The sequence below is a fragment of the Thamnophis elegans genome, chromosome 7 (assembly GCF_009769535.1).
Source record: "Thamnophis elegans isolate rThaEle1 chromosome 7, rThaEle1.pri, whole genome shotgun sequence".
Taxonomy (NCBI): domain Eukaryota; kingdom Metazoa; phylum Chordata; class Lepidosauria; order Squamata; family Colubridae; genus Thamnophis; species Thamnophis elegans.
In genome coordinates this window covers 52,755,429-52,899,607 of record NC_045547.1, presented here as the reverse complement: position 1 = coordinate 52,899,607, position 144,179 = coordinate 52,755,429, and the positions used below count along the sequence as shown (strand labels likewise).

Genomic DNA, 144,179 nt, shown 5'->3' with positions numbered 1-144,179 from the left:
CCGACTGAAAGGGATCCAGATAATCTGCTTCATCCAAGGTCCACCGGAGGTGAAAGGCCACCACCTTCTCAACAACCTTCCCTACGAACGGGAGGTTGGAGACTGGGCGATAGTTTTTTAAAATGGCTGGATCCAGGGATGGAAGTAAGTCTTGGAGATGATTGCCCCCCCACATAAGACATAAAGGAGGAACAAAGGCATGTGAGCCTTTGCAGTAAGCAACTTTGTTCATTCTGATCAGTTTAAAGTCTGAAGCTCCATTTTGACTCTCTGCTCCATGTGGCCTTAGGTCTGAAGGACTTTGGCAGACTTCTATCGGACTCTTTACAAACTATTTGTGACTCATTATGGGCTGTGAATGAACATAATGTACAGCCATTGAAATAAAAAGAGGGTTTTGGGGATTAAGCATGTGGTTTTTCCTGTCTCAGGAAGCCTAGGTCAAAACAATAGCTTTCTACATACTTTTTCATTCCTGGCCACCAAAATTGTCTCTTTACTAAGTGTAGAGTCTTTAAAAACCTGAAGTGGCCAGCTTGCTTGGTGTTCTGACTCTGCTATAGGACTTGGACCTATAGGGTGCTAGTGACATACAATTTGTCTTTTTTCCATGCCAGTCCCTCTCTTGATGTCTGCTTCACCCCATTGTCTTTGAACTATGGGTCAGATTGAGCTCCCTTTTTAATTGTTGGGTCAACTTGTTGCTGGGGTCTGATACCCTTCTCCTAGCCTGCTGCCTTGTCATTTGCACTGCTTTCTGGGTTGGGGGATTTCCACTTTCTCCTAACTGCTATTGTATTGTGGCATGCAGGACAGGAAGTCAGCTAAAAAGTTCTTCCCCCATGGGAAGAACTTTTAACTCAATTTTAACTCAAAATTGAACTGGTTAAAATACTGTACCCATCAGACTTGCTTTAATGAAAGTTTTCGGGAGGTCCACATCCCAAAAGGCACTGTACTCCTCTCAAGGAATTGGGACTGTAATAGGGGCTATCTCATGGCAAGTGTTTCCTTCTCCCACACTGCCCAGCACCTCTCCATTTCAATGAGTTTTTTGGGAAGTGTAAGTGCAACGTTGCAGCTTCCCCTCTCAGTTTTTGTGGAGGAGTACTGGCCCCACTGCTACATTGCTGGCATCTGCCTGGATGACAAAAGGCTTTTTGGGATAGGGGGTTCTTAGGATTGGTTTCCTCTACAAACAATTCTTCAGGTCCTCGAAAGCCCCTTGGCACTACATTGTCCAGTTATTGGCTGGCCTGGCCAAGGTTTTCCACCATCTTCAATCACTCAGTGATCAGCAGGGTGATCTTGACGAAAGAGGGGATGAACTGCCTGTAAAAGTTTGTGAAAACCAGGAAGCTCTGCAATTGATTTCAGGTCTGGAGAGCTTGCCACTTCAATATGGCTTTTACTTTTCCCGGGTCCATCTCTACCCCGTCGCTTAATACTTGGTAGCCCAGGTAGTCTAAGTGGGTCTTGTGGAACTCACACGTGGACAGTTTGGAATATATATTTGCCGCCAAAAGTTTCTGGCATACTTTACGTGTTCCTTCATTATTTCAGTGAAGATGAGGATAATGTCCAAGTACACTTGGACCCCCTTGTATAGATTATCATGCAGCAATTCATTAATCAGTTGCATGAATACTGCAAGGGCCCCTTGGAGCCCAAAGGGCATCACCTCAAACCTGAAGCTTCCTAATGGACAATTAAAGATGGTTTTCCATTTGCTGCCCTCTTTGATTCTCCCTCTATAGTAGCCTCCTTCAGATCTAGTTTAGTAAAAAATCTTCTCTTGGCCTGGTGATGTCCTTCTCCTTGTTGCTAGGGGAGTTACTTCTTCTTGTTGTTAGGGGAGGAGATCTCTATGACCTGGCACACCATGTTTGTCTTCCCCTTCGGGGAAAAGGGCAGCATATAAATGTAATAAATCAATCAATTAAATCAATCAGTCTTCTCTCACCCCTTCCACTGTGGCTTCTTCAGCTTGGTAAGAGCAGGAAAGCAGGAACCCCTATCCTGGTTGAAGAACAGACAGCAGGCATTCTGCTGCCCTATGGCCCTGCTGGCTGCATCGGAAGCATAGGATGGCTCCATAGGCCAGGGCAGCCACTGGCCTTCACTCCAGTTGGTGCCACACTTGGCTCCTTTTCAGCTTAAATTCAGAGGTGCTGTGTCTCTTGTACTCTCTCAGGTTGAGGTCTATCACCATTGTCATCTGGTACCAGTTGCAGATCCACTTGGGCACTCTCCGGGATAGGCAGGGAGTGGAATAGTTCCTGGTTCAAACCCTCTCTGAAGTCGTAGACTAGCAATCACTCTGGTCAGTGCCCCAGCTTCCTGGAAACCCTCCAAAACTCTCAGATGCACGCTGCCACTGGTTGGCTCCCCTGCCTGGTCTCATTTTTGAACCTGGCTCTGAATTCACCCATGAAGATGTTGATGTTCCCCAATTCCAGTGCATCTTCATCGTCACTCATTCTGGTTTCTTCCCCTTAGAGGTTGACTGTCATGGGGTTCACCATTACCACTTTGTCCAGATAGGCTGGGGTGTACTAACCCAGGCTGGCCCAAACCTGGTTCAAGAAGAAGGATTTCTTTAACTTCCTATCTATAAGGAGGAGTACTGGAGGGGCAGGCTGGTCAGGGCGAAGAGGAAATACTTTCTTAAGCTTGAGCAGGCTAACATGAAACACTGGATGAATTATGTTTAAGATTTTTTGGTAGGTCCAACTATACAGTAACCAGGTTAATGAGTCTTACAATTGATAAAGGGTCCACATACTTAAGCCCCGTTATTTTTATTTTTGAGTAGTTTAGTGGGCAGATACACTTTATCCCCCACTTGGAACTCTTTCGGTTTAGCCCTCTTTTTATCAATCTGTTTCCTATGGGCTTGATGTGGTGGAGCCTAACAGCCTTAAGAATTCTTGCCAAAATTCGGAGGTGAATTGTATTCCCTATCTGAGATAATATGATGAGGAACTCCATGTAACCTATGCACATGTTGAATAAACAGTTTAGCGAGCCCTTTAGCTCAACTTATTTTAGGGCATGGGACAAAATGCACCTGCTTGGAAAGTAAACCTGTAACAACCCAAATGACTGTATTTCCTCCACTGTCAGGCAATTCTACTATAAAATCCATAAATATTTTCTTCCATGGGGCCCTAGGATTGGAAACACTCTGGAGGAGTCCAGTAGGCTTCCCTGGGGGCCGTTTAGCCACAGCACAGATAGGACAGCTGGAGACATAAATCTCAATGTTCTATTTCAACAAAGGCCACCAAAACTGCTGCTTTGTGCAAAGTCTTCATGAAACCAAAATGGCCAGCAATTTTTAAATCATGGGCATGCTGTAGAACAGTCTCCCTCAAACTGGTGGCACATATAATTTGGTACCAATCCATGCTAGATCATTTCACATAGTGCATTCCTTTGTATGGGATAAAAAACCCTGTTTGCTTTGTAGTGCCCCTTTCAGCTCTTCACACATTGCATTAAGAAGCTTAGGCTGATTTTTTTTCTGAGCCCTGATAACCACAGGAGCAGTCAGTTGCTTAGAAGGGATGACTTTCTGGATCACTAAAGTCTAATACTCTTGTATTGATGCAATCTGGACAATGCATCAGCCATAAGGTTCTTCCTCCCAGGAATGTAGTACAGTACAAAATTAAACTGGTTAAAATATTCCCGCCAATGAACTTGCTTAAGTGACAATTTTCTTGGGGGTTTCAAGACTTCCAGATTTTTGTGATCAGTTCACATCTCGAAAGGTTGCTTTGCTCCTTCTAAGAAATCCCTCCAAATTAATAGTGCCCATTGTACAGCAAAAGCTTTCTTCTCCCAAATTGCCTACCTCCTCTCAGTCTCAGTTAATTTTCTGGAGGTGTAAGTGCAAGTTTGGAAGGCCCCCTTGGCATTTGCCTGCAACAGCACAGCTCCCATAGCCACATCACTAGCATCAGCCTGGATCACAGATGGGGCATCAGTGTTTAAGTATGGGTTCAGCTGCAAATATTCACTTGAGCTTTTCAAAGGCTGCTTGGCATTCTATTATCTGCTCAAGGGGTTGCCTGGACTTAGGCTTGTTTTCTCCCTTAGTTTTCAAGAGATTGGTGATGGGTAATGCAATGTTAGCAAAGGAAGGAAAGAATTATCTATAAAAATTTGCAAAAACCAGGAAATTCTGCAACTGCTTTCTAGTGGGGGGGGGGCACCCATTCCAAGACTGCCTGTACCTTTTCAGGCTCCATTTCTATGTCAGTGTGTGAAATGCAGTAGCCCAAGTAGTCAATCTGTCAGCCTCTGTTTTGCTGCTTGCTTTTCGGCTGACATTGAAACGGGGAGGGAGGGCATGGTATTTGGATGAGAGAAATATTCTGTACAGGAGGATTGTTAATTGGGAGTCGTTCTCACCATTCGTTTGCGCATTTGGACTACAGGGGGCGCCAGCTGTTTTCATGCAATTAATTAATGAAGTTTTACATGACCACCTTTACAAAGGCTATCTTGATGATATCCTTATTTACACGGAAACACATGAAGAACACATGAAACTTGTTCACACAGCACTAAAAAAACTTTGTGCAGCGGAACTGTATGCTAAATTATCTAAATGCGAATTTCATCAGGAGAAGGTGAATTACCTGGGATATCGCATCTCCCACGAAGGAATAGAAATGCACCCAGCAAAGGTCCAAGCAGTCACCAAATGGGCGGCCCCCCGCACACACAAACAGTTGCAAAGTTTCTTAGGTTTTGCTATCGTCAATTTATTCCTTCCTTTCCAAGATTGCCCTGCCAATTACAAACCTCCTAAAATCAAAGGGGGAGGCAATACCTAGACCGGGTAAACCCTTAAACTGGACTATGGAATGTCAAGCGGTGTTCGAAAAGTTAAAACGGCTTTTTGCAGCCGAAACAGTTTTGAAACACCCGGACATGGATTCACCTTTTGTCATCCAAGCAGATGCTAGTGATTTTGCAGTAGGGGCGGTGCTACTTCAGGCGAATGCAAATGGGAAGTTGCAACCCTGTGCTTATACCTCTCAAAAGCTAACAGAGACTGAGAGATGATGGGCCATTTGAGAAAAGGAGGCTTTTGTGGTCAGGTGGGCCTTGATGACCTGGTGTCATTTTTTGGAGGGGGCAAAACACCCTTTTGAGGTATGGACTGATCACAAACATTTAGAGGCATTAAAGACCCCCCGAAAACTATCCCCCAAACAAATGAGATGGACACAACACTTCAATAGTTTCAATTTCACTTATCCCAGGAGGGAAGAATTTTATGGCTGATGCTTTGTCCAGACTTCCTCAATATAAGAGTTCAAAGCTTAGTGTCGTCCAACCTGTCATGCCAACGAGAAGCCTCGCCGCTCCGGTCATCACCAGAAGCCAGACCAATTCCAATTTGGAAGTCACACAGGATCTCGTTACAAAATTCAAGGAGACCCTTGAAGTTGATGAGTGGTTTTGTGCACCATGAAGGCTGGCTTGGATTGGAGCTAAATTGTATGTTCCCGCAACTATTAGGGGCCTGGTTCTTCAACGTGCTCATGACTCATGCATGGCTGGACATTTTGGGTTTGTAAAAACCCTGCATCTCATCAAAAGACAATTTTGGTGACCCTCGTTGAAAAAAGACATTGAATCTTATGTAGCTAGCTGCCCCACTGCATCAAAGCGGCCACCGGGTAAACCCCAAGGATTGCTCCAAGCAGTGGCCCGTCCTGGAACCATGGAAGGAGATCTCCATGGATTTCATTTTTGAATTGCCGGAAAGTCTAGGAAGTACGGTGATTTGGGTTGTTACCGACTTGTTCTCCAAGTAGGTTCATTTTATTCCTTGTTCCAAGATCCTGTCCGCTAAATCTTTAGCTAAGTTGTTCATTACACATATATATCATCTACATGGGGTACTGGACTGCATCATCTTGGATAGGGGGGTCCAATTTACCTCCTTGTTTCGGAAAGAGTTTTTGAAGTTAATAGGCTCCGCCCAGGGCTTAAGCTCCGCCCACCACCCTCAAACTAATGGGGCCTGTGAGAGGACTAATTCTGTGCTGGAACAGTATCTCTGATGTTTCATCAATTACCAGCAGGATAATTGGGAGGAATTATTGCCTCATGCTGAGGTGGTGTATAACAACTCGGTACACAGCAGCACTGGATTTACGCCCTTCAAAATGGTGTATGGACATGATTTTGTGCCTATCCCTGAGGTACCTCGAGAAAAACCACAAGTACTGTCCCTTTCCGAGTGGAGTGACCAACTCCGAGAGATGTGGCCTTTGGCTTATTGGGTGCTGGATGCGGCACATCGAGCACAGAAGAAACAAGCGGATAAAAAGAGAATGAAACCAAAGGAGTATAAAGTTGGTGATTGTGTATATTTATCCACCAAATTCCTCCAGACCTCTCAAAAGTCTAAGAAATTGGGTTCCAAGTATGTTGGCCCGTTCCCAATTATCAAGTTCATCAACCCTGTGTCCGTACGTCTGGAACTGCCTAAATATCTCAACCGTGTCTACCTGGTATTTCATGTCAATCTCCTAAAGCCAGAACGTACTTCTCAATTGCGGGGCCCTTTGGTGGCTCCACCTGCCCCGCTCCTGATTGAGGGTGAACAGCATTTTGAGGTTAAAGAAATTTTGGACTCTAGAAAACATAGGAACCGTGTTCAATATCTTGTGTCATGGAAGCATTTCCCTCCTTCTCATGCTGAATGGGTTGATAAGACCCATGTACGGCCTCCTCTACTTCTCCGTAAATTCTACTCTGCCTACCCAGACAAGCCTTGACCTCGATTGATTTCTCTTTTATGCCCCCTTCCTTTTTTTCTTCTATGTTATGTTGTTCATCTGTTTATTTATTTATTTATTTATTTATTTATTTAATTAATTAATTAATTAGTTTGTATGCCACCCACTCTCAAAGAGACTCAGGGCGGCTTACAGGTAAAAAAGGGAGGGGGGACATACAAAAAATAATAAAAACATTAAAAATTCCACAACATTCATAACTTAGGATGGGGCTGGATAAATCAACAGCCCCAGGCCTGCTGGAACAGCCAGGTCTTGGTCGCTTTGCAGAAGGCTGGAAGGGTAGTAAGGGTCCGGATCTCCATGGGAAGATCATTCCATAGGGCCGGAGCAGCTACAGAGAAGGCCCTCCCCCGGGAAGTCGCCAGCCAACATTGACCGGCAGATGGAATCCGGAGGAGGCCTAGTCTGTGCGATCTTATAGGTCTCTGGGAGGTAACTGGCAGGAGGCGGTCTCTCAGGTAGCCAGGTCTGATACCATGTAGGGCTTTAAAAGTAACGACTACCACCTTGAAGCGTGTCCAGAGACCAATGGGAAGACAGTGCAGCTTGCGGAGGATAGGTGTAACTATCGCTCATGCAGCTGCATTCTGGACTAACTGAAGTCTTCAAACACTCTTTGGGGGCAGCCCCATGTAGAGCGCGCTACAATAATCCAGTCTTGAGGTGACGAGGGCGTGAGTGACCATCTGAATGGCCTCCCGGTCCAGATAGGGTCGCAACTGGTGCACCAGGCGAACCTGGGCAAAGGCCCCCTGGTCACAGCCGACAAGTGATGTTCTAGCGTCAGCTGCGGAACCAGGAGGACCCCCAAATTGTGAACCCTCTCTGAGTGGCGTATAATTTCACCCCCCAGGCTAAGAGATGGAATAGCTGGACCATCCTTGGGAGGGAGCATCAATAGCCACTCGGTCTTGTCGGGATTGAGTGCAAGCTTGTTCATTCCAATCCAGACCCTGACAGCCTCCAGGCACTGGCACATCACTTCTACCGCTTCGCTGAGGTGGCACGGGGCGGACAGATACAATTGTGTATCGTCCGCGTATTGGTGGTATTTAATACCGTGCCAGCGTATAGAGTATAGAGTATAGAAGTTTATTTGTATGCCGCCCTTTTCCCTGGGGGGACTCAGGGCGGCTCACAACCCAAAAGGGAGGGGGAGACAAACTTTTAACATAAAGACAATACATAATTAAAAACACAACGTTCATACCATTCGGGCGGGTTACAGTCTTAGCCCCAGGCCTGACGGGATAGCCAGATTCTGAGGGCTGTGCAGAAGGTCTGGAGGGTGGTGAGGGTACGAATCTCCACGGGGAGATCGTTCCATAGGGTCGGAGCTACCACCGAGAAGGCTCTCCTCCGCGTAGTTGCCAGTCGGCATTGACCAGCAGATGGAACTCGGAGGAGGCCTAATCGATGAGATCTAATAGGTCGCGTGGAGGTAATTGGCATGGTATGATCTCACCCAGCGGCTTCATGTAGATGTTAAATAGAAGGGGGGCAGGACCGAACCCTGCGGCACCCCATAATTGAGGGGCCTAGGGGTCGATCTCTGCCCTCCAACCAACACCGACTGTGACCTGTCTGAGAGGTAGGAGGAGAACCACCGATGGATGGTGCCTCCCACTCCCACCTCTCACAACCATCGCAGAAGGATACCATGGTCGATGGTATCGAAGGCTGCTGAGAGGTCAAGAAGCACTAGGATAGAGGAGTGACCCCTATCCCTGGCTCGCCAGAGATCATCGATCAGCATGACCAAAGCAGTTTCCATGCTGTAACCAGGCCTGAAACCCGACTGAAAGGAATCCAGATAATCGGTTTCATCCAAGGTCCGTCAGAGTTGAAAGGTCACCACTTTCTCAACAACCCTCCCTACAAAGGAGAGGCTGGAGACTGGACGATAGTTACTCAAAATGTCTGGGTCCAGAGAAGGTTTCTTCAGGAGGGGTCTCACCACCGCATCCTTTAGGAGGTGTGGGAAGGATCCCTCCTGGAGAGAGATGTTAACTATCGTCTGGAACCAGCCATGTGTCACCTCCCTGCTGGTCGAGACCAGCCAGGAGCGGCACGGGTCCAGTATACATGTTGAGGCACTCACTGCTCCCATGGCCTTGTCCACTTCCTCAGGAGCAACAAGTTGAAACTCGCTCCATAAAATCCACTCAAGACCTTCCCCCGGTACCTCGGCTGGTACCGTGCAATTGGAGTCCAGATTCGTCCGAATCCGAGCGACTTTATCTGTTAGAAACTGAACAAATTCCTCAGCTCTACCCTGTAAAGGGTCATCCGCATCCCTCCCTTTCAAGAGGGAGCGGGCTATTCTAAACAAGGCGCTGGGCATGATTCAGCAGATGCAATAAGAGTGGGAAAATGCACACATTTCGCTGCCCGTGTTGCCACGAGATAGGTCCTGATATAGGCTCTCATCAGTGCTCGGTCAGATTCAGTTACTAGCCCTCCAGCGGCGCTCTAGGCGTCTCTTTTGGCACTTCATCTCCCGGAGTTCCTCGGTGAACCAAGGAGCCCTCCTGAATCCACTACCTCGGAGAAGCCATAAAGGCGCAAGCCGGTTTAGAGCCCCTGCAGCTGCTGTATTCCAAGCAGTGACTAAGGACTCTACCGGACTGTAGACGAGAGCGACAGGTATTTCTCCAAGTGCCGTCTGAAATCCCATAGGGTCCATCAGGCGTTTGGGGCGGAACCACCTAATCGGTTCCCCCTCCCTACAGTGAGGGATTGGTTTCCGAAAGTCAATCCTCAGTAGGAAGTGATCAGACCATGATAAGGGCAAGATGTTAATGCCCTTCAAATCTAGATCACATCTCCACTGCTCCGAGAGAAATACGAGGTCAAGCGTGTGACCCACTGAGTGAGTCAGACCCCGGATTACTTGGGTCAAGTCCATGGCTTGGAAGCCATGAACTCCTGCGCCCCATCGTTCACCGAGCGAAGGCAGGTTGAAATCCCCCAGCATCATAAGCCTGGGGAATTCTACTGCCAGCTTGGCTACTGACTGGAGGAACGAGGGGAGGGCTGTTGCAATGCTGTTGGGAGGTAGGTACGTTAACAATAAGCCCACTTGACCCTCAAGGTCCAACTTCACCAACAGGGACTCACACCCGACAAGCTTCGGAGCAGGGATCCTATGAGGAACTAATGACCTTCGGATGATGATGGCCCCTCCCCCGCCCCTTTCCTGGGGTCGCGGCACCTGAAACCCTTGTTTGTCTGTGTTCTTTCATTTCTGCAGGGATGATCATCCTTTTTTCTGGAGGAGGGACGGATGTCAGCCTCTGTTTTGCTGCTTGCTTTTTGGCTGCCATTGAAATGGGGAGGGAGGGCATGGTATTTGGGTGAGGGAAATATTCTGTACAGGAGGACTGTTAATTGGGAGTTGTTCACACCATTCGTTTGCGCATGTGGAAGGAGGGGAGTTTCCTGCCAAGGCCAACTGTCCGGCATACCAACCTGATGATGATTTTTGAAGATGTCTCCCACCTGACAGTTTTGGAGATATACGATTGGACTATGGACTCGGGTTACCAAGAGGAGGAGAATAGGTCATGTATTGATATCTAATGCTTTCGCGCGCTTTTGCTCAGATCCAGCTTTGCTTAGCTTCTATTTACTTATAATCAGTAAAAGTACTCTTAATTCTGCAAAATGGAGTTGAGTGGTTTCTTTCTTGGTTATTAAGTGAAGCAGCCTTAGCAATAGCAATAGCAGTTAGACTTATATACCGCTTTAACTGACTTTGTTTCAGAATATGTTATAAAGGTGTAATGTTATTGGAGGTTTATTGAAATTGTGAATGAATGCAGTAGGTGGTTGTGTCTTTAAATACAAATGATTTTAGATAAAAGCACTTTTAAATAATTGTAATTAAATGAGAATTGTGGTACAGTGGTAGTAAAATACATAAAAATTTTTGATTTAAAATGTACAGTTCAATTTGAAGGAAGTATATGTAATGATTGTGGAAGAAACGCACAAAATGTATTTGTAACCAATCAACACGCTTTCTACAAGATGTAATGAAAGATTATTCTTTTTTTGTGTTTTTTTTAATTAAAATAATAAAAATTTTCAAAAAAAGAATGAAAGAAAAAGATTTTTGTTTTCTTCTTCCACTTTTTCCATATATGCTACTTATACTAAATGATCCATTACAAAAATATGATGACAATCATTTCTAAACTTCAATGAGGACATGCAGATGATTGATTGACTAGGTGCCATCAAGTGATTTATATCTTTATCTGATCCTTAATACACTGTCATCACTATCATTGATTCCATCAATTTTGCTATTGATTGTCCTTTTCTTTAGTCATTTGTTCAATGAGTCACTTGTTTGTTTTCTTAGCTACCCATAATATTATCAGGAGTCTTCTCCAACAGAGAGAAAGGAAAGGAGATAAATGACCTAAATCATTTCCAGCTTTGTACAATAGCACTGAATCCTATCAAAAGTGGGTTTGAAAGAGAGAGGAAGTTAGCATTATTGCTAAGGAAGAAACAAAGGTGGGAGCAGTTGCGCTCCCATTGATTAGCCTAAATCAGTATCAGCAAAAAAATTTCCTGTTGGGATAATTAGAATAGTTAAGATGACTATCACCATTTAAATTATCATGCAATTGTAGAAGTGTGTGTAATTTGTGTCATGTGTGCAAGAACATCATGATGTGTATGATATTCTGCACTTTCTACTGCTTCTCTCAGGAAAATTCTGCAGTAGAAGAAATAGTCCAGAACCAGTGACATGCGGTGAGGTTTATGGCTGGTGAGGCACTGACACAGGGGTTTCAAATTTTTTTTAGACTTGTGGACTTCAACTCCCAGAATTCCATAGCCAGGCATGCTCAGTTCCGATTTAAAGTGACAGCATTTTTTCTCCTTTGCGAAATAAGTTTTCCTTCATTCTTTTTCTTCTCCCTCCCCCTCCTTCCTCCCCCTCCCTCAAACAGACACACGCATACAGAGAAGTTGGATCCCTCTCTCACTCACTCACTCTCAAACACAAACACAGGCGTTGGATTGGATATATTTTCCAATGGCTTGAAAGCAGCTCCTCTGCCATACCCCCCCCATTCCCCTGTTGCCTTCCAATCCAAGCCTTTGATTGCAGGTGGAGCCACGTTGCCTTTTCAAACTTATAATCAGCGAAACTGGGCTTATATACTTTTATCCAGCTCTGTGTGTGTGTGTGTGTGTGTTTGAAAAGGTAATGTGGCTCTGCATGCAATCAAACTTTTTGAATTCCTTCCCCCTCCCCACACATGCACCTTTTCCAGCTGTTCCAGAGAGGATTTCAACTCTGCTCTTGCCTGCCATCATGAAAAGAAAAAAAAATGTAAAAGGAAAAAGGCATGAGCTCTGAGGTCAGACTGAGCTAGCTGCTCCCAGAGCCTCTATAAAGCCTCTAAAAACGTCCTCTAAAAGAGTCAGGAGGATGACGTGCCTCATCTACATAAGGAATTTTTTGGCTTTTAACCCTTGCTTAGCTCTGCTCGAGTGATCATAAAGTCAGACTAAATGAGGCACCTCGTTCTCCTGCCACCCCCTGTAGAGGGCACTTTTTTAGAGGCTTTTTTACACAGTTAAGCATTAAGCAGCGTCACCCACTGTGACTCTGGCAGCAACTACCTCAGCCTTTTTCCTTTTACAATTTGTTTTCTTTTCATGATGACAGTGGTGAGGCCCTGCCTCCTCTGCCTCCCCTGCCTCCCCTGACTGTACGTCCCTGTTCAGAACTATAGTCATAACCCACTTAGTCTCTCAGTATTCAGCTAGCAATGAACTTTCTAGAAGTTGATTCCCTTGGTGATTTAGGATTGAGCTAAAATGCATTTCACTCCATTTTAGCATAAAACTACATTAACATGAAAGGTGGCAACCCCTCTTCCCTTGGCAATCTGTGTCCTGCTGCAAGCACAATGCCATTAGATGGTAGTGTCTTATTTAGCATGCACATCAAGGACAAGAATTGGTTAATTACCCTAATTATTATCTCCCAATTACTATTCTTCTTTGCTATAAGGGTTTAATAGCATTAGGGAATTGCTAGAAGTCACTCTCCCACTCTACTGGGTAGATCCTCCCTGCTGCCATTTCTGATCTAATGCTGATAATGTCTAATTTCTGATAATGTCCACATATTAGAGAAGAAGATGGCTGTATTTGCATCTAACTAGCAAGATAATGTCCACATATTAGAGAAGAAGATGGCTGTATTTGCATTTAACTAGCAAGACCATCTAAGGTTTATTAGGCTGCAACACTGATTAAATGAAGAGCAACAGAGTTTACAGCTGAACTGCTACAAGTTGCCTGATTAAAAAGCAACAACTAGCATTTGAACACCTGAATACCAGGACAGTTACAAATGGTTTTAGCATGATGCAGGAATGTGTTGGGGATGTGACAATTCATTAGGTTGTTGTTGTTAGTTGTGAGGTTGTGTCCAACCCATTGCAACCCCATAGACAATGTTCCTCCAGGCCGTCCTGTCGTTTACCATCCTCTGGAGTCCATTTAAGCTCACACCTACTGCTTCGGTGACTCCATCCAGCCACCTCATTCTCTGTCATCCCATTCTTCTTTTGCCCTCAATCTTTCCCAGCATTAGGCTCTTCTCCAGTGAGTCCTTTCTTCTCATTAGGTGGTCAAATAATTTCACTTTCATCTTCATACTCTGGTCTTCTAAAGCACAGTCAGAGTTGATCTCCTCTAGGACTGACTGATTTGATCATCTTGCAGTCCAAGGAACTCTCAGTCTTCTCCAGCACCATAGTTCAAAGGCCTCCCCAGGAGCAAGCGTCTTTTAATTTATTGGCTGCAGTCTCCACCTGCAATGATCCTAGAGCCCAGGAAAATAAAATCTGTCACTACCTCCACTTCTTCCCCATCTATTTGCCAGGAATTGAGAGGGCCGGATGTCATGATCTTAGTTTTCTTAACGTTGAGTTTCAAGCCAACTTTTGCACTCTCCTTCTTCACCCTCATCAAGAAGCTCTTTAGTTCCTCTTCACTTTCTGCTATTAGAGTAGTATCATCTGCATATCTAAGGTTGTTGATATTTCTCCTGGCAATCTTAATTCCAACTTTTGATTCATCTAGCCCCGCCTTTCTCATGATGTGCTCTGCATACAAGTTAAATAGGCAGGGCAACAGTATACAGCCTTGCCTGACTCCTTTCCCAATTTTGATGGTTCCGTGTCCAGTTTTTACTTTGCTTCTTGATCTGCATATAGATTTCTCAAGAGATGGTCTGGTACTCCCATCTCTTTAAGAATTTGTTGTGATCCACACAATCAAAAGCTTTAGCATAGTCAATGAAGCAGAAGTAGATGTTTTTCTGGCACTCCCTAGCTTTCTCCATGATCCAGCGTATGTTGGTAATTTGATCTCTAGTTCCTCTGCCTCTTTGAAATCCTGCCTATACTTCTGGTAGTTCTGGATCCACATACTGCCGGAGCCTAGTTTATAGGAATTTGAGCATAACTTTACTAGCATGTGAAATGAGTGCAATGGTGGGTTAGTTTGAACATTCTTTGGCATTGCCCTTCTTAGGAACTGGAATGTAAACTGACCTTTTCCAATCCTGTGGCCACTGTTGAGTTTTCCAAATTTGCTGGCAAATTGAGTGTAGCACTTTTACTGCATCATCTTTTAAAATTTTGAATAGCTCAGCTGGAATACTGTCACTTCCACTAGCTTTGTTGCTCAGATTTTCTAAGGCCCATTTGACTTCACATTCTAGGATGTCTGGCTCAAGGTCAGTGACCACCCCATCGTGTTTATCAGGGACGTTAAGTTTGTTCTTGTATTCTGTATAATTTTGTGTAATTTTGCCACCTCTTCTATGCAATTTTCCACCTCTTCTTAACCTCTTCTGCCTCTGTTAGGTCCCTGCCAATTTGGGTCCTTTATCATGCCTATCTTTGTATGAAACCTTCCCTTCATATCTCCGATTTTCTTGAAGAGATCTCTTGTCCTCCCTATTCTGTTGTTTTCTTCTATTTCTTTGCACTGTTCATTTAAAAAGGCATTCTTATCTCTTTTAGTTATTCTCTGGAATTCTGCATTCAATTGGGTCCTTGGTATCTTTCTCTTTCTCCCTTGCCTTTCACTTCCCTTCTTTCCTCAGCTATTTATAAAGCTTTCTCAGGCAGCCATTTTGCTTTCTTGCATTTCTTTTTCTTTGGGATGGTTTTAGTTGCTACCTCTTGTACAATGTTGTGAACCTCCATCCATAGTTCTTCAGGCACTCTGTCTAATTCCTTAAATCTATTTGTTACCTCTACTGTATCTTCACCAGGTATATGATTTAATTCATACCTGAGTGGCCTAGTGCTTTTCCCTACATTCTTCAATTTAAGCCTAAATTTTGCAACAAGAAGCTCATGATCTGAGCCACAGAAAGCTCCTGGTTTTGTCTTTACTGACTGTATAGAACTACTCCATCTTTGGCTGTAGAGCACATAGTCAATCTGATTTCTGTTTTGACCATCTGGTGATGTCCATGTGTAGAATCATCTCTTGGGTTGTTGGAAAAGAGTGTTTGCTATGTCCATCATATTCTCTTGACAAAATTCCATCAGCCTGTGCCCTGCTTCATTTTGTACTTCATTCATTAATCATAATTCATAAATTCATTAGGACATGTCAGGGAAAAAGAGGTTGGTGAAATGTATTCATGATATATTTAAGTGCAAGAAAAGACATTCCTGTGGATCTTTCTCCACCTTGGATAGGACTGAATTGTCAATATATATGTATTTGGTTAGGGATTAGACTCCCAGTTGATCAATGACCCTTTGATTGACAATTAAAACCCAAGAATTTTGCAGAATAGTAATTATTAAGTACAGAACATATTAAGTACACAATATGCCACTGAGATTGTATTTATGAAAAATAGAAGAAAAATAATTCCTAGGGGATTTACTTACTTCAACATCATGGATTTACAGAATTCTTTTTTTTAGAAACAGAATTCTATTGGGATTTGAATGCAAGGTGCCAGAGCAATTAAGATGCCAACTTAATGCCTATCATTTTCTAAGAAAGCAGTAAATTTACTCAATGAGCAAGTAGGCAACATCTATTTGGCATAAGTCACAGATCTTCAGAATTTCCTATGTTCCTTTAAACACTAGGCATTTTCTGTGTTAATACATTTGTGTAAAGTTGAACAAAAGATTGGTTCTCTTTATTCTTTTTTCTATACAATTCTAAAAGCTGTTTTTATAGACAATATATTGTAGGGTAACCATGGCTTATGCTTCTTTATTAGAGTTAAATCCCATTTTTAAAATGGTAGAAGAAACAACTGCCTAGCAAAGCCATCAAAAAACTAAAATGCTTAAGACCCATGTAATATTGAGATGTTTCCATGCCTTTTTTCACAAAGGTTTTTTATAAACATTATGAGTTTTTCTATGCCTATAAGGTCACTTTGGCAACTGTCAATGGATACACAGTAAAACTGAACAGTGCTTTTATTAATTAAATAGAGCGGGAAACTTACATTCTCCTAAGTGCTGATATTTTTGAGCCATAGCAACAGCTGTACTTACCTAAACCATAATTCCAAAAGGATTAGGAAAGGGATTATTATTATTTTGGCCTTTAAGTAGATAACAAGTTTCCAAATTTGCATTTTTCAAAAAGGAACCAGCAGAGGAAAAGAAGAACACATAGTGATTAAATTAATCCATTAAATGCTTCCTATAGTACGCTAATCAAAACCATCAAAACGTACTTTATATAAACTCATGCATGTTATTGACTCAACAGTAGCAATATAGGATATTGTGTACTTTGTAACAATTCCTTCTCTTTCTCATTCCTTACATCCTGATCAAAGTGAATAATATCAAAAGCTGGACAAATTATTTTGGTAGTGAATCAAACTTTTCATAGGTAACTTTTCATATCTGTGGAAGTAAAAAATAAACAAGAGGAGCCTCATCATCATTAACAACTTGTTTCTTTTCTTTTCGTTTCTTTTCCATGGCTTACCATCTGCTTCAGAGTTATCACATTCTGCCAAATAACAGGACCAGTCCTGTGACTCATGCAGCTTCTCCCAAGTTTTAAAACATAGCAAGGTTTGTAGATTGTTATGCACTGTTGAAAATAGATAGTTTAGCAAATACTCTGCTAAATCTGTTTGGTTTTCCTCATCAATGGAACAGTTATTACAACTAATATTTTCAATAAATCTTCCTTGTGTGTAAGCTATTTTCTTGAGAAGAAATTAAGTGGTTATTTTTCCACACAAATAATATTCAACATGAGTTGAAAAACAATGCAGCAGAAAGAAATAATTATCACTAATAGTGGTACTTCTTTATAAACAATAAGACAAGCATTTGCTTAGAGACTATTGTGCTCATAATTAATCTTCTCTCTTTTTCACATCTGCTGTTCAGGGGGAGATATTTAATCAACAGGTTCTCCAGACAATTATTTATTTATTAATTACTTCATTTTATAAAGAATGAACAAATAAATGAATTATTTTTTAAAATACTATTTTCTCTACAGAAAACAAAGGAAATATTTTTGTTGATTTAAAAAGAGTTCAGGTGAGATTCAGATTTCCCCTCTAAGTATATGACTTAATGAAATGTTATATACAAAAATCATTTATTCATATAACATAGAAATTAAAAATAAAGTGCATAGAATGCTTAATCTGGTGAGCCAAAATTGAATTAATTACAACTTTATCTGGAGATAAAATGATTTAGGGCAGGGGTCCTCAACCTCTGGGCTATAGCCTACGAGTGGGCCATGAGCTGTTTGCAACTGGGCCATGGAAATGTCGGGCAAGATGTGTGAATGCACATGCATCTCCACTTGCTCAGGTAGTGGGTGAGCACCAGTGGTGGGTTGCAGGTGGTACGCCCCGTATGGGCGTAATGGACCTGCCCAGAACACTGGATACTCACCCGCCCGCCCAAGCTCCTTACCTGTCTTTTAAGGCTTCTGTGCTTCCACGCATGGCACGTACAGTACCTGCGCGATGCTCAGTGAAGCAGCTGAAGCATCATGGAGGCTCATGGAGGACCTAAGATTCAAGCGTGCACTGCGCAACATGCACTGAACATGTGTGCATGTATGCTGCACATGTCCATGTGGACACTGCCGGGCCTGTTCCGACCGTACCGGTTGGAATGGGATCCAGGACCCAGCACTGGTGAGCATGTGCACACACGCTCCATTTGCATGAGCAATGGATGCACATGCTCACCGCGCATGCAAATGGAGCAGTATGTGCACACTTGACGGTCGCTCACATAGAACCATTCCCTCTTCCTCATGCACTGGTCTGTAAACTCAGAAAGGTTGAGGAACTTTGATTTAGGGGATACATGTAGCCATGTTCTTCTGCCAACCAAGCAATTCAAAAGCATGCAAATGTGAGTAGATAAATAGGTACCATTTGGTGGGAATGTAATAGTGTTCTATGTGCCTCAGTATATAGTCATGCTGCACATGACCATGGAAGTGTCTTCAGACAACACTGGCTCCCTTGAAACAGAGATGGGGACTGCTCCCTAGAGTCAACCGCAACTGGGGAAACTTTTATCATTACCTTTATAGCCATGTAAAGGTAAACTAAAGGGAAGATGGAAACAAACAAACTTTCCATGGCCACAGAAATTAGAACTAGAATGGGTTGAAAGTACTTAGATTTTATTTAACTACTGTACATGGAAAAACATCTTACCATAATTGTAAAATAGTCAAACAGCCAAACTGTCGTTATGCATTTATCTCTGGAAGTTTTAAAGAAACTGGACAGACATCTCTTGTGGACAATTTAAATGGTTTCATTGAATATTAAAGAGGTCTGGATTAGTTACTTCTTGCTTCAAATTCTAGTTTAATGATTTAGTGAAATTGAGCCTGCAAAAGCTACATACCAGTCTCTATTTAAACTATATTCAAAGATAATTTCTCATTAGATATACTTATATAAACATTTTTCTTTGAATACCTGTATAAATATATGTCTTTCAATACCTAATGTTTACTTGGAAGCTTAAGTGTCAGTCCTGAAACCATTTTGGGAGCATCTTCAAGGCTGCCACAGCCAGGCCTGTTGGAGTTGTGGGAATTTGTGGGGGAGGGAGATAGCTGGGGGGATGTGTAGCCAAAATAACATTCTTTCCCATGGGAGCAAGGATGCTCTACCAGGTGTTGCAGGGGTGTGGACAAGAGCCAACTGAAACTGGGACTGCAACCTGATTGGGTCATGTGATGGACTTGTGACCTGGGGGCAAGAACTTGGGGTTTTGATTTGGATTAGGAAAACCCTGGGTTCTTCAGAGTCGGGTTTTTACCAGCTGTGCCAATATGACATTCCTAATAAATTCATACTTTGAGGAAACTCTAGGCCTCAGAGTTTTGATTGCTTTGGATCTGTTATTTGGAACCCTGACACATTTGTAATATTTTCTTTCATAGGCAGATTCCACCTAATGTCTGACCTGCCCCAGTCTGATACCTTAAGGAAGAAAAACCCTCAACTCCATTTCATTGAAGTGAAAAGTACATGGTATCGGACCTGGGTACTTGAGAGACCGCCTCCTGCCAATTACCTCCCTACGACCCATCAGATCCCACAGATTAGGCCTCCTCCAGATACCATCAGCTAGCCAATGTCGACTGTCAACCCCCCGGGGGAGGGCCTTCTCTGTGGCTGCTCCGGCCCTCTGGAACGATCTCCCCGTGGAGATCCGGACCCACACCACCCTTCAGGCTTTCCGCAAAGCCGTCAAGACCTGGCTGTTCCGGCAGGCCTGGGGCTGATGAGTTCCCAGCCCCACTTGAATTGTTGCGATAGTTGTGTAGCTTTTAATCTGTTTCTTGTATCTTGTTTTTGTCCTGTTCGTTTTTTGTATCTCCCCCTTCCCCACTTGTTTGTTAGCTGCCCTGAGTCCCTCGGGAATAGGGCGGCATACAAGTATAATAAACATACAACATACAACATACAAAGTACATTTACTAAGAGATGCTGGTTGTAGTAAATTCAACCAGAATCTGAGTTTCCCCTGCATCGATACAAAACTATTTCCTTCATTCTCATCCCTCCACCATGACCAGTCCAAACCCAGCAAATATGATGCCACTGAGATGTTTTGGGAATCCTGAGGTGTTCGGGTTGGTAAATTTCCACACTCAGGGCAAACGGCCATAAAGATACCTGTCATGAACTGGTTCCATGTTGCTCCACTTTTCCTCAGCTTCCATTCCCCCTCCCAAATTCCCACATTACATGCATAAAGTTTGCCCATTTGTCCTCTCATCCCTCCCCCACAGTCCTTTGATGGCAGGTGCCATGGTTTCAGTATAGATCAGTATGTCATCTAGGTAAACCAACACCATCTTGTATGTGCTCATGCAGCAGCTCATTTATCAGCTGCATGAATACAGCAGGGTCCACTTGCAGTCCAAAACTCTGAACAGGATTGGAGCAGCCACTCTGGGTCAGGCTGACTGGATGAACCCCCATTTTAACTTTTTGTCTATAAATGGCTGTAACTCCTGCAGTTCCCTAGGAGTCATTGAATATAGCTTGGGATTAGGCAGTTTGGCTCCCAGCAGGATTTCTATAGAGCAGTCAGTTGGCTGGTGGGGTAGGAGCTCATCTGAGCTCTTATCACTAAACACATTCTGCAAGTCCCGGTACTTCTATGGAATCTAAGGCCAGTCTTCTTTCACTCCTGCATTGCAGCCTCCATTGCCTGCCTTGGCTTCGGGTCCCATAAGTCCATTCCTAGTTTTCCTTTTGCCTCAGCTCACTGGATTTTAAGCAGCCCCCCCTCCTCTACATAGGGTTCCATTTCCATAGCCATGCAAATCCCAGCACCAGGGATCTTTCTATGCTCGGTGCGATGATAAAAAAAGTCTCTGTGTGTACTCCCATCTGCATTTACGTTGGTTTGGTGACAAACGCCGCCCTGATACCCCTATATAAAGGCTATACAGAGCCTTTCAGCTGAGAAAATGCCACTGGCACCTTCAGCAGTCTCATACCTAGCTTTTCAACCAAGGCAAGGTTGACCATGCATTTGGTGCACCCTTGAGTCCTGAGCCAGTAGGTTGGCTTTTTGTCCTGATGATTTGACTACCAGTTCAATTGGGACTGTCACCAGAGTAAGTGTCTGGGCCACTTACCAGGGCATTATCACTGGAGTCGGTATCCCTCCCCCCCAAGTCCTTGTACTGGGCTAGTTGAAGTTCTCTTGCTATCTTTGGGGGATGGAGTGAACTCTACAACTTCCACTCCTTCCAGATCTGTCCCACAAGTTTGCAATGGCAGCTTAGCAGGCTTATCCTCCTCCTCCCCCTTTTCGGCAGGGCAATTGGATTTGCATTTGGTATTACAAATCCTTCCTGCACTTGAAACAGGCAGTGGAGCATCTCTGAGGGTTTGGGATGTTCAGCTGCACATTTGCTGCTTCTTTCTTCTCTGGGAACGATTTTTGCCACCTATTCCCTGGGTGATACTTTTTCAGCCTAGGTTGATCACCACCTCCTCTGCCAGAATATACCAGCCATGAAAGCTAGGGGAGGCACCCCTGGAGATGCAGATTAGACCTTGTTGCACAGCCCATCTTTGAAACTTCCCAAGAGGATTCTTGCAGCCAGTCGGTGAGCCTGCAAGCCAGATCGTGAAACTCCTGGGTGTACTCAGCCACCCATCTCCATCTCTGGCTGATGGTCTTGATGTGATCTCTAGCTTTGGAGTTGGCTATAGGGTCTTAGAAATGCTTGTGGACCATGAATTAATTGAAGTTTCTCATCTCTGGAGCATCATTGTTGTAGAGGATAATCATCCACTGTGCTATGGCCCCTTCCAAGTCCATAGTGACACATCTCATTTTGCTGCCTTCTGTAGTTATCCCCAGACCATATCCCTGCATGTAAGTCCAAACATGGGCTAGGAAGAACTCCAGTTTCTAGAAATCCCCTTTAAACTTCATGCCCAGTGGGGGGGGGGGGTCTTATGACTCCTCCCTCTTGCTGGTGCTAACCCATGGGAGGGAGGGGCGAGTTGAACTGCCACCCAGCAGCATAACTGCAGATGTGATTGACGCATCAATCACTGTGGCTGGAGGTGACTGGCCATTGGTATGGGCAGCTTGTGTGAGGCATTCACATACATTGAGCTTTTCAAAAGCCCCCCCACATGAAGTTTATGACTGCTTCCTCATTCTGTTGGCCTGGTGATGCTCTCTGCACACCACTTCTTCTTCCTCCAGTCCTTCCAGTTCCAATTGCTATTTCCATCAGTGGCTGCTGTGGCTCCCACAGGTGAAGGTCATCCTATGGGTTTCTCTTCCCAATCTTCCTTCTTCTCAACACCCAGATCACCTGGGCCTCAATGGGTCACTTTCTGCCACTTCTATCCACTCGGAGAGATCCAGTCATGGAAGAGGCCTGGACGAAGCCTTCCCCCAAGCATTTGGTCTCTTCCTGATCATTCCATTGAGCTAACATCATGTGCATGGTTAAGGTGATGTCGTCTCTGCATTGACCACAACTGCAGATTCCACTTTTTTTCAAAAAAAAATTCAATATGCGCATGCCCAAGATGGTGTCCTGTCGCGTTTGAGGAGAGCTTCGGGGAAATGATTGTCCTTCTCGGGGCTTGCAGGGGGTACCTTATCCCATCGTTGGCTCCAGGTCCAGCTATGAGAACTTCCTGGGACCTCGGGGATACCCTTGAGCTGCAATTTCCTGCCTTGTAGCCGGAATGTCGTGAGTGAAACGGGGCAGTTGGCGGTGAAAGGAGAATGAAGAGCATCGTCGGCTGCCGGCGTGGGTGTGGTCGGCGGCGGCATGCCTGGCCTGGGGTCTCTGCAGCTGACGTGGGTGTGGTCAGTGGTGGTGGGATGCCCGGCTTGGGATCTCTGCAGCTGCCGCTCCCCACACTGTGGTGTTATCCCGATTGCTCACCCCCTCCTCCTTGCTTATGGACATGATAAATTGGATCAGCGGGGAGTGGCTGAGGCAGCTGGCATGGATATTGATGCCAGCAGAAGGTGGCCTTGGTAGTTGGCATGGGCACGGTTGGAGTGGGGGGGGTGTTCTTCATTGTGGCCCCCTCTGATATCACCGCCATTGCCTGGGCCACTGTACTGTGTCATTTGGCCATTTGGCCCCTCCTCTTGTGGCAATATGGACTAGGTCAATGGAATGTGGCCCTGGTGATGGATATGAGTGCAGCTGATGTGGACGGAGCTTAGCTGTTGGAGTTGTTGAAGTTGGAGCAACCGCTGTTGCCGCCACTGTCCTCACCGCCACCATTACGGACCGCTTTACCACCTCGCAATTCATTATCTGCGATTTAGGCATCTGGCCGTTACTCTTACATATTGTTCTTAACACCGACCATTGTTATGATGGACATAAGCTTCCCACTATCCTCTTGAACACTGTCGGCTGCCCCCCCCATGGACATGTTATCTCCTCATTCCATCTCCCCATGATGTCACCCCGTTTGGTTAATGCCACACTCTCCTCTATGTTATACTGCGGCAGAACTTTATTCCCTTCGGGAACTCCCCCTTTCCCGGGGATGGCCTTCTTGCCTATCAAGACGCTTCCTCAATGACAGATCTTGGGATCCCGAGGAGTGGCATGTGAAGAAGAGACTTCTTATGGGTTTCTTACAGGGGGTTTTAATCAAATTTTAAGGGGGAGTGGGGGGTTGATTCGGATGGCTCAGACAGGCTTGGGGGGGAGTCTGCCAGGGCACAGGCCAGAGCTAACTAATGGGCACAGGTTGGGAGTACTGGGAAGGGTTGGGATTCCGGGGGAGACATTAAGCCATTCCATTGCGGGGTTCACCACCTCTACTATTTTTGGGAGAGGCAGACATGGTGGGGGCCAAGGGCCAAATTTTGTTTGGGGGACGCAGGTTCCCTGTTTAAGAGCGATCACATGTTCTGACCCTCATCACTCTTCTCACACCCCCGGGTGCTCAGGATTACAGGACCCTGGTCTCTGGCTGGTGTCGCTTAATGCCAGGTGCATGGTACATAAGGCTCTCCTTTAGCAGGTGAAAAGAAAAGGGGCATTGTGCTGTATGTTAAAGATCATATCAATTCTAAATTGGTGTATACTGATGGGGAGGGGAGACTTTTAATGGTTGAATTGAAATTTGGTCGATATAAAATTTTGCTGGTGGTCATATACGCACCGAACGACAATCAAAGTACCTTCTTTAGAAAGTTGCATCTAGGGAAGAAGGCGGGGCTTAGCAGTGAGAAGACGGAGTTTCAGGCTATTCCTGAAATTCCCCTATTCCGAAGGAAATTGGACGGTTCGTTTCGGACCCAAGCTGTCCCGGAGAGACAGTGAAAGGTTGGAGGAGATCCAGTGACCCCAGAGACGTTCGCAAAGTCTCTGGGGGGCTTGGAATTTAACCTCCTTTGCCAGTTCCTTCTGGATTAGCTGTAAGCTAACCGAAACTGCAGCTTGCCCCTAAGAATGGTGTGAGTGTTTTCAACTGGTAAGCTGATTTTATTACTCAAAGAGACACGGTCCGCATAAAAATTTAAGCTAATTGAAACCAAAGAACAGAAGAATCTAGCGGCGAATTTTTTTTTATGGGTTTATGGCCGGTGGTTACCCTATTTCTTAAATGTTTTAAATGCTACTTACATGGATAAAGGAAAGATTACTTCAACATCTCCTCTGACTCTCTTTAAGTGGGCTGTAAACCAATTTACTATAATTTGGCTCCTTACAATTTGACACTTTTATTGCTTGGCTGTGTTAGTCTAAGATCAGATAAGATTGCACAGCCCCCAGCTTGTTTTTACTTGCAAATACCTTAAAGCCTCTAAAGGGAAAAATATTAGCTGTGTCATAAACATGGCGTCTATGCAAGTTTCAAATGATTCACTTCAAATGATTTTTTCCACGTTACAAAAGTTGTCTGACACGTATGATAGATTTGAAAAAAAGCTGGACTATTTGTTGTTTTTAACATCAAACAGTTTTTAACATTAACAGAAGAATCTAGTGGCGAATTTTTTTTTTTATGGGTTTATGGCCGGTGGTTACCCTATTTCTTAAATGTTTTAAATGCTACTTACATGGATAAAGGAAAGATTACTTCAACATCTCCTCTGACTCTCTTTAAGTGGGCTGTAAACCAATTTACTATAATTTGGCTCCTTACAATTTGACACTTTTATTGCTTGGCTGTGTTAGTCTAAGATCAGATAAGATTGCACAGCCCCCAGCTTGTTTTTACTTGCAAATACCTTAAAGCCTCTAAAGGGAAAAATATTAGCTGCGTCATAAACATGGCGTCTATGCAAGTTTCAAATGATTCACTTCAAATGATTTTTTCCACGTTACAAAAGTTGTCTGACACGTATGATAGATTTGAAAAAAAGCTGGACTATTTGTTGTTTTTAACATCAAAATATGAAGAAAAAAGTGAGAACATTGAATGTTTGAATGTTCCTGAAATACAAATGAAGAATGTCAGAAATGAAGTTTCTCAATTTGCTGACACTCCAGGCATCTGGTTTAAAGATTCTCAACTTGCTGACACTCCGGGCATCTGGTTTACTTCGGAGGGAGAAAGAGATGCAACATTTGAAGGGGGGGCAGCCATACAGAAGATTTATTTCAAAAGACAGAGCGCAGGAGGAATGAGAAGCATTAAAGAATTTATACTTTATGAAACATCATTTGCAGAATTTCCGATACCACCACTGAAAATTAAAGACAAGCTGAAAAGTGCAACAAGCGTAGGACAACACCTAGGACATTATATGAGAGGCATCCTAAGCAAAAAGGTGCGAAGATATTCCTGTTTGGACTTGCTTATAAAGACGTTTGTAGAATTTGATCCACGAATGGTAATAGGATTAAGGAGGTTTTGTTATTGGAGAGACACAGGCTGATAGATGGAAGAATACAATTCAAAATTAGCTAAACCTAATTATTCTTATTTGTAATAGACATAGCTGAATAATAATTGATATTGATAGTAATGTATATAATGTGAAGTTGATATGATAAATAATAATTGGATATGAAAAGGGAAGGTTGGAAATATTTTTGGACCATATACAAAGGTTATTAATCACAATAATTATCACTATTAAAAAATAAAATAAAACTATATACAGTTAAATGTTAACTAATATGGGGAAAATGTTACATATACGATATAATTACATAAAGAAGGGAGAATGATAATAAACTATATGCATGGAAGATGGAATTTTTGGTATTAAATATTATGGATGTTCAGCTAAAACAGGATATGAGGATTTGATGTTAATAGAGGATTTTACAAACAAGTAAATGACTTCCGGGGAGGGGCTTGCCGTCTCCGGCAGCTTAACTGAGCTGCCCCCAGAGTTCTGGTTTGTTATCTATTTAATATCTAATAGATATCTCTTTTTTCAGGCAAGAAAAAAGCAGTGAGGGGCCCAGTCGGTAAGAACCTTCTTTGAAGTTTGCAGTTTTTTTTTTTTTTGGCTGTGAACGGAGGAGGAGGTTCAGCCAAGGCTGAGTCATTTAACTCCGGCCAGATCTTCTCAGCTGTTTTTCACAGCACAAGGCAAGGAAACCCCCCCCCCTCAGGACAATCTTTTGAAACTAGGCTATGGAAAATTAATACGAGCAGAGACCAAACCTCAGAACTTTTTTTTTTGTTTTCTCTATCAAAAATACCAGCTTCAATGTTATAAAAAACTCCTTTGTTTAATTGTTTTCAAAATGGCGATTTTATAGCTTCCGCATTTGTTATAATGATATATCTCCAACTTCCTGGCACAGAATCAAAGGAATAACTTTTTACAAATTAATTAGCTCCACTCCCTTGAAGCTTTCAAAGACTCTTTGTTGATATAGAGACATTCCAAATGGGGTTTCTCTTTGTTGTTTTTTTCTGTCTTGCTGAACTGTTTTGGTTTAATGCCAGTCTTTTGAAATCCTCCGTAAAACTCTCTGTAAAAAAAAAAAGGGAGGAATTTCTCCTTTTTCTCCAAACGGCATAGTGGACTAGCAAAATTAGAATAAATACTTAAAGCAAAGATATAATGGCATCAAAATTTACTTCTGCGAAATTACCTCCTAGATCCATGTCTCCCATACCTGGCACAAAGTTGCAGCCCCCACCCTCTATGCCCCCTAGTGGAGATGTACTAACGAAAGAATTTTTTTTGGAAATGTTCAGAGAATGCAGAGAACAGAACTTAGAAATGCTTAGAGAGTTTAAAGATGAAATAAGGAATGAGATGGAAGTTTTATATGATAAATTTGATACTAAGGTCACCAAAATGAATGATGATATGATGGGAATTGTAAATGTAATGACAGAATATATTTCTGGAATGGAAGACAACTTAGAGATTCTCAATGAAGCTAAAACTAACCTGACATCTAAAACTGAAATGGTGGAACAAAAAATTGAAAATGCTGAAAAACAAATTATTATGATACAGTATAAGCAGATGGAGCTTGCATTAAGAGTCAGGGGGCTGCGTGAAGAGAAACAGGAGAACTTAAAGCAAATGTTTTCTGAGGCTTTTGACTGTCTGGTGGGAAGACCGGGATCCAATTCTGATTGGCAGATTGACAAAATTTTTCGCGTTAATTCTTGGGCGGCAAAACAAAGGCAACTCCCCCGAGATGTGGTAATATACTTTGTTACAAGAGAATCTAGAAATATGATATTACAAGAGTCCTATAATACCAAGCTTCAAATTGGCGGACAGGATCTGATTGTTTTGAAAGAAATACCACCTCAAATGCTAAGAGCCAGAAGAGATTATGCTTTTCTGGTGGAAGAGCTCAGAAAGCGTCAGATACAGTACAGATGGGATGCCCCATTCGGTATCATAGTTACAATGGACAAGCAAAGATATCGTCTCAGCTCTGTATGGAAAGCTCGAGATTTCTATCATAACATTCTGAAGATGGGACACCCTGAACCTTCCGGATATGGAGAAAAACCACGAGACGAACAAGATGAACAGCAAACCACACAACCATCAGATAAAATGTACCATCTCCCCCTCCCGGAAGGGCAAGGGGTCAAGGAAAAAAGACCTAACCGTATGACCACCAGACAAACGGATAAACAAGCCACAATGCAACAACCTCAACAATCGTTGGCCATTGATAAAGGAGCTACAGCAACAAGCTCAGAAGCTGTGGGAGGAGCCAGACCAAAGGTGAGACAGGCCTTGCGGGAGGCTCTAAAAAAGCTTCAGGCAACCCAAAATGACAACTAAGATTTTGACATGGAATGTTAACGGACTGAACTCTCCACAGAAAAGAAAGAAAATATTTCATTATCTCAAACAGTTTAAGAATGATATAATTTGTTTGCAAGAAACTCATATCAAATCAACTGATCAAAAATATTTGTTTAACCCCAAACTTGGTCAACATTTTGCGACCTCAGCCACGGAAAAGAAAAACGGCATAGTAGTATACTTAAGAAAAGACATTAAAGCCGAGCTAATTGAAGCAGATCCCTTTGGAAGATATATTGCATTAGATTTAATCTTAGAAGGGAAAAAGACATTACTTTTGGGAATCTATGCTCCTAATCAACAACAAGATGGATTTTATAGAAATCTCCATGCTAAATTAGTACAGTGGAACTTCAAGTCTTGTATACTATTGGGTGACTGGAATGGCGTGATTGATAAGAAGATATCTCGCCCGAACACCAAACTTCGAGCTAAGTTACCCAAATCATTTTTTGACATGATGGACGACTTCGAATTGTGAGAAGTTTGGCGTGAAAGGCATGCAGAAGAATATGACTTTACCTTCTTTTCCGACAGACATCAATCTCTTTCAAGGATTGATTTTATACTAATTACTAATGATTTACTTTCTAGGGTGAAGAAGACAAAGATTATGGCGAGAGTTCTTTCGGATCATAATCCAGTTTGGATGGAATTGGGAAGGGTAGTCCAGGCAAGAAGGTCTTGGAGGTTGAATGAAAATTTATTTAGATATGAAAAGTATATTAATGATTGTAAAAAATTGTTATCTGAATACTTTGTTCTTAATATGAATAAGGGTACATCTATGGAATATGTATGGGATGCAAGCAAAGCGTATATGAGAGGAGTACTAATGAACATAAACAAAATACATAGACACAAACAAGGGCAAAAACGAAAAGAATTGGAAGAGGAAATTAAAGGGAAAGAGTCGGAATTAACATTGAACCCAGGTGATATAAAGATTAAGGAAGCAATTTCTATATTAAAATCCCAGTTTGATATGCTGATCTCTGACCAGGTAGCCACCAGTTTATTGTATGCTAAACATAATACTTTCTGCAACGCAAATAAACCCGGTAGGTGGTTGGCTTATCAGATTAGGAAAAAAAGGAAAGCTCGTAATGTATCCAAATTGTGTTACAGAGGGAAGGAAGTGTTTCAACAGGAAGAGATCCAAAAGGCATTTCGAGAATTTTTTACAGAGTTGTACAAAGGGGATAAAATTAGGGACGTAAACATAGATAAATACTTAGATAAAGAGAAAATCCCCCTAGTTAGAGAAGAACATAGGCATAAGCTGAATCAACCAATAACCTCTGGGGAAATCCTGCAGGCAATCAAACAATTAAAGTTAGGGAAAGCACCAGGTACAGATGGTTTAACAGCTCTTTATTATAAAAACCTACAGTTAGAAATGGTAGAACCTCTCAGAGAATTATTCAATAAAATTCAATCGGGAGGGAAAGTGCCCCCTTCATGGAAGACAGCGTTCATATTGTTGATACCCAAAGAAGATCAAGATCTTACTCAGCCAAAAAAATTATAGACCCATCTCACTACTCAATGTAGATTATAAAATTTTCACCAAAATATTAGCAAATAGGCTAATGGTGGTTATTCACCAATTGATACATACCGATCAAACTGGTTTTATACAGGGCAGAGAGATGAAGAGCAATGTTAGATTAATTATTAATGCTTTAGAATACCTGGGAAAGAACAATCAAATCCCGGCCGCATTTATATTTTTGGATGCTGAGAAAGCCTTTGATCGAGTTAATTGGCCATTCCTGCTGAAGATATTGCAAAAAATGCAGATAGGAGATGGCTTTTTACGGTCAATTGGTGCAATATATCAGCAGCAAACAGCCCAGATCATACTCAATGGAAGTCTAACAGACTCCTTTCAAATTGAAAAAGGTACAAGACAGGGCTGTCCTTTGTCCCCATTATTGTTTATTATAACCTTGGAAGTATTGTTGAATAAGATACGGGGCTTGGGCGGTCTAAAAGGGATTAAGATTAGACAGCAAGAATATAGAGTCCGCGCATTTGCGGATGACCTGGTTATAATATTGGAACAACCACAGGAATCCAGTAGGGTCTTAATGAATACGATCAATCAATATGGTCAAGTCTCGGGATTTAAAATAAATTTAGGAAAAACCAAAATATTAGCTATAAATATGAATATCAAGCGGAAGGAAGAACTGGGAGTGATGCTAAGATGTGAGGTAGTTAAAAAAGTTAAATATCTTGGAGTTAATATTTTAACCTCAAATGGGAAATTATATAAGCATAATTATGAACCACTTTGGCATAGTATACAGTTGGAGTTGAAAAGGTGGGAGAAACTGCATTTGTCTTTGCTGGGTAGGATAGCAACAGTGAAAATGAACATTTTACCAAAATTTTTATTTCTTTTTCAAATGTTACCAATACTCAAAAGAGATGTGAATCTTTTAGAATGGCAGAAGGGTATCAACAAATTTGTATGGGCAGGAAAGAAGCCGAGGGTAAAGATGAAAATAATGCAAGATGCACGTGAAAGAGGAGGATTGAAATTACCTAATTTAAAATTATACTACGATGCAGTGGCATTATCTGCAATTAGTGATTGGACTCATTTAACCAATGATAGAATATTGAATATCGAGGGACACGACTTGGTATATGGTTGGCATGCTTACTTGTTATTTAACAAAAAAACTGGATAAGAATTTTAAAAATCATATTTTAAGAAATGCCTTATTGCGGGTCTGGAAAAAATACCAACATAAACTAAATGATAAATTGCCCATGTGGGCAATTCCTAGACATGCAATTGAAAATATGAATACAGAACAAAAACACAATAGAACCACCTATAGACAACTTCTTATTTTAGAAAGAGGGGTGTTGCAATTAAAATCTTTAGAGGTACTTAAAGAAGAGAAGGTAGTTCAAACGTGGTTTCAGTATGGTCAACTACAGGCCAGATGGAAAACAGATCAAAAAATTGGCTTTGTAAAAGTTGAGGATAATTTGTTTAAACAAATAAGAGATCAAAGCTCAATGCATATAAAGAGGATATATAATGTATTAATACAGATGGATTCTGAAACGGAACTGATTAAGGACTGTATGATAAAATGGGCTCAGAATATTGAGGAACCAATAATACTGGACACATGGGAAAGAATTTGGGTAAGAAATGTGAAATTTACACAAGCACAAAATCTGAGAGAAAATTTTTATAAGATGTTTTATAGATGGCACTTAGATCCCCAAAAGCTTGCTTCTATGTATCCGAATGTTCAGCCTAAATGTTGGAGATGTGGTTCTCTTGATGCTACATATTTTCATATATGGTGGACATGTCATAATGTTAAGGCATTTTGGATAAAAATATGGTGGATCCTGCAAAATATCTTCAAAAGAAGGATAAAATTCACCCCCCAGCTGTTTTTACTAGGTATATGTATTGACTTTACGGCAGCAGAGACTAATTTGGTTCTGTACTTAATAACGGCAGCTAGACTCTTGGTGGCGCAATATTGGAAGAAGAAAGACTTGCCTACAATTCAAGAATGGACTTTGAAAGTTATAAACTTAGCCGAAATGGCAAAAATTTCAGCATATCTCAAAGAACATTCAAACGAGAGATATAAATGAGACTGGAAAAAATGGATTGATTATACACGAAGTAAATATGGGATTAAGAAACTCCAGATAGCTTATGCTTAGTATCAGTAACAACTTAAACTGTTTAAAATTTGGGTAACAGTAAGAAGCTGAGTTCAATGTTGAGATATTTTAGACTGTGATTGTCCAAAAGTTATACCATGTATGGGCTCTGGGAAGTCGGGGGGAGGGAAGGGAGGTGGGGATCTAGGGGGAGGGGGGGAGGGGGGAAATATAATATGTGTTAAATTCTAAAGTACATGATTGCACTTGTATACTGTGGCTTTTTAATGTTAGTGTTAAAACAGAACAAACCGAATATATTGGAAGGTAATAGAAGTATACCGAAGGGAGGAGCTGAGTGAAAGAAGAAGGAGGGTGGAGAGGGTGAGAGAGAGGAGGAGGAGAAGGAAGGGAGGGAATGGATTAAGAGAGGGAGTGATAGGGTTAGATAGAGGGGGAGGGGAAGTAGGTGTAGAGGGGTATGTGAGAAGGAAGAATGAAAGTTGGAGGGGGTTGAAAGAGGGTGTATGGTGGGTCAAGGTGGTATATTGGGTTTGTATTGTAGGGGGCATTTTCTATATAAGTGAGGGCTGTGTTTATTACTCAATGTTATATGCCCCGGTTATGCACAGTAAACATGTGATTGTATAGAATGAAATGGAAATAAAAAATATTATGCAAAAAAAAACACAAGTAAATGAAATGCTAGCATGTGGTTATGGATTAAATCTTTGGCATAGTTAAGGATGAAGGATGTTTAAATAACTGTAGTCAACTAAAAGTGGAGGTATAATGATGTCAATATGGTAAACATTTGAGTTAAGATATTTGAATTAATATGAATTAATGGAAGAGATGCACCAAAACATGTTGTAACCAGCTGATATACTTTTTTATAATATATACCTGTGGTTTTTTTTCTTTTTTCTTCTTTTGTTTTTCCTTTTTTTTCCCTGCCTTGTTTTTTGTTCTTTTTGTCTTCTCTGTGTTTTGATTTTTTTCTTTTCCCACTGATGTGGGCATGTGTTGTTTAAGTAACAAAATAAAAAAATAATTATATATATAAAAAAAAGAAAGTTGCATCTAAAAATTGCAGAGTTAGGCTATGACCACATATGTGTGGTGGGTGATTACAACGCTGTGGCAGATAGGACAATGGACTATAACCCAGGAAACATCCCAAAGGGGGGGAAATTAAGAGAAAGGAGGAGAGCTCTCCCCAAAACTTTTGAAGACATGAGGGAGGAATATGAATTAAAGGATGTATGGCGTGAACTCCACCCACAGAAACAACAATTTACTTTCTTTTCACATAGACATCAATCCTGTTCTAGGATCGACATGGCCTGGTTGACACCAGAAATTGGGGGTTTGATTAAGGAAGCAGCAATCGAGGTTAATACCTGGGCCGATCATAATCCACTCTTATTGGTGTGGAAAGGAGTAAGGCAGGGGAGGAAGAGAAAGTGGATGATGAATACAGAGATAGTGAAAGAACAAGAATTTCAACAAATGTTTAAAAGGGAAATGAGGTTGTTTTTTTTTTGAATAAAATAGGAAGGGAGTAACTCCACAAATACTTTGGGATACGGCCAAGGCTTATATGAGAGGCCTAGCTATTAAATATACAATAGGCACACAGAGGAAAAATTAGAAGAGAGGGCAAAATGGGTAGCCAAATTGGAGATGGTAGAAAAAGCCTTGCAACAGGACCCACTAGATGATAGGAAAAAAGAAGAAATGGCTAGAATTAAGTATGAGATATCTCTTCTAGACCAGGAGGATGTTGCTCGGAAACTTAGGGGGATTAAGCAAAACTTTTTTGAGCATGCTAACAAACCGGGTCGTTGGCTCTCTTATAGACTTCGGAAAGAGAGAGCAGACGTATAGCTCAACTGCAGAATAATAAAGGGGATTTAGTAGAAACCAAGGGGGAGAAACAGGAAATTATTCAAGGTTTTTTTCAGCAACTATATAGTAGAGAAGAAATTTCTGAGGACCAAATTAAGGAATTTTTAGATAATGCAAATCTACCCAAGATCTCAAATGAAGCGAAAGGGGTACTAAACCAAAAGATAACAATAGATGAATTAGAAAAGGCAGTCAAAAAAATGGAAAACAACAAAACTCCTGGCATGGATGGTTTGCCAGTTGAAATCTATAAAACTTTTTGGAAATCTTAGGACAAGAGATGATAGTAATATTTAATGCTGTCTTGATGGATTCTATCACACCGAAATCATGGGCTGAGGCCTATATAACCCTTTTGCCTAAAGCTGGAGCTGACCGTACCCAAATTAAAAACTATAGGCCCATTTCACTTTTGAATGTGGATTATAAAATCTTTGCAGCTATACTGGCAGATAGACTTAAATTCTTCCTTAGTAAATTTATGCACCCTGATCAGAATGGCTTCCTGCCGTCAAGGCATTTGAAAGATAATGTTAGAATTATTTTGGATGCCTTAAAATATTATGAAGCCCGGCCAGATAAACAAGTGGCCTTTATGTTTCTTGACGCACAAAAGGCTTTTGATCGGGTAAATTGGAAGTTTATGTTGTCACAATTAGAAAATATGAAGTTTGGAGAAAACTTCTTAAATGCAGTTCGGGCAATTTATGTATGAAAAACTGCGACATTATTGGTAAATGGAGAAGAGGCGGGTGATATTGAGATTGGTAAAGGCACAAGACAAGGATGCCTGTTATCCCCCCTACTGTTTATCCTTACATTAGAACCTCTTCTTAGAATAGTGAGGAGTGATACACAAATTAAAGGGTTACGAGCTAAAGCTCAGGAATTTAAGGTCCAGGCTTTTGCCGACGACCTTGTTTGTATTCTGGAGGATCCTATGGCTTCTGGGATACAACTTTTACGTAAAATAGAGGAGTACGGTAGGATAGCGGGGCTACGTATAAATAAAGAGAAGACAAAACTGTTAATTAAGAATATGACTTTGAACCAGAAAAGGGAAGTACAAAGCCTGTTAGGGATTGCCCATAAAATACAATACTTGGGAATTTGGCTCACAGAGAGATGTTCCTCTATCAAGGTAGATAATTATATGAAATTGCTACAAGAGGTATCTAAGGATATGACTAATTGGAGTGGTAAACAACTGTCTTTGATGGGCAGGATTGCGACAGTTAAGACACATGTATTTTTTTGTTTTTGTTTCTGTTTCAAACGGCACCAACTAAATTGGACAAATTTTTTTAAAAATCTTTGGAGACAATAGTGGCTCAATTTATATGGCAAGGCAAGAAAGCATGAATTAAAGCCCAAATGTTGCAAAAACGTAAAGAACTGGGAGGCTTTGGAGTACCCAACTGGGAAGCATATTATAATGCAGCAATTACGACATGGGTGAAGGATTGGGTGACGTTGAGTAAAAGGCGCCTATTGGCTATAGAGGGACACGACCTTCCCCAGGGATGGCATGCCTCCCTCTGGCAAGAAAGAGACACCCCCCATAGGTACTTCATGGGACATTATATTTGGAAGATTTTGATGGGGGTCTGGGAAAAGACGAGGAAAAAATACTATCTTAGGGTTCCGTGCTGGTTGGCACCGTTAGAGGCCTTAGCACATCCCAGTGTATTTAATTGGACAAGAAACATAACATATAAAGACATTATGACAGAAGATGGCAACATGAAAACAAAGATAGAATTAGAGCAGCAGGGCAGGAATCTGGAATGGTGGGAATATTTACAGGTTAGAAACAGGTTTAAAAGCGATAAGGTACGGTTTGGGATCTACCCAAACCCTCAGAGGTTAGATAAGATTTTGTTTGGTGGAGATAAGAAAATGTTATCGAAGATTTATCAATTTTTGACCTGTCAAGATGCTAATGAAGAGATGGATAAAAGCCTTCTAATAGCATGGGAGAGAAACTTTGGCTATGAGATTGAAATGGGCAAATGGTGGGATCTATGGAGTAAAACTATTAAACTTACAATATCTACAGCATTTAAAGAAAACATATACAAGATGGTTTATAGATGGCACTTCTCCCCAGCGAGGTTAGCCAAAATGTTTCCTGGGTTATCTCCACTGTGTTGGAAATGCAGAAGAAGGGATGGCACATTCTACCATATTTGGTGGTCCTGTACTGAGGCCACGAAATACTGGAGAAGGATTCAAAAATGGCTAAAAGAGGTTACTGGGGCAAGCATGGAACGGAAACCCGAGAATTTTTTACTAAGCATAAAACCAGAAAACATGAGTAAATCAATATGGCATTTGAGCCTACATATAATTGTGGCCGCAAGAATAACTTATGCACAATTTTGGAAATCTACTACCATACCGTCGGAAGATGCCATTATTAAAAAGATCTATGAATGTTCAGAAATGGACAGAATGACAGGTTGGCTGAGGGACAAAGGAGAAACAGAACATTATCTTAGCTGGAACTTATGGTATATGTGGGCGACAAGGAGAACAGCAGGGACTTAAAACAGGGAAAGTTAAATAGCAGTTGTTAACAATGGGAACTAAAAGTGAACATGGGTATTGTAATAGATCCCTGAATTTTGTAACGAGAAGATGCGGCTTAGAGTCCAAACAATGAGGAAGGGGAAAAAAAGTTGGGCTGTGAATGACTGTCACCGCGGGGGGGGGGGGGGGTTGTATGTTTAAAATTGTATTTGTGTTTGTATGTTTTACTCTTTAAAAAAACATATAACCAATAAATATTACTTTATTAAAAAAAAGGCTCTCCTCATTTACGACCTCATACAAGAGGGTAGAGCGGACCTGGTGTGCATTACGGAGACCTGGTTGGACCATGAGAGGGGTGTTCCCCTTAGTAAATTATGCCCACCAGGCTTCCGGGCGTTTCACCAGCCGAGAGCCCAGGGGGGGTGGTGGTTATTAGGGACAGTCTCAGACCTCAGGAGGTCACTGTGCCTCAGATAGGCAGGTGTGAGTCCCTTTTCGTGAAATGGGGCCTTGGAGTTCAGATGGGCCTTTTTGTTATGTACCTGTCTCCCTGCTACATTTCATTGGCCCTGCTGGAGCTACTGGATGTCTTAGCTGGATTGGCGGTTGATTTCCCCAGGCTTATGATCCTGGGGGATTTCAATCTGCCTTCCATTGGCGAGACATCCGAGTCAGCTTGGGAGTTCATGGCTTCCATGATGGCTATGGACCTAACTCAGTTAATTCAAGACCCCACCCATAATGGGGGACACACGCTCGACCTGATTTTTGTCTCTGGGAAGTGGATGAATGATCTAGATTTAGGGGATATTTCTATCCAACTCTTGTCATGGTCAGTTCATTTCCTCATCAGACTTGACTTCCATACTGCTACCCCTCACCACAGGGAGACGGAACCGACTAGATGGTTCTGCCCCAGGCACCTGATGGACCCTGAAAGGTTCCTGATGGAGCTTGGGACTTTTCCTCAATCCCTTGCTCACAACTTGACCGAAGCCCTAGCGGAAGCCTGGGATAGGGCAGCCACTGGGGCCTTGGATCGTGTTGTGCCTTTGCGGCCTCTGACCCTATGTGGATCCCAGGTAGCTCCCTGGTTTACCAAGGAGCTCCGGGAGATGAAATGCCGGAAAAGATGCTTAGAGAGTGGTTGGAGGGCCAGCCGGTCTGAATCTGATCGAACACTAGTAAGAATTCATATTAAATCCTACTTAGTGACGATAAAAGCGGCAAAACGGCAACATTTTTCCGCTCTAATTGCATCCGCAGATAACTGCCCAGCTGCCCTGTTTAGGGTGACCCTCTCCTTACTTAACCAAAGAACTGGGAAAGACCACTTGCAGGGTAGGGCTGAAGAATTTGTTCAGTATCTGCAGGATAAAATCGCTCAGATCCGGACAGGCTTGGACTCTGACTGGGTAGATTCGGGCGAGTCAACGGGGATGAATTTTGTGGAGACTATCTGGGATGAGTTTCACCCTGTGACCCCGAGGTCATGGACAGGATTATGGGGAGACTAAGTGCTGCCACTTGTGTGCTGGACCCGTGTCCCTCTTGTTTAGTCTTGGCTTCCCGGGAGGTGACACGAGGCTGGCTCCAGGCGATTACCAACGCTTCATTGAGAGAGGGGTTCTTTCCCATCGCCTTGAAGGAGACAGTGGTGAGGCCCCTCCTTAAGAAGCCTTCCCTGGACCCAGCTTCTTTAGCCAACTATCGTCCGGTCTCCAATTTCCGCTTTGTAGCAAAGGTTGTCGAGAGTGTGGTAGCATGTCAGCTTCCCCAGTACCTGGATGAAGCTGTCTACATGGATCCATTTCAGTTGGGTTTCAGGCCCGGATACAGCACGGAGACGGCATTGGTCGCGTTGGTCGATGATCTCTGGCAGGCCCAGGACAGGGGGTGCTCCTCTGTCCTGGTCCTATTAGACCTCTTGGTGGCTTTCGATACCATTGACCATGGTATCCTACTGCGACAACTCGGGGGGTTAGGAGTGGGGGAACCTTTTTACGGTGGTTCTCCTCCTACCTGTTGTATTGGTCGCAGTTTGTGTTGATTGGAGGGCAGGGATTGACCCCGAGGTGCATCACTTGTGGGGTGCCCCATGAGTCAGTTCTCACACCCCTCCTGTTCAACATATATATGAAACCACTGGGTGAGATCATCCGTGGGTTTGGGGTACAGTATCATCAATATGCTGATGATACCCAACTTTTCATCTCTACCCCAAACCACCCAAACGATGCCCTTGACGTGATGTCCTGATGCCTGGAAGCTGTGCGGATCTGGATGGGGAGGAACAGGCTCAAGTTCAATCCCTCCAAGACTGAGTGGCTGTGGTTTCCGTCATCCCGATTTGTGCATCTTGTTCCATCTTTGATGATAGGGGGAGAAATTTTAGCCCCCTCAGAGAGGGCCCACAATCTGGGAGTCCTCCTGGATATGCGGCTTAGTTTAGAAGAACACCTGACGGCTGTGACCAGGGGAGCCTTTTACCAGGTTCGCCTGGTACATCAGTTGCGCCCATTCCTGGATCGGGATGCTCTGTGCACAGTCACTCATGTCGTCATCCTTTCTCGCCTGGACTACTGTAACGCTCTCTACATGGGGCTGCCCTTGAAGAGCACCCGGAGGCTTCAACTGGTCCAGAATGCAGCTGCACGGGTTATCATGGGGGTATCTAGGTGCTCCCATGTTGCGCCCCTTTTAGGCGGCCTGCACTGGTTGCCAGTTGTCTTCTGGGTGTGATTCAAGGTACTAATTATGACCTTTAAAGCGCTCCATGGCTTAAGCCCAGGATACCTGCGAGACCACCTACTGCCACTGGTAGCCTCCCACCGTCCAGTGAGATCCCACAGAGTTGGCCTCCTCAGGGTGCCGTCGGCCAGTGTCGGCTAGCGACCCCCAGGGGGAGAGCCTTCTCTGTGGGAGCACCTTCCCTCTGGAATGAGCTGCCCCCAGAGCTTCATATAATCTCCAACCTCCGGTCCTTCCGATGCGCCCTAAAAAGTTGGCTTTTCCAGCAAGCCGGCCTGGCCTGAACAAAATAAAATAAATGATTGATTATTGTTAATTTTAATCGAATTTTTTAAATGTTATTGTTAATCTTAATTGGGTTTGTTTTTTGGATACTCTTAACTATTTTTTTTAACTTTTGTAATATGTTTTTTTTTAATGTTGTATGCTGCCCTGAGTCCTTTGGGAGAAGGGCAGCATATAAATCCAATAAACAAACAAACAAACACCTAATGTCAGACCTGCCCCAGTCTGATCCCTTAGGGAAGAAAAACCCTCAACTCCATTTGGTTGAAGTGAAAGTTACTTTTATTAAGAGATGCTGGCTGTAGTAAATTTAGGCGGAACCTGAGTTTCCCATGCAATACAAAACTATTTCCTTTATTCCTGTCCATCCACCATGTTCATTCCAAATCCAGCAAATATGATGCCACTGAGATGTTTTGGGAACGCTGAGGTGTTTGACTGGTAAATTTCCATATTCAGGGCAAACAGTCATGAATATGCCTGTCATGAACTGGTGTCACATTGCTCTGCTTTTCCTCAGCTGTAATTTCCCCTCCTGAATTCACATACAACATGCATATAGGTTGCCCATTGGTCCTCCCCTCCCCTCTAGTCCTTTGATGGCGGGACACCACTGAGTCTCCGAGGCAAAGATGATGCAGCTGACAGATGTAGAAATTTTTTAAAGAGTTTGCTTTACATTGATGAGAAACATCTTTATTATTTTTTCATCTTTGTTGACAACATGCATTTAACATTTAGATCAGTAGAGAAGGAACTGAAATAATTCATGTTCTGGAGCAGCTTCCCTCTGACATACAGTGACCACAGCATGACAAACAGCATTAACAAACAGTGACCACAGAATGATTGACTTTTGTCTCAATTTGTGTCCTTACAAAGAGAATCATGTTGGGAGCACATGAGCATGCCTAACGTCCCTGTCCTACTGTCCCCATCTATTTGAATTCATTTCTTTCATTTATATCCATGTTTATATTTATACCTGCTATCTTGTACATGTTTGACAAACTAATAAATACAAAAACAGTAAATGTGTAGGAACCCTAGGTTAAAATAAACATTTTAGTGAATCCCCAAGTAAAAAGAAGCTGGCACAACCTTTCCATTTTATGGTAAACACAACTTTCTCCAAATCAGAAGGTATATCTGAAGGTATACTTGCTATAAGTACTCCAAATGTGAAGTCTCCTTGCCTGTATTGTAAGTTTGAGGTTTTGTCACAGATTCCAATAGTTTTCAAGTCTAGTATTCTCCACTAGTCTTAATAGTACACTAAAAGAGGAAATTAGCATGTTTTCAACGTTTTATTAGCTTGATGATAAATCAATTAACACAACTGATATTACTGAGAATGGGGAACTGTAAATTAGGTAGACAAAGTCTGTAGCTTGTGGCTGTTGATTGAAAATAATAACAAAGAGCCAGGCTGTTCAGCTTCAGTCCATTAGTCCAGAATTGTTGAAGCCATGTCAGCATTCTAAGTAATCCCCCCATAGAAATCTCGGCTATATCACTTCAGGGTTGACACCTACAGTATTCAGTTGAAGGTCCAAAAAGATCTGCTTGCAGAACAAATGAGAAAAAGGAAGCCAAAGGAACATAAATCAAAAAATAGCCCATCATTTTCAACAAGAGGAAAGGTCCAAGAAATACTCTTGTACAGCAGAAATTACCTACTTAGATATCAGTTAACTTCTTCTATTGATAAAGGTAAAGGTTCCCTCGGACATATGTGCTTGTCATTCCCAACTCTAGGGGGTGGTGCTCATCTCTGTTTCAAAGCTGAAGAGCCAGCACTGTCTGAAGACTTCTCCGTGGTCACGTGGACAGCATGATTAAACATCGAAGGCACACAAAACGCTGTTACCTTCCCACCAAAAGTGGTTCCTATTTTTTCTACTTGCATTTTTACATGCTTTGGAACTGCTATGTTGGGCAGAGGCTGGGACAAGTAAGAGGAGATCACTCTGTTACGCGTTGCTAGGGATTCGAACTGCTGACCTTTCTGATCGACAAGCTCAGCATCTTAGCCACTGAGCCACCACATCCCTCTTCTTCTATTGAAGACACATACTAATCTTCACTCTCAACTTTCTTTACCTGATGCCACATTGTAGGTCTGGGACCATTCTCCAAATTAGAATATGACTTCTTGTTATTTGAATTGTTTGTACTGAATTATTATACAATTGTATCACAGCGGCCAGTTGTTTTGCCGGATTTGGCATTGGTTACTAGTCGGGCCCCACCCAGGGGCCTAGGACATCATAACATATTTTCGTAATATGCGTGCAGATCCAAGCAGTGTGGCTTTTTGTATTTGACTGATGGTGATTTTGTCAATTTTTAACTGTTTTAGATATAATTCCAGTGCTTTTGGAATAGCACCCAGTGTGCCAATTACCACTGGAATTACCACTGCTGGTTTGTGCCATAGTCATTGAATTTCGATTTTTAAGTCCTGGTATTTTGCGATTTTTTCATGTTCCTTCTCGGCGACCCTGCTATCACCTGGTATTGTGATGTCTATGATTGTGACCTTATTTTTCTCAACCAGTGTGATGTCTGGTGTATTATGCGCCAGTATTTTGTTGGTTTGTATACGGAAATCCCACAAGATCTTGACCATCTGATTTTCGGTGACTTTTTCAGGCTGATGTTCCCACCAGTTTATTGCTGTTTTAATATAATTTTTGCACAAATTCCAATGGATCATTTGTGCTACTGAATTGTGCCACAATTTATAATCAGTCTGCATGATTTTTTACAGCAGCTGAGTATGTGATCAACAGTTTCATCAGCTTCCTTGCAAAGTCTGCATTTGGCATCATCAGAGGATTTTTCGATTTTGGCCTTAATGGCATTTGTGCGGATAGCTTGTTCTTGCGCAGCCAGGATTAGTGACTCTGTTTCTTTCTTTAATGTACCTGTGGTTAACCATAACCAAGTTTGTTCACTGTCCACTTTATCTTTTATTTTTTCCAGAAATTGGCCATGCAGTGCTTTGTTCTGCCAACTCTCCATTCTTGATTTTATCACATCTTTTCTGTATTCTTGTTTCGTCTGTTGGGCCTTCAGTAGATTTTTGTTCTTTACTTTGATTAATAGATGTTCTTGACTGTCTTTTAAATAATCAGCCAGTGCATGTTTTTCTTCTTCAACTGTTTGCTTCACTTGTAATAATCCTCTGCCACCTGATTTTCGGGGCAGATATAGTCTATCAGTATCACCACGTGGATGTAAACTGTAGTGCATTGTCATTAGTTTCCTGGTTTTTCGATCCAAAATGTCCAAATCACCTTGTGTCCAGTTAACTATACCAGCTGTGTATCTTATAACTGGTATTGCCCAGGTATTTATGGCCTTGATTGTATTTCCACCATTCAATTTAGATTTCAAAATTTTCCTAACTCTGTTGGTGTACTCGCGCCTGACAATAGTTTTCACTTCTCCATGCTTGATGTTATCCAACTGCAGAATGCCTAAGTATTTGTAGGCTTCATTTTCATTGCATTTAATTAGTTGGCCATTGGGCATTTCAATTCCCTCACATGCAGTGATTTTGCCCCCTTTTTTGGATACAGTGGCACATTTTTCCATGCCGAACTGCATTGAAATATCGGTGCTGAATACTCGGACTGTGTTTGTCAATGATTGGATTTCTATTTCTGACTTTCCATAGAGTTTCAAATCATCCATATATAGTAAATGCGAAATTTTTTCAGCTTCTTTGGCTGTTTGGTAGCCTAATTTCATTTTTTTTAAGATTACTGATAGTGGGATCATTGCGATGATAAAGAGAAGAGGTGAAAGTGAATCACCCTGGAAAATTCCTCGCTTGATATTAACCATTCCGTAGATCTCATTCCCTACTGCCAACTCAGTTCTCCATTGTTTCATCGCCTTTTCAGTAAAGGATGTAATATTTTTGCTAATGCCAGTTGTTTCTAAGCATTTTATGATCCAACTATGTGGCAGTGAGTCAAATGCCTTTTTGTAATCAATGCAGACCATATTCAAGTTCGTTTTTCTGTTCTTACAATTTTCTAATATCATTTTATCAATTAGAAGCTAATCTTTTGTGCCCCTGCTCCTTCTTTTGTTGCCTTTTTGCTCTACTGGCAAGATGTTGTTTGTTTCCAAATAATCCATCATGTTATCTGCAATAATGCCTGTGAGTAATTTGAAGGTTGTTGGCAAGCATGTTATTGGTCTGTAGTTTTCAGGTGTTGTTCCTTTAGTTGCATCTTTCTGAATCAAGTATGTTTTTCCAGTTGTCAACCATTCATCAATTTGGCCCTTTTGTAAAATTTCATTCAGTTGCCTGGCCAATATTGCATGTAAACTGGTCAGATATTTGAGCCAGAAACCATTATAATTATTATTATTATTATTTAAAGATGTACCTCAGTCAACTGAACATTTAAAGATATATCACAAATATTATTGACTGGCAATGATGGTTGATACAAGTTGCTGCCAGCATCCTTGGTATTAACCAAGTACCTTCTTAAGATGTACAATGTTCCAAGTAACAGTTTTTTGCAGTTCTCCTGGTATTATTGCAGGAAGCTGCAATTATTATTATTTCTTTTATTCATTAAACATGAAACTCAGTCAACTGAACATTTAAAGATGTCACAAATACCATTGACTGTCACTAATGGTTGATACGGGTTGCTGCCAGCATCCTAGATATCATCCAAGTATCTTCTTAAAATATATGATGTTCTGAGCGAGCAGTGCAGTTTTTTTGCAGTTCCGTTGGTCTTATTGCAGGAAGCTGCAATTTCTTGATGTGTTTTGTAAAATTCTTGGACATGGTACCAGGTGCCCGATGAAATGGGTATCACTGTTATATGTTTCATCCACAACCATGTAGTTTCAATGGCCAGGTTGCAATATTTCGTGATTTTTTCCAGTTCTTTTTCTTCGACAATAGCCTCTCCTGGTAAAGCAATAAACTGTACTCTTCGACCCTCAACAACTGTGATATCTGGCGTGTTGTGTTCCAAATGACAATCTGTCTGTATTCAAAAATCCCACAAGATCTTCACCGTCTCATTTTCAGTAACTTTTTCCACTGTATGTTCCCATGACTTTTTGGATACAGGTAGGGCATATTTTTTACACAATGACTAGTGGACTAATTTAGCAACTCAATCGTGTCTAACTTTGTAATTAATTTGCAAGTTCTTGAGCAACAAGTATTAAACCTTCCATTCCTTTCTTGATGGTTCCTCTCTTAAGCCATGCCCATGTCAAGTTGTCATCACATTTTCCTTCAATGTTTTTCAAGAGCTGTCCATGCAAAGCTTTGGTTTTCCGTCCATTTAATCTATCACCCAGCTATTTTTCCTTATATTCTGCCTTTTGTTCCTGTTGTTTTTATAATGTTCTTCTTTTTCACAGCCTGCAGCAATCTTTCTGTACTTTGGTTCACATAATCTTTGTTTTTCTTCTTCTACAGTTCAATGGATTTGCAATAGCCCTCTGCCCCCTATTTTTCTTGGCAAGTACAACCAGTTGGTGTCACTTTGTGGATGTAAAGCATGGTATATATTCAAAAGTTTATGCAAAGTTTATGCAGTCCAGTTGATGATTCCAGCTGGGTAGTGTATCACTGGAACTGCCCATGTATTAATGGTTTTAATTATGTTTCCAGCATTCAGTTTTGATTTTAATATTTTGCGGACCTCCTGATGTATTCCTTTTGTGTTGACTCTGTGACTTTGCTATCCCATCATCATCATTATTATCTCTTTTATTCATTAAACATGAAACTCAAGTCAATTGAAACACACATTTAAAAATGTGTTACAAATACCATTTACTGATACTAATTGTTGATACGGGTTGCTGCCAGCATTCTAGGTATCAATCAACTCTCTTCTTAAAATATATGTTCGGAGCAGCGCAGTTTTTTGCAGTTCAGCTGGTGTTATTGCAGGAAGCTGTAATTTCTTGATGTGTTTTGTAAAATTCTTGGACATGGTACCAAATGCCCTGATGACAATGGGTATCACTGTTACATGTTTCATCCATAATCACATTGTTTCAATGGCCAGGCCACGTTATTTCATGATTTTTTCCAGTTCCAGTATTAGTATTAGTAGTATTCATCGCACAGTTAGCCAGATGTTCAGACTGGGTTTGGCATTTTGTCTACCTATTGAGTCTTTACCAAGGATCTGGGATAGGCAGATCTGGATATTTGTTATACATGTTTGGTGTCACAGATGTCATCACAGAATGGAAGCTGTTCCAAGTAAAGCTGCTTTCTGCAATTGACGAATGTCAATGCCTATGGTGTTCAAGAAGTGCTCCACTTGTTTTGGGATTGCATCAAAGGTGCCTATTATTATTGGTACTATCCAGGGGTGTGATCATACCAGTTTGGCAACTGGTTCACTGAGCACATGCTGAGCACCTATGCACAGTTCACAGGAAAACAGCTGAGGCACAGCTATCCACTATCAGCTGGATTAAAAAAACAAGGAAATATAGATGACTATAGCTTGGAGGTGGGCGGGCTCATCTAAAGGTCAGAGTTACCAGTACACCCAAACTGGGCCGAACCGGTAGAATCCCACCTCTGGTACTATCCTTGTTTGCCTTTGCCACAGTTCTTCTATTTCTATTTGTATTTTGTTATCTTCTCCAGTTGTTTCTCTTCTATTCTGCCATCTCCAGGCACTGTCACTATCCAGACATTTTTGTCTTTCTTATCAACAATTGTTAAGTCTGGGATGTTATGTGGCAGGTGCCTATCTGTTAGAATTCTAAAGTCCCAGAGCAATTTAACTTCTTCATTTTCTATGACTTTTTCTATTTTATGGTCCCACCAGTTTTTGCTTGTGGGATCTCTCTTGCAAATCTTCCAGTGCACCCTTGCTACTACTTTGTCATGCTGCTGCTTGTAATTGGTCTGTGCATTCTTCTTGCAGAAGTTTACTGGGTGGCACTGTTTCCTCAGCTTCTTTGCATAGGCAGCACTTATTGTCTGTTGCCGTCTTCTTAATTCTGGCTTTGCATACCTTTGTCGTTAAAGCTTGGTCTTGTGCAGCCAGAATTAGTTCTTCAGTCTCTTTCTTTCCTTCTCTTAGCCATTGCCAAGTCTTGTTATTATCTACTTTCCCTGCTATTTTTTTTCATGTATTGGCCATGTAGTGCTTTGTCTTCCCATACTTCCATTCTGTTGTTCATTTGGTCTTTTTTTGTAGGCCAGTTTGGTCTCTCTAGTAGTCAATATGTCTTCCTGGCATACTAACTTCAGTGCATCTTCATTGTCCTTCAAATATTTTTCAAAAGCCATTTGGACTGGGAGACTTATTATTAGTGTTTGCTTCCACAGAGCCTGTAGAGACACTGCCCTAAGACTGACAGACAGACAGACAGACACACACACACATACAAACACACACTGGCCATCAGTCTCGGAAAAGGAGATACAATCCATCATTAAAAGCTTAAAAAGCAATAAACCCCCAGGTGAGGATTTTTTTTTTGTTCAAAAGTTTTATTTCTTTTAAGACAAACATTTCATCATTCCTCAATCAGTAAGACATCGAAGTACAATTTTTTGTATGTCAAAATAATTCTAGTTTACCACCAAATTCTTGTCTAGCCTAATATATACCCCTCCCTCCCTCCACCCTCCCCCCAACCCGCCTCCTCCTCCCCCCCTGACTTCCCAGAACCCGTACACGGTATGGATTTCTAACAAACTCAGTCTAAAATCTATTGGAAAAAAAAAAAGAAATAAAGAAATTAATAACATTCTACATTGACCTTAGCTTCTTCTTGCTGAACTAACTTTAAACAATTTAAATCATTTCTGATCTTAAGCATAGGCTAACAGGAATTTCTTGGTCCCGTATTTATTTTGTATATAGTCAATCCATTTTTTCCAGTCTCGTTTATATCTCTCATTTGAGTGATCTTTAAGATATGCCGATATTTTAGCCATGTCGGCTAAGTTTGTAACTTTCAATGTCCATTCTTGAGTTGTAGGCAAGTCTTCCTTCTTCCAGTATTGCGCCACCAACAGTCTTGCTGCCGTTATTAGATGCAGAATCAAGTTAGTCTCTACCACTGTAAAGTCAGTACATATACCTAGTAAGAATAACTGAGGAGTAAACTTTATCCTTCTTTTAAAGATATTTTGCATAATCCACCATATTTTTATCCAAAATGCCTTAACCTTTGGCAGGTCCACCATGTATGAAAATATGTAGCATTGAGAGAGCCACATCTCCAACATTTAGGCTGTAAGTTCGGATACATAGAAGCCAGCTTTATAGGATCAAAATGCCATCTATAGAACATCTTATAAAAATTTTCTCTCAGGTTTTGAGCTTGTGTAAATTTCACATTTCTTACCCAGATTCTTTCCCATGTATCCAGCATTATTGGTTCTTCAATGTTTTGAGCCCACTTTATCATACAATCTTTAACTAATTCTGTTTCCAAATCCATCTGTATTAATACATTATATATCCTCTTTATATGCATTAAGCTTTGATCTCTTATTTGTTTAAACAGATTATCCTCAACTTGAATAAAACCAATTTTTTGATCTATTTTCCACCTAGCCTGTAATTGCCCATACTGGAACCATGTTTGAACTACCTTCTCCTCTTTTAATACTTCTAAAGATTTTAATTGTAGTACCCCCCTTTCCGAGATAAGAAGCTGTCTGTAGGTAATTCTATCCTGTTTTTGTGCTATATTCATATTTTCAATTGCGTGTCTAGGAATTGCCCACATGGGTATCTTGTCATTTAATTTATATTGGTATTTTTAAGCATTTCTTAAAATATGACTTTTAAAATTCTTGTCCAATTTTTTGTTGAATAACAGGTAAGCATGCCAACCATATACCAGATCGTGTCCCTCAATATTCAATATTCTATCATTAGTTAAATGAGTCCAATCACTAATTACAGATAGTGCCACTGCATCATAATATAGTTTTAGGTAGTTTCAAGCCTCCTCTCTCAGGTACATCTTGCGTTATTTTCATCTTTACCCTCGGCTTCTTTCCTGCCCATACAAATTTGTTGATACCCTTCTGCCATTCTAAAAGATTTGCATCTTTTTAAAGTATAGGTAACATTTGGAAAAGAAATAAAAATTTTGGTAAGATGTTCATTTTCACTGCCGCTATCCTAACCAACAAAGATAAGTGCAATTTCTCCCATTTTTTCATCTCTGTCTGTATACTATGCCAAAGTGGTTCATAATTATGCTTATATAGTTTCCCATTTGAAGTTAAAATGTTAACTCCAAGATATTTAACTTTTTTAACTACCTCACATCCTAGCATCACTCCTAGTTCTTCCTTTTGTTTAGTATTCATATTTATAGCTAATATTTTTGTTTTTCCTAAATTTATTTTAAAACCAGACACTTGACCATATTGATTAATCGTATTCATTAAGACCATACTGGATTCCTGCGGTTGTTCCAATATTATGACCAAATCATCCGCAAAAGCGCGCACTCTGTTTCTTGCTGCCTAATCTTGATCCCTTTTAGACCATCCAAGCCCCGTATTTTATTCAACAATACTTCCAAAGTTATAATAAAAAATAATGGGGACAAAGGACAGCCCTGTCTTGTACCTTTTCCAATTTGAAAAGAGTCTGTTAAACTTCCATTGACTATGATTTGTGCTGTTTGCTGTTGGTATATTGCTTTAATTGACTGTAAAAAATTATCTCCTATCTGCATTTTTTGCAATATCTTCAACAGAAATTGCCAATTAACTCAATCAAAGGCCTTCTCAGCATCCAAGAATATAAACGCAGCAGGGATCTGGTTGTTCTTTTCCAAATATTCTAATGCATTAATAATTAATCTGACATTACTTTTCATCTGTCCCCCCTGTATAAAACCTGTTTGGTCAGTGTGTATCAATTGTTGAATAACCAGCATTAACCTATTTGCTAGTATTTTAGTAAAGATTTTATAATCTACATTAAGTAATGAAATAGGTCTATAATTTTTGGGTTGGGTAGTATCTTGATCTTCTTTGGGTATCAAAGATATAAACGCTGTCTTCCAAGATGGAGGCACTTTACCTTCCGTTTGAATCATATTAAATAATTCTCTAAGAGGTTCTACCATTTCTAACTGTAAATTTTTGTAGTAAACCGCTGTCAAACCGTCTGTACCTGGTGCTTTTCCTAACTTTAATTGGTTAATTACCTGCAAGATTTCCCCCGAGGTTATTGGTTGATTCAATTTTTGCCTGTGCTCTTCTCTAACTGAAGGTATTTTCTCTTTATCTAAATATTTGTCTATATCTAGACCATTAATTTTATCCCCTTTATACAGTTCTGTAAAAAATTCCCGAAATGCCTTTTGAATCTCTTCCTGTTGAAACACCTCCTTCCCTCTGTAAATCAGTTTAGATATATTTCGAGTTTTCCTTTTTTTCCTAATCTGATAAACTAACCATGCCAGGTTTGTTTGCATTACAAAAAGTATTGTGTTTTGCATATGATAAATTAGTGGCTACCTGGTCAGAGATCAACATGTCAAATTGAGATTTTAATATGGTAATAGCTTCCTTAAACTTTGTATCGCCTGGGTTCATTGTTAACTCCAACTCTTTTCTCTTAATTTCCTCTTCTAATTCTGTTCGTTTTAACCCTTGTTTATATCTATGTGTTTTATTTATATTCATCAGCACTCCTCTCATATACGCTTTGCTTGCATCCCATACGAATTCCATAGATGTACCCTTATTCATATTCAAAACGAAATATTCAGATAACAATTTTTTACAATCATTAATATACTTTTCATATCTAAATAAGTTTTCATTCAATCTCCAAGACCTTCTTGCCTGCACTACCCTTCCCAACTCCATCCCAACTGGGTTATGGTCCGAAAGGGCCCTAGCCGCAATCTTTGTCTTCTTGACCCTAGAAAGTAAATCATTAGTGGTTAGTATAATATCAATCCTTGAAAGGGATTGATGCCTATCAGAGAAGACAGTGAAATCATGTTCCTCTGCATTTCTTTCTCGCCGAATATCTCTCAATTCAAAGTCATCCATGATGTCAAAAAAAGGTTTGGGTAACTTTGCTCGCATTTTAGTATTTGGGCGAGAAGTCTTCTTATCTCTCTTAGTGTCTATCACACCATTCCAATCACCCAATAGTATACAGGAACTATAGTCCCACTGTACTAATTTAGCATGAAGATTTCTATAGAATCCATCTTGCTGTTGATTAGGGGCATAAATTCCCAAAAGTAATATCTTTTTCCATTCTAGGATTAGGTCTAAAGCGATATATCTTCCGAAGGGATCTGCTTCAATTAATTCAGCTTTTATGTCTTTTCTTAAGTATACAACTATACCATTCTTCTTTTTCATAGCAGAAGCTACAAAATGTTGACCAAGTTTCGAGTTAATCAAATATTTTTGATCAGTTGATTTAATATGAGTTTCTTGCAAACAAATTATGTCATTCTTAAACTGTTTGAGATAGTGAAATATTTTCTTTCTCTTCTGTGGGGAATTCAATCCATTGACATTCCATGTTAAAATCTTAGTTGTCATCTTTGGTTGGCTGAAGCATTTTTAGAGCTTCCTGCATGGCCTGTTTAATCCCCAGGTGAGGATTTTTTACCCACAGAATTATTCAAGAAATTTCCCAATTGGTGGGGTCCGGTATTGGCAGGTCTTTTTACACACATAAATAACACCTGTCATATACCAGATGGGTGGAAGATGGCAATAGTTGTTCCCATACATAAAAAAGCGAATAGAAAGGTTCCTAGTAATTATAGGCCCATTAGCCCGATTGACATTGCAGCGACATATATGGTAGGTACCTTTTGAACAGAATTGAAATCTGGGTAGAGGAAAACAATATCCTCACAGAAGAACAAGCAGGTTTTAGATAAAGCCAAACTACTATTGATAACTGCCTTGTCTTGATCCATCTAATTGCCAAATATGCATACGAGGAGACCTGTTTGCTGCTTTCATAGACCTTGCAGCAGCATTTGATATGGTAAACAGAGAAGTACTATGGAGTAAATGTACATCTCTTAAAATAGAACCTAGACTTCTGCCTTTGATTTTTTCCCCAAGGTTTTTATTTTTATATATCAACGACTTGCCAGGGTTAATGAAAGCTCCATGGTACACATGCCGATGACCCTAAATACTGCAACAGCTTGCTTTATGCTGATGATATGATTTTATTATCATATACACTAGTAGAGTTAAGCAAGCTATTGAGAAGATTCATCTCTTACTGCCAGGATAACTCCCTAATCATCAGTAAATTGAAATAAAAAATAATGGTGTTTGGAAAACTCCATCAGAGACATAGGTGGCAATTAGATGGTGAACCAATTGAACAGGTCAACACCTTTGTATATTTAGGGGTAACTTTTTCCAAGATTGAATTTTGGGCTTGCCATCATCAACTAAGTACATTTAGAGCAAAAGGCCATTTGAATTTGCTGCTTAAACTAAAGAAACATAGTTACCCAGGCTCCCTAACCCCATTAATTAAGGTTTATAAAGCTAAGGTTACCCCTATGCTTATATGGAGAAGACGTTTGGAGTCTATACTCAACCATAGTCCTAGAACAAACACAGTCCCAGCACTTGAGATGTATTTTGTGTGTAGATCCAAGAACATCTGCTGCAGCAGTTAGAGCTGAATTGGGAATTCATACAAATCATGCACTATCCAAAATTAGAGCATATAACTACTGGTGCAAAATCAATGAAGTTGAGACTGATAGACTCTCTAATTATGTCTACCAGAGCAAATAAAATTACAATCAAAATCTTCTGGATCACCAAACTAAGCATTTTTGTAAGAAGCTGTGGCCTTCCTATCTCTTGCATAACAGGAGAACAACTCAAAAAAAGAGCTGCCCAAAGAATTAAGGCTATAGAAGCACAAAATGATAGAGCTTATCCTTAGTAAGATGGGTAACTTGAAATGGCTGAATAAATACAAACATACTTTTCAAGTAGGCAGCTATTTGAAGTTACAACTGCCGATACTTACACAAGTGAGATTCTAACAGCTTGACACAATGGTCAGATATGGGGGATTCCATTCTATACCCTACAATAAGCATCTCTGCATTTGAGGAGCGACAGATAGACACCTGGCTCACATCCTATTTGATTGTTGCTTGTATAAGGGAGTAACAGAGAGGTACCACTGTAGGGAGGGGGAATCGATTAGGTGTTCCGCCCCAGGTGCCTGATGGACCCTATGGGATTTCAGACGGCGCTTGGTGAGGTACCTGACTCCCTGGCCCACAGTCCGGCAGAGTCCTTGGTCGCTGCTTGGAATACAGCGGCGGCTGAGGCTCTAAACCGGATTGCGCCTTTACGGCCTCTCTGCAGCAGTGGATCCAGGAGGGCTCCTTGGTTTACCTAGGAACTCCGGGAGATGAAGCGCCAAGAGACACCTAGAGCGACGCTGGAGGGCTAGTAACTCCGAATCCGACTGAACACAATTAAGAGCCTTTATTAGGACTTAGCTAGTGGCGATAAGGGTGGCAAAATGTGCTCATTTTTCCGCTCTTATTGCATCCACAGAATCTCGCCCAGCCGCTCTGTTTAGGATAACCAACTCCCTCTTGAAAGGGAGGGATGCGGGTGAGCCCTTACAGGGTAGAGCGGAGGAATTTGTTCAGTTTCTGTCGGATAAAATCGCTCGGATTCGGACGGACCTAGACTCCACTTGGACAGTACCAGCCAAGATGCCAGGGGAGGGTCTTGATCGGATTTCGTGGAGCGAGTTTCAACTTATCACTCCTGAGGAAGTGGACAAGGCCATGGGAGCAGTGAGTGCCTCCACCTGTTTACTGGACCCATGTCCCTCCTGGCTGGTCTCGACCAGCAGGGAGGTGACACGTGGCTGGCTCCAGAGGATTGTTAACACCTCTCTCTGGGAGGGATCCTTCCCGCACCCTCTAAAGGATGCGGTTGCGAGACATCTCCTTAAGAAACCTTCCCTGGATCCAGCCATCTTAAACAACTATCGCCCAGTCTCCAACCTCCCGTTCGTAGGGAAGGTTGTTGAGAAAGTGGTGGCCTTTCAACTTCGACGGACCTTGGATGAAGCAGATTATCTGGATCCCTTTCAGTCGGGTTTCAGGCCTGGTTACGGCAGCGAAACTGATTTGGTCACGCTGATCAATGATCTCTGGTGGGCCACGGATAGAGGACATTCCTCTATCCTAGTGCTTCTTGACCTCTCAGCGGCCTTTGATACCATCGACCATGGTATCCTTCTGTGACGGTTACGGAAGGTGGGAGTGGGAGGCACTGTCTTATGGTGGTTCTCCTCCTACCTCTCGGGCAGGTTGCAGTCAGTGTTGGTTGGAGGACAGAGATCGACCCCTAGGCCGCTCAAATATGGGATGCCGCAGGGTTCAGTCCTGTCCCCCCTCCTATTTAATATCTACATGAAGCCGCTGGGTGAGATCATATGCTGGCACAGGATCAAATATCATCAATATGCGGACGATACTCAACTGTATCTGTCTGCCCCGTGCCAACTCAGCGAAGCAGTGGAAATGATGTGCCAGTGTCTGGAGGCTGTCAGGGTCTGGATGGGAGCGAACAAGCTTGCACTCAATCCAGACAAGACCGAGTGGCTATTGATGTTACCTCCCAAGGATAGTCCAGACATCCCACCTCTTAGCCTGGGGGGTGAAATCATACACCCCTCAGAGAGGGCCCGCAATTTGGGTGTCCTCCTGGACCCGCAGCTGATGTTAGAACACCATCTGTCAGCTGTGACCAGGGGGGCTTTTGCCCAGGTTCGCCTGGTGCACCAGTTGCGGCCCTACCTGAACTGGGAGGCTCTTCAAATGGTCACTCATGCCCTCGTCACCTCAAGGCTGGATTACTGTAACGTGCTCTACATGGGGCTGCCCCTGAAGAGTGTTCGAAGACTGCAGTTGGTGCAGAATGCAACCGCACGAGCGATACTGGGTGTACCTAGATACACCCATCTTACACCCATCCTTCGCAAGCTGCACTGGCTCCCTATTGGTCTCCGAACGTGCTTCAAGGTGCTAGTCATTACTTTTAAAGCCCTACATGGTTTAGGACCTGGCTACCTGAGAGACTGCCTCCTGCCACATACCTCCCAACGACCAACAAGATCTCACAGGTTGGGCCTCTTCTGGGTGCCGTCGACCGGACAATGCCGGCTGGCGGCCCCCCGGGGAGGGCCTTCTCTGTAGCTGTGCCAGCCCTGTGGAACGATCTACCATAGAGATCCCTTACCACTCTCCCGGCCTTCCGAAAAGCCACCAAGATTTGTTCCGGCAGGCCTGGGGCTGTTGATCAATGTCCAGCCCCACTTAGACAGAATGGATGGTGTGTAATTTTAACAACTGTATTTTTACCTCTAATTTTTTAAATGCTTTTTATCTTGTCTGTAAGCAGCCCAGAGTCCCAAGGGAGTGGGCGGCATACAAATTTTATTAAATTTCAAAAATTTCAAATTTATCTTGGTCTATATATCAAAAGAATGACCCATTGGAATCCCCATATAAAAACAACTTACCTTTAACATTTAACACAGCACAGTACTTAAACAAAATGGTTCGGTCGAGATCTGCATATGTGGGACTGATTGGGGTAAATTACAGGGATCACACAGAAATATAATTATATCACATTTTATCTATATCTTAAATTATTGCATTCTATTCCAATTTCATTTTGGACTGTATTTTATTCCAATTCCATTTTAAATTGTATTTTATCAAATTCCATTTTATATTGCTTTTATCAAATTTTAGTAATAATTTGTTTCTGGAACTTTGCACTTTGATATAGCCCAAGAGCTACTCAATGAAGACTCAATGTCTTGACTTCAGTGTGCTTGAGGTTGTCAGCTTGAAGGTACCCAGGTATTTGTAGTAGTCATTTATATCCAGATTCTTAATGTTATTTTCATGGGGCATCTTGATGTCTTCACTTTTTAATTATTTTTCCTTGTTTGATAGTGTAGTACATTTATCCAATCCAAACTCCATTGCAATATCTTGGCTACATATATGGACAATGTTGAACAACAGTTCTATTTCAGATGGAGTTTTTCCATATGGCCTCAGATAGTCCATATAAAGGAGGTGGGATTGTCTGGCAGATGTCTTTTTATGTTTGATAGCCATGGCCTCAGTTATTATGTATTGCTGACACAGAAAAAGGTTGAATGATGGGGGGGCGTGGCCAGCATAGCGGTGGGACAACACTTTCCTTAGGGGCTCCTGAGGGATCGTTGATATCACAGCTGTCAGGGGGTTTCTTTTGACCGGAACCATTCTGTAGGGATGGTGAAGGAGTGAGGCACAGAATGGTGAGCTCGGGAAATTGCAAAATCCCTGGTGTAACTGGAAGAAGTCTCCCAACTCGACAACTGGGAGAATGGCCATTGTGAGCCATTAAGAAGCTGGGGCGCCCACAATGGAAGAGCTGAAACAAAGAAAGTGTGAATCATCTGGGAGCTTTGCATTATTTTAAAACGGAAAAAAATACATTTCTTTTCTAATCTCCTTGGATTAAATTAAAGAGGAGAAAACTGCATAAAGAGAGGAGGTGGGAGTGGGTGGGTGTATGCCGCCCCACCTCCGGTAGTACAGTGGCAAAAAAAGCGGGTGGGCCCTGCAGAAGAAGAAAAAAGTTAAAAGAAAATTTGATTTGGAAATAAAAGGACAAGACTGGAAGCCTGATTATTATTTTTAAATTACTATTTCTGCAAAATTAAATTAAATGCAATTAAGAAGATAAGGTGATTAAATGAACTATTTTTATAATGTGGTTTTTCGTTCCCATTTGAGAGCTAATTACAGTGCCATTTAGAGGAGCAAGTGAGATTGACAATGAATTTAATGAATAATCTGAATTAAATAAATAAAAGTAATTGACCTTGACAAAGCTGGCTGAACTGGTAAAGGTGTTTGGTCTAACATACTGAGAGACTTGTTTTTATGACCAGCTGGAACAATGAACTCTTTGAAGCTCATAAAAGAAGAAATAACAAGAAAGATCAGAGATATTTTTTGATTTCTACTTGTTTTAAGGTGGTGGGGATATTTCCCCTTCTATCACCTGTTCTTTTTTTGTTGTCTCCTTTGTACTGGGGTAAAATGGAGACAGACTGGATTTATAAAGTGTATGATTCTTGGATTTTTGGTTTTTTTCCCCCTTCTTCTCCACTCTCTTTTCTGAGATAGAAGTTTCTTCTTTTTGAATTTTTTTTGGCTGTTCCTCTTGGATTATTTGAGGGGTGTGTTCTCCTTTTTCTCTCTACATTTTTGTCATGTAATTAGTAATGGATGAAGGTGAGAAGAACCTGAAAAAGATGAATATTGCATTTGGATTTTTTTTGTTACATTTTTATTTTTCTATTTTTTTATTTTTCCTTTTTGCAGGGATTCTCTTTTTCTTGTTGTTTGATTTTTGATATTGTCCTCCCAATGGGGAAGATTAAATATTTGGATTACAAATATAAATTGAGTGGATTATAAAGTGCAATATAATATCAGGACAACACAAGATTGAAAAAAAGCAACACACACATCTTTTGACAAGAGTAAGGTTCTACATTTAGGCAAGAAAAACAAAATGCACAGGTGCAGTATAGGTGATATCTTTCTCAATAGTAGTAACTGTGGGAGGGATCTTGGAATCCTAGTGGACAACCATTTAAATATGAGCCAGCAGTGTCCAGCAGCTGCCAAAAAAGCCAACACAGTTCTAGGCTACATAAACAGAGGGATAGAATCAAGATCACGTGAAGTGTTAATACCACTTTATAATGCCTTGGTAATGCCACACTTGGAATACTGCATTCAATTTTGGTCGCCACAATGTAGAAAAGATGTGGAGACTCTAGAAAGAGTGCAGAGAAGAGCAACAAAGATGATTAAGGGACTGGAAGCTAAAACATATGAAGAACCGTTGCAGGAACTGGGTATGTCTAGTTTAATGAAAAGAAGGATTAGGGGAGACATGATAGCAGTGTTCAAATATCTCAGGGGTTACCACAAAGAAGAGCGAGTAAAACTATTCTCCAAGGCACCTGAGGGTAGAACAAGAAGCAATGGGTGGAAACTAATCAAGGAGAGAAGCAACTTAGAATTGAGGAGAAATTTCCTGACAGTTAAAAAAATTAATCAGTGGAACAGCTTGCCTCCAGAAGTTGTGAATGCCCCAACACTGGAAGTCTTTAAGATGTTGGATAGACATTTGTCTGGAACGGTATAGGGTTTCCTGCCTAGGCAGGGGGTTGGACTAGAAGACCCCTAAGGTCCCTTCCAATTCTGCTATTGTATTGTATCTGCTGTGACAGCTAGCCCAGTGACACAGAGAACATTGGATAACATGGCACTCCAAGAGAAAATTAATACTATGCAACAAGAGTTTAAAAAGATGATACAAGCGTTACATGAAGACTTGAAAGAAAAGATAGGCAATCTGGGCGAGAGAATGGGGAAAGTGGAAGAGGAGCTAAAAGATGTTAAAGGGATGATGGAAAAAAGTGAACAAAGAATACAAAAGGTGGAAGGAAAGGCAGAGTCAACAAAGAAAAGAGCGGAAGAGTCGATCTCCGGGTGCGCTTCAAGGTGCTACTTATCACCTATAAAGCCCTTCATGGTAGTGGGCCTGGGTATTTGAGAGACCGCCTACTGCCAATTACCTCCACTAGACCGATACGATCGCATCGATTAGGCCTCCTCCGAATTCCATCTACTAGCCAGTGCAAACTGGCAACTACCCGGAGGAGAGCCTTCTCGGTGGCTGCTCCGACCCTCTGGAACGAACTCCCCGTGGAGATTCGGACCCTCACCACCCTCCAATCCTTCTGCGCCGCTTTGAAGATCTGGCTGTCCCGGCTGGCCTGGGGTTAAGATTCCAACCCCACCCGAATTGTGTGACTGTTGTGCTCTCTTTTAATATGTTGTATTGTTTCCATATTGGAATACTGTTTGTCTTTCCCCCCCCTCCCTTTTTGAATTGTGAGCCGCCCTGAGTCCCCCCAGGGAAAAGGGCGGCATACAAATAAATGAAATGAAATGAAATGAAATGAAGATTTTAGAATAAAGACAACAGGTAGAAATCGGGAAACACAGGAAAAAACAATTATTGCATTAGAAATGGATAGAGCAAATTATTATCTTAGATTTCAAAATATAGAAGAGAAAGGGGAAAACTTAGCTGAGATAATAGCAGAGTGGTTAGCGGAAGCAATGGAAGAACCTAGAGAAAAGATTTTACGTGAGCTTGATAAAATATTTAGCGTACACACCAGATATACAATGAGAAATAATTTACCCAGAGAGGTACATGTAAGATTTACCAAGAAAGCAATAAGAACAGAGATTCTGCAGAGAATAAGAAATAATCCAATAAAATACAAAGGGAGAAAGAATGGTATTAAAACAGTTTCCAAGAAGAGTCAGAGATTTGAATAAATAGTATCAATTCTTGACAAAATGCCTGATTAAAAAAGGAGTGGACTTTGGATGGTTAATACTGGAAGGAATATTGGTGAACTGGCAAGAACAAAGACATAGACTGGATTCAGTAGAGAAAGTGCAATTATTCTATGACCAATACTTGGGATTGCAAGAGATCGAGGGAGGAAAGAGAGATTAGAAATCAAGAGGAATCTATGGAAGATAAACAAACAAGAGAAAAGCTAAAAGAACAAGAGGAAAGAGCAATAATAGATTGGGCAAGAGCAAAGGAGGCTAAAGATTAAAGAGACCCAAGAATGACCAGGTCAGCAAAACCTATTAAATAAACCATGGAAGTAGAAATAAAAGTCATATAGATAAATATAAATGGATTAAATTCAGCAATAAAAAGAAAAAGAACATTTTCTATATTGGACAAAGTAAAAATAGACATAATATGTCTACAAGAAGTGCACATTCAAAAACAACACAAAAAATTGTTGGAACATTCAAAATTGGGAGAATTACATACTGCATTGACACACAATAGTAAAAAAGGCTTAGCATTATATATCAAAAACACAATAGAATCTAAACAAATTTTTGCTGATGATGAAGGATCTGAATGGTGGAAGTAATATTGAACAATAAACAAATCCTTTTGGTGGCAATATATGCACCAAATAACAACCAGGAAAACTTTTATAGAAGATTACACAGGAAAATAATAGAGTTTGAGTATGGACTATATATATGATTGGTGATTTCAATGCAATAACAGATGCAGATCTGGACTATAAAACCACAAAGAAAAATAAGAAACCTAGGAAAACCCTTCCAAAAGGTTTTTATTTTTATTTTTATAATGGTTGAGGAATTAAGCCTTCAAGATGCTTGGAGAGGAAGATATTCGAAGGAAAACAGATACACATTTTACTCAGACAGACATATGTCATGGTCCAGAATAGATATGATGCGGATGACAACAGATATATTAGCAAATATCCAAGATTAAAAAATCGAAGCAAATACAAGGGCTGACCATAACCCAATTACAATGGTTTGGAAGAGACGGAATAAAAGACCAAGATGGACATTAAATCAAACAATATTTAATGAAAAAGAGTTTCAACAACATATGGAAAAGGAATTGGCCTTTTTCTTCTTGGCTATTTTACCAGAGAAATATAGTAAAGAGAATGCATACTTGATTATTCATGTAATAACTGCAGCTAGAATTGTATTTGCATAAAACTGGAAGATGGAAAAAATCTCTTCAGAGGGAGAGGTAATCAAAAAAATATTAGACTGTGCGGAAATGAATAGATTAACATTGGCAATTAAGGGGAAGGAAGAATTGGAGTATTACAATATTTGGGGGAGTTTTTTATCACTGGATAGAAAATAAATATAGACAAAGAGATATAGAAGTAAACAAACTGGGAAGGGAAGCAGATTTATAGGGGAGAAGCTGAATTGAAATATGATGACACAAAACTGTACTCAGATGATACACTGTTTGATTAATGATGTATGATTTGTTTAAATTAAAAAATTGTATAAATTGTATAAAAAAAGAAAAGGTGGTGATAGTGAATTTCCTTGAAATATTCATCTCTTGATATTAACCTTTCCCAGTCTCTTACCATTGACCTGCAACTGTGTCTTCTATTGTGCCATCAATCTTTGCACAAAGATTCTTGATGTTATTTCTAGGCCAGGGTGTCAAACTCAATTTCATTGAAGGCCACATCAGGGTTGTTGTGGAACTCGAGGGGGGGGGACAGAAAGGGCAAGGCTATGGTGGATGGGGCCATAGTGGAAATGGCCAGTTCAACATCATTCACGTTGCGATGTTGCAACATGCCTGTAGTAGCCTAGGCGGGTCTGGGGGGGGGGCACAATGACTTTCCTTCCTTTCTTCCTTTTTCCTCCCTCTTCCATCTCCTTTCTTTCTTCTTACTTCCCCTTTTTCCTTCCTTGCTCTCTTCCCCTCTTTCCTTCTTTTTCTTTCCTCTTTCCTGTTGATTCTTGGATGCTCAAATATAAAAGGGAAAATGTCTCTATTGCCTCTTCGCCTTGTGATCAAATGTGACTTCTGCTAGTAGTTTGTAGCCACTTAAAAGACTGAAAACAAACCAGGCGCAAGGTGGCGCAGTGGTTAAATGCAGCACTGCAGGCTACTGCTAGATCAGCAGGTCAGCGGTTCAAATCTCACCGGCTCAAGGTTGACTCAGCCTTCCATCCTTCCGAGGTGGGTAAAATGAGGACCCAGATTGTTGGGGGCAATATGCTGACTCTCTGTAAACCGCTTAGAGAGGCCTGAAAGGCCTATGAAGCGGTATATAAGTCTACTGCTATTGCTACTGCTATTGCTATCCCATGCTTGCATTTAGTAGGGGCATCCACAGACAACACTACAGCAAAACTATCAAAATGGTGGTTGTGATAGTTTCATCAAAGCTCCTCTACTTTTTATGTACAATTGCTTTAGCATTTATGAACAGAGATAAGTTAGTTGCTTTTCTATAAATACATAATCCTTAAAAGGGCTCTCCTGTAGGGACCCTGCATGATCTAATTCAGAGGTCCCCAACCTTTTTGGCACCAGGGACTGGTTTCATGGAAGACAATTTTTCCATGGATTGGGGTGTGTGTGTGTGTGTGTGTGTGAGAGAGAGAGAGAGAGAGACAGACAGACAGACAGACAGAGACAGAGGACACAGAGAGACAGAGACAAGTGGGAAGTTTGGGAAAGAGACACAGGCAGAAGTAGTAAATTAAATAGTGGGTGGGCTATGCATGGAATAAAATAAGTGTGGGATTGTTACATAAGGCCTGCCAACAGATGATTTTGCTCCAGTCCAGAGGAAAATCAAAATAAACACAGATAAGACTTCACTAGAAAGGGTTTTCTTTTATTTCAAGGGAAAATTAGAATAAAGCCATGGATAAGTCTTCACAGGAAAAGTCTTTTTTCTTCTGCTCTGGAAAAATATTAGAAGACAGAGAGAAATCTTGAGTGGAAGAGGCTCTTTGCTTCTGCTCTAGAAGAAACACCCAATCAAAGACCCGGGAGAAGCAGAAAGAGGGTGAATAGCCACCACCTGCACTTTTCAATGGTTCAGCAGTGTTTCCTTTCCAGATTACACCTGTGACTTGCTGCTTGAAAGAAAGTGGGAAGGAAGATGGGGAAGAAGAGACAATTCTAAGCCTACCAAGTCTGTTTACATTGTCTATTTTGCTTCGATAGAGTACTGAAGCTACTGTGCTCTGCAATTCTTTGAAATGATATTACGAAAAGCTACTGTGCTCAAGTCTTTTATTGAAGCAAAATGATCCTTCAAATATATGTACAGTACCATAGTTAAACATTTTCCAGAAATCAAATGTAAAATTTCTAGTTACGTTACTGATCTTGTCCAGCTAAATTTCCTATTTGCTCATAAAAATTATATGCTGCCTCTCCTGCTTTCAGTTAATAAATCACAATTTCATTTTCTCTTTCTGAAATATTTAGGAAGTGACCTTTTTAAAGGTCAAAGCTGACAGAATGCGGGGAAATACATATTATTCTGTGGCCATAGCAATGTTTCTCTGGCTTAACATTATGTTCTTTGGCAGGCATAATTGGGAGATGAATCTATTCCAATACAGTGGGCATAATTCAAAAATAGGATCACACTATTAAAGAATATGTTACGTTAACTCCTACCAAGAAGGTTTTACAACTACAATCAAACCAGAATATTTTAGTCACTTCCCTAGCTATTCAACTCTTTAGGAACTTCAGGATAATTGAGCCTGATTAAGAAAAATAGATGGTTCCTTTGCTCATTTGCAAACATATTACTATTCTTAAGTTTAATTAATTCACATCAGTAAGCCTCATACATTTCAATTTATTTTATAGATTCAGAATCAGGAGGTGAAATAAAATATAAAACATAATTTTAGAAAAATACATACTGAAAATGGGAAACACTGAGCTAAAAAACATACAAAACTATCTGCTAGAAGAGCTGAGTCTCATCTGTCAATTCTATACTTCTGTAATGGAACTGAAAAGTTAATATGGTGCTTTGCCTCAGTAAATTCTAGGCAACAGTTGTGGAATTTGGAAGCATGAATAGACAGGCAAGGTAAAACCAAAAACAATTAATCGCATAATCTTAGACAAAAAAAACAATAGTTCTTAGTTAAAAGAATGTCTTAAAGAAAAATTATACAGAAAAAAGACAGTATCTTACATGCTTCCTGTTTCTGGAACCTGTCTTCTCTTCAGAGGAACCACAAATATTTTCTTCTGAATTGGATGGCATGATTACCTTCTTAGGATCTTGTTACTGAGGTTGTTCTTTTAAGATTTTTATATTTTTTGTTATATATAATACATACACATAGATTATATATTATTCTAATAAAGTACTTTTATTGCTTACATTTTATTATCAACTCTCAGAAAAAATATGGTAGACAGTGTCATTTCTTTTAGCATATCTAGCTTGAATTTTGCTGAGAAATAGAAATTAATTGGATAGTTGACTAATGAGAAAATAGAAAATATGCAGTTACTTTGAAAATGAAAGTCTAAGACAGGGTTTCTCAACCTTGACAATTTTTAAGATTTGTAGATTTCCAGAATTATCCAGTCAACTAAGGCATAAATAAAAAGATTTTAAACAAACAGGGATCCTAATAGAGGGTCCATTAAATAATGTTTTTGATTATACAAAGCATTTTATTGAAGAGTAACCTATAACTTAGCATTGCCTGGGCATTTATTTACAGGGGGAAAATGTCCGGACCAGGGGTGAAATGCTACTGGTTTGGGCCTGTTTGCCCGAACCAGTAGTAAAAAATGCTATCGGTTCGGGTGAACCGGTAGTTCCGATGATCAGCTATGCAACAATCAGCTGTGCCGCACGATTTATATTCGCTAGAAAGTAGGAAATCCTGCTTTCTAGAGAATCTAAATCGTGCGGCAAAGCTGTTCCCCCCCTTGCTGTTCTACTTACCTTTGCAGACTCAGAAAAGGCTCCTTAATTCCTGCAGTGTGCATGTGCATGAAGTGCGCGTTTGGTGCACATGTATGCGTGAAGCAAACCAGTAGCGAAGCGAACAAGTACAGAGCATTTCACCCCTGCTCTGGACCAAACATAAATTCTAATGTTGGATTTTCCCTCTTAGCAGAGGGAGCCCCCTTGTGTAGTACCGTGAAGCCATTACCATGGCAACTCCACTGCATTGTACAGTAGAAGACAGTACGGCAGAACAGGATATATATATATATATAAATAAATAAAGGGTATGCTGATAAATAAATAAAGGGAGACTAGTATAGATCTATTTCAAGCTATTTAGCTCACTGCTGATAAATAATTTATTTATTTATCAGCACAAATACAACAAAATGTAACAAAAAGGCAACAGTAAAAATATTGGGTTTCTGCCTGGATGGTCTCTTGTGACGAGCCGAAGGACAGAGAATGGATGTAGTGATCTTCCTCCCATATTTGGGCATACCGGGGGTTGTAAAAGAAATCTAATAGATACCTTTCACCCTGGCTTCGCTGATAATGGATAAGAGCCTGTGGCCTAATGGCTAAGAAGTCTGCCTAGTATGTAATATAGCCCAGGTTCAAATCCCAGTAAGGGTATGGCTAGCTGATGAGAGCTAAATAGCTTGAAATAGATCTATACTAGTCTCCCTTTATTTATTTATCAGCACAAATACAACATATATATGTACATACTAGGCAGACTTCTTAGCCATTAGGCCACAGGCTCTTATCCGTTATACACACACACATATACATACACACACACACACATACACATATAAATTCAGTTTTATAAAAATTTCAGTTATTTTTCTTACGTTACAGGTAGCAGCAGCAGCAACTTTCTGTAAAGTTAACACTGAGTAACATCACAATGTGTAGATTCTGTAAAGTTAACACTGAGTAACATCACAATGTGTAGAAAGTCTAAGTCATCATTTTAATTGATTTAGAAAATTCTGAGTTTACTAAACTATTTAATTAAACATCATTCTGCCTCCCCCACAACCTGAGAACAAAACTCTTGTAATTAAAAAAAGGATTTTGTGCACTTGAGTCATTCCTATAAGGAACATGAATATTTCAGGAATGGATATACACATAGATGTTATTAATAATCATAAGTACTAACTCCCCAAACAGTAGCTGGTTCTGGGAAGTAATGAATGCTTTCTTGGGCATGTATGGCGAGAGGGAAGGGATTTTTCCTGGTGCCTTTAAGGATGTGCTGGTATGCATTTACTTGAAGAAAACTTCCATGAATGCAGTTCTTTTAAGGAATACTGTTGAGAAATAGTGTGGTTTCAGTGGAGAGCATTGGCTGCTTTTTATTTTTAGTCTTGTGTGACTTGGCCCAGGTCCTTCCAGGACTTTTCTAGCTACTCATTCTATCCCGCACATTCATCCAACTGGAGAGATCATCTCAACCGAATATAAGAAAGGTTGACTTGAGAGACCGCCTTCTGCCGATTACCTCCCTAAACCGACCAATTAGATCGCACAGACTAGGCCTCCTCCGAATTCCATCAGCTGGTCAATGCCGACTGGCGACCACACGGAGGAGAGCCTTCTCTGCTGCTGCCCCGACCCTATGGAACGAGCTCCCCATGGAGATCCGCACCCTCACCACGATCCAGACCTTCCGCGCAGCCCTCAAGATCTGGCTCTCCCAGCAGGCCTGGGAATAGGTTTCCAATCACCCGCCCGAGTGTTTGATTGCTGAATGAAAGTTGTGTTTTATCATTTTTCTTTTGTTCACTAATTGTTTGTTTTGACCTTGCACTTCCCCTCCCCTGTGGTTGTAAGCCGCCCTGAGTCCCCTCAGGGAAAAGGGCGGCATATAAATCCCAATAAACCTCAAACCTCAAACCTCATCATCCATCCATCCAGTCAAATTCTTACAATCTAGACAACTGTCCAAAAAAAATTGGGGCTGAAATACATTGGATCTTTCCCCATAAAAAGGATTATTAACCCAGTGACTATAGACCTTGAGCCAGTTAACCCAGTGACTATAGAATTTTGCCAAAAACGCGTGTACACCCGGTATTTCATTGCAGCCTACTGAAACCAGAGATTACATCTTCCCTATGTCCTGAGTCACACACAACCACCTCTCGGCCCCATTATGATTGAGGGAGAGCAACACTTGGAAGTCAAATACATTTTAGACTCCCATATGCATCGGGGAGGGGAATCCAGTACTTGATAATATGGAAAGCCTTCCCACTCTCAGAGACTGAATGGGTTGATATTATTAAACATATGAAAGCCTCCAGAGTGCTTAAAAAAATCCATGAACATTACCCAGATAAACCTTACTGAATATCTGCTCATTTGAAAATTTCTGTTTCTCTCCCTCCCCCTTTTTTCTTTACAGGACCAATGTCTCTGCCAAGGGGGGCAGAATGTCAGGTCTGCCAAATTCAGTTTGGCATCTCACAAGCATCCTGTCATCAAAGACTAGAAGGAGGGAGGGAAGATAGATGGACAATAATGCTGTTTGTGTACCTGAAGGGAAATAGGGATGGGGGAATGACAGGTGATAAAAATCAGTCAAGCTCGGAACCAGTTTGTATACAAAGCCACACACCCTGAGAAAAAGTGTGGATTATCCCAAAACATCTCAGCATTCTCAAAACTCTTCGGCAAGTTCCGATTGGCTAAAAATGAACTGGGATGAGGGGAAACCTTTCTTATATTTTGTGTGGGAAACCCAGATCTAGCCTGACTTTACTGCAATCAACATTTTTTAGTAAAAGAACCTTTCGCTTCAACCAAATGGAGTCTTTCTTTCCTAAGGGATCATATTGGAACAGGTCTGACAGGGAGACTGAGTTTTAATCATGCCTTAGCATGAAAAACAGCTGGGTGACTTTGGGTCAGTCACTCTCTTTCATGCCAACTTACTCCCCAGGGTTGTTGTTGTAGACAAAGGGCTGTTATTGTGTAGGAACAGTGTTGTTGTTGTGAAGGAGGAGGAAGGAATATTAGGTATGTTCGATATGTTTGATATCTTGAGGTATACAAAGGTGGGATAAATAATGAGGAAATATGCCTGAAAGGATTACCAATGTGTCACAAGTTGGTTTACTATATAAACATCACATTTAGCTATAACGTTTAAAAGTAATTCCCTCTATTGTAATTCATCCTATCATGGCACTCAGAAGTAAAATCTATTCCTTGTTTAAAGAATATACACCTAAAGCATTACATTCAAGTATAGATAGTGGTTCTGTCTCCAAAGAAGAAGCTGACCTAGTCAAATCATAATTAGTGAAATTTAACAGCAAGCAAATGTTCTTAAAAGATATCAAGACTAAATAATAAAAATAAGAGAAACATTACATGTCAGAGTTTTTTAAAAGTGATTTTTCACTTGTCTAAGCTTGAAATTCTGCCAAGAAATACTGCAAGTATTGCAAATTAAAAAAAGATTGAAATAATGTAACATTTGTGAATTTATTTATACGAATAAAAATATATAATTTTTAACACACAACTAATAAAGAATGGAATTTGATAATATTGTAGCAACTATCAATCTTGTTTCTACAGAATGTTCAAAATGAAAAAAATAAATAAAATCGAGCAAAACATGGTGAATCAATTTCATAACAAAAAGCTGAATGAACTTGAAATTCTCTGTCATAATCATCTATATGGAACTGTCCTTCCAAAGCAGTATATAATCTGCTATAGAGATATAAAAAGTATTTAAATTAAATGCTGTATTTTATCTTGAGTTGTTTAATAGGAGAATCTTCCAAATGAGATTGTTCCAAATGATCAAATAAAAACGTACAGCTATAACAAAAGAGAATCCGTTATTACATTATGTTTAAATTAAAAATAGATTTAGCATTTAGTAAATGATATCGTCCTTCAATTTATATATTTAAAAAACAATAATAAGTTGCAAAGAGTCTGAATTAAGAGTCATATTAAACTTGGAATGAATTGTAATATTTCCATAAACTTGACTTTATGAACAATACAATCCACTGCTATACAGATATAATTGTACAAAAAAGAGGCAGAAGATGGCTTGGCCATTCTTCGTTTTTGGTTCTTTGTTTCTTATTATCTTCCAATTTAAACAGAAAGAAAGATACTCAAAGCGATCTAGAGATGAATTTCACCGACCCAACAATCTTTTTATAGTTTGTTCTGAAAAAATACTTTCCACATATTTTCAGGGACAGAAAGGTTTCTGTGGAAAAAGATTATAATACATGTTTTTAATATATCTGGAATAGTGACATATTGGCAATATTTATACTAATCTCTAAACTATCAAGCCAGTTGATTTTAATAATGACCCAGTAATGTGTTTTACTTACTTTTTTTCTCTGACTCTGACATAAACATAACTGCCATATCAAATCTTTTGGATTCTGATAATTTGTGCAGAATTTCAAGGATAAGTAAAGGCTCTTCTTTCCTTGTAAGATAAGACATTAATTCATACCTTTCATTATTTTCATTCATGCCATTAAAAAAGCACAACATTGACTAATATGAAAAATGCATATATGAAAATAATACATAGAGCTGCATATATATCAAATATATAATCGTTGCTAAACTGAAAATAAAGTCACGCCCTGAAAACCAAATGAACCTTCTGTACTTTTCTATTAGCTGATGGATTTCCCAAATTGCAATTGTTTAAATTAGAGAATGTCTGATTTTCTTCAAACCGCAAATATGGCTTCTGTTGTATTTGTAACCACTATCTGGTCAAGTGGTCACTAAACAACACTAAATAAATTAAAATTTCTCTTAAAAAGTAACCACCCCTCTCCCAAAGATACTGGTAAAAATTCAAGAAGAAATATTTTCTTGGTTTAATTTTTGGCCTCATGTATTAAAAGAATATTTAGGTTTGGTCTGCAAAAAAAAATTTCGAGAGCTGTTTTCGTTATTTCCACATAAACTTTATGTTTTTTTGGTGCACTGAATCTGAAAATGACCTCCATTTTGTCATAGGACATCACGTTTCCTGACAATTTAGGTAACTATGTTAAATAAGGCAATACCTCAAAATAATGGAATAGACTTATAAAATTAAAGTTTTATTACAATATTTCATGAAAATCCTTTTTTTGAACTGAAATGAGCTCAGCTACACACACTAAACTCGATTCTTCTTCCTTGTGAGGCTCCTCTTGGTGCATTTAGGCTTGTGGGTAGCATCTGGAATGTCTCTGAAGCATCCAACAGTAGTCTGCCATCATTGTAATGCTACATTTTCCCTGGCATCTCCTTTCCATCTCTTTAATGTCTTGGTGGAAACGTTCACCTTGTTCCTCATTCACAGCTCCCAAATTTTCAGGAAAGTAGTCAAGGTGGGACTGGAGGAAATGCACTTTCAAACTCATCAGGCAATCTAAAGCTTGAAATGCTTTCAGCATTCTTCCGACAATCTTTTTGTAGTGAGGATCTTTGTTATTGCCTTAAAATTTCTGTACGACTTCTTTAAATGCAATCCATCCTTCTTTTTGAGGATCCATCATGGTATTGACAAACTCTTGATCAACTATAAGCCTTCTAATGTCTGGTCTCACGAACACACCTTTCTTCAATTTTGCCTCTGACAGGCATGGAAACTTGGGTGACCAAGTATTTGAAGCATTCTCCATCTCTTGGAAGTGATTTTACAAATTGCTTCATCAATCCCAATTTTATGTGGAGAGGTGGTAGAAGAACTTTATGGGAAGGTACCAAAGTTTCTCGGAGGACATTTTTTTCACCGACTGTTAGCACCCTCGGCTGCCAACTCTTCTTGGTCCAGTGATTTTGTCGGTCTCGACTGTCCCATAGACACAGAAAACAAGGGTATTTGGTATACCCAGCTTTTTGCCCGCGCAGCATGCACAAGACCTTCAAGTCCCCACACACTTGCCAACCATGGTCTTCATATTTAAGTTTACGAAGAACCAATTCCAAGTTCTTGTAGGTTTCCTTCAAGTGTACGGAATGACCTACAGGTATGGAAGCGTAAAAACCGTTGTGGAGTAAAACTGCTTTGAGACTTCTTTTTGAAGAATCTATAAAAAGACGCCATTGCTCTGAATCATATTGGATTTTAAATTGACCCATCAGACCTTTGACATCGATGCAATAAACCAACTTGTCTTCCTGGGCGAAGTAAGGAACGAACTCCTTTTCACAATGTCTGAACCATGAAGATGACACTCCTGGCAACAATAAATGCCTGCTTTTCAGCCTTGATCCGAGTAACTCAACGGCATCTTTGGGAAGATTCAAGTCTCTTACCAAATCATTCATCTCCTCCTGAGAAAACAATTTTGTATCATCTTCAAAGTCAGAACTTGATTTGTCATCTGGTTTAGGTATGACTTCACCTTCATCAGAGCTAGGTATCTCTTCCAAGGTAGAAGGGGGCTTGGGTACTGATATATCTGTGCCCTGGGGGATGGGACAAATTGCTGAGTGAAGATTGGGGTATAAAATGAAATGCTTCCATTTGGAATTAAAATTTTTCACATCGCATGAACAAAAGTAACAGTCATCACTATGATTCTTTTGTTCTCGCCATACCATAGGAATCCCATAACGGAAAGATTTTTTCTTACTCTTGAACCAGTTTCGGAGGTCCTCAACACACCATTTGCACACTTTATGAGGCGCCCAAACTTTATCTTCCCTACCTCCCAGCTGCGTTGCAACAGACTGCCTGCGCTCCTGGAGACAGTAGCCGGACTGGCAGTTGAATTCCCCAAACTTATAGTATTGGGGGATTTCAACCTGCCATCTCTTGGCGAACGCTCTGATGGGGCGCAGGAGTTCATGGCTTCCATGACAACCATGGACTTGACCCAGGTAATTCTGGGCCCAACTCATACAGCGGGACACATGCTCGACCTCGTGTTTCTCTCGGGGCAGTGGAGACGTGATCTGAAATTAGAGGGCATTGAGATCTCGCCCCTGTCATGGTCAGATCACTTCTTACTGAGGCTGCACTTTCGGAAACCACTCCCCCACTGCAGGGAGGTGGAGCCGATTAAGTGGTTCCGCCCCAGGCGCCTGATGGACCCTTTGGGTTTTCAAACGGAGCTTGGGGATATACCTGACTCCCTTGCCCGCAGTCCGACAGAGTCCTTGGTCGCTGCCTGGAATATAGCGGCGGCTGGGGCTCTTGACCGGATTGCGCCTTTGTGGCCTTCTCCATGGAAGTGGATCCAGGAGGGCTCCTTGGTTTACCGAGGAACTCCGGGAGATGAAGCGCCAAAAGAGACGCCTAGAGCGATGCTGGAGGGCTAGTAACTCCGAATCTGACCGAGCACTGCTAAGAGCCTATATTAGGACTTATCTCGTGGCGATACGGGCGGCAAAATGTGCACATTTTCCCGCTCTTATTGCATCCGCAGAATCTCACCCGGCCGCCCTGTTTAGGATTACCCGCTCCCTTCTGAAGGGGAGGGATGCGGAGGAACCTTTGCAGGGAACAGCTGAGGAATTTGTTCAGTTTCTGTCGGACAAAGTCGCTCAGATTCGGACGGACCTGGACTCCACTTGGGCAGTTCCTGCTGAGATGCCAGGGGTGGGCCTTGATCGGATTTCTTGGATTGAGTTCCAACCTGTTACTCCTGAGGAAGTGGACAAGGCCATGGGAGCGGTAAGTGCCTCCACCTGATTACTGGACCCATGTCCCTCCTGGCTGGTTTCTGCCAACAAGGAGGTTACACGAGGCTGGTTCCAGAGAATTATTAACACCTCTCTACAGGAGGGATCTTTCCCGCAGCCCCTAAAGGATGCGGTGGTGAGACCCCTTCTTAAGAAACCTTCTCTGGATCCAGCTATTCTTAATAACTATCGTCCAGTCTCCAACCTACCCTCTATTGCGAAGGTTGTTGAGAAGGTGGTGGCCTTTCAACTCCAACGGTCCTTGTAGTTGTAGTTGTAGTTGAGTTTATTTATAGGCCGCCCTTTTCCCTGAGGGGACTCAGGGCGGCTAACAACTTGTATGGGAGGGGAAGACATACAATAACATAAAAACACAATGTATAATTAAAATCAAGCAACATTCATACAACATTCGGGTGGGGGCGGATTATGGTCTTTACCCCCAGGCCTGGCGGGATAGCCAGATCTTGAGGGCTGTGCGGAAGGTCTGAAGGGTGGTGAGAGTACGAATCTCCACGGGGAGATCGTTCCAGAGGGTCGGAGCTGCTACTGAAAGGCTCTCCTCGCGTAGTTGCCAGCCGGCACTGGCTGGCAGATGGCACTCGGAGGAGGCCTAATCTGTGAGATCTTATGGGTCGAGAGGAGGTGATTGGCAGGAGGCGGTCTCCCAAGTACGCAGATCCACTACCATGAAGGGCTTTGTAGGTAGTAAGAAGCACCTTGAAGCGCACACGGAGATCAACAGGTAGCCAGTGCAGCTCGCGGAGGATAGGTGTTATGTGGGTGAACCGAGGTGCACCCACAATCACTCGCGCGGCCGCATTCTGGACTAGCTGAAGCCGCCGGATGCTCTTCAAGGGCAGCCCCATGTAGAGCACATTGCAGTATTCCAGCCTAGAGGTCACGAGGGTGCGAGTGACTGTTGTGAGAGCCTCCCGATTCAGGTAGGGTCGCAACTGGCGCACCAGGCGAACCTGGGCAAATGCCCCCCTGGTCACAGCCGACAGGTGGTAATCAAAGGTCAGCTGTGGATCCAGGAGGACTCCCAAGTTGCGAACCCTGTCTGAGGGGTGTAAAATTTGGCCCCCCAGCCTGAGCGATGGAACACTAACCAAATTTTTGGGAGGGAAACACAACAGCCACTCGGTCTTTTCTGGGTTGAGTACAAGCTTGTTAGCCCTCATCCAGTCCCTGACGGCCTCGAGACCCTGATTCATCACGTCCACCGCTTCATTGAGTTGGCATGGGGCGGACAGATACAGCTGCGTATCGTCCGCATATTGGTGGTATCTTATCCCGTGCCTCCGAATGATCTCGCCCAGCGGTTTCATGTAGATGTTAAATAGTACGGGGGACAGGACCGACCCCTGCGGCACCCCATATGTTAGGGGCCTCATGGTCGATCTCTGTCCCCCGACCAACACCGACTGCGACCTGTCCGAGAGGTAGGAGAACCACTGCAAAACAGTGCCTCCCACCCCCACCTCCCGCAGTCGTCGCAGAAGGATACCATGGTCGATGGTATCGAAAGCCGCCGAGAGGTCAAGGAGAACCAAGATGGAGGCGTGGCCTCCATCCCTGGCTCTCCAGAGATCATCGGTCAATGCGACCCAAAGCGGTTTCTGTGCTGTAACCAGGTCTGAAGCCGGACTGGAAGGGGTCCAGGTAGTCGGCTTCCTCCAAGGACCGCTGGAGCTGGTAGGCCACCACCTTCTCAACAACCTTCCCAATAAAGGGGAGGTTGGAGACTGGACGGTAGTTGTTAAGTACGGCTGGATCCAAAGATGGTTTCTTCAGGAGGGGTCTCACCACCGCCGTTTTAAGTGCGGCGGGGAAGTGCCCCTCCCGAAGCGATGGCGGTAATAACCGCTTGGATCCAGCCCCGTGTCACTCCCTGCTGTTAGCAACCAGCAGGAGGGACACGGGTCCAGTACACAGGTGGAGGCACTCACAGCCCTCATGGCCTTGTCCCACGTCCCCGGGGGTAACATCCTGAAACTCAACCCAGCGATGGTTCTACCAAATCGTCCTCTCGTGTCTCGGCTGGCTCTGCAAAGGTGGAGTCCAAATCCGACCGAAACCGAGCAACTTTGTCCGCCAAGAACTGGGCATAGTCTTCAGCCCTACCCTGCAAGGGGTCCCCCGTATCCCTCTTATTTAAGAGGAAACGGGTTATCCTAAACAGGGCGGCTGGACGGGACTCGGCGGACGCAACCAAGGTGGCAATATAAGATCTCTTTGCTGCCCTAAGTGCCCTGATGTAATCCTTGGTGCAGGTTGTTAAGAGTGCTTGGTTCGATTCGGATTTATCGGACCTCCACAGGTGCTCTAGGCGTCTCCTCCGGCGCTTCCTCTCCCGGAGCTCCTCGGTGAACCAAGGCCTCCAGGATCCGCCGCCTCGGAGGGGCTGTAGTGGCGCAATCCGGTCGAGGGTCTCCGATGCTGCCGAATGCCAGGCAGCAACCAGAGTCTCTACCGGATTGTGGGCGAGAGTATCAGGAATAACCCCAAGCTCCGTCTGGAACCTCAAAGGGTCCATAAGTCGCCTGGGGCGGAACCACTTGGTCAGTTCCTCCTCCCTACAGTGGGGGTTTGGTCTTCGGAAGTCAAGCCTCAGTAGGCAGTGGTCTGACCACGACAGGGGTATGATCTCATTACCCCTCAGACCAAGGTCACAAGTCCACTGCTCCGAGAGGAATACGAGGTCGAGCGTGTGACCCGCAGAGTGAGTTGGGCCCCGAATTATCTGGGTCAAGCCCATGGCTGTCATGGAAGCCATGAACTCCTGCGCCCCATCAGAGTGTTCACTGAGCGTTGGATGAAGCTGACTATCTTGAGCCCTTCCAATCGGGTTTCAGGCCTGGTTATTCCACCAAAACTGCTTTGGTCGTGCTGACCGATGATCTCTGGCGGGCCAGGGATAGAGGATTTTCCTCTATCCTGGTGCTTCTTGACCTCTCAGCGGCCTTCGATACCATCGACCATGGTATCCTCTGCGAAGACTGGGGGAGGTGGGAGTGAAAGGCACCGTTTTACGTTGGTTCTCCTCTTACCTCTCTGACAGGTCACAGTCGGTGTTGGTGGGAGGGCAGAGGTCGACCCCTAGGCCCCTCAAATATGGGGTGCTGCAGGACTTGGTCCTGTCCCCCCTCCTATTTAACATCTACATGAAGCCGCTGGGTCAGATCATTTGCCGGCACAGGATTAAGTACCACCAATACGCGGACAATACTCAATTGTATCTGTCCACCCCGTGCCAACTCAGCGAAGCAGTGGAAGTGATGTGCCAGTGCCTGGAGGCTGTTAGGGTCTGGATGGGAGTAAACAAGCTGGCACTCAATCCAGACAAGACCGAGTGGCTTTTGATGTTTCCTCCCAAGGATAGTCTGGATTTTCCATCTATCAGCCTGGAGGGTGAAAGCTTACACCCCTCAATGAGGGCTCGCAACTTGGGTGTCCTCCTCGATCCGCAGCTGACCTTTAGAAACTCATTTGTTCTGCTATGGACCAGGGAGCCTATGCCCAAGTTCGCCTGGTGCACCAGTTGCGACCTATCTGGACCAGGAGGCACTTCAAATGGTCACTCATGCCCTTGTCACCTCAAGGCTTGATTACTGCAACACACTCTACATGGGGCTGCCCTTGAAGAGTGTTCGGAGACTGCAGTTTGTCCAGAATGCAGCCGTGCGAGCGAATCGTTATACCTATCCTCCGCGAGCTGCACTGGCTCCCTATAATCTCCGGACGCAGTACAAAGTGCTGGTGATTACCTTTATAGCCCTACATGGCACTAGACCTGGATATCTGAGAGACCGTCTCCTGCTACACACCTTCCAACGTCCAATAAGAACCCACAGGCTAGGCCTCTTCGGGTACCATCGGCCGGATAATGCGACTGGCGACTACTCGGGGGAGAGCCTTTTCTGTAGCTGCTACGGCTCTGTGGAACGAGCTACCAGCAGAGATCCGGACCCTTCCCTCCCTCATGGCCTTCCAAAAAGCCACTAAGACCTGGCTGTTTCGACAGGCCTGGGGTTGCTGATTTCCAAATCAGGTGCAACTCCCAGTTAACCGAATGTATGTTGTGCTTTTTAAATTGTTTGTATTGTTTGTATTCTCCCCCTGTGTGTTATTTTACTTCATTTCGTATTTGTAAGCCGCCCGGAGTCCTCCGGGATTGGGCGGCATATAAACCCATTAAATTGCGAATTATTTTGATCTCCAATTTTTAGTCCAAAGTATGCAAAGTATACTTTTTCACAAAGTGTGTAATATTCTACTGTTGCTTCAACACTGTATATTCACAACGATGAAACAGGAACTGTCTGGCGAATTAATACACTTTCGCAGAGCCATAACATTGTTGAAAGTTGAAAGTTGAAGAATGACGAGCTAACATGAATTGCGATGAAAAAGTGTGAACAGCCTAGAACCAAGACCTGATGATGATTCGTGCACCAGTGTGGCACAAGCAGGAGAGAGCAGCTCTGTGTCTGTACACCGAGACGTCACAGTGCTGGCCACATCCTCTGCACTGACTGGAGATGCTGCTATCTGCCCTGTGTCTCCCTCCCACTGGATTCTTCAGGAAGATTAACCTCTTCTACCATTAGAAGCACAGACTTAAACTTGCCTTAGCTTATGTATATCTGCTGACCATCAGATTTACAGTGCTATATTTTTTTTACATAACTCGGACAAACCCTTTAAGGTTTTTTTGGCATTTTATATCTTAAGTGCACTTATGTGAATTACTTAATAGTAATTTGGACTTTAAATTTGGTTAAAAACCCATACTATAAAAAAAATACCAAAAATTAAAAAAGTTGATAAATTTGAAGACAATTTTGCATGTTGTGGCAAATCATGACGTCTAGGAGTTTTTTCAATATTTATTTGTTTTCAGCACACCAAAATACATGCAAATTAGATGAAATAATCAAACAGCTTTTTAGTCGCAGACTAAATTATTAATATTAATCAAGGTCATAGGGTGTATCTGCTGAATTTTCCAATATGCACAGAGAATTGATGGAAGACCTTTACAACATCTTTCAAGAGGTAGTCACTGATCCCTTCCAGAAACAATATTTGGGTAGAATTTTGAGTTTTCTATAAATTCAGAATATTCTAAAATGTAGCACAAAAATATTGAAATCTGGGAAAAAAAGAATGCTTTCATTTTTTAATTTAACATTTTATTCAGAAGCTCAGAGTATTTCTAGGATACAATTTTGTCAGATATGTATGAAAATTGCCATGGCAACTGTACTTATGGATCACCTCTGAATTTCTATTCAAAAATAGTAAGTAACACTGAAATGTTTCAACCATGAGAACTACTTTTGGTGTCTTACTCCTGGTTTTTAAAACATCTAAATTATATAATAATTTATTGTACCTGCTTCTTATCCAAATAGTATGAATTTAATATTAACATATTATTAGTATCAGATTAAACAAATTTGTCTAAAGAAATATGCAGCAGAAAATATTAAAACTAGTAATCGAGCTAAAGGCACAATCCAATAAAAATACAATAGTAAATTAATCTGAGAAAATAGCTTTAAACTTACTTAGTATGAAAATCCTGTAGAATTTTCAAGATTTGGCAAAAAACCTCTGGATCCAATGATTTTTGGAAGAGGTTAGGATAAAGGCAAGGATCTATTTGCTTTGGAAGAACAAAAGAAAAACAGACTAATAATAGGAATATATTTATAAATCAGACCCTATATTTACTATTAATAGATTTCTCATTCTTACATAAAGCTTATTAAAATAAAATTCAAACATAATTTATTGCAACAATTAGTATTCAAATCATAGCACATTACTATTAATTATCTTGGGAGCTTCTCTGTTTCTCAATAAGATTAATAATGGCAATCACCTTTCACAGTAAAACACAATGAATGCCTTTGAATGACAAGTGTTATCCCCACCTCACTCCTACAATTAACAGACAAAAATGCTGACCATTTTCTGAAGCACATTTCATAGTTCACATGGTGGTGAAATAAAGATCTGTCCATAAACTGGATATGTGATACCTGGATTCAAATTCATACTCAATGTAAAGGAATTAATTTCAATCTTGAAGAAGATACCAAAAGTCATTGAAGATGGACTTGAAGAAAAGATTACACAGTTCATAAATTGAAAAAAACTGTTAGAAATAAATTCAAAATAACCTTTATTTTCTTTAGTATAAGATAGAACAGAAAACAATTTGAATAGGTCTTCGGATACGCTTCAAGGTGCTAGTCATTACTTATAAAGCCCTTCATGGTATTGGACCTGGGTACTTGAGAGACCGCCTGCTGCCAATTACCTCCAGACCGATTAGATCCCACAGATTAGGCCTCCTCCGAATTCCATCTACTGGCCAATGCCGATTGGCTACCACCCGGAGGAGGGCCTTCTCTGTGGCTGCTCCGGCCCTCTGGAACGAGCTCCCCGTGGAGATTCGGACCCTCACCACCCTCCAGGCTTTCCGCAAAGCCCTTAAAACCTGGCTGTTCCGACAGGCCTAGGGCTGATGAGTTCCCGTCCCCGCTCGAATTGTGTGGCTGTTGATTTTTTTAAAATTGTTGTGTTGTTTGTCCGTTGTCTTTTTTCCCCCTGTTTGTATCCCCCCCCCTTTACTTGGTTTGTGAGCCGCCCTGAGTCCCTCTGGGAATAGGGCGGCATAGAAATGCAATCAAATCAAATCAAATCAAAATCAAATCGGTTTTCAAGATTCTATTACAGCCAGGTTTACTTGAAGAAAAAGTTAAAGTTAACTAAAGTTTAGTTAAAGCTGAAATATTCAGCTTTATTTTTTGCTTTCCCTCAGCCCGAGTTCATTAACAAATGAAGCTTGCTTTGAGTATATATGTGTGAAACTTAATTATCTCTTAGATCCATTGAAGTAATTTTAATACAGACCACCCAGCCAAGCCAAAGAAATAGATGAACTCTTTGCTAATCAATTAACAAATGTATGAAGGAAACATACCACAGTAGCATGTGGGAGACTTTAACCACCCTGATATCAACTGGGAGATCGAACAGATTCCTAACCAACTTGGCTGACATCTTTGTGATCTAAAAGGTAGAGGAAGAAACTAGAGGAAAAACTATACTAGACCTAATTCTTACTAGCACAGAACAAATGATAGAGGGAGTTGAAGTTGTCAGAAATTTGGGCGAGTGATCACATCATACTGGAATTCAATTAAATGCAAATACAAGCAATAGAAAATAATCCAACCAGTGTCTTAAACTTTAAAAAAACTGATTTTCACAAACTCAGAGAGAGCCTAAGCAAAACGTCATGGATAAAAATCCTAAAAGGGAAAACAACTCAAGGAGCATGGAAAACACTGAAATATATGTTCATTAAAGCCCAGTCTACAACAATACCACTGAAAAAGAAAAACAAGAGATCCAAGAAGAAACCAGCATTGTTGCACAAAGATCTCTCTGATAAACAGAAAAACAAAAAAGGGTAAGTACAAAAAACTGGAAAGAGGAAATAAGGCAGAATATCAGCAGGCAGTCCAAATCTGAAAAGATGAAGTTAGGAAAGCAAAGGCTCGGAATGAACAAAGACTTGCAACAAAAGTCAAAGATAATAATAAAAAAAGTTTCTTTCAACATATAAATAACAAGGAAAAAAGTCAAGGAAACAGTTGGTCCATTAAAGAGAGAAGATGGCAAAGGAAGTAACAGGCAGTAGAAAGAAAGCAGAGCTGCTTAACTCATTCTTTGCATCAGTCTTCACACAAAAAGAAACTATAGTCCAACCTACCAAAAACATAACTGTAAAAGACAGACTAGAAATAAAAATTAAAATAAACAAGAAAATAGTTAGAGAACACCCATCTGATCTTAATGAAATATAAATCACTAGGACCTGATGGATTACATCCCAGAAATATGAAGGAGATGGCAGATGTTATCTCAGAACCACTGTTATATTTTTAAAAAATCTTGGAGCACCAGGAAACTACCAGAGGATTGGAAAATAATTATTGATGTGGTTCCCATCTTCAAAAAAGAGGAAAATAAAACAGGCACAGGATACTACACACCAACCTAACATCAATACCAAGAAAGATACTGGGGGAAAAATAACCAATAAACAGATATGTGAACATCTAGAAACAAATAAAGTTCTAACAACTAGCCAGCACAGGTTTTTTAAAAAACAGATCAGGCCAAAGCAATCTTATTTCATTCTTTGATAAAGTGATTAAATTAATAGACTAGCAAAATGCTGTGGACATAATATATTTAGACTTCAGCAAGGCATTTGACAAAGTAGACCACAAACTACTTCTTGGTAAACTAGAAAAATGTGGAATAAACAACATCACCACCAGATGGATTTGTAACTGGCCGTCAAATTGTACTCAATGAGTAGTCCTTAATGGTACTACATCTACATGGAGGGAAGTAAGCATGGGGTACTACAACGTTCACTCTTAGGCCCAGTACTCCGCAATAGCTTCATAAATGACTTAGATGAGGGAGTGGAAGGGGAACTCATCAAATTTGCAGAAGACACTAAGCTGGCAGGAATAGCCAACACCCCAGAAGACAAGTTCAGGATGATCTTGACAAACTTGAACAATGCGCCCTATCCAACAAAATGAAATTTAATGTTGAGAAAAGCAAGGTTTTACACTTGGGCAGGACCAAAGACACAAGTACAGAGTAGGTGAAACCTGGCTCAAAAACAGTAAGTCTGAGAGGGAACACGGAGTCCTTGTGGACGATCACTTAAACATGAGTCTGCAGTAATGTATGGCAGCAGCCAAAAAAGCTAATACAATCCGTGTGTCAACTTGTAAAGTGTTACCATGACTATTATCAAGTTGACATTGGAGGGAGAATTCCATGCATACCTTCGGCTAGAGTCAGATCCCATATTTCTACAGCCAGCATGTGGGGTGCAAAGTTCACAGCCTGCTGCAGCATCTTGTTGGTGGATATGATTTATGACACAGATTGAGGGGAGACACAGGGGTAAAGTGCAAAGTCCATTAACCAGATATCAGTTTTGGCTCTGCAGAAGAACATGCCAAAATGTTGATCCTAATAAATAAATGGATTTCTTCTGAACTTTGTCTCGAGGCTCGTAAATTAATTAAGTCATCTTTTGGAAACTTCACAGAGAGCTGAAACTGACTTTTAAAATCTATCAAGATTTCCGGGTTTCCTGAATCCCGGGCTCTCCAATCACTTCCTGATATTTGGGGTGCTTGGAGGAAAAATCAGGCAACCATGAGAGAAGGCGGATTATCGGAAGAAAGCCTGATTTCAGCTGGAGGAGAACATCAAACATCAAAGCTCCAGACATCCAAGCTGCGATGCCTTTCCCAGTGGCAGAAGCAAGAAAGGATGAGTACTGCTGGAAATTAGCCCCTAAGGCAGCTGTAGTTGAGTTCCCTTACCCCAATTCCCAGATAAAGGGAAGGGTCTCGAGCAAGCTGGCAAGGATGGACTGGATGTGGGACTGGGCACAAGCCAGGCTCCCAAAGCCCCAGATGGAATCACTGGGGAGTGCAATAGAGCAACTGAGGGAGGATTTTAACTGGACCACCCTTTATAATGAGGGGCCATCATGCAACCCAAAAGAGAGGGGAGGGACATCTGATCCTGTTGAATGGAGGAGACGCAGACTGGAGTGCAGCCCCCCTCCTCCACCCAATAGAAGGAGAAGGAGCCCGAAACTGCAACCAGTGCCTCTCCCACTCAGCAGGCAGGTTGCCCAGGGCAGGCAACCCCCTCCCTCTCTCCGAATTAGAAGTGAGGAAGATGGCCAGCCACATCAGGCACAAGCATACAGATGCCAACAAGAGGTTGGAGGAGTAGTGCTGAATGACCCACCCCAATTCAGGGAAAAGTTTGACAAGGACTCAGATCAGCTAGCTCTATTCCTTGATTCAGCTGATACCCACCTAGAACGCTATGGGCACCTCTACCCATCCCCCAGAGCCATGGTGAATACCATCGCAGAGGGGCTAGAGGGAGAAGCAAGGGAATGGTTAGCAGTCCTTCACAAGAGGAGAGCCCCCCAACTGCAAGACATAGATGATTTCCTGCAACTGCTAGAGGCCAGATTTGAGGTGGCGGAGGAGGACCCATATGCGGAAGAGGAACTCAGCAACCTAAAGCAGTGGGGCCACCCCATCAAAGAGCACATCTGTGAATTTAGGAGGGTCATTGGAAGGCTACCCCTTTACCAGAGCGGCTGCTGGTGCATTTTTTCAGAACAAGCCAGGACAAGTAAATTGCTCAGGTAACGCATATCATGACATCCCAAATCGACTCTCTGAGTGGTTCCGAGTAGCAACAATGGGCTGCGCGCCAATGACATGAGAACGCAACATGGGAAAATGTCAAAAAAATGCTGGCTAAAGCAGCACAAACCTATAAGAAAGAGGCAGATAAACACCGGGCTCCGCAACGGACATTCCAGATGGGAGAGAAAGTTTACCTCTCCACAAAATATTTGAGATTAAAACTCCCTAGCAAGAAACTGGGACCAAAGTTTATGGGACCATTACCCATAGTAAAGATCATCAACCCAGTCACAGTGCAATTGAAACTGCCTCGATTGCTGGGGAAGATACACCCAGCGTTCCATAGTACCCTCTTAAAACCCGTGATTGGACACACTCTGACACCTGGGAGCTCCTGGGCCCTGTGGTCAAAGGGGGCCAAACCCATTATGAGGTTCAACGAGTCCTTGATTTGAGGTGGCACAGGAGACAACTCCAATACTTAATCAAGTGGAAGGGCTCCCCCTTATCAGTGGCATCTTGGATAAAAAGTAGGAATATCCAGGCTGATCGCCTTGTAGCAAAATTCCATGCAGAAAATCCAGGTAAACCTGGCGGAGGAACGAAGTGAAGGGAGCCGAATGTCAACTTGTAAAGCATTACCATGACTATTATCAAGTTAACATTAGAGGGAGAATTCCACGCATACCTTCGGCCAGAGTTGGATCTCATATTTCTACAGCCGGCCTGTGAGGTGCAAAATTCACAGCCTGCTGCAGCACCTCGTTGGTGGATATGATTTATGACACAGACTGAGGGGAGGGGAGGGGAGACACTGGGGTAAAGTGCAAAGACCATTAACCAGATATCAGTTTCAGTCACGGAGAAGAATATGTCAAAATGTTGATCCTAATAAATGACTGGATTTCTTTTGAACTTTGCCTCAAGGCTCGTAAATTAATTAGGTAATCTTTTGGAAACTTCACATCTTGGTTGTATAAAGAGGCATAGAATCAAAATCACATGAAGTATTAGTACCACTTTATAAAGCCTTAACAAGACCACACCTAGAATACAGCATCCAGTTTTGGTCACCACATAAAAAAGATGTTGAGACTTTGGAAAAAGTGCAAAAAAGAGCAACCAAGATGATTAAAGGCTTGAGACTAAACCATGAAGAATGGTTGCAGAATTTGGGTTTGGCTAGTCTAGAGAAAAGAAGGACTGGGGGGACATGATAGCAGTACTCCAGAATTTGAGAGGCTGCCACAAAGAGGAAGAGGTCAATTTATTATTGAAAGCACCAGAGGGCAGGACAAGAAACAATGGGTGAAAACTTATAAAGGAGAAAAGCAACCTGGAAATAAAGAGAAATTTCCTAATAGTGAGGACAAAGTGGAAAAGCTTGCCGTCAGAAGTTGTAAGTGCTTCATCACTGGATATTTTTAAGAAGAGATTGGACAGCCACTTGTCTGAAATGGTACAGGATTTCATGCTTAAGCAGGGGACTGGACTAGAAGACTTTCAAAGTCCATTCCAGCTCTATTCTGATTTTCATTCTAAAATTTTCAAGTTTCAGTTTCAAATGTGAACACAACAGCTTTGTAGGTTGATAAAATCAATTTAACTGAGGTATTATTGTCAGCCCTGAAAATCCCCAGAAAACAATCTCCAAAACAAGTCCGCTGGGCGTTGTAGTTCAGGAGATTTAAATTCGAACTGAGGTATATCCCTGCAGGAAAGAACCTACTAGATGCCTTGTCAAGAAAGCCACAGTTTGACAGCTGGAGGGAAGAGGTGATTCACACCATCATTCCTCCTAAACAACTAGCAGCACAAGTCAGCACCAGAGGCCAGAACAAACAGCCGCGTGATCCCAACCAGGACAAACTGACAGCCACACTCACCGACTACAAAGACGTCTTAACTATGAGAAATGGACTTGCCTGAAAAGAATCCACAATATACGTTCCTCTAACACTAGAAGTGTTACAGCGCAGTCATGATGTGAAGTTAGGAGGCTACTTTGGATTCCTAAAGACTCTCCACCTTGCCAGGCATCAATTCTGGTGGCCAAAAATGAAGGCAGAAGTGGAGGACTATGTAAAGAGTTGTGCCACATGTGCAGCCATGAAAATAAGACCGGGCAAGCCCACTGGGCTCCTGCAACAGATAGCCAACCCCAGCCGACCTTGGGAAGAGATTGCAATGGATTTCATCGTTGAGCTCCAGAAAGTGGTGGGAACACAGTAATTTGGACAGTCATTGATTTGTTTTCTTCGCTTGCTCAGCTAACAAGCTAGCAAAGATGTTTGTCAAGCACATCTATCGCCTGCATGATATACCCCGGAGAATCATCTCTGACTGAGGAGTCCAGTTTACCGCCAAGTTCTGGAGGGAGTTCCTGAGGTCCATTGGGTCTATGCAAGGACTTAGCTCAGCTTTCAGAATGTACAAACGCAATGGTCGAACAATACATCGGTTGTTATGTGGATTACCAATAGGACAACTGGTCCGATTTGCTACCATTTGTCAAAGTAGCGTACAACAACGCTGTCCATAGCAGGACTGGATTAACTCCTTTCCAAGTTACCAGCGGCATGGAATTTGTTCGTATGCCTGAGCTGCCCAGAGAGCTTCCCTCCTCAATGTCATTGATTGAATGGATGGACTCTCTCAAAAAGGGGTGGGAAAATACCAAAAAAGTCCTGGCAGATGCGTTGGAAGAATATAAGAAACAAGCAGACAAGCACTGCTTGCTTCAACCCCCCTTGCATCTGGGGGATAAAGTTTTTCTATCGACCAAATAAATACGGTTGAGGATGCCTAGCAAGAAATTAGAATTGAAATTTTTAGGTTCCTCCCCAGTAGTCAAAATAATTAACCCAGTTACAGTTCAGCTCAGCCTGCCTAGAATTCTAGGGAAGATACACCCTGTTTTCCATTGTGAAACCTGTGATTGGGTCTAGTTTGTAATAATGCAAGGAGTAACGCATTACGAAGTGAAAAAAATATTAGACTCTATACATGATATAGAGGTCAATTACAATATTTAGTATATTGGAAGGGGTACCCTTTGTCAGAAGCTATGTGAGTAAAAAGTTGGAATGTGAAAGCTGACAGATTAGTGAAGCAGTTTCATGAAAAATTTCCATATGAGCCAAAGGGTCCCCCCCTGGGGAGTGGAAGAGGTGGTTAGTTAGGTAATGTTAACTCCCTGCATTATTCTCTTTACAGGACACATGTGTCTTCTGAAGGGAGGCTGCCTATCACATCTGGAAGCCATCTTTTCCTTTTTGGATTTCAGGCCTGCCACACTTTCTACTGTGGAAAATGGGAGGGGGGATTATACAGAGTTGGGTGATATGTAGCCATAACATTATTCTTTCTCAGAAAGTCAAGATCGCTTTTGTCTGTGCACTTGGACGGATGTGGATGGGAGGAATCTGTCTTTGTGGCAATGAAGGATTGGACCATGTGATAGACTTGTGGGTGTTGGGGCAGGGTCTTGAACTTTCAACTGGGTGGGAAAACCTGGAAGTTTTCCCAGATGTGCCAACATGACATTTTTAATAAAGTGGAACTTTGAGGAAACACAAGCCTTTCTTTCGTTGGGTGTGTTTTTTGGAACCCTGACACTGTAACTATCTCTGCCACCTCTGAGCTAAAATTTGGCATTTACTTACTGGTATAATAAACTTGCTCTGTTATAAATCATTCAATATGAAACATTCTACTTTCTAAAAGTAGAATCCCAGTAATTTTGTAATTCAAGAATACAAAAATATAAGATAAATCAAATAGAATATGTATTTTTTTTCAAAGAAAGATGCCAGTATACTTTAAGCTATACTTAATAATATCATTTTCTGAACCCCTTCAAGTCAGTTTTGACTTCTGCAAACTGCTCTGACAAATCCCTGCAGCTTTCCTGGCAAGATTTCAGAAGTGGTTTGCCATTCCTTATTTCCTGTGGCTGAGAGACTGTGATTGGCCCAAGGTCATCCAGCTGGCTTTGTCACTAAGGCAGGATTCAGACTCCCAGTTTCTAGTTGATGCCTTAACCACCAAACCAAACTGGTTTTTGAAATCAAATTTGTTAAATGCCAAAAATTTGGAATAAACTAGTGACCACAGAAAGAATGAGTCATCTTACCTTCAAATATGTATACAATTGATCGGGGTAACTTTTTAATTTTCGGAAATCTGATTCAAGTTGGAAAGAATTCATAGGGACTGGAGGCACAGAAAATTCAGACACAGAAGAAATAATGTATTTTTTTGTCTTAGCTTGCTTTTTTAAAGCACAAGGCTGAAGTGATGGTTTTTCTTTCACCGTATTTGTGGTAATGGATCTAAAAATATTAAGGCAGAGAATTTTTGTTAATGGTTAAATATTTTGCCTTAGGAAATATATACAATTACCTGTTTAGAGTACATGGTACCATGTCAAAAGTAGCATTAGAACCTCTGAAGGAATGAAAACGTTAAATTGTCATTTGTGTATTAAATTATGCAAATTTTCTTATGTAATTAAGCTTAACGTTAAATGTGGTTGACTCAGCCTTCCATCCTTCTGAGGACCCAGATCGTTGGGGGCAATAGGCTAACTCTGTAAACTGCTTACAGGGCTGTAAAAGCATTGTGAGGCGGTAGTCTGAGTGCTATTGCTAAAACTGTAGATATGTAAATAAGCAGTTGAAACGCTGAACTAGATTCTTAAGCTGATGTTTAATTTTAAAGAGTTATAAAAAGTAGTGCTTTTGGCACAAATTCATGCATAGGATATTTCTTTTAGAAAGCCTTTCAACAAAAAAATTGATAATATTCTGTTCTAAAAAATATAAACCTACTCGGTCAACAAAGCATCACCAATTTCTTCTATTTTCAGCAGCTTTGTTTTGGGAGTCCCAGATGAAGAGAAATCTTCACTTTGATTCTTAATAGATATTAATTCCTGTGTTTCACTTGGGTTATCAAAAACAGATTGAATAGGCTCAGATTCTCTGGTGGGCATCAAATGTGCACATAACACATCATTATTGATTTCCTCAATGTTTATTCTTCTTAAAGGTTTCTAAATAAATAAAAACAACCCAGCAATGAATTAACATAGAAACACACATTTACATATAATGAGCAACATTTCTAAAGAATAACTATATCTTAATGAAAACACAGAATATTTTGTCTGTCTCCTCCACAGAAATAATCTAAGGGAAATGTTGCATCCTATCTATCAATCTTATCACAAAGGTAGAAAGAAGAAAATAACTGAAATTTCACTCCTTTAAATAATTATACTTTTTATGCCTGATTTTTCAGTGACTTGAATATAATATTAAAATGAAAGTTTATCATTATTTGAATGTGAAAAGGGAGAATGAGATAAAGAACAGCAGGAGAGAATAAACTAGAATTCCACATTTTTGTGTTGGCCAATTCCTGAATTGAGGGGTGCTTGATGCACTCTGAGCTTGGTTATGTTCTTGCAGCTGTTCATTTTGGGTAATTAAATGTCTGCAAGAAAACAACCAAGCTCAGAGAGCACCAAGGACCCCTCATTTCAATCCTAACAAATATTCTTTATTAATTCCTGACTTATCAACATTTGAAGACTAGCAACTATGGTTTTAAAATCAGCTACAACCCATTTGCTTTGTTCCTGACAGCCAAGTGTAATCTGTTACCAACAATACCCAATATACTGAGTCCAAGAACTTGATATTGGTATTTTTACTGTGGACTTTATGACTTAATACTGTGGTGCATTTTTAATTTTTCTTTTCACTTTCTACACATTTGTGTAATATCTTACCTGATGAAGAGCTTCTAGGTAATTCAAAAATGTTCATGCTCTTTTGACTAACTTTGTTTAGTTCTAATACATGTTTTGCCCACCTATGGATTTCAATGATGCCATCCTCATTTCAAACTCAAGAGAATTATAACTGATTATAATTATAACTGGCCAGGATTTGCAATTAACTTAAATAAATTCTGGGTTAGATTCAATAGCATTGGTTGGCTTTTCCAGCAAGCCGGCCTGGCCTGAACAAAATAAAATAAATGATTGATTATTGTTAATTTTAATCGAATTTTAAATGTTATTGCTAACCTTAATTGGGTATATTTTTTGGATACTCTATCTAATTTTTTTTTAACTTTTGTGATATGTTTTTTTTTATTATGTTGTACGTCCTTGGGAGAAGGGCGGCATATAAATCAAACAAACAAACAAACAAAGAGCGTGCTTTGAACTGGATAAGTGAAATTGAATCCTGGATAATTTATTCAGTTTTATTATCAATTCTGTTGTTATCTACTAAACCCACCATTCCCTCATTATTATATACAAGTATTTGATTACTGGTAAATGCATAAGAGAGACAGGATTGGAGTCAGAAACGAGTAACTTCAACTATTATGCCAAATTGCTTAGCCTTACAGAAATACTACACACAAAAAAACCATCCCCACAATTTACCCTTTCTTGCATCCTTCCTCATTAATACTTAAGCCCCTCCTCCCACCTTTTAACGTCACATTTTAAACTATTTTTGTTCTATTTAAAATATTTATATTTAAACAAATAAACCAATACTACTTACAGCTGATCTCAGATGCAAGGGTTTATCAATGGGTTTTACCAGATTTTGTATTTCTGATTCATTCTGTGGTAGTCCAAAATATTCAGTGTCTGACAAAAAGCCTTTTGCGATTAACTCCTTAAAGGAAAGATTAGTCAAATAAATATCCATGGAAATCTAAAGAGGTTACTACCCACAAAATATCCAGATTAAAAGCAATTAATTGCTGTTGCAAGATGGTATTAAAATACACAAGCATAAGTACACATACATTTTTAAGCTTTGTTATTTCATTCATTGCTTGCTTATTTCCAGGTTCCAGCTTCAGGACACTTTTGAAATCTAGGAAAGGCAAATAATAATAATAATAATAATAATAATAATAATAATAACAACAACAACAACAACAACAACAACAATAACAACAACAATAACAATAATAATAATTTAGCTTTCAATACATTTTTATGAAAGACACAAGTAAGTGTGTTTCTTCCAATATACATATTTATTTACAATGGTACAGTTACATCTCTAAAGGGTAAGCACTTGGCAGTTTCACTAACTTCAACAGGACTTCCAAAACATTTGAAATGCCCAATGGCCAACTAATTAAATGCAACAAAAATGAAGCCTACAAATACTTAGGCATTCTGCAGTTGGATAACATCAAGCATGGAGAAGTAAAAACTATTGTCAGGCAAGAGTACATCAACAGTGTTAGGAAAATTTTGAAATTTAAATTGAATGGTGGAAATACAATCAAGGCCATAAATACCTGGGCAATACCAGTTATAAGATACACAGCTGGTATAGTTAACTGGACACAAGCTGATTTGGACATTTTGGACCGAAAAACCAGGAAACTAATGACAATGCACTACAGTTTACATCCACGTGGTGATACTTATAGATTATATCTGCCCCGAAAATCAGGTGGCAGAGGATTATTACAAGTGAAGCAAACAGTTGAAGAAGAAAAACATGCACTGGCTGATTACTTAAAAGAAAGTCAAGAACATCTATTAATTGAAGTAAAGAACAAAAAACTACTGAAGGTCCAACAGACAAAACAAGAATACAGAAAACATGTGATAAAATCAAGAATGGAAAGTTGGCAGAACAAAGCACTGCATGGCCAATTTCTGGAAAAAATAAAAGATAAAATGGACAGTGAACAAACTTGGTTATGGTTAACCACAGGTACATTAAAGAAAGAAACAGAGTCACTAATCCTGGCTGCGCAAGAACAAGCTATCCGCACAAATGCCATTAAGGCCAAAATCGAAAAATCCTTCGATGCCGCCAAATGCAGACTTTGCAAAGAAGCTGATGAAACTGTTGATCACATACTCAGCTGATGTAAAAAAATCGTGCAGACTGATTATAAATTTTGTGGCACAATTCAGTAGCACAAATGATCCATTGGAATTTGTGCAAAAATTATAATATTAAAACAGCAACAAACTGGTGGGAACATCAGCCTGAAAAAGTCACCGAAAATCAGATGGTCAAGATCTTTTGGGTTTTCCATATACAAACGGACAAAATACTGGCGCATAATACACCAGACATCACACTGGTTGAGAAAAATAAGGTCACAATCATAGACATCGCAATACCAGGTGATAGCAGGGTCGCCGAGAAGGAACATGAAAAAATCGCAAAATATCAGGACTTAAAGATCGAAAATCAACGACTATGGCACAAACCAGCAGTGGTAATTCCAGTGGTAATTGGCACACTGGGTGCTATTCCAAAAGCACTGGAATTACATTTGAAACAGTTAAAAATTGACAAAATCACCATCAGTCAAATGCAAAAAGCCGCACTGCTTGGATCTGCACGCATATTAAGAAAATACGTTACGACGTCCTAGGCCCCTGGGTGGGGCCCGACTAGTAACCAATGCCAAATCCAGCAAAACAACTGGCTGCTGTGATACAATTGTGTAATAATAATAATTTAGCTTTCAATACATTTTTATGAAAGACACAAGTAAGTGTGTTTCTTCCAATATACACATTTATTTACAATGGTACAGTTACATCTCTAAAGGGCAAGCAATTGGCAGTTTCACTAACTTCCAAAACATTTCTCTGATTAAAACCAATAGGATTTTTGTAATAGTAACATTATCTGTTCTTTAATTCTTAAGTTACTAAAAAGCAACTAGAGAAAATTTGGTTCATAAAAGCTAAAATATTATGCTACTGTACATCACAGCATTTTGAATTCCTGAAAGCTATTGTTGGATTGGAGCTGCTTCCTTCAAAGAGTGGATAGAGAAAAGGACAACATTAAACAGGGACACAATCGTACCTTGCATAGCTTCTTTTAGTTTTCCAAGGGCAGCTCTAGCTGTGCCTCTTCTGGCAAATGCTTTAGAATATGAAGAATCAAATAACACAGCTCGAGTGCAATCTTCCTCTGCTTCTTCATATCTTATTGATAAAGAGTTGTTCGTTTAAAAAAATAGTTATTATAGCATAATTTAATACAGTTTTGGGCTCTTAAAGCATATAGTAATTCTCACCTATTCCAATGAAGGTTTTCATATTTTATGTGAGGTATGAAAGAGAAATATATACTAGAATGCATGTAAAATCACTTCAACAAATTAATTAGGGCAGGACTAATATGTTTTTATTATTTAGAAACAAAAATCTTGTAGAAACTAGAATGGTAAGATACTCTATTTAAAGCTAACAGCAATAATTCCTTGCAGGATCTTGCTTGGATCCAAAGAACCTCAATTTTCACTAACTGTAGTTTGTAAATATTAATAAAAAATAAAGGTAAAAGGCAAATAAATATATAATTGTGACTGAATTAACTCCACCAAGAAAATGTAAATTTGATGAGTTATATACAGCTAAAATACATGTGAGAAATATTAGTCTAGATTAGAACTACTAATGTAAGCCATTCTACCAATAAAGAATATTTGTAGCTCAGGGTTGAAATGGGGGATCCTTGTTGCTCTGAACTTACTTGTTTTCTTGCAGACATTTCATTGCCCTAAGTAACATCATTAGTGCTAGTAAGGAGTGCTATTTGATGTCAGTTTATATTCTGGAGACTTGCCTGTCTGTGTAGGTCAGGGTGGTCTTAGAGATTCCTTGATTGGACTGTTTGGCAGTTTCTTGACTGGGGTACTGCTTACTTGATTGTTGGTCTGAAGTTAACCTTGAAGTTATTCTATGCTGATCTGAGTGCCGATTACTGGTGGAGAAGTGCTGGAGTCTTTTTTTACTCTTTTGGGCTTTAGTATAAAGTATAGATGTTAATGTTTATGTGTCTAATGATGGCTGATTGTCAGAGAAAATCAACTGGAAAAATGTGACAATCTTAGACCAGGTCAAGTTCAAAAATGCCAGGGAATTTCTAGAAGCCTGGCAGTCTGAGAAATCTCCTTACTAGCACTGATGATGTTACCTAATTAGGGTAATGAAACGTCTGCAAGAAAAAAAAACAAGCTCAGAGAGCACCAAGGACTCCTCGTAAGCCATTCCCAACAACCAATAAAATGAACAGTTGGTTTAATAAAAATCATTATGCATTTTAAAGTGAATTTTATAAAAATGGTAAATTAACGCAACTCACTTTTGAACTTTTAGATAGGCCATAGCTCTATTTGCTGGAAGAAGTGCATTGGTGCCATCTGCTGCTATTCCACGTGTGTAACAATCTATTGCTAGTTCATATTTACCTTCTTTGAAATATCTGTTACCCTATCATATTTGGAAAAAGAAATGTGGTAATCTAAATATATGCATTCATGTACTGAAAATAACACTTTTCTCAATAATTTTATTTGCAAGAGTAGAGCAGGAAGAGTTGACCATGGGGAAAATTTTTAAACAACTATATAGAATTCTGTATGCTTGGTATCAGGCAGTACGCAACATAATGTCTCCAGCTGTTTTGGACTACATTGCCTTATACCACAATTAGCATTACTGTTGAAATTATAAGTTTAACTGAGATGTCATAAGCTAATTGTAAGCAATGTGTCATCTGAAATTACTGATATGCAAAGCAAGCACAGAAAAAAATCAGTTTAACAATACTGGGCTAATGTAGTAATCAATTATGAGAATGTAATCCATGAATAGTATGGTCATTCTGTCACTGGCCAAGAAATGATTCGTTAGACCAAAAACATTCCAATTTAAATATATAAAAATTATTCTTGCATTGCTGCTTACCAAATCTTTTTCTGCCATAGCTTTTTGCTTTAATTGTTCCTCCTCCAATTGTTTCAGTTCATCTTCTGCAACTTCCACTTTCCTAAAAGTATCTGTTTCTTCAGCCTGACAGTTTTCTTTTGACAAGAGAGCCTAATATAAAAACATAAACAATATTTCAAATATTTAGCTACACAAAATCATGGTCATTAGCAAATTGATTAAATTGATGTTCTTCACCTGTTCAATTTTCCAAAGTTCATTCTTCGCTTCAAAGTTATTTGGATCTAATTCCAAAACCTTTTCATAATCTGTATGAAGAAATAAAGGTAGAGTTTTCAAAAACTATAATTTTATAAGCAATTCTTTAAAGAAAGAAAAATATAAGGTTCTGCTATAAAATGACATGGTTCATGGAAGCTTTGCAAAAACTGTGAGCTAGATAAACTAGATCATTCCTGAAATACACACTATTTGTCTAGAGTGTTATAGTTATATTCTACAATATTAGAAACTTGCATGTACTTGTTTTCATTTCATTTTGATTGAACATGGCCACAGTTCATTTTATGTTATCCATTTATTAACATAACCTATCGTCTACCTAAAGATGGGATAAAACTAAAAAATAACGTATATAGAAATCTTAAGATCTTCTACAAATGTCAAATAAATCATTTTATGCTATATTTAATTTTTTTAAACCAGATATTTCCCATATCATCTCCTACAAAGGTCAGATAAATCATATTATGTCAGTGTTTAAAATTTTAAAACCAGAAATTTCCCATAACACAAGAAAAACTCTTAAGCAACCTATAAGAATAATTGGCCAAATTCTTCTATGCTGAAACTGGAAAAACAGCAGTGTATGGAAAGTAATAGTGATCATTTGAAAAATATACTATATAAATCAAAGGTTTTGTATAACACAACAAAAAAAAAAGGAATGCATTATACAATACATGACATGTACCTTCTTTGGCACCCTTAAACTTTCCCAAGACAAAACGAGCTGCCCCTCTTCTGTTATAAGCCTTTATGTAATTTTTGTTTAAGGCAAGGGCTAAATTGCAATCAGATTCAGCCACAGAAAACCTGAAATGATATTGTATGGCTATTAAAATACTTATTCATTAAAACATATTAATAAAAGGAAAAGCCCAGATATAGATTCTGATCTACTATTTATCTTACATTTCTTTCAATAGTTCAATAAGATATCTTCCTCTAATTTTTCTGAATACCGAGGGCTGAGAAATCTCATACAAAGTTATCTAGCAAGTTACCATAGGGAAGAATTTGGACCTGGACCTTTTAGATCCATGATCTAACTATTTTGGTTCCACCACAAAACCGCGGATGACAAAATCGTGGTCGACAAAAGCGTGCATTTGACGTCATCACAGTGCGACGAAAACATCGCGTTGTGATCGAAAAATGTAAAAATAAAGCGAAAACCTTACCCTAACCCCCCCCAAACCTAACCCTAAACCTAACCCTAAACCTAACCCTAAATCTAACCCTAAACCTAACCGTTAACGTAACGCTAAACCTAACGCTAACCCTTAACCTAACGCTAAACGTAACCCTAACGCTCTAAACCTAACCCTAACCCTTAACCTAACCCTAACCCTAACCCTAAACCTAACCTTTATGTGAATCGGCTTGCTTTAATTTAATTTTTATTTCAATTTTTAATTTTTTTCGTCGCGCTGTGATGACGTCAAATGCGCGCTTTCGTTGATCGCGCTTTTGTGGACCGCGGTTTTGACGGGTCATGACTATTTCATCATATTATTTCTCAAAGTCATCAATGAACAATTGGAGAAAAGTGTAAAAAAGCTTCCATTCTTAACTTCATAAGCTATCAAGTCTGTTGAAGACACAGTCTACTACTGTACATTGGAAGGACTGTGGGGGGAAAATTCTCACATTGGCAGTCCAATTTTGAGAAGGAGAACACCAGCCAACCACCGTTATGGTACTGGTGTTTCAATTTAATTTGTAATCAATTCCTTTAATAGTGAACTAGGTTATAGACCCAATTTGAAATAAAACAAGGTTCCTAAGTAATTAAATAGAAAACAGGATGCTTACATGAACCGTTAGACTAAATTTGTAACATAATATCTAAGTGTGTCCAGGAAAAATACCCTGCTAGGAAAAAAAACCTGTAAATATTAACCCTTTTTAAGGTTCCAAAAATATTAATTTAGAATCAGTGACTCTATGGCTCTATAAAGGCTAATTTTCCCTATAGTCTTGCTCTGGCCATATTCTTTACCACTATGTATATCTAAGCAAATTTGGTGAATTTCACATGGTCTGTATTTATGAATAACCAATTTAAACTTCCCTGAACTTTAAAAATTGGAATTACAAATTGGAAATAGTGATATTCTAGGCAGGCTGTAATGCTGGGACAAGTGAAAGTAAAGAAAGATGACTAGCAGCAAGATGAATTGACTCAATTGGCTTGAAGCGCTGTCTGTGGCCCAAAGGTAAACTGTAGCTCCAATTTCCAATTTATTACTACTTTTCATTTCAATCTCATACTGATCACTACATAACCCGTGGAATTCTAAATCTCAAAGTTAGTTTGAAAAATACTTTACCAAAAAGCAATGCCAGTTACAGAAGTGACACTATTCTTATGGACAATATTTCAGTGTATAAGTAGTCATCAACTTACAACAACAACTGGGACCAGAATTCTGGTTCTAAGCCATTGCCATTGTAAGTCAAGGCCCAACTTTTTTGAACATTTTTATGGCAATTGTTAAGCAAACCTTGTAGTTCTAAATCTGAATCCATTTTCCCAAATGAGCATATTTTTTTGCCATTTAATGACATCCTAAATTGAGGACTACCTGTAATATACTAAAGATTGTGAAGTATTTAAAAAGATCAATTAACAGACAAAATTAACACAGGATTAGCAAAAGATCCTTGTTTTTCAAAACCTAAATAGCATGGGGGGGAAACCTAGAAAATAGCAGAAAACAAAGAAGTTGTCTGAAATTTGGTTCCCTTTTTTATCTAGCAATGTTCCAAGAGCTAACTCTCCAGATTTTGTCTGTTTGATAGAAAGGTTTTCTTGCCCAGCACCCACATTAAATGACAACAAAAAGCAAGCACAAATTGTTCAAAATGTATGCAAGAATTAAATGCATGGGGCCTATCATTATCACTTGGTCTTCCTCACTTCACACAATTGTTTTACTACTAAAATGAGAGTTTTAAAATGCATTTTCCTGAGCATTGTTAAGGTGAAATTTGATGTGCAATAAAAAAGGAATTAGAAATGAGGTAATTCTTCTTGAAGCATTTTTTAAAAAATGTATTAGTTTTGTTTTCTTTGCTTGTAGTATATTCTGCAATCTTCAGATAGCTTTATTTTGCACTGCCCTCCAAAAGGAATAGTGTTGCTTTTTGTTATATTTGTGTATGTATGTGTATATGTATTATTTTCTTTTGACCCCCAAAATAAGCACTCGGCCTTATTTTTGGGGAGGTCTTATTATTTTTGAGGTGCAGGTGGCGTTGAGTGTGGTCATCTCATGGCTGCTGCTGTGTTGCAATATTTTCAGGGAGGGCTTATTTTCAGGGGAGGGTTTATTTTAGCGCATGTGCTCAAAAGCTCGTTTGGGTTTATTATATATATATATATATATATATATATATATATATATATATATATATATATATATATATATATATATATATATATATGTTTTATGTGAGCCGCCCTGAGTCCCCTCAGGGAAAAGGGCGGCCTACAAATGTTAATAAACATCTAAACATATATATAATTACAATAGCAAGATTTTTTTTTGCCGGGTAATGATGTGGTAAACATACCCCAATAAAATATATATATAAAAAATTCAGTATCCTCTGCAATTAATTATATTTGAACTGAAATATGATGGAAGTAAACAAACTCTTACTTCTTTAAACGAAAAAAGGCTGATGCCCTGTTTGTAGGCAATGCTGGATTGTAAGGATCTGCATTCATTCCTTTTGTGTAGCATTCTATTGCAGCATCATAGTTTCTTTGTTTAAAGTAAGTATTGCCCTGTTAAAACAAATGTGATAAACACTAAGATGAATATAGTACAAACCTTTATTCTCTTTTTCTCATGTCTTTGAAACAATACTTGCCCAGTTTTAGAAACCAACAAAATTATATTCAAGTGCTAGATAAATGAAATCCTTAAATTTGATATAACAGGGAAGTCCTATTCAAACACAATACTCTGGGCTTTTCGAAATCTTCCTGTTAAATAAATGCTATATTTCCCATATCATCTTAGCCATTGAAATGGCAATTTGTACTTATAAATCTAATTTTATGACATTTCATCTGAACCTCTTTAAGAATTCTTATCTTTAATTAGTAGTATCCAAATAGTGTAAATTGAATGACTGAAATAAATGAATAAAAAACAAAACAATATTTTATAAAAGAGAGAATAACACTCAAAAAAATTGGTCTATTACTTTCTCATTGTAGCCTAACTCTTGGGACTGTTGTAGAGATAAAATAAAGAGAACTAGATAACAAAATTGAAAAAGAAAGAAGGCCAATCTATTTCACAATCTATCAACTCCCAATTCTTACTTTTTTAAAAAATTAAGATATGTAAGAATTCATATTAGTTTTCAGGCTTTATTCTAGCACAGACATGTCAAACACAAGGCTCGCAGGCCAGATCCGGCCCACAAAGTGGTTAGATCTGGTCATCGGGGCCGCCTTGGAAACAGCGGACCAGCCTGCAGCGCCGTGGCCCAGCCCAGTCTGACTGGGCGCTAATCCGGTGGTGTCCATCTGGGCCACAATGTGGTCAGCCTTATATCTGTGAGGCTGTCCTGAAGCTAGTGAGGAGCCACTCCCGCCCTTCTCCCTGGGCACACACACAGGAGGCAGCGAACGCACAGGGCCTGGCGTCCCTGGGGACCATCTTGTCCCGCAAGCTGATTGCATTTGGAGGGTTTCCCTTTCACCCAGGATGCCAGCACTCGCCTCCTGTGTGCACAATCAGGGGGCAGGGCAGAGACATTGCGGAAGCTCCTTGCTGGGTCCAGGGTGATCGCACAGGTCAGATTTAAGGCTGACCACATATTGGCCCAGATGGATGCCATAAGCCTCCATACCCTGCTCACTGGCTTGGCCTCCCAACCTGCGAAGCTTCCCTTTTGCTGGGATAACCCTGCCACTGCATGGGAAAGCCACAGGTCCAGGCAGCATGGCTGCCTCCAGCACTGTCAATCTCTCCCCCTACCCAGGAAGGAAGGAAGAAAAGAAAGGAGGGAGATGGTAATGCACAAATTCAATCTTCCACAATATTCAGGCAGATTAGTCAGCAAGGAGGGAGGAGTGGATCACAGGGACGAGGGGCTTGTCTTTAACCCGGGTGTCTGCAACCTGTGGCTCCAGAGCCGCATACGGCTCTTTGGGCCCTCTGCTGTGGCTCCCTGTCAGGTGATTCCCACCACTGGCTGGCGCCGTCCCTCCCCTTCGTCTCCCAATCACTCCTTGCTTGGCCTGAGAAAGTAAGGGCAACAGTGGGGGATGGAGAAGCAGCTGATGCCTCACTCTTACTGGAGCTTCTTCCGGCCCTTGTTGGTGCTGGGCATGCCTTAGGCACTTGGGGAGACACGAAACCTGCTCTCCGCCCCAAGATACTTGTGCGACCCAGCTGCAACAGATGCCATCTTTGTTAACACGAGGGCTGGCAGACTAGGAATGGGATCCAAGAGGAGTACGATGGAAAGGGAGACAGACGTGCAGTGCCCAGCCATGACTTTAAAACTTGAATGTTTGGAATGTTGAAATGTTTATTTAATTTGTATGCCGCCCCACTCCCGAGGGACTTGGGGCGGCTAACAACCAAGGGGGGAGGGGATACAAATAAGACCAAAGACAGACAAAGTAAAAACAACAGCAGTCACAACATTTCAAGTGGGGCTGGAAATTCTTCAGCCCCAGGCCTGCCGGAACAACCAGGTCTTGGTGGCTTTGTGGAAAGCCTGGAGGGTGGTGAGGGTCCGGATCTCCACGGGGAGATCGTTCCAGAGGGCCAGAGCAGCCACAGAGAAGGCCCTCCCCCGGGGATTTGCCAGTCGGCACTGGCTGACGGATGGAATTCGGAGGAGGCCTAATCTGTGGGATCTGACCGGTTGTAGGGAGGAAATTGGCAGGAGGCGGTCTCTCAAGTACCCAGGTCCGATACCATGTAGGGCTTTAAAAGTAATGACTAGCACCTTGAAGCGTGTCCGGAGTCCAATAGGCAGCCAGTGCAGCTCGCGGAGGATAGGTGTAACGTGGGTGCACCAAGGTGCACCCACTATCGCTCGCGTGGCTGCATTCTGGACAAGCTGAAGTCTCCAAATACTCTTCAAGGGCAGCCCCATGTAGAGTGCATTACAGTAGTCCAGTCTTGAGGTCACAAGGGCGTGGGGGACTTTCGCCGCCTGAAGGACACTTTTCAAAGAAAGCTGGCAGCGGCACCACTCCACTAGAGGAGTAAAGTTCAGGGCAACAGGAAAAGGTGGCTGGCCCCACTGAATCTCACATGCCCACCCCAGGGATCAGGCTCTGAGAAAGCCAGAGCCCCCTTACCAATGACGCTCATCCATCAGCTAGTCTCCCCACTCTCTGTATCTCTCTCTCTCTCTTGTCTCTCTCTCTGTATATGTCTCTCTCTGTGTGTATCTCTGTATCTCTCTCTCTATCTGTATCTCTGTATCTCTTTCTGTCTCTTCTCTCTCTCTTTGGGGCTGTTTGCTACTCTTTTTCTTTCTTCTTGGCAACTTTTTGGAAATCCGGGCTGGCTGAGAAACGAGTGTGAGCCACTGCAGAGGCTTCCTTTTGGGCAGCCCTCCCCCTCCTTCTCTTGCAACCACAGCTGGCGAGAGAGACAGAGAGAGGAGGGGATACAGAGAGAGGGTGGATAGAAGAGAGAGACAGAGAGACAGACATAGACACAGGGGGGGAGATAGAAGGGGAGAGAGACAGAAAGAAATAAAGACACAGAGAAAAGGAGGAGAGAGTCAAGAGAGGGGGGAGACAGAAAGAGATACAGAGAGGGGGAGAGAAACAGATAGAGGGAAAGGGGGGAGAGGGGGAGAAAGAGAAAGGGAGAGAAGTCAAAAGGGTTTTGTGGTTCCAGGTGTTTTTTAATAATTGGGTCTCTACCCTAATGACTGGCTGGGTGGGCTTGGCTAGGGAGGGTCATCTGACTGGGTGGGAGGGAGTGACATTGAGTTGACCATGCCCACTTAGGTTTTGTGGCTCCTGGTGTTTTCTTTTCTGTAGGAAATGTGTCCAAATGGCTCTTCGAGTGTTTAAGGTTGCAGACCCCTTCTTTAACCTACTGAGAAATGCAGAAGGGAGGGAGGGAAGGAAGGGACAGACGGATGGGACGAGGAGGAGGAGGAGGAGGGGAAGGAGGAGAAGAAGGAAGGAGGGAGATTATGAAAGGGAGGGAAGGTCTGAGGTAAGTCCTGTCTTAGCATTTGGCCACAAGCAGCCCTGCTGCCCTTTCGCCATCCACTTTCCCCCTCCTCTCCTGGTGGTCTCCCATCCTAGAGCTGGGATGCTTTATTTACAAAGCCGGGTCTCCTTGAAGAGAGAGGGAGTGGGCCACCCTCTGATCCACACACTTTGCCCTCCTGTACACGATGAGCAACCTTGTTAATGAAAGTGATCAGAGCAGCAGCAGCCTCAAGGAGGTAAGCACAGCCAGGTGCCCCCTTGGGATTCTGGTGCCCTGGGAGCTCAAGAGCTAAGCTGGCCCTCCACTGCCTAGGGCTCTGGGCAGTCTGCACCACTGCCTAGGGCTCTGGGCAGTCTGCATCCAGGCGTTCTCTGTGTGGCCCAAGAAAGGTTTTGACACCTTTCCCTGGTCTCACCTTTCTCCGCTGGAGACAATGGATCCTCCCAGCCTCACCCAGGCCACCACAGGTGCCTGCGAAATGAATGATGTTGAGCTGACCACGCCCACCCCAGATACCCCCACCTGGCCCCCTGAGGTCAACCACAACCCTGATGCAGCCCTCAATGAAATAGTTTGACACCTCTGTTCTAGCAGGTGGATCAGATGGCAATAAAGACATATCAATCATTTAATAATTATCCAAGAAGGATTTTTTTCAGTTTCAAGAACATAAATTTCAGGATCTACAAAATCCATGGTAGAAGAAAAATAGAAAGAAGACATATATATAAAGGGGTACTAGCTTAATACCCATGCTCCGCTACAAAAGTATATGATCGGGCTTGATAAATCGACACACAGCTTGAAAATTATTGAGTAGTTACCATTAATCTATCCTCTCCCCTTCTCTCCCTCAGGCTTGCCCCATAGAAGCCCCACCTATCTTATCCCCTTCTCTCCCTCAGGCTCCTCTCCAAACTCCCAGCCAGCAGGCTGGATGAGTCACGCGCTGGCCAGGCCCACATCCAAGTTTTCAAGTTGTGAGGGGGAGTAGAAAGTCTAACTCCTTAGCATCAGAGCATGTTAATAATAATATACGAAATACTAATGCTGTGATGATCATTTTGAAAAATCCTTTGTTACTGAATACCTAGAAGCCAAGAGGAATATACGTGCCAAATTTCAAGTTTGTAGGCTTTATGGTTCTGGAGATTTCGTGATTCCTGCATGAGTATTTTTGCATTTATATATATAGATTAAATCATGGTCACAATTGCATTGTAATATATTCTAAAGACAAATTTTCTTCAAAGCGTTCTGTAATTTGATTTAGAACACTACATATTGACAATTTTTAAATCTTATGGAAAAAATCATAAGATGCATAGGCAATCAAATTACTATGTGAACAAAAATCTTATGAAAAACTGAAGAACAGCAAGACATATTTTTGGTTTTACTAAAATCCAGACTTGGTTTCAAAATTCATATAACTAAATTTGAAACTTAGTTTGGTCTAGTGGTTAAGGCACCAGGCTAGAAAGCAGGAGACTATGAGTTCAAGTTCCACCTTAGCCATGAAAGCCAGGTAAGTGACTTCAGGCCAGTCATTCTCTCTCTATCCCAATCCACCTCACATGGTTGTTGAAAAATAGGAGGAAGATAAGTTGAGTATGCCTTGAATTATTTGTACAAATAATAAAGGCATAATATAAAGAAAAAAATCCTTCTCAACTAGAGTTTGAGAATACAAGTTTTTATATAGGTTAATTTATCCTGTTCCTTAAGTGAGGCATTAGAAGAAAAAATGTGGGTCTACTAAAACATGACAAATAACCTTTTCTTTCTCAGTAAGAGCTTTTTCTGTATCAATGCGAATTCCATCTTCCTCAGAATCTGACACTGAGTCATGAGTGGTATCTTCCTTATCAAATTCTTCAAGTATCTTATCCTGAAAAGACAAATGTAAATCTTATGAAGGCAAAACAAATTTAAAGAATGAGTATATAATGCAGCAAGGAAGCAATCTGAGTAAATATACGATACATAAAGAGAACCCTGCAGATATATAAAGTCTATAACGGGGTAGTCAACCTTTTTATACCTACCGACCACTTTTGTATCTTGTTAGTAGTAAAATTTTCTAACCGCCCACCGGTTCCACAGTAATGGTGATTTATAAAGTAGGAAAGTAACTTTACTTTATTAAATTTATAAAGCAGGGTTACAGCAAACCTCTACCGCCCACCATGAAAGCTGGAATGCCCACTATGGGTGGTAGGGACCAGGTTGACTACCACTGGTCTATAAAGTCGCTTGATAGTGGGAAAGGCAGCATACAAATTTAATAATAATACCAATACTATATAGAAATATTTTTATTAATGGCAGAATCATAGCCTTTCCAACTATTTCCAACTATTCCATCAAACTCCTATCTAATAAAGGAAACAAATTTCTTCATAATTTCTAGAAGTGTAAATAATCATCTTCTTCCTACGTCTGGCATTTTTTACATTAAAAGTGTAAGAGTGTATGTGTATGTAATATTATTATCATATTTATATAATGTCTTTTCATGAAAGCATTAAGGTTATGTGCGATAGATAAATAAATAAAATCAACCCCCCAACTTTAAAGTGTTTAAGCATTACAACAAAATTAATGCATGCTACACAACATTGTCAACTATACTTTTTTTTATAAAATAAGCATTTTTTAAAATTTTGGATACCAGTTTTAAGCGAGTACTACAACACAAGACTGGTATCGTTAGTACTGTTACCAACATTATTTACAACATAAAAACTAGTAATTTATAGTTGTGTATATAAATGTCACAAAATCTTGCCTAACATTTTGATAAACATATTTAATAAAAAATATTCTCATACCACATCCAGCTTTGCCCAAGCCTCATAATCATAAGATTTTATCTTGTTCTTTTTGTTTTCCTCACTTGTTTGTTTTGAGACTGTTTTAACTTTGCTCTTTTTTTTTTTGTAAGCTTCATTCCGAATTGGGGGTAAAACCTAATAACAGAAAATATAGCAGTATACTTTCAGAAAGCTTTTGACAATTAATATATGACATCCATTTACAAAATAGGAATGCAGCAGTGTAAAATCAATGTTAGCTTTATCTATAAGACAAGGATCCAAAACATTAGCCACTAGAAAATGGCTGTCTAAGGGGAAAACCATAAAAACATTTCAACAGAAAATCCGAAACCAATTATTTAATACAAAATAGAACTTGAATAAACTGGTATAGCATCAAGATCACGTGAAGTATTAAGGTAAAGGTTCCCCTCACACATATGTGCTAGTTGTTCCCGACTCTAGGGGGGGCAATGCTCATCTCCGTTTCAAAGCTGAAGAGCCAGCGCTGTCTGAAGATGTCTCCGTGGTCATGTGGCCGGCATGACTAATTCAATTCCCTGTAATTTTAACTCCTGATTTGTTTTAAGTTTTCCTTGCCCATACAATAACTCCTTATATGTCACTATTGTGTTCAAATCTATTACATTGGGGTAGATAATTGCTTCCCTGGTTGATATCTATCTTGGATTTTTTGTGTAGAAGTTACTTCTTACCAGATGCCTCTGGAAATATTTATGGACTTTACTCTTTCCCTCCCAGATAAAAGTATGCCAGCTCAGCTGTAAATCATGGCCATCTATTGTCAATATTCTTTTATTTTGGAGTACTATCCATTCTTTGAGACATGTTACCACTGCTGCCTGGTAGTAAAGTTCCCAATCTGGGAGGCCAAATCCTCCTTTGATTCTAGAGTCTTGCAGTAATTTTAATTTTATCCTAGCTTTTTTCCCCAGCCAAATAAATTTTAAAATTATGTTATTTAGTTCCACAAAAAAGTTTTTCCCTAATTTTACTGGTACAGTTTGGAATAGAATTTTTTTTTGGTAGGATATTCATTTTTATGGTCGCAATTCTTTCAATCAATGATAATTGTAATTTAGCCCAATTTTCCAAGTCCTTTTGTATTTGTTGTAGTAATTTTGAATAATTATCTTATTTTACAGTAGAACATATAGCCGTTACCCAGATTCCAAGATATTTCACCTTTTTAACTATTTGCATTTCCAATACTCTCTTTAATTCCTCATTTTGCCTTTGTGTAAGATTTTTAGTAATTATCTTTGTTTTATTTTTATTTATTTTTAAGCCTGCAACTTTACCAAATTCCTCTACTTTTTGAATTAATATTTTCCCTGTTTCAAGGGGGTCTTCTATTATAAAAACTACATCATTCGCGAATGACTGTGTTTTGTATTCTTTCTTTTAAATTTTTAACTCTTTTATTTCCTCTTTTTTCCTAATCCATGTTAGTAAAACCTCCAATGAGAGGATAAATAGAAGAGGAGATAGTGGGCATCCTTGTCTGACCTCTTTATTTATAGTGACTTTTTCTGTTAGATCTCCATTCACCATTATTTTAGCTATCCGGTTTGAATATATTGCCTTAATCATTCTAATAAATTTTTCTCCAAATTTCATAATAGCTAATTGTGTAATAAGAAACTCCCAATTTAAATTATCAAAAGCTTTTTGCGCGTCTACCAATACTAATGCTAATTGTTTCTCTGGATGTGCTTCATAGTATTCTAATACGTTCATTACAATTCTTGTATTATTTCTTAATTGTCTTTTGGGTAGGAATCTGTTTTGACCCGAATGAATAATTTTATTTAATATTTTTTTTAAGTCTTTCCACAATAATCATCATAAATATTTTATAGTCAACATTTAGCAGTGAGTTTGGCCTATAGTTTTGGATCAATTGATTGTCTGTTTCTTCTTTTGGAATTAAGGTTATAAATGCCTCAGTCCATGAACTTGGCATTTTTGCTTGTTCTAATACTTCATGATTTCCTCAAAAGTTTCTTGAAATTTTTTATATATCTCTGCAGGAATCTCATCTGGTCCTGGTGATTTATTGTTTTTGTTTTTTTTATTGCCTCCATCTCTGTTAGTTATTTTCTCATTTAGCATTTCTCTTGCCTCCTCTGAAATACTTGGTAGGTTTCTCTCTTGCAAATAATTTTGGAGTTCTTTTTCTGAGATGTTTTCCTGACTATATAGAGTTTGAAAAAAGCTTTGGATTATACTTTTTTTTTCTTCTGTTTTATGGAACAAATTCCGATGTTTGTCTTGTAGTTACTGTATTAGCTTTTTGGTTTTTTCTTTCTTCAATTTGTGAGCCAGCCATCTACCAGGTTTATTTGCTGTTTTGAAATAGTTTTGTTTCGCCATTTTTATATTACGTATCATTTATTCTTGAAATGTTAGATTAATTTTGTTTCACCAAATCTCTCTCTTCTTTGATTTTAGTATTTTGTGGTTCTTTCTGCAACACGGTCTCTAACTCTTTAAGCTTCTCCTGTAATAATGTTTGCTGTTTCCTTTTTTCCTTATTTCTCCTTGCTGCATATGCTATTGTTATACCCCGCACATAGGCTTTTGTGGTATCCCATAGGTTTTGTAGTGTTGCTTGGCCTTTATTGTTTTCCTTGAAGAAAATATCTAATTTCTTATCCATCATTTGTATATATGATTTTTCTTCTACAATTTTCTGATTTAGTGTATATCTTAATTTTTACTTCTGACATTTCTATTTTACCATTAGTGGATTGTAGTCTGCCCATGTATTTGGCAAAATCTCCATATCTTCTATGTTATTGATCAATTCTGGGTTCATCCATGCCATAGCTATTTGCAACCACGAATTGTGCTGATGGGAAAAGAAGGTGTACTGTCTTTTCTTTGGATTTATCTGTCTCCATGCATCCCTTAAATTTAATTCTTGCACCATTTCAAAGAAGGTACTTGGTAGTTGTCATCTTTTCTTTTTATTCTTCTTTGTATTCCTATAATCTATTTTGTTGTCTGTCGCCACATTGAAATCTCCTATTATACAGACATTTTCTCAATCTGATTCAATTATTTTGTGTAATTTATTATAGAATTTTTGGGGGTTTATATTTGGAGCATAAATTGTCACCAGCAGAATTTTTTTTATTTATTTCCGTCATTGAAAATCTACCTTCTTTATCACTAAATATTTTTCTCGAATTTAACCAATCTTTTATGTATACAGCAATCCCTCTCTTATTTTGTGCTAATGCCAGATGCAGCTTTTCTAATTTGGGGCATTCTAGAATATTACCATATTTTTCTTTGATATGAACCTCCTGTAGGCAGATAATATCCATATTCTGACTTTTGAGTCTTGTTAATGTTTGTTTTCGCTCGGCCGGTGAGTTGATACCATTGATATTCAAGGATATCATCTTTATTTCGTCTTCCATCTTATTTGTATGTTGGTTTTGGTCCTTTCCTTGTTCTTGTCTTGGTTTCTGTTCTTGTCCTGTCGTTGTTTCCCTTCGGTCCCTTATATCCTGCTCTGTAAGTTTTTCCTCTGACGTCTGTTCTTCCTGTCTCTTATTCTCTGCTTCCTCTATGCTATCTTATTTGTCTTATTATTTGTCTTATTTGTAGTGATCATAAAATTCCTTTGCCTTTTCCAGCAAGTCAATACTGATTTTTTTTTCGCTGCCAGGTTATTAGCATCCCTTCACAGATAAGCCATCTAAACATCACTCTGTATTTGAGCAGTTGGGTCGATAGGAAATGGTAGTTTCTTCTCTGTTCCCTTAGCCATTTTGGTATCTGCTTTAGTATTATGATTTCTTTTTCGTTATAGACCAGAGGTTCTTCTCTTGTTTTGCTGTAGACTTCATCTCTTATCTTTTTTCTTGTAAATCTTGCATGTATCTCTTTTGGAAGTTTGTGTCTGCGTGCATAGTTTGTGTAGACCCTATACACTTCGTCCAAGTCGTTTTCCACTTCCTGCTTGCTTTTTTTGCAGAAGTTCAGCCAGGAGTTCGGCCATTAATTCTGGAAGATCTTCCTCCTTAGTTTCCACTATATTTTGGAATCTAAGATAAAACATTGATCTCTCCATCTCTAAACTTATAATGGCATCTTCCATTTCTTTGTTTACCACCGTTATTTTACTTTCTGTTTTATCTAATTTCTTTTCAGTTTGTCTCATTCTCGTTTCCACTATTTTATTTTTTGTTTATTTTGTGCTATCTTTTCCTGCATTGTACCAATTTTATCATCTAGTTTGCGTATCTCTCCTTTTACCTTCCCATATCACTCTTAAGTTCTTCAAGACTTTTTGTCATTACCTCCTGCATCTTCATCATTGTCTCCTGAATTGATATTAGGGTTCATTGCACGGTCTGTAGATTTATAGTGGAGCCTGATTTCTCACCTCCTAGCATGCTTTCCACTGAATGTGGTCCTGATGGGGATGTCCCCCCCGCCCCAATTTTGGTAACTGTGGTGGTTGTACTTGTCATTTTAATATTTTTTAAAAAGTTTTTCCACAGTACCATATATCCCCGTTTTTTCCCCTTTATCTATCTTTTTTTTTGCCTCTACCTCACTTCCTCAAAATCCTTCTACCTGCTTCACTAACTATTATTAGTGACCACAATATAGAACACCCTATATTATAATACAATCAATACCCTATTTATACAATTGATCAATACAATTAATAATCTAATAATAATCTAATGATGGTCTAACAGTTCTGACTACTCATAAACTGTGATACTAATTTTAACATTGTTAATTATAAGGAATATAAAAGTTATAGATATTGCATTTACCATGAGTAATTCTTATAAGATAATACTTATATCACAGGTTTAATACCTTAAGTCTACTTGTAAAAATATAAATATAAATAAATATATACAATGTTTTTTTACTTGATTATTAAATTGATTACATTATAAAAAATATTTATGATATATAAATGTACTATATAAATATATATAAATATACTATATAGGTCTATATAAGTTTGCCTTCACATACACATATGTCCACTGGGTATCATCTATAAGTATCTATGAGAATATATATGTCAGACAGTATAAAATATAAAGGTCTTTAAGGTATTCTATATAAAGTTCCAAGTCTAGTTTTAAATGAACAGCTATACAGTAAATAATATTTATACAGAATTTTATATAATTGTATCAGGTTACTTAGATTGCACAGATTTCCAGACACTTAGAAGTTCTTTTTCCTTGTTCTTACTGTTGCATCAGCTTCTCTTCCCTTAATGTCAAGGATATTGCCTTCTATCTATTTAGCAGTCATTATCACAGTTCTCTCACTTCCCCTGCCAGATTAAATCTCCATTGTCTTCTTCCCAAGCAGAAGCTTCTTATAGTTGGTTCTTTCCTTTCCTGCAATTCGCAATGTTTAGTCCCAGTCTAATCACAATCTCAGCTCGGGTTCCTTCTTCCTATGGTAATTCTCCAGCAAGCTCAAGCCACAGTACATTTCCTCCATTCCTTCTCTGAATATTAATTCTGTCTTCTCAAGGCTCTGCTCCCACCGCTAAAGTGCCACCTTTTTTCCCCGCCTTGGAGACTCATTCACCCTCCAAGCTATAGGTTCATGCTTCCTGAGAGTCACACCAGTACTTCATTCCAATTCCTCGAACTCCACCAATACTTTCAGCTGTTTCCTTCTTCTCACTTCCTTCTCCATTTAAAGGGCTGTCACACCTCCAGATCTGGCCATAAAGGCCAGTCTCTCCCGTGCCAGATTTGAGAGGTTTCTCCTACTATAACAGGGGATCACCCCTCTCCCTATTTTCCTCCGAGCTTCTCCTCTCTGTCACTGGTCCCTCCGAGACTCAGCTCTGCCTTTGCAAGCCTCCTGGCACGGATCGGGCAGAAAGAACAGAGCCCTGTTCTTCTGCTCCGCGCGGGCTTGACTCCACCCCAGAAGTCCCATCACTGGATGTTTTTAAGAAGAGTCTAGACAGTCACTTATCTGAAATAGTATAGGTTCTCCTGCTTGAGCAGAAAACCTCGAAGATCTCTTCCAGCTCATTCATTTTAATTCTAACTAACAGGGTTGGGAACACACACACACAGCCCTTGGAAGAATGAAATATTTGGGGGGATATTAAAAAGGCAGAATAGAATATTTCCCCTAAAGGAGAAATGGAAAAATATCTTAAGGGAAGAAGAAACCAGCTGGTTTCCCTGCCCCAAGCAGAAATTGAAGAGGCCAGCTTATAGAAATGCAGATTTGGTAATCAATTCAGAAAGACTGGGTCAGGCAGAAACTTCAGATAAGCAACACAATAATTTGCATTTCTCCATTTGCCTATAGAGCCAGCCATCACCTCTAAATGACCCCATAGGAATCCAGAAGGTATAAAACCCACACTCTAAACTCCATTTTGTCAGGAGTCCCAGAATCACACAGAGTTGGTGGTTCTGCTTCATCAATAAGGAGAACTTTTCTTTCCAATTAGCCTCCATTTTATTCCCGGCTTGGAACTGCACCTAAATATTTCTTCCAAACAAGGGCAATTCCACTTCCTCGAGTTGAACACTAACAATCTGTCCTAACAGAAAAGGTTTTGCTTCTCACATGATTTTAACAGTGACAGATTGAAATAGTTTACACTAGCTAAAAGATTTGTGGAGACAAACATTTGAATTTAAGATATCCCATTCCACCCTCCCAAGTATTGTTTGATTTTCTTCACTGTAGAACAGTGAGGAAGAATTGTAGCAATTTCTAAAGCATTTTAAAAGGAATACATTTTTATTTTGATGTTCTATTTAGACCTACAGCAAGAAAGTCCATCTGTCCATTACTCCTAGGTCTCTGGCACAGAAGCAATATAATTGACCTTAAGTTAACTATATAGGTGATTTATTTGTAATTCTATTTGTAATTAGATGATCTAGTTAACAGACTGTATTTCAAGGTGTCTTACTTTTTCGGCAGTGCCACTCTGATGCCTTAGATCATGATCTTTTTCTTTAATATCCTTCTCCCATGATTCCAAATCTTTCACAAAATCTTGAAGTTCCTCAGCATTTTGTCGTATTTGCAACTGTAACTCAATTGCTTTATTTGGTGAACTCATCTGATGAAAGAATGCATTGGAAAACAGAAAGATCTGTAAGAATCACAAACAAATTTTACCTTAAAGAAATAGAAAAATAAACATCTTTTTTGGCATAGCATTATGCAAATTACATGTACTTGCTGTGGAAAAATCAGCTTACCTGTGATTATTACAATACTAGGTGTAAAATAACACAAGCACTGAAATCATCCAGGTTCAAAGCCTCTTTGAAGGACAGCCACCACATTGCATTTCCCTTTTGGATAAATTAAATCTGCTCTAAGCGAATATCTTAGCATTTTATGAAGAACCCTGGTACTAGAAAGTGATGTCCTGCCAACCAACTGGGCCTAGTCAAAGTTCCTCTGACAACTGTACTACCATAGCTAATCAGGTTTCCAGTTCAGCCACTTAAGGGAATCAAACCAGAAGCACGAATTCTGCCCATGTAAGCACTCTTGAACTTTTTAAAAAACTGATATAGAACTAATCTTTTTAATTTTTCACTCAAATGAGAAATCATTAGAACAAATCATGGGTGCAACTTACTTTTATATACAAGTCAGATTGATATAAGCATGCCTTATTTCTGTACATATTCATATTTTGTAGCCTCATAAAAGCCCATCATTTTGGCGGGACTTCCCATTGTTTAAAGGACACGTTAAAAAAAGATATCTATGTATGGTGGGTATGAAGGGCCGCGGGGGAGGGGGAGCGAACGAAGTGGGGAAGCAACCCTGATGCATTACAGTATTCCCACAGTGCAAAAGAATCCTCCTGTGTGCGGCCTGTGAATGCTAAACGTCACACTCCAAAAAGAAGGAAGGAGCTAATTTCTCCAACTGCGCCGGAAAGGCAAACAAAGCTCCATGTTCCCAGTTTTTCATAAGCACCCAAGAAACAAGCCATTAACCCAACCTCTATGAGCTTTCTTTACTTTTCTCCTCCCAGGCCTGCCTGGCAACAGTAGCGGAGCGGCCCCAACCTCTGCGACTGCAAACTCCTCTCGCTCTTCTGCTGCTCCGAAGCCCGTCTCGCTCTCCTTTTACACAACACCCAGTGCGCCAAGCGAAGGGAGGTGCGTCGCCGTGAAAGCCGCTCTAGCAGAAAAGACTTCCAACTTCTATAGTCCAAGTAGAAGGTAGAAAGAGAAAATGAGAAAGAGCGTCGACAGCTCTCCTCGCCCACCTCTCCGCACGCGCGTTTTGGTGCACGAGTGTCGTGTGGTTTACTTCTCCCTAGGCAGAATGCGCATGACTGCCACGCTTCCACTACCCCGCTTCATATGGACCCCATCTCACTTTAGCTTACCTACGATGAATCGCCCCAGACAGGCAGCAGGAAACACGCATAGCGAACCTCTATGGTTTCAGCGGAAGATGGCCTTTGCCTGGATTCGAGGGACGGTTACGGTGGCCTGGGAGGCCATGTGAACAGACGTCTCCGTTTGCTCCGTTGCCCGTGCTTGTATGAACGATGACATCTGAGCAGACTTCGCAACCGGAGAGTCGCGGCTGTGGCGAAGAGCAGGAGGAGGACTTCGGCTACAGTCGGTTTCCCGAGCGAACTCTTGGCCAGGGGAAGAAGCCCGCGTTGAAGGGAAAAATAATCTCCACCTTGTTTGGTTCCCAGTATAGGTGTCAGTCGATGCTGAAGGTTGCCTTAGACAGTAAGTCCTCCCTCTGCTCCCTGTTCGTGAGAATGCATTTTTCTAATGAGAAAGGATGAGGTACCGACTTCTGCCTCAGAGAAATAGCTCTAGGTATTTAGTGTGCGCTCTCCTCAAACAAATGAGCCTTAGCATATTTCCTTAAAGTTTACTGCGTGGTAAATTGTAATTCTGACCTTGAAAATATATTGCCCCATCTAAAGTAACACCAGTATAGTGATCCACCCAAATGCTATGAAACTATATCTGTACAGTTATAGAAATATGTATGCACCTACACACATTTTCTCATTTGACAGAATTCTTCAAAAGGCAAAACGGGGGCGGAAAAAAATGGGAAAAGGTGGAAAGATCCAAAATTTTAGAGTATGTAATTCAACCATGAGATCTTGCAGAGTTCAAAAATGGAAGTTGATAATGCAGAATTGTAGTATGTGGTTTTGATATTATTTATTATAGTTGTATAATATTATTTGTATTTGTATTTCCACATTGTAAATCTTCCCGAAGTGACTTAGAAGGTTAAACCTACCAACTAACAACAAAGAGAATGCTTGTTCCTCTCCAACTGTGGTCATTGTTAATGCAGAGGAGATCTGGCCCAGGAGAGAGCAAAAATAAAATATCATTGGAGTATTTAATTCTTGATTAGTAACCACTATTGGGATCTGCAACTCAGTCAATAAGCGTCATGGTCACTAAATGGAAAATCATATGACTGTGATGAGCTTACATCTTCACTTCTCTTTCAGTCATTAACTGAATTGTCATGCTCATTAAATGAAACGTGCCAACAAAAAAACAAAAAAAAGACCTATTGATTTCCTTGACTATAGAGATTCTCAATCATCCAGGTCATGATTGTCCCAAAGGTACTTCTTCAAAAGGCAACTGGACTTCAGTTAGAATTGAATTCTTTATTGGCCAAGTATGATTGGACACACAGGGAATTTCTCTTTGGTGCATATGCTCTCAGTACACATAAAGAAAAATAAAATACAATACATTCTGAAGAAGCTTCTTGGATGAGAAACGAAACATGTTCAAAGGGAGGGGAAAAACCCAAGAAAATCCAGCTGACTTTTGAAAGAGCACCTTTGGAATGTGTTGTTTTCCTTCTTTCCCTGCATGGAGGATGTCACAATCAGAAAAGTGGATGCTCTGGTATCGTGGTATTATAGTAGAATCTAGGTGTTGGACCATCTATCTTGGCGTCCTATATTAAAAGATTATTTTTTTCAAAGTTTTTATCAAAGCAGAATATTCATTTGCAATTTGCAAGAGCATTAGTTCCTATGCTCTTTGGCTGTGGAAGTCATATGCACACTTGAACATTATTAAACTCCCTTTAATTAATGAGATTTGATATTTAAGTAAACACTTAAGATTTTGCCAGTAGTATTTCTTGCAATCAATCATCTTTGTGTTTTGATTATGATATCTATAAATGGTTTTTGGATGTATGATGTTTCATAAGTTTAATGATATTGTAAACACTTTCTGTGGTAATTTAGAGATGAGTTCTGCATTTTTTTTTCCTGAACAACAGATTTGTTTAGAAATGAGGTTTTTTTTGCCAATGTTTATTCTAGGTCCACAAGCTAAATTGCTACTTGAAGCTATGAAGAATTCTGGCTGGTGAGATAATTTATTTCCAATTATTATTATATAAATGTTCTGTATTATATTTGTTATATGTGTGACTCTTCAATTGTTTTAGTGCTGTTACCAATACTCGACACATTTCATGTGAAAATTGTGATAAACATGTTGGTGGAGGATTTGATTCTTCAGTATCACAGGTAAACTACTACTTTTTTTCTGCCTAATGTTTGCACCTTTTTATGCTCTGCTAACAAAATAACTTTAAAAAATAGTTATGTAGTCAGTGTTAAATAGCAAAGTTTAGAATTTTTGTCAATCTCAACTTAATATTTTGCTATTAAACCAGAGGTGGTATTCAGCTGGTTCATATTGGTTCATGCGAACTGTTAGGGGAAATTTGGCCTGGGTCGCTGAACCTATAGCAACTTCTGGCTGTCCCCCCATCCAGTCGTCACTCGCTCGCCCTGCCCACTCACCGCTCGCCCCATCCACCCGATGCTCGCTCACCCCACTTGTTTGGCTCCTCTCTGCAGCTTGTTTGCCTGAAGCGCTGCGCCTCAACTGAGTGGCCCTGAGCTGTCTGCCAGGTAAGCCTGTGAGTCACAGCCTAGCTAACTGCTCCTTCCATCCCCATCATCCCAGCCTTCCTCCCCTACTCCCTTCCCCGTGGCCCTGCCATACTTCCCTGCCTTCCACATGGTCTTCCCAGCAGTCCCTGTCACCAGGCCCGCTTGCGAAGGCCTTCCCTACTCCCTTCCCTATGGCTGGCCCTGATATGCTTGCCTGCCTTCCACGTGACTTTCCTGGCATCCCCACGAGTAGCTTGCGAAGGCAGGCAAGCAGGCCTGGCCACAGGGACCGCCAGAAAGTCAACATAGAAGGCAGGCAAGCATGTTGGGGCCGTCCAGCCACGGGGAAAGAAGCTAGCAGTCTACTCCCTTCCCTGCGGCCCTGCCATGCTTGCCTGCCTTCCACACGACCTTCCCAGCAGTCCCCCATGCTTGCTTGCCTTTCAAGGTCAGGTCACACATTCAGCCCATGAAGGGAGATGCTCCATCTCTGGGCCAGGGGAATATCCGCCCACCCTCCTGGAGATGGCTGCCACCGCTCACTTTCTTCCTTCTGCTGCCACCTCTTGGGCTGAGACTGCTGCTCTGCTGCGGTGTGTGTGCAGCAGCCCAGGGACATCTGCCCGCCCTCCTGGAGCACTTCTACCACTGCCACTTGCTTTCTTTCTTCTTTCCCTGCCACTGGGTCCAAACTGCTGCTCCGCTGCGGTGTGCATGGGCAGCTCCAGAACATCCTCCCACCCTCCCAGAGCACTGCCGTCGCTGCTTACTTTCTTCCTTATGCCGCCGCCGCTGCTGCTCTGGAGCTCGCCAGATCAGTTCATCCAAGCCATGCTTTGCTCCCTGGGAAGGACTCCGTCATGAAGAGCTATATGCCCAGACCAGATGTGTGTGCATGTAAGAGACAGAGAGAGAGTCTGTGTGTGTGTGTGTGAGAGAGAGAGAGAGAGAGATGGAGATGTGGCTTCTTGGGAGTGCATTTTGGAGAAGTATCAAGAGAAATGCTAAAAGCGCAATCAGTTTGGGATTAAATTCCAAATGAAATTGGATCTTCAGGGTAAAGAGACATGAAGAACTTTCAACTGCAGGTTTCTAAAAATCTTATTAAAATGAATGGCTAGAGGCAGTTCTTTAATCCTTAGCTATTTAGCTCAGGAATAACATAGTTGAAAGGGACTTTGGAGTTCTAGTCCAACCCCCTGCTCAGGCAGGAAAATTGAGGATGCCAAAATCTGAGTAGAGGTTCTGGAAAAGGTGTCAGAATAACAGAATAACACTTAGAAGAGACCTTGGGTGGGTGGGTGAGGAGAATCCTATACTATTTCAGAGAAAAGGCCCGTCCAGTTTTTTCTTAAAAACTTCCAGTGATTGAGCACCCAAAACTTCTGGAGACAAGCAATTCCACTGGTTTATTGTTCTCACTGTTAGGAAGTTTCTCCTTAATTTTAGGTTGCTTCTCTCTTTGTTCAGTTTCCATCCATTGCTTCTTGTTTTGCCTTGTGGTGCTTTGGAAAATACATTGCTTCCCCCCTCTTTCTGACAGCCCCATAAAAGCCTATTGCCTATCACACTCTTGGGCAAAGCATGCGAGCCATTTTCTCCTTTCAGTGGTCCATGAAAGTACATCTACTTTCATATTATGTACATAATTAAGTTGAAAAAAGATGAACAACATTTTTACAGAACTATATATATATTGAGGCTGGGTGTGACAAGGAATGGCTGGGAGGGGAAGAGCCCTTGACATGAGGCACATTGAGTTGGCCATGCCCATCAAGCCACGCCCACCAAGCAAGCCATGCCCATAGAACCAGTAGTAAAATATTTTGAATCCCAGCTCTATTAACCCAGTGGTGAAATTCAAAATTTTTCCCTGCTGGTTCTGTGGGTGTGGCTTGGTGGAGGGGTTCTGTGACTGAGTGGGTGTGACCAGCTCGACATCACTCATGCCCACACCCACTCAGTCACATGGATCCTTCCATCAAGCCATGCCCACAGAACTTGGTAGGAATTTTTTTTCAGTTCTTTTTTTAATTATTTTTTTATTTATTTTTAATTTTCAAAACAAAACACAAAAAATCCTCCTTCTTTACATACTGTAGAAAGTGTATCAGTTGGTTACAAAAGACTTTCTGTGCATCTCTTCCACAGTCATCAACCATAATTCATATTAACTCAAGTATTTTAACTCAGATATTTATACATATCACCATCATATCTCCATTTTAATTTGACTAATTGTTTAAACGTCCTTCATCATAAAATATACCAAGATTTAAAACATAACCACATACTGGCATTTCATTTGCTATTTCTAATATCCTCCAATAGCACTGAATCCTTATGGCCTATTCTGGCTAAACATCCATAATATTTAGTAACAAAAATTTCTAATCCTCCTTCCCAAATCACAATTTACATCCAATTTCCTTATGTCATACATATATGTTGTCATTATCCCTTCTTTATTTGACTGTATCCTTTATCATAACATTTTCCCCCTAATAATCAAAACTGAACTAAATTTAATTTAATTCTTTTTTATTAACCTTTATATATAACCAAAAAAATTATAATCTTCTTTTCATAGGTACCATTCAATATTCATATCCAATTATTACTTATCATAGCAATACATGTGTATACATTATTATCATTATCAATTATTTATTTTAACTATATCTATTGTCACTAAATTTCACTAAGTTTAACTAGTTTTACATTATACATTTTCATGTATCAACCTGTATCTTTCCAGTAGCAAAACAATCTCATGTCTTCTGCCATTTGTGGTATCAGTCCTCTAATCATCTCCTTAATCAGATTTGTATGGACTCCTCTTTGCAACTCATTGCTTATAAATTGTAATTTCGATGCCCTTCTTCTGTTTCCTTGATCAGCTTATCTTTAATTGTCAGTGGTGTTATCAACGATGTTACTAATAAAATTTCTCTCTTTAAATCCATAAATTCTTTTGTTTTTTGTTCTTCTGTATCTTGCCATCTAGGGTAGAGTTCCCCTCCATTTAATTCTTCTTTCCATTCCACTCTTTCCATTTCCGGACACAAACCAATCACCATAGATATCAGCGGATTTGATTTTTTTTTTTATTATTATTAAAAGTTTTTTTAATTTTTAATTTAAAACAAGTACAACATCTTTCTTTACATGCTATAGAAAGTGTATCAGTCGATCACAAATAAACTTTCGTGCATCTCCTCCACAGTCAACAAACATAACTCATGTTAACTCGAGCATTTTAACTCAAATATTCATACATATCACCATCATCATATATCCATTTTCATTTGACTGTAATTATTATTTAAAAATATTAATAATAATAATAATCTTAAACAATACATGCCCACACCAGTGGGAAAAGAAAAAAAAAAAAGAAAAAAGACAAAAAGAACAAAAGGCAAGGCAGGGAAGAAAGAAAAAAAAACCAAAAAAAAAAAAAAAAGAACACAGGTATATATTATAAAAAAGTATATCAGCTGGTTACAACATGTTTTGGTGCATCTCTTCCATTAATTCATATTAATTCAAATATCTTAACTCAAATGTTTACCATATTGACATCATTATACCTCCACTTTTAGTTGACTACAGTTATTTAAACATCCTTCAACCTTAACTATGCCAAGGATTTAATCCATAACCACATGCTGACATTTCATTTACTTATTTGTAAAATCCTCTATTAACATCAAATCCTCATATCCTGTATTAGCTGAACATCCATAATATTTAAGACCAAGAATTCCATCTTCCATGCAATGTAGTGTATTATCATTCTTCCTTCTTTAAGTAATTATATAGTATATCGTAACATTTTCCCCCTATTAGTTAACATTTAACTATATATATTTTATTTTATTTTTTTAATAGTGACAATTATTGTGATTAATAACCTTTGTATATGGTCCAAAAATATTTCTAACCTTCCCTTCTCATATCCAATTATTATTCATCATATCAACTCCACATTATATACATTACTATCAATATCAATTATTATTCAGCTATATCTATTACAAATAAAAGTAATTAGATTTAGCTAATTTTAAATTGTATTCTTCCATCTATCAGCCTATGTCTCTCCAATAACAAAACCTTCTCAATCCTATTGCCATTCGTTGAATAGATTTACCAAATGTTTTTATAAGCAAGTCCAAACAGGGATATCTTTGCACCTTTTTGCTCAGGATGTCTCTGATGAGATAATAATGTTGTCCCAGGCTTGTTAAACTTTTCAGATTGACTTTAATTCTCAAGGGTGGAATTAAAAAATCTGCCAATGATATTTCATAAAGTGTAGATTCTTTAATACTTCTCATTCCTCCTGCGCTCTGTCTCTTAAGATGAATCTTCTGTATAGCTGCCCCTCTTTCCAGCATTGCATTTCTTTCTTCCTCCGAGATAAACCAGACGTCATTTCTCACATTCTTCATTTGTATTTCAGGAACATTCAAACATTCAACATTCTCACTTTTTCTTCATATTTTAATGTCAAATAATCCAATTTTTTTTAATCTTTCATATGAATCAAACAACTTTTGAAATGCAGAAAAAAATATTTGAAACAAGCCTTTGGAAGTATAAATCGACGCCATGTTGTGACGCAGTTAGAGGCTCTAAAATATTTGCAAGTAAAAACACGCTGGGAGCTGTGCGATCTTATCTGATCTTAGACCAACACAGCCAAGCAATAAAAGTGTCAGATCGTAAAAAGCCAATTTGTAGTAGATTAGTTTTACAACCCATTTAGAAAGAGTCAGGGGGGAATGTTGAAGAATTCTTTGAAGCATTTAAGAAATAGGGTAACCACCGGCCATAAATCCATTAAAGAAAAAACAATTCGCCGCTGGATTCTTCTGTTCTTTGGTTTCAATTAGTTTAAATTTTAGTGCGGACCGTCTCTCTTTGAGTAATAAAATCAGCTTACCAGTTGAATCCACTTCCACCATTCTTAGGGGCAACCTGCAGTTTCGGTTAGCATACAGCTAATCCAGAAGGAGTTGGCAGGAGGGGTTAATTCCAAGCCCCCCAGAGACTTGCGAACGTCTCTGAGGTCACTGGATCTCCCCTCACCTTTCACTGTCTCTTCGGGACAGCTAGGGTCCGACGACCCGTCCAAAATTCCTTCGGAATAGGGGAATTTCAGGAATAGCCTGAAACTCCGTCTTCTCACTGCTAAGCCCCGCCTTCTTCCCAGCGGATTTGATTTCTTTATGGTCATTTTTCTCTTCGGTTTTTAGGACTCTAACCTCCACTTTTTCCACTTGATAAACATCTCCAACTTCTTCGTCATATTTTGCTGTTAGATGCTCGAGATTTTCCAACTTCTTCTCCGTCCTCTCAAATGTGTTTGATAATTTCTGAATTTCTAACAATATCGTTTGCAAACTTAAAATTTCTTTCTGCTGTTGAAATTGTGCCATTATCTTCAGCTGACAAACACTGCAGCTCTGGCTTGGAAGGTTTTTACAAGATTAAGCATAAATTCACAATAAGGTCTCATTTTCACTTTTCTCTGGTAAAATATATACTTCAAAGGAACATCTGTATGCTTTTCTTCTTATCACTCTCTATAAACAAACAGTGAGACCTTGAAGTGCCAAGCCAGAATAATCAGTGATGAAAGTAAAAGTGTTTTGTTTCCAATACACAAACCTCCAACTTCCAAGAAGCAGTGTTGTCTTTCCCTCTGTTACAATTTTCTTTATTTTCTTTTGTATTTTTTTAATATTCCAAGTTTAAAAAAGGTCAAATTCTTGAATGAAATAGAGAAGAAAAAGGGAAAAACACACGCAGTAATGAAGAAGGATTATTTTAGTCCATAGGTTGCAAAAAATAATTTTAAAAAAAGATAGAAGAAGAAAACTTAATCCATTCGTTTCAAAAGGCTTACATAAATTCCATCCATGAAAATAGCATTTAAAAGGTAAGATAACACACTGTCCAAAACCATTCAAAGCTTAATTCCGCTGCTTATTTCTTCTGTTCTCAAATTTAAAGTTTTGTAAGCAGTCTCTTTTTAAAACGGTAAAAATTCCTTACCAGCTGAAAACACTTTCTCTTTCCATATCCTTCCATTTCGGAGCCGCCCAAACTTCATCAGCCTAAGCCAGCTAGAAGAACTTCTCCTAGATCGATCAGGGACTTTGCGATGTCCCTGAGATCAGCAGGACGTATTCTTCCCATTCACAATCTCTGCAGGATGGTTTAGGTCCGTTTGGACCACCCAGCGGCAAAAGTTTCAGTGGCGATCTCAGAACATTGAGATTGCATGTCGTCTCGTTGCAATGTTGGCTCTTCCTCTCCAGAAATTATTTTCATTTCTATTCTGCCTAATCCTGGCCTAATCTGTTAAAGGCATCCCTCTCTCTCTTCGTCACACGATGCATACTTACTTTCTTGCCATGGCTGGCTGCAAGGGAAGGCAACCAGGGCTGAACCGTCACCACTGGGTTCCCCGCCAGCCCTTATCTCGCCCCACTTGTCACAAGGTGCTTGCAGCAGCAGCCTCTTTTTTTCAGTGCGACTGGACGCATCTTGTGCCGAAAAAGAGATGGCCGTTGGCAGGCTTCTTCAGTGAAAATTACCAGAGTAGCTTCTTGAACGCACTGCCACCACCCTTTTCAATGCGCCAGTCACACACACGGACCCTGTTGCCTGCTGTGCTGCTCCGCTCAGACTTGCCCAGAGGAGTCCCTCCGGTGCAGAAGCAGCAGCAGGCAACGGTGTGCACATGTGCAGCTGGCGCATGGAACAGGTTGGCGGTGCAACGTGTTCAAGAAGCAGAGTGACTCCAGTAATATTCACTGCAAGAAGCTTGCCCAGGCGCCGTCTCTTTTTCGGCACAAGAAGCGTCCAGCTGCACCAAAAAAAAAAAGAGGAGGCGGCTGCAAGCATCTCCCAACAAGGGGGGTGAGATGGAGGCTGGCAGGGAGCCCAGCGGTGACAGCTCAGCCCTGGCTTGCCTTCCCTGGCATACAGCTGCGGGAGGGACATGTCATCTGGTGAAGAGAGAGCGGGCGGGTGGCGGCTCCAGAGCATGGCCAGAGCTGAGAAATGGCACATTCTGTGACCTGGTTGAGGCAGGTGGCGAGCAGGTGCCCTCTGGGGCAAGGCCAGAGCCCAGGAATGGTACATTTCCTGACCTGGTCAAAGCGGGAGCCGGCTCTGGGGCTCAGGGAATGGCACGTCTCTGAGCTCTGGGCCTGACTCAAGGCAAAAGATGAGTGTGGGGCATGCATTCCTTACCTTTGGTGAGCTGAGTGAGCAAGGTGATTGGCTGGGCTGCATGGTGAAGGCAACAAAAATAGGGCAGGGATGGATGGGTGGAGTGAGCAGCTGGAAGGGGTGAGCGAGTGGCCGGAAGGGGTGAGAGACGACTGGGCGGATATGGGCGGGGCAACCAGGGGTGATTTTTACTGGTTTGGCAAACTGATTTAAATCATCTCTACCGGTTCGCGTGAACCAGTCCGAACCAGTTGAATTTCATTCATGTATTAAACCCTCTACTTTTTTTTTCTATTGGATTAAAATACTCAATACATTTTTTTCCTCAGTTTTTTGTAAGCTAGCTTCATTATATTGAAATAGATGGTGCTATTTCTAAATAACTATAGCAGGAAATCAAATAAATTAGGAACAGCCCCAGAGCTCAATAACAAAGCAACTATTTTTCATTAGTGGTCAAAGCAATTTGGCGGTAAAAATGGAATTCATGGTGGGTTGGACTCAGATCTCTTATGGGCACAAAGGGACTCAAAACTGATAATACATCAGGCTCAGCCTGGTGATTTCCTCCTGATATTGTAATGCTATCAGCTGATTTTTAATTTTAGTTTGTATTTTAATATGTATATTTAGTCTCTGGGAGGTTCCTCATGCCCAGAAAAGGAAAGAGAGGGGGAAACCAGATAACTAGTTCCCTCAAGTTCTCTGGCATCTAATGAATGGTTGAATAATGATGTGTATAGAACAGTATGTAACAGTAGCTGTGAAAGCTCTAAAAATAAAATGCATTGTTAAAATTTTGGGTTAACTTTGTTTGCAGATTGTACTTTGCCAAAACAACATACATAGTCAATCTCAAATGAACAGAGTGGTTTCACATGAACTTATCCATGCATTTGATCACTGCCGTGCTCATGTGGATTGGTTTAACAATATAAAGCACTTAGCCTGTTCAGAGGTAAGTTGAAAAACTTAATTTTATAAATATATTTTAATAAGGATATCAGAAACACACATAGCATAAACCTCATATCAACAGTTTCACTTCCAGTAAAGTCTTATGCTTATTTACCCAGAAAGTAAATCCTGATGGTTTAAGTGAAACATATTTCTGAATGAATTAGTAGAATTAAGTGATCCTACTATCATATTTTATGTTTCTTTGCTTAATTCCTGTTGTGAATATTAGTCTGTTTTGTAGATAGGTGTAAAAACATTCATAAACTGTAGGTATCTCAGTCTGTACCCACAAGTGAGATGTGGTTGTTGTCCATTTGCCCATGGAGATTTTCCAGTCCCTCCCTCTAATCTGGAGAAAGAGAATTTAATTAAACGTTAGTTACATTACTTTGTAATGTAATGTATAGATTGTAACGTTATTCAAACATTATTTTATTTTTCGTTCCTTTTGATTATTGATAGAAAAATAGTACATGGATCTTGTGAGGACCGTATTTCTCTTGTATGCTGGGATTCTGGAAGACAATAATAAGGGAAGCACATCCTGGAAATTAGATAATAGCAGTAGCTGCTATTCTAAAGCAGGAGATAAGAGGGCCAGGTCTAAATACCCAGGGAACTTCTGGGAAAGATTGTTTGCAGCAAATTTTTAGTCTATATATGTGTGAGTATGTGTTTGTGTCTATGTACTCTTATAGCAGATCCAGGGCTTTGTAAAGAGGGTGGGATAGAGAGAGTTAAGAGAGGAATATAGTAATGTGAATAGTTTTTTAAATGAGTAGTGTGTTCTTATCTTCAGTGGATATAGCAACATATTCCCTCCATCCTTTCATCTAGAGCAGCCTAGAAATGTCACGGGGAAATAGCTTGTGAAACTGCAGCATGTTTTGCATTTTTCAAACAATGATTTAAGCCGTTGTTTGACCACAGCAGTATTCCTCTAACTCTCACTGCAAGCAAGCGTTTAAAACCAAACACATAAAACAATCTATAATACTGTATATACTCGAGTATAAGCCTAGTTTTTCAGCCCACTTTTTGGGCTGAAAAAAGCCGCCTCGGCTTATACTCGAGTCAGTGAAAAATTTGCCCGAAATGGAGGAGAAAAAGGGGCGGGGCCATGCCGCTGGGTGACACTCGTGAATGGCCCAGTGCCCCTGTGAGTTTCCCCTCCCTCTGTGTCAGTTTGCCGCGCAGCGCGCACCGCACCATCCCCCCTCCTCACGTTCTAATGTAATGCAGGGCTGTCTTACGATTCCCCTTCCTCCCCCTCCTGCCGCTCTGCAACGATGTCCCACCTCCTCCTTGTTATGGCAAGCAGCCACATAGCGATGTCCCACCTCCTCTGGTACAGTGATCCAATGATAGGAATCACTGTGCCGTGTGTCATAGGAGGCGGGACATCGCTCCCGCGGCTGCACGGGACATCATCATCACAGCGGGACATCAGCATCATGAGGTGAGTGAAGTATTTCATTGAATACACCGCTAGTTTACTGTTTTTCTTTGAAATAAATATTCAAAAACATTATTGGTATCTATTTTTATTTTTGAAATTTACCGGTAGCTGCTGCATTTCCCACCCTAGGCTTATACTCGAGTCAATAACTTTTCCAGTTTTTTTGTGGTAAAATTAGGTGCCTCGGCTTATATTCGGGTCGGCCTATACTCGAGTATATACGGTATCTCCACTAAGTTATTTAAATTACCGTATTTTTCAGAATATAAGACGCACCCTTTTTCCTCAAAAAAGGCTGAAAATCTGGGTGCGTCTTATACACCGAATACAGCATTTTTGCCTCCCGAAGCCCCGCCCCTTCACCAAAATGGCCGTGCATAGCCTTATGGAGGCTTTCACAGAGCTCCTGGGGCTGGAGAGGGCAGAAATGAACGAAAAATGGGCTGTTTTTTGTCCCCCTGCTCCCAGCAGCACACTATAAGCTTCCATAAGGCTATGCACACAATGTTTTTGACAAAAAACAGGCCCGTTTTCGTGAAAAACAGGCTGTTTTTGGGAGGTTTGCAGAGTGCAAAAACTTTTTTTCCCATTTGGAAAGCTCTTTAACTGATTGATGAGAATTACATTGATCAAGTGCTGTGCCAGCAGAAACACCTATCTATCTACTCTATTTCTTTCTCTCTCTCTCTCTCTCTCTATTTCTCTCTCTCTATTTCTCTCTATCCCTCTACCTACCAACCTACCTACTCTCTCTCGCCCTACCTATCTACTGTATTTCTTTCTCTTTATCACTTTCTATTTCTCTCTCTTTATCCCTCTACCTACCTACCTACCTACCTACACACACACACACACACACACACACACTTGATCTCTCTCTATTTCTCTCTCTCTCTATCCCTTTATCTACCTATCTACCTAACTACTCACTCTCTCCCTACCTACCTACTGTATTTCTCTCTCTCTCCCTCTCTATCCCTCTATCTACCTACCTACTTTTTTAAAAATTTGCTTCTTCAAAACCTTGGTGCGTCTTATACTCTGAAAAATACAGTAGTATAACAATAAATGATTTTGCAAACAATCGAAAACATCTTAACCAGCGATTTATCTTTAAGGTGAAGAACAATTGTTCTTTCCCCTTTTTTCTTGGTTCCAGGGAATAAGCATCCTGCCTCACACAATTTAGAAAGAGCTTTACAGTTTGTAAACACAAGGAAAATAATCCTGATCTATGGCAGTTATATTATCTTTTCCCACTGATATCTCCTTTGGGTTGAACTTGGTACCTTATGACTTCATGGATGTAGCCAGCACTGTCATAATTTGCAATTGCCTCCTCAGATTTTTAAAAACTTTTCTTTCTAATATAATTCTTGTACTAGTGTTGTCTCATTCAAGAACTAAGCAGAGCCCACTTATATAGCTTCAAAACTCAGAAAGAATAGATTAGGTACTGCCACCTACTGAGATAATCAGAGTTTACTGATAGATAGATGTCCATCAGATCTTAAGAGGTACTATTTAAGCTAGTTTGGGTAGTATTATTTAGAGGTTGGAGAAAATAAAGTCATTGTTGAATCGGAATATCAACTCCTATCGTCTCCATGGATATGTTCATCTCGTTTATTGGCAGTAGTATGGGAATAGTTTGGTACAGTTTTGGGGTGCTTCTTATAAACACATTTTGCCTAGCCTACAGCCTTGGAGTTTTCCTGGTCTATCCCAACCAAGTATTAATAAAATCATCTCTTTTTTAGTTTTCTGGCATCAACCAAGTTCAGCTAGGGTTCATGTCTTATTTGAGGTAGTTTCTTCTGTAATTTGAGACTTAGCTGCTACCTTGCTCAGTATTTCTCAACTGGGGAATTCTTGGCATTGAAGTCCACACATCTTCAAGTTGCTGAGGTTGAAAACTACTGCCTGGTTGAATGAGTAAGGTCATGTTCTATATTTCTAAAATGAGATCAAGGTGATAGTCTTCCAGCAATTATGTTTTAATAGCATCCCTGGAGAATGGCTATATGAACAACCAAGAGAATTCACTTATTCTTAATCATTTGATTGTTGAAGCTCTTTTTAGCAATTACACAACAAATTGGAAATGAAGGACAGTTTTGCAGCCATTTGGACAAAAAGCTTTAAAATGGGATACTATGCTAACTTTTCTGTAAATATTCTACTCAATTTGTGCACCTTTTATAGATTCGGGCATCTAATCTCAGTGGAGATTGTTCTCTCATAAATGAGATGATGAGATTTAGGTTTGGGCTGAAGCAGCATCAGCAGGTAAGTTAATAATAATCTGTAAAATAAGACATTTTGATTGATGTCTTTATTTGAGGTAGTTTCTTCTCTAATTTGAGACTTAGCAAACTTCAACAATTTATTACAAAGGAATGTAGTGTCAATAGACACGAAAAAGATACAATCAGGGTTTTTTCTCATTATGCTATGTGTGTATGCATGTATGTGAAGGGGGGGAATTAAAAATAATGCCTCAATTTCCATAATTTTAACTGAAATAGGGATGTTAAAATAGATGGAACAGAAAAATAATCCTAAAAATAAGTTGTTTTGTTACCTGAATTTATTTCCCCATAAAATCACATTCTCTGAATACATTTCTCAGTGATGAACAAGCTTCTTAAAGAATGAAAGAACTTCACATTTTGGTCTTCCATCAGGTCCCCACAGTTGGGATAAGATAGTGAATTCACCTTCACAATTGTGTCTAGGGTGACTTATGTGATGTGAAGCTTAGCATTGTCTCGTTGAGTCCAAAGTTCCTTCTTATGCTTCCATATTTTGCTCAATTGTTTTTTTTGAAGTGGCACAGGTAGAGGAAATGGAAAGGATTATCAAGGCCTGGTTGAAAAGACAAAATGTGAAGCATTTTTGTGACAGCATTTAGTGAAGCATTTAATAAAGCAATGAATGATGGTGATTATATGGAAATGTAAATACAATAATACAATTAAAAGATAGCTTTCAATGATTTTGGGTTTTATTTATTAATATATTCCTGTTTAACATTATGGAAGTGAGAGCAATACTTTTCATGCATCCTTTATTTTAAAGAAGAGGGATTAAGGATGAGAAATCTACTGTTTAGTGGCCAGATCAATTCTTTCATAATTTAGCCAATCTTGAATTATATTTTTCAGTGTTGATATGTACATTCCAAATTATGGAACATTATTTTTGTGGTTAGAAAGGCTAAGATTACTTGTCCTAAAGGTGCTTTTTCAAGAGACAACTGGACTTTCTGGTTTTTCTTTGAAGACGTTTCGCTTCTCATCTCATCCAAGAAGCGAAACATCTTCAAAGAAAAAACAGAAAGTCCAGTTGCCTCTCGAAAAAGCACTTTTGGGCCAACCATAACCTGAATGACTGAGAATCTCCATAGACACTTAAAATTACTTGTTTATTTTATTGGATAAAAAAATTGTTCATAGCTGTTTGGTAGTAATCTATAATTCAGGACTATTTGATATACATTTATGAGGTAATAAACATTTATGAGGTAATAAATATATTAAGTTATTTCTGGCTATTCCTTTGAAACTTACTGTTATTCTTAAAATCATATAATCAGGTAATCTGTATTTCAAGTAATGGAAGTCCTAGATATAATGAAAGTCTGAATTTATTCATTGGTCTAAAATTACTGCAAAAACATTAAAAATACTTATGGTGTTTGTTTAATGACACAGCTGATAAAGTATCCTCATGAATTATTTATTAACTGTTGAATTGTACACTATGATATCTTCCAACTGATACATTTAATGTGGGGGGGGATTTTTGAGTTAGATAGCAATACATTGAAAGATATCCATAGAACTTATAATTATTATCTATTTATTTAGGTAATAATAGTTATATTACCTAATATTATATAAATCTAATTGTTTGTTTAATGAAAGCTTTAGTTGATTAGATGTACCTTGGCCTTTTTTATCACCTGTTTCAGACTTGTGTAAAGATGAAAGCTGTTCGCTCCATGTTGGCTGTTAGAAATATCACTAAAGAGACAGCAGAGAAAACAGTAGATGAAGTCTTTGAATCCTGCTTCAATGATCATGAGCCATTTGACAGAGTACCTCACAGCAAATTGGATGCAAAATATGCATACAGAGGTTTTCAAAACCGTCACCGTTACTATCAAAATTTATAAATGAAAACTGTTTGTATCCAGACTATCTACCACATTAGAGGATAATTGAAGTCCTTGGAGAGACTATATCCAATTTGTTTAATTTCCATTCTGTGTTTCATTTACCCAATTGAGTTATTATATTTTTTTCAACAAGCAAAACTGATGTTTGTGAACATAGGCATCAAGGGAGGACAAATTAAGAAAGTAGCGTATCACTGCAAGATCAGTAACTTTTATTTATTTGCTTTTGCATTGAGAGGAATAAAAGGGAAGAAGCTTGTCACAGAATTGAGCTTTGTTCACTTTGGCTTTCAGATGTCTATGTATCTTTTAATTAGTATTGCAATTTTTTTCATCCTTGTTTGAATAAAGGTCATATTTAATTGTACGCACTTTATTCCAAGTGGTTGGACAGTGTGATTTTGTCATTTAACATATCATCAAACTCAGAGCTGTATAGTAAGTCAACATATAAACAAACTCTTAAACCAAATCATAACATTCTTGTTTTGCAGCACGCATCCCAAATAGAGTGTGCCACGACTAATGCCATGAATTTTTATTCATTCTGCCCTAGTTTGATTGATGTTTCACTCAAACATCAATGTAACATTTATTTGATTTTTTTTAAAAAACACTGATCTCTTTGTCCAAATTGAAGCAACATCCCAAACTGAATTGTAGCCAATCTGAACCCTCCAATAATATTTTTCTTTTTCACTAGAATTGGATAAAAATTTCAGGAAATTTAGGACACCACAAAGAAATAGAGGAAGTCAAAGACTGGTGAATGGGTTTTAAATAATAGTCCTTTAATTTTAAAAAAGACTTTAAGTCAGAAAATATACTCAGTAAATTCAGTGATTTCTCCATCCTTTTTTCTTTGAATTGTTTGGGGGAGGGATAGTTTTTCTTTGTTTGGTTTGTGGACAAATTGGAATTGCTTCATTTCTCTTTCAGTAAATTGTTCTGATCCATTCTGGATTTGGGATTCACACCAAGTTTTATCCATTCCTGCATCTATATGTGTGCGTGCTCATATTAAAATAATTCTTTATTCCAGTAAATAATTATGTACTAAAGAAGAAGTGTTCAAATCTATATGCCTGACAGATATTAATTTTTGCATTAAAAATCCAAGAACTTGTTAAGTTAGACTGGCTTCTCCCTTTTGAAAATGCAGCACCTATCTTTGAAATGGGACATTACAGTGGCTCCCCCCCCCATAAAAATAACCCAGCAAGAAGAATTTAAAAAGTAAAAATAGCTAACATACAACTATATCAAAACCACTGTTAAAAACCTCAAGCACAAAAGCATTATCATGATCAGGATATAAATACAATCAATACATCCAGTTTAGTATACCCTATTTTTCACGTACCTTCTTCCTCCCTAAAAGAGGGTGGAAATTTGGGTGCATCTTATACTCCCTATGTAGCTTTTTGGAAGGTTTTTTTCAGCCTTAATGAGGTGCTAACGAGTGAAACCTCTTCACATTAGCACCTCCTTAGGGTTGAAAAAAAAAACTTGAATATTTTTCCTTCCAGCTGGGAGAGGCCAAGGAAGTAAGATTTGAAGACTGCCTTAAGAGGTACTTCTTTCATCCAGTTTCTATTTTGGGGAGATAATCCTCTCAAGGGCAAGGCAGAAAGCTCCTGTGGCTATGTGATTTCTATTCTTTTGAGGATAACCCCTTTAGGGGCAAGGCTGGGATTTTTTCCTATGGCTATCTTGAGTTTTCTCAATGGTTTCCTTCAGGCAAGCACTGGGCTGGTTTGTTGATTCAGCTTTGTTACATTTACCAGCTTTTAAGTGCTTTTGGCTGAATGCCCAGATCTAATTAAGATTTCCCCCCCCCACACACTGGGGAAAGAAAAAAAGTGGCAAAAAGCCATTTTATTACACTATTGTGTTTGCTTGCTTTTCTGGTGCTATGGGAATAAAAATGAATACCCGGTGGGCAGATTATTATTTTCCTACTCAAAAATGAAGGTGTGTCTTATACTCTGAAAAATACAGTAACCATTGAAGAGGCTCCCTCCAATTAAACTGCTAAATGCAGTAGTTCTGTCAGCATTCTGAGTAATGCACCCATTGAATGAATAACTCCAAGGCAAGTAGATTCCTCAAAGGATATGTTTATTAGATACATTATATCAGCACAGCCTGTGAAAACCAACTCTGACAATTTCTGCAGTTTTCACCTAATTAAAAGGATCAAACTCCCCCCTCCCAAGTGTCACGGTCACATTGTCCATCGAAGATGGAAGGAAGACTCTTCTCCACTTTCAACTTCCATCTGTTTTGATGATCTTGGTTCCCACAAGAAAGCATTTTGTTTTGACTGGAGCCTGGCCATCTACTCCTCCCACCCCTTCCCCCTTTCTGGCTTCGTGGCAACTATGAGGCAGCACAAGATGGCTTCAGCCAGGTTTGCTTCAGAGTTGACAGGCTCATCTCTTTAGCCCCTTCCTAAAGGTCAAAAGGGCTGGTAGGGGCATCTGTGGCAGGCTTTTGTCACTTCTGATGAGACTGATGGAGTAACCAGGGATCTGGTTGGGGGAAATTGCTAATATTTTATATCACAATCCATATGCCTGCACATTGTGGAGCATTCTGCAATTCTATCCATAATTATCTAATCCATAGACAACTAACCCTCGCTCTCACTCTTCATGTCATCAAGGTTTTTTAAATCTTCATTTCAAGCAGTAATTTTATCAGTGACCCACTACGTCATAGTTCCTGACTGTAAATGACTCAATATTAGAAGTAAAGTGGTAGAAAATATTTTATGCACCTATGAAGAAAATTGTGCACTAAATTTTTCACAGATCCCTCTTGATATAAAACATCTTAGCTTAGCAATAGCGTAATCATGCCTGTTAATATGCCTATGACCTTTAGTTATTTTCCAGTTTCCTCTTTAACACTTTCCAGTGTGGCAGCATTTTCAGAAGGCATCAAAAAATCATGCACATAAACTTGTTCACTGTCACCTTGTTGCAACATGTTGCAAAGATTTATGATTTTAAATGCAGCCTTAAAAAAAACTGTACCTTGATTTTCTCCCCTAGATATTTTGAGGCCATTTAACTGATGTGGTTTGCAGTAGAAATATTCCTATACACAAAAGTTCCCAAGATACCTAGACAAGTCTATACCTCTAGTCTGGTGCTGTCAGATACATCAGCTTTCCTTTATTTGCAACCTACATTGTCAAAATGCCCTAAAACATATTGCCTGAAGTAAAAAAAATGGCTCTATTCAAAAAATTGACTGGCTTTAAGAGCTGAATGTTATGTCTGGGGAATAGGGTAATTTCCTAATCATATCTGACCATAGGAGGCTAGCTCTGAGGAAAAACATAAAGACTAATTAAATGGGGAAAAATGTGTCAGGAGGTGCAGGAAACAGTTGGGGATGTTATCTCCCCTCCACCAAAAAAAAAAAACATCTGAGGTGTCTGCCTAATGATAGGTTGAGGTTGACTTAGCATGTGTTCAAAAGCTGCTCCTGAGTATCAAATCAGCAATCTACTTGTCGGAAAATATCTATACTATATTGGAATATCCACGTAGTTTCTGGGTAACACTATGGAATTGGTCTGACATAGTCTTCCATAACACTTTGCTCAGATTCCCAATCTAGTTTATAGATCGGGGGAAGGGTGTTGGTGGTCTGTCATTCCAACATTAAGCAGTCCTGACACTGCTTAACTTTTTTGAGAATATATGCTGCCACCAATGATCATCTGTGAAAGGTGCAAAGACTTTAAACAAAGAATAACGTTGTTTGTATAGTTGCAGAAATGACAAGCAGTCAGCATGTACTGTAATCTTAAAATACAGGGAGATAATAAACAGTTTCTGTACTATTTATAATTCTTAGAAACCACTGTTTTTCTCTATAATATGAATGTGCTATTTGCTAATGATTTTACTGAAGGGAGGGGACGGGAGTGGGAGAACCAGATTGGTAATCCTTGCCCTTGCATTTGGGGATAGTTATCAGCACAGCAGAGGAAGCTAGAGTATCACCAAAATTAAACTACAGTGAAAAGCAAACCTTGAATTATTTCAGCATGCATTTCCATTTTATTTAAATCTACATTTTAATCCAATTTATATAACTAATGTTAAAACAGATTAGAAATTAAACAATTCTGCTGCATTGTTCAGCACTAGAGAGTTCAAAAATGAAATATTTACTTCCTCATAATAATGATCAGAGATTATAAATAGAATATATTTGGCAGGCTCTGGTTCTCCTGATGCATTTATAATGAGGATATTTAGGATAGGAACGTAAAGATCTCCCTTGAAGAAAGATATGGAGACTGAATGTTGACATCAACTGAGTTCAATATTAGAATAAACTCCAATGTAATGGGTATATATCTTTCTCAGACCCTCTTGCAGAAACATTTGTGGAGATGGAGGTGGAGGTGGAGGTGAAGTGATAGAGGATGAATGACAAAAGTAGCATCATCCCAGTGTGTCACAAACTCTGCATTTTGTATACACATGTCTGACAATGCAATAGCATGATCCTATTTCATCGTTTTGATAGCAGAAACTTCAATTTTGTGGAAGCATCTTACCTGTTTTCAATTTGTTAAAAGATAATTACAATGGCTGTTTGACATCACATTGTCAGCTTGTGAAGTTAATCATTGAAGAACAAGTGTAAACCTTTTCTAAGAAAACTTCTTTCAGATTTTTCAAGATAAACATTTAGTTTTCCATTTAAATCTTTGGGGCAGAACAGCATTATCTTCAATAAATATATTGATTGAATGATTCAGCAAGGGTTCTTAAATATGTAAGTAACTTAAATGATTGATTTCTACTATGATTAGTCAGAATTTTAAGTGAAATATCCATTTTTTCAAATTATTTTTTCCAGTATTAAAGATGGACATTCAATCACTTCCAGTAGTCAGTGACAATAGTTTTTAATTTATTTATGGAGAATGTATCCATACCTATACCTAACTGCCAAAAAAAAATCATAGTTTTTCAAGACTGCCAGCATGAATCGTTGAAAAGTTTTAATAGTATATCTCTTGTGCTTTTAAACCTAAAACTGTAGATTGGGAGTTTATTCAAGTGGATGCTAAATTCCATATAACAGCACTTCCAAAGCATCCCTTTTGTGACTGTGGGGTGAGGAGTTTTCCTCCTCTGGGTGCAAAAAGCTTGATTTTTAAAAAGAGCAAGAAATACAGTATGCAACACATCCACACGATTTCTGCTAGTACAGGTGAAACTCGAAAAATTAGAATATCATGCAAAGTTCATTTATTTTAGTAATGCAACTTAAAAGTGAAACTAATATATGAGATAGACTCATACGCGCAAGGCAAGACAGTTCAAGCCGTGATGTGTCATAATTGTGATGATTACGGCTTACAGCTCCTGAAACTTTTTCGAGTTTCACACGTAGAACCAGAAAAATGCAAAGGCACAATGCAACAGAAGAACTTTTTTGGTTTGGAGAATTCCAGAGCAGTTTGTCTATTCTAGGTGAGGTTTACAGACAACAGTGCCTCTCGTGGCGAAAGAAGGAACAGCAGCCTTTACAAATTTTATCTTTCAACAAGAGCAAGGAAGCGTTATTTTTATTACTTCATCTTTAGCTGTATGGAGGATTCATTTGCATAAATTAGCATCATATGATTCCGGTTGTTGCCTTAGGTGCCACGATCAAAACAGCTGATAAGGAGCACAATCCTACATAGGGAATAATTTTTTGGGCTCCAAAAATATTTGCCTCTAAAGCACCCATTTTTCTGACCGCAGGATCAGGACTTTTCCTCCTCTCTTCTGGGTGCAAAAAGCTTGATTTTTAAGAACAGGATGAACCCCCCCCCCCGTCCCCCCACCCAATCGAGTCCCCTGATGGGTTTTTCAATTGGGGTGCAAAAAACGTTGGTCTCCAAAGCCCCCAAAAGCTTGATATTTAAAAAGTGCAAGAAATACAATACGTAACACATCTGTACTATTCTGCCAATAGAGCAAGAAATCCAAAAGCCATAATGGAACTGAAGAGGTTTATCGATTTGGACAATTCCAGAGCAGTTTGGCTATTGCAGGTGAGATTACACACAACATCACTGTCTCGTGGCAAAAGAAGGAACAACAGACCTTAAAATTTGTATGTTTCCACATTACGGGGTTCTGGTTCTTCCTTTTAGTGCCATTATTGAGTGAACCACTAAGGAGGGGCTGGGTGGTGCATTCGGGAAGACAAGTGCTTCGTATTCTGAAGGTTGAGGGTTTGATCTTTTAGTCATTTGCATAAATTAGGGGCCATTTTGGGGTTGAGAGGGTCTGGGTTGGTGGTGGTGGCGGCTTTAGCTTTAGGTTAGTGTAAGGGTTAGGGTTAGTGTAGGTTAGGGTTAGTGTAAGGGTTAGGGTTAGGGTTCAGGTTAGGGTAAGGCTTAGGGTTAGGGTTAGGGTTAAGGATAGGGTTAGGGTTAAGGTTGGGGTTAGGGTTAGGGTTAGGGATAGGGATAGGGATAGGGTTAGGGATAGGGATAAGGTTAGGGTCATGGTTCAGGTTAGACTTAGGTTCCCGGCCCTGGTTTACATCAGGGTCCGGGTCAGGGTCCGGGGTCAGGATTGGGGTCAGGGTTTAGGTTCAGGTTAGGTTTAGGATTAACGTTAAGGTTAGGGTTAGGGTTAGGGTTCGTGTGTGGGTTCATGTTAGAGTTAAGATTCAGGTTCATGTTCGGGTTAGGGTTAGGGTTAGGGTTAGGGTTAGGTTCATGGTTCGGGTTGGTATCAGAGTCCCGGTCCTGGACCATGTCAGTGTCCGGTTCGGGGCCTAGCGTTGGGGTCAGGATCCTTGTCCGGGTCTGAGTCAAGGTCAAGTTCGGGTTAGGGTAGGGTTAGGGTTAGGTTTAGGGTTAGGGTTAGGTTTAGGGAAAGGGTTAGGGTTAGGGATAGGGGTAGGGATAGGGGTAGGGATAGGGGTAGGGATAGGGGTAGGGATAGGTTCAGGTAAGGGTTAAGTTCCTGGTCCTGGTCCTGGTCCTGGTCTGGGTTAGGGTTAGGCTTAGGTTTAGGCTTAGTCTTAGGCTTAGGCTTAGCGTTAGGGTTAGGCGTAGGCTTAGGCTTAGGGTTAGGGTTAGGGTTAGGCTTAGGCTTAGGCTTAGGCTTAGGCTTAGGCTTAGGCTTAGGCTTAGGCTTAGGCTTAGGCTTAGCATTAGGGTTAGGCGTAGGGTTAGGGTTAGGATTAGGGTTAGGGTTAGGGTTAGGGTTAGGGTTAGGGTTAGGGTTAGGGTTAGGGTTAGGGTTTAGGGTTAGTGTCAGGGTTAGGGTTAGGGTTAGGGTTTGTGTTAGGGATAGGGATTGTGTTAGGGTCATGGTTAGGATTAGGGGTTAGGGTTAGGGTTAGGGTTTGGGTTAGGGATAGGGATAGGGATAGGGATAGGGATAGGGATAGGGATAGGTTTAAGGTCATGGTTCAGGTAATGGTTAAGTTCCTGGTCCTGGTCCTCGTCCACGTCAAGGTCCGGATCAAGGTCCAGGGTCAGATCGGGGTCAAGGTTCATTTTCACATTACGGTTAGGGTTAGGGTTAGGGTTAGGGTTAGGGTTAGGGTTAGGGTCAGGGTTAGGGTTAGGGTCAGGGTTAGGGTCATGGTTCGTCCTGGTCCACGCCAGGGTCCGGGTCGAGGTCCGGGATCAGGATCGGGGTCAGGGTTTGTGTTCAGGGTAGGGTTAGGGTTAGGGTCATGGTTTGGGTTCGTATCAGGGTCCCAGTCCTGGACCATGTAACGGTCCGTTTTGGGGCCTAGTGTCGGGGTCAGGATCCTTGTCTGGGTCTGAGTCAAGGTCAAGTTCGGGTTAGGGTAGGGTTAGGGTTAGGGTTAGGGTTACGGTTAGGGTTAGGGTTAGGGTTAGGGTTAGGGTTAGGGTTAGGGTTAGGGTTAGGGTTAGGGTTAGGGTTATGGTCAGGGTCCCGGTCGTGGTCCTGGTCTGCATCAGGGTCTTGGTTGGGTCCACCGTCGGGATCAGGGTCCTATTCTGGGTCCACGTCAGGATCAAATTCGGGTTAGGGAAGGGTTAGGGTTAGGGTTAGGGTTCAGGTTCAGATTATGGTTATGGTTAGGGTTAGGGTTAGGGTTGTTATGGTTATGGTTATGGTTAGGGTCAGGGTCAGGGTCAGGGTCAGGGTCAGGGTCAGGGTTAGGGTTAGGGTCAGGGTTAGGGTTAGGGTTAGGGTCATGGTTCAGATAAGGGTCAGGGTCCTGGTCCTGGTCCAAGTCCTGGTCCACGTCAGGGTCCGGGTTGAGGTCCGGGATCCGGATCGGGGTCAGGGTCATGGTTCGGGTTGTTATCAGGGTCCCAGTCCTGGACAATGTCAGGGTCCGGTTCGGGTCCTAGCATCGGGGTCAGGATCCTTGTCCGTGTCTGAGTCAAGGTCAAGTTCGGGTTAGGGTAGGGTTAGGTTTAGGGTTAGGGTCAGGGTTAGGGTTAGGGTTAGGGTTAGGGTCAGGGTTAGGGTTAGGGTTGGGTGCGTGTGCATGTGTGTGTTCATCTTAGGGTTAAGATTCAGGTTCCTGTTCAGGTTAGGGTTAGGGTTCGGGGAACATGTGCAGGTTCAAGTTAAGGTTCAGAATCATGTTCATGTCATGTTCGCGTTACGGTTAGGGTTAGGGTTAGGGTCATGGTTTGGGTTAAGGTCAAGGTCCCGGTCCTGGTTCATATCAGTGTCCGGTGGGGGTCCGGGGTCAGGAACGAGGTCTAGGTTCGTTTCAGGTTAGGGTTAGGGTTTGGTTGCGTGTGCCGGTTGAAGTTAGCGTTCAGATACATGTTCATGTTCCGGGTTAGAGTTATATTTAGGCTCATGGTTCAGGTTAGGGTCCCGGTCCGGTTCTGGTCTGGGTCAGTGTCCGGGTCAAGTTCCAGGTTAAGGATCGGAGTCAGGGTTCAGGTTCCGGTTTGGGTTAAGGTTAGGTTTAGGGTTAGGGTTAAGGTTAGGGTTAGCATTAGGGTTAGGGTTAGGGTTAGGGTTAGGGTTAGGGTTAGAGTTAGGTTTGGGTTTGGGTTAGGTTAGGGTTTGGGTTAGGGTTAGGGTTACGGTCATGGTTCAGGGTAGGGTCCGTGTCCCTGTCCTGGTCCATGTCAGGATCCGGCTCCGTGTCCGTGTCCGGGGTCAATATGGGGGTCAGGGATCCGGTTAAGGTTAGTGTTAGGTTAGTGTTAGGTTTAGGTTAGGGTTAGGGTTAGGGTATGTATGTGTTTTTGTGTTCGTGTGCGGGTTCAGGTTAGGGTTCAGATTCACCTTCATGTTCGGGTTAGGATTAGGGTCATGGTTCCGGTTAGGGTCAGGACCCGGGTCGTGGCCCTGGTCCGCGTCACGGTCCGGTTTGGGATCTAGCATCGGGGTCAGGGACCTTGTGTGGTTCCATGTCAGGGTCAAGTTCGAGATAGAGTAGGATTAGGGTTAAGGTTAGGGTTAGGGTGCGGGTTGGGATTAGGGTTAGGTTAGGGTTAGGCATAGGGTTTGGGTTAAGGTTAGGGTAACGGTTAGTGTTAGTGTTGGGGTTGGGGTTGGGGATGGGGATGGGGATGGGAATAAGGATAGGTTTAGGGTCATGGTTCAGGTAAGGGTTAAGTTCCTGTTCCTGGTCCACGTCAAGGTCCACTTTGAGGTCTGGGGTCAGGATCGGGGTCAGGGTTCAGGTTAAGGGTTAATGTTAGGGTTCGGGTGTGTTTACATGTGCATCTGTGGGTGCAAGTTTGCGTTCAGATTCAGGTTCATGTTCGGGTTAGGGTTAGGTTATGGTTATGGTTATGGTTATCGTTATGGTTATGGTTATGGTTATGGTTATGGTTATGGTTATGGTTATGGTTATAGTTAGGGTTAGGGTTAGGGTTAGGGTTAGGGTTAGGGTTAGGCTTCGGGACCATGTGCGGGTTCAAGTTAGGGTTCAGATTCAGGCTCCGGGGTCAGGATCAGGGTCAGGGTTCCAGTTCAGGTTCGGGTTTGGATTCGGGTTATGGTTATGGTTATGGTTAGGGTTAGGGTTAGGGTTAGGGTCCATGTGCGGGTTCAAGTTAGGGTTCAGATTCAGGTTCATGTTCATGTTCGGGCTAGGGTTCGGGTTAGGGTCATGGTTCAGGTTAGAGTCAAGTTCCCGGTCCTGGTCCACGTCAGTGTCCAGGTTGGGGTCCGGGGTCAGGAACGCGGTCTAGGTTCGTGTTCAGGTTAGGGTTAGGGTTAGGGTTCTGTTGCATGTGTGTGCGGCTTCAAGTTATGGTTTAGATTCAGGTTCATGTTCTGGGTTAGGGTTAGGATTAAGTTTAGGTTCATGGTTCGGTTTAGGGTCAGGGTCCCGGTCCTGGTCCGGGTCAGTGTCCGGGTCAAGGTCCGGGTTCAGGATCGGGTCAGGGTTCAGGTTCAGGTAAAGGTTAGGTTTAGGTTTAGGTTTGGGGTTGGGGTTGGGGTTGGGGTTGGGGTTAGGGTTAGGGTTAGGGTTAGGGTGAGGGTTAGCGTTAGTGTTAGCGTTAGTGTTTGGGTTAGGGTCATGGTTCAGGTAAGGTTCCGTGTCCCGGTCCTGGTCCATGTCAGGATCCGGGTCCAGGTAGGGGTCCGGGGTCAATGTTGGGGTCAGGGTTCCGGATAAGGTTAGGGTTAGGTTAGGTTTTGGGTTAGGGTTAGGGTATGTATGTGTGTGTGTGTGTGTGCGGGCTCAGGTTAGGGTTCAGATTCACCTTAGGGTTAGGGATAGGGTCATGGTTCTTGTTATCGTCATGGTCCTGGTCATGGTCCTGGTCCGTGTCAGGGTCTGGGTTGGGCTGTTGCATCGGGGTCAGGGTCCTTGTCCGGATCCATGTCAGGGTCAGGTTTGGGTTAGAGTATAATTAGGGTGCGGGTTGGGATTAGGGTTAGGTTTAAGGTTAGGGATAGGGTTTGGGTTAAGGTTAGGGTAATGTTAGGGTTAGGGTTAGGGTTAGGGATAGGGATAGGGATAGGGATAGGGTTAAGGTTAGGATATGGGTTCGGGTTCGGGTTTGGGTTTGGGTTAGGGTTAGGGTTAGGGTTATGGATAGAGATAGGTTTAGGGTGATTGTTCAGGTTAGGGTTAGGTTCCAGGCCCTGATCCACATCAGGGTCCGGGTCAAGGTCTGGGGTCAGGATCGGGGTCAGGGTTAAGGTTCAGGTTAGGGTTAGGGTTAGGGTCGTGGTTGGGTAAGGGTCAGGGTCCTGTTCCTGGTCCATGTCAGTGTCCGGGTCAGGCTCCAGGGTCAGGTTCAGGGTCAGGGTTCAGGTTAGGGTCCGTGTCCTGGTCCTGGCCCATGTCAGGGTCCGGGTCAGGGTCCGGGGTCAATATCGGGGTCAGGTTCAGGTTAAGGTTAGGGTTAGGGTGTGTGTGTGTGTGTGTGTTTGTGTGTGGGTTCGGGTTCGGGTTAGGGTCAGGGTCAGGGTCAGGGTTAGGGTCATGGTTCAGGTAGGGTTCTGGTTAGACCCAGAACTGGAACCGGACCCTGACCCTGACCCGGACCCTGACCCTGACCATGACCCTGATCCTGACCTGGACCCTGACCCTGACCCTGAACCAGAACCTGACCCTGACCCTGACCCAGACCCAGACCCTGACCCTGACACTGACCCTGACACTGTCCAGAACCCAGACCCAGACCCGGATCCTGACCCTGACAATGACCCGGACCCGGACCCTGACCCTGACCTTGACCTGACCCTGACCCTGACCCCAACCCAATCCCAACCCCAACATTGACACAGGACCCGGACCCTGACCCTGACTTGGACTCATACCCTGACCCTAACCCTGACCCTGACCCTAACCCTAACCCTAACCCTAACCCTAACCCTAACCTGAATCATGACCCTAACCTGAATCATGACCAGGGGTGGGTTTCAAAAATTGTTCGAACCTACTCTGTGGGCATGGCCTCTTTTGTGGGAGTGGCTTGCCACCCATGTGACCGGATGGGAGTGGCTTGCTGCCCATGTGACCGGATGGGAGTTGCTTGCCCCCCCATGTGACCGGATGGGAGTGGCTTGCCACCCATGTGACCGGATGGGAGTGGCCAAGACGATGTCACTGAATTCTTTCCCCCAAGGATGAACTACAATATGATTAAAATAAGTACAAAAACAATAAAAGAGCTACTTACAGATGGAAGATGTCTGTTCTTGCCAGTCTTCAGAATCATGGACTCCAATGAATGGGCTGCACAAAGAAGAGACACAGAAAGCAAGACTTTAATTGCATGCACTGCATTGGGATGAAACCAGCACACAAAATAATAGAAAAGGAAAATTACTCTCCTTTTTTGTGTCTTCTGCACCACCACCTCACCATCTTGCTCCAAAAACCTGCACAAAGGAGAGACACAGAAAGCAAGACTTTAATTGCATGCACTGCATTGGATGAAACCAGCACACAAATAATAGAAAAGGAAAATTACTCTCCTTTTTTGCGTCTTCTGCACCACCCGCCTCACCATCTTGCTCCAAAAACCTGCACAAAGGAGAGACACAGAAATAAACGCCTTAATTGCTGGCACTTCACTATGTCAAGGAGGAACACAACACAGAGCACACCACACCCAGCAATAAAGACAGGCACTTACAGGGGAAGCATCGCTAGCTTTCCAGGTCTTCTGCACACCACCATATTACATTAGGTTGAGGTTGATTGGCTTTGCTTGGCTCAGAAAAACCTACACAAAGGAGAGACACAGAAAGCAAGACTTTAATTGCTGGCACTTCACTATCTCAAGGAGGAACACAACACAGAGCACACCACACCCAGCAATAAGACAGGTACTTACAGGGGAAGCATCGCTGGCTTGCCGGTCTTCTGCACACCACTGTATTACATTTAGGTTGAGGTTGATTGGCTTTGCTTGGCTCAGAAAACCTGCACAAAGGAGAGAAACAGAAAGCAAGATTTTAATTGCTGGCACTTACATAAGAATAACACAATGAAAGAGTTACACTCAAGTACTTACTTGTCTTATTGCTTCTCTGGTTGTTGATATCTCCATACTGTTCTTAGGCTTCCCGATTCCTCTGTTGCAGCTTCTCTTCGTCTTTACCGCGTGGATCATCAGCCGTGTGGTAGTGCACTCTGAGCCAAACTTTCACTGTAGGAATTGGGTCCCATCTCTCAACAGGTATGCCAACAACACTTATCACCATCAGGTTCTGATGGTAGGAATAATTAGGCATGTTCTTTGCTCTGAACATATGAGGTTCATTTTTGAGACCCCCCTTTCCGCCTCTGCTGAACTAACAGCAATTGTCCTGACAATGTCTCTAGCTTTCTGACACTGTCAGGAATTTTGTAGTTCTCTGGATTTTTCAGCACATTTCCAAAAAATCCCTGTAGTCGTTCAAATCAATTTCATAATTAAAAATATGGCCAAATTCAATGAATGCTTCCTCTGTGCACCCCATGGAACGACTACATCTTTCATGTTCCAGCAACCTGGCTCCAAATAGGTGATAAAGTGTAACTTTTGTGCTGCTGGCAATAGGCTACCTGTTCTTAGATGGTCCGCAATCCATCAGCCTTTTCTTTAAATTGGTGATGCTTTTCAAAAGTTTTTCACAGGGAAGGGCAACAAACCGTTGAATTTGGAGCTAAATTCATGTTTTGGAAGGCTTGTGTTTCTAGCAAGTTCTCTCTCATATTGCCCTTTTTCTGTAGTAGCACTTCAACAGCACTGATTGTTCGCAACACTAGCTTTTCAGCCACGATGATATTTGTCGCTCTCCCCTGTAGGGCATCTGACAGGACAGAAATCTCACTTAGGATGTCAATCATCAGGGCCAAATCCTGCAAAAAATTTAAATTTTGAAAGCGGGAAGCCATGCCTGGGAACCTTTCGTTGTCTTGAAAAAACTGATGTAGCGCTGGATAAGCACGCCACACAGCCATGGTTGCCCTTAAACTACAGGCAGCCCATCTTGGTCCCAAAACTTTGCCAATCTTCACTATTTCGATGCCCAATTGCACAGAAATTTGGAAGAGGTCATTCTGGCTCTTGCAGGATTTGTGGAAGATGGTGTGCACTTTATCCAGGAAGATCTTGAAGTGGTTGGCCTGCTTCACTTCCTCTTATTGCACCATCCAGCACAAGTTGCAGGCGGTGGTTCAAGCAGTGCAGATGATGATGTTTGGGAAATTCTTGAGTTATTCTGGCACTGACTCCAGATTTTCTCCCAAGCGTAACATCGGTGCCATCGGAGCAGAAAGCGATTAAGTTCTTCCGTAGATATTCGGTGGTGAATCAAACTTTGTGCAAGCTTTCCATTGCTGCGGAATATATGGTCTCCGCATCTTATCTCTGTAATTCCAGAAGCTCAACGAAGATGGTTGCTGGATATTCTGGATCCTCAACTCTAACAAAAACTATCAGCACTGCTCTCATTGAAAGTGTTGAGGCTTCATCAATTATTAGGCACATCTTTCAATTATTTGCAATAATCGTTGAAAACACGGTGGTCTTGATCTGTTTTGCAATGAAGTCAACAATTTTCACTGCAGATCTTTGTGAATGCAAGCCAACTCCAACATCCACTCCAAGCGTATTCAGCAAATTACTTGCGCTTCGATGTCTGAGAATGGATTACATCTCTGCGCCAGATCGTAAATGGTGGAAAATATTGTGCAAGTACTGGATAAATGTTTCTCAGTTGACTTATCCAGGGATTTGGTGAAAGCTTCCTGCTCCTGTTGCTTACTGGTCTCCATGCAAATAAGGTGTGCCTTGACTGAAAATGTTCCCTTAATTTTTTTCTCAGCGATGCTTGTTGTACATCCTTGCTTTTCCCTGCTGGTGACACCTGGAAAATGTTTCCACTCTTTGGAAACATGAATACCTTTCTCCAACGCGAATATGGGTTTTGCACAGTAACGCACAACCCACCTTCTTGTTGGATACTTCCAGTCCATCAAAACCTGTCCTTGAAGTGTTTGTATTGCTGCAATTCCAGCAGTCAGGAAGTTGTGAAACTGCAGTGCAGTTGATGGACTGGCTGCTTTTCTCCGACCTCAACTGGTGGTAGTGGTCATGCTGGAGGTGCTGGCGGTGCTGGTGCAGCTGGTGGTGCTGGTGGTGCTGGTGGTGCTGGTGCGGCTGGCAGTGCTGGCGGTGCTGGTGGTGCTGGTGCAGCTGGTGCAGCTGGCGGTGCTGGTGCGGCTGGTGGTGCTGGTGACTGCTTTGGATCAGCTGATTCCTCCACTCTTGGTTTTTTGGAGAAGAAAACCGTCATACTCTGTTGCCCTCTTCTTCATTGTGCTAAGTAGATCTAACTGCTGCCAAAGAAATAAAACAATATTGGACTCAATTGTGGTTGTAAGCTGAGGACTCTGTAGGTAACAAGAAGGGACCACTGCTTTCAACCAACAATGTACAGTCTTTTCAGGAAGGATGAGAAACAGGAAAGATATAGTCTTTCATCCAAGAAGATAGTTCAAGAAATGAATGTCATATTCCCAGAGCAATACAGATTTCCTTTTTCTGAAATTTAGTTCCAGCTCCAAAAGACAGGAATATATGAATTCATATGAAATTGTGAATTAGTACTTAGGTCGATCCAAGAAGCTATTCAGAAGTTAGTGGTTAGAAGCAATCATAAAGGAAGATATGGAATTAAAACCAGAAATATTTTGTTAGCTATTTGAAAGGGAGTATAATATATATTTAATTTTTAACACATGTTAGCAGCTGCTGGAATTGTGTTTGCACAACAGTGGAAAAACAGAGATATGTAAATGAATAAATATTACAATGTTCAGGAATAAATAAATTGACAATTAAAATCAAGAAGGCTTTGAATACTTTTTCATGTGGGATTGGTTTTAGCTATTGCCAACTAATGGAAACAGGAATTAGGAAAGCCAAAAGTATGAAAGAAAACACCAATTATGTAAGGAAAGGTCCCTAAAAGGTATTAGGAAATATTACTAGATAAGTATTAATGTGTAGATAACTGTGGGACATTACACACATACATTACAACTATATGGAAAACACCAAAAAATAAGAATCACCCCCAAAAGACTGCAAATGAAACGGGTTTTTTTCCCTAAGCCTAAGGACAGGAAAGACAAAGCCACTGGGATAGAAAACCATCAAGGCATTGCGGGCAATTATAAAGGACAGGCACTCACAGAACCATCAACCACCTCAGAATTACCTAAACAATGAGGGTGAAACACACTAAATCTGATTTTCTAGGATACATACAATGGCAGTGAAAACAGTGACGACCATTTTTCACACTTAGCGACCATTTTTCACACTTAGCAACTGTTGCAAGCATCCTCATGGTCACGTGATCAAAATTTTGATGTTTGCAACAGATTTGTATTTATGATGGTTTCAGTGTCCTGGGGTCATGTAATGGTCTTGTGTGACCTTTTGACAAAAGCCACCCCTTCCCCCTGGTCAATGGTGTCCCTCTTACCAATCTGAAAATCTGGGTCCACTTATGTAACCATTATTTCAAAGCACAAGCAATAATTTATATTGAAACCA

General features: G+C 40.7%; 2 protein-coding genes across 13 annotated transcripts; one reads left to right on the top strand and one right to left on the bottom strand.

The window, feature by feature from the left end:
- Positions 1-67,271: 67,271 nt before the first annotated feature.
- RPAP3 (RNA polymerase II associated protein 3) lies at positions 67,272-111,368 on the bottom strand. Of its 11 annotated transcripts, none has more exons than XM_032220662.1 (18): positions 111,279-111,368; positions 110,886-111,090; positions 109,830-109,982; positions 102,875-103,012; positions 101,818-101,931; positions 96,489-96,616; positions 93,512-93,633; positions 92,776-92,846; positions 92,557-92,688; positions 91,952-92,079; positions 90,668-90,789; positions 88,617-88,687; positions 88,367-88,483; positions 86,609-86,832; positions 85,912-86,110; positions 77,058-77,155; positions 68,172-68,272; positions 67,272-67,635 (listed from the first exon to the last, which is right to left on the bottom strand). In XM_032220662.1, exons 3-18 carry the CDS (start codon positions 109,980-109,982, stop codon positions 67,565-67,567), a joined length of 1,989 nt encoding a protein of 662 aa, XP_032076553.1. In that variant the 5' UTR covers positions 110,886-111,090; positions 111,279-111,368; the 3' UTR covers positions 67,272-67,564. The 11 variants fall into 11 exon arrangements, with proteins under 11 accessions (XP_032076553.1, XP_032076544.1, XP_032076543.1 ...); XM_032220653.1 differs by lacking the exon at positions 67,272-67,635 and adding an exon at positions 67,642-68,041 and having other exon boundaries at positions 109,830-110,015; XM_032220652.1 differs by lacking the exon at positions 67,272-67,635 and adding an exon at positions 67,642-68,041.
- Positions 111,369-111,430: 62 nt separating this feature from the next.
- ATP23 (ATP23 metallopeptidase and ATP synthase assembly factor homolog) lies at positions 111,431-128,039 on the top strand. 2 transcript variants are annotated; one of them, XM_032220664.1, is made up of 6 exons: positions 111,431-111,636; positions 113,229-113,274; positions 113,357-113,438; positions 121,882-122,019; positions 125,686-125,769; positions 127,457-128,039. In XM_032220664.1, exons 1-6 carry the CDS (start codon positions 111,444-111,446, stop codon positions 127,658-127,660), a joined length of 747 nt encoding a protein of 248 aa, XP_032076555.1. In that variant the 5' UTR covers positions 111,431-111,443; the 3' UTR covers positions 127,661-128,039. The 2 variants fall into 2 exon arrangements, with proteins under 2 accessions (XP_032076555.1, XP_032076556.1); XM_032220665.1 differs by lacking the exon at positions 113,357-113,438 and having other exon boundaries at positions 111,595-111,636.
- Positions 128,040-144,179: the final 16,140 nt, after the last annotated feature.

What these genes read in the sequence shown, in the direction of transcription:
- ATP23 (XM_032220664.1), top strand. Translation starts at nt 111,444, where the DNA reads ATGACATCTGAGCAGACTTCGCAACCGGAGAGTCGCGGCTGTGGCGAA. An exon ending in GCTATGAAGAATTCTGGCTG is followed by an intron (nt 113,275 to 113,356) that starts GTGAGATAATTT and finishes CAATTGTTTTAG; the next exon opens with TGCTGTTACCAATACTCGAC. An exon ending in TTGATTCTTCAGTATCACAG is followed by an intron (nt 113,439 to 121,881) that starts GTAAACTACTAC and finishes CTTTGTTTGCAG; the next exon opens with ATTGTACTTTGCCAAAACAA.
- RPAP3 (XM_032220653.1), bottom strand. Translation starts at nt 109,982, where the DNA reads ATGAGTTCACCAAATAAAGCAATTGAGTTACAGTTGCAAATACGACAA. An exon ending in CTTGGGCAAAGCTGGATGTG is followed by an intron (nt 101,932 to 102,874) that starts GTATGAGAATAT and finishes TTGTCTTTTCAG; the next exon opens with GATAAGATACTTGAAGAATT. An exon ending in GTTTAAGGGTGCCAAAGAAG is followed by an intron (nt 92,847 to 93,511) that starts GTACATGTCATG and finishes TTCTTCATACAG; the next exon opens with ATTATGAAAAGGTTTTGGAA.